We start from the raw sequence: 119136 nt of genomic DNA on the forward strand, positions 1-119136 counted from the left end.
AAGGGTCGCGGGGGTGCTGGAGCCCTTCCCAGCAATCATTGGGCAGTGGGCAGGGGACACCCGGAACTGGTTGCCAGCCAATCGCAGGGCACACGGGGACAGACAACTCACTCGCCCATTCACACCTAGGGACAATTTGGACCGGCCAATCCACCTGACATGCATGTCTTTGGAATGTTGGAGGAAACCGGAGTGCCCAGAGGAAACCCACGCAAGCACGGGGAGAACATACAAACTCCGCACAGGAAGTCCAGTAGCTGGATTTGAACCCACACAGGAGATTCCCAAGACCTTAGAACTGTGCCGCACACGTGCTAACCACTGCTCCGCCGTGCTGCCACAATAAACATGTTCTCTAACATGATAAACCAAAAAGGGGGGTCCGTGAGGGCATTCGAGCGCCTATGCGAGATTTTCAACAAACAATAATATACCATCAAAACATTGCAAGGAATCATGGATTGATTCTCGAAAATATAAGCACTGCGCATAAAATAAATTAATATTCAATAATCATTTTAAAATGTAATGGAAAATAAAAGAAACAATATTCTTTTTAGATTTTATATTCATTATAACATCCAAGGTGGAGAAGAAATGTGAATGATAAATGGACTGTATGTAATATTTAGTTGCTCCTGGTAGTACAAAAACACTTTTGGTTAATAAAATAAAACAATACTAATTTGAATACAAGGCAAAAATACATGAACAATCATAGCGAAGCTACTTTTATTTTTTTTATTTTTTTAAAAACAGCATAGGACGAGAAATTTGAATTTCTTTTACATAAATAAAAACTCAACTTCAGTCTCCCCCATGTTTATATGATAATTAATGTATATTTGCTTTTATTTCAATCACAATTTTTAATATAAATGTTTTAATATATTCTACTACTAGGACACACTAAAAATATTCAATATCCTTTTAGAATTAACTCAGTTAAAATATTTGACCATCCAGTTTTCAGCAAAATCATCAGTCATGGCATTTTTTTCCAAAGGGAAAAAAGTAAATTTTGAAATAAAAAAAATAAAAAATCTTGAGAATTGTCAAAAATTTCTTCAAAGAGGAGGACTAGACAATTTTACTTGGGAAGGTTATCTCATCTCATCTCATTAGCTGCACCGCTTATCCCCAGTAGGGTCGCAGGGGTGCTGGAGCCCATCCCAGAAATCATCGGGCAGTGGGCAGGGGACACCCTGAACTGGTTGCCAGCCAATCGCAGGGCACACAGGGACAGACAACTCGCTTGTTCATTCACACCTAGGGACAATTTGGACCGGCCAAATCCACCTGAAACCCACACAAGCACTGGGAGAACATACAAACTCCGCACAGGAAGTCCGGTAGTCACATGTGGTTCCCAAGACCTTAGAACTGTGCCGCACACGCGCTAACCACTGCGCCGCCGTGCTGGGGAAGGTTATCATTTCCCGTATTTTATCTTATGTTTTGTTCACTATATTAACTGGACTTTTGTCTATAGACAATTTTTCCTTTTTTAGTTACAGTCGCGATAAAATTCTCAGAGAAAGCCAAAGGGATAGATGCCCAAAGGGCTACTACAATCATCCGGTCAAATGGTGACGTTTTTTTTTTTTTTGTGCAAATTCATTTTATACTACGGTCAACATTACTGGCGGGCCACATATTAATAATTTTATGACCGAGACCACGGGGGTCAGTAAAAATTTTATCACGCGCCGTAACTGGCCCCCGGGCCGGACTTTGGACTTGTCTACTCTATAGTAATAACAATTTTAATAGTGAGTAAGAAGGAATAGTAAGGCAAGGCAAGGGAAGTTTATTTGTATTGCACAATTCATACACAAGGCAATTCAAAGTGCTTTCCAGAAATGGCAAAGAGACAGGTTGAAAACACACAATTACAGTTAAAACATAGAAGAAAAGACATTGAAAATTTAAAATGTGGTTTTTAAAATGCATTAAAACAGATTTTTCAGTTCACAAAAATATTGTACATGATACAAAATAATATTGCTGAAATATTAGTCTATATATTCATGCAGTTTTAATCACTTCAGATTTTTCAGTTCATATATTCTTCGTGGTCTGCTGTCCCGCCACAGTTGTAATGCCTTCTCAAGGTCCAATTGCAGCAACGGAATTTCCATAGCTAATTTGTGGTTTTCATTGTCGCGGTGCCGATCCAATGTGCTTTTCTGAAAGTTCGTATTGCGAAATGATTTATGCAATCCAGTTTTTTAGTCACGCTGGGTGCACGCATGACTTTTCTTCCAAAATGGACTAAATTTTATTCCTGGTTATGCTACGAGGGGGATGATAATGGATTGGACCTTGAGAAGGCATTACAACTGTAGCGGGACAGCAAACCACAAAGAATATATGAACTGAAAAATCTGAAGGGATAACTGCTTTGTATTACCAATTAACTGTGATGATTAAAACTGCATGAATATATAGATTAGTATTTCAGCAATATTATTTTGTATAATGTACAATATTGTGAACAGAAAAACCTGAAGTGATAACTGCTTTGTATTACCAATTAACTATGATGATTAAAACTGGATGAAAATAGAGATTAATATAATCATTTCAGCAATATTATTTTGTATAATGTACAATATTGTTGTCAACTGAAAAATCATGAAGTGATAACTGATTTGTATTACCAATAAACTGTGATGATTAAACCTGAATGAATATATAGATTTATATTACAGTGGAACCTCGGTTTTCGAACGCCTCTCAGTTCGAACAAATCGGTTCTCGACCAAAAATTTCGAGAAATTTTTGCTTCGCTTTTCGTTCAAAAAATCGCCGGTACGCTAGGGTGCGATGCTGAGCGGCGTACGGGTGTAGATCGTGTAGATTGCCCCCACCCCTCGTGAAGAACTGTTATGACGTGCGCGCGCACTTCTTTTTGCTTTCGCTTTAGATATCGGTGAACGGAGTGTTTTAGCCCCTAAATAGGCCTCCGAAGAAGGTCGGTGCAAGCAACAAAGTTGCTACAGGTGAAAAAAGAAAAGTAGTGCGTACAACTATTGCATTTAAGAAAGAAATAATGGCAAAATATGAAGAAGGTGTGCGAGTTTCCCTTCTTTCGAGGGAATGAAGCATGGCTTCTGCAGACCTTCACAAAGGTAAGAAATCCTATTCATAATTCTTTTCTTTATCCTTTAACCGCTCACCACTTTTTGTGGAGACCCGGGTGCTAAATGACGTGTAAACGACCTGATTTTTTTAGTTGTACACGTTCATGTTAGCGTAATCTTTCGTACGGAAGATTACGCTAACGCGAACGTACGATTAGCCTGGGTTAGCTTCATGTTTACGTTCATAGTAAGCGGTCAGGGTGTTGGAACGGATTAAAACGATTTTACATTACTTTTAATGGGAAAAACGATTTTCGGTGATCGAACAAATCGGTTTTCGAACAGGGTTCTGGAACGGATTATGGTCGAGAACCGAGGTTCCACTGTATATATTTGTCGCTGATTTACAATTTCAACCCGATAACACTAGATTTTGGGGACCCATAGATTTTTGAGCATGCGAGTCCCCGGGACCCATCACTTTTCACAGGTCAAATGAACACTGCTGGTATGACTGCAGAGAGTATAGTTGTTCGTATGTGAGAGTACGATGTTAAATGTGAAAGCGAGTCTGATTTATGCTCAAAATGTTTGTAAAATCCTTAAAAAAAAAAAAAAAAGATTTCCCCAGCTCGACTTGGAGCCGCCGCGTGACTTATGTCACAACTCCGATACCGTTCACATGTCATTCCTCACTTCCTCGCCGTTACTGAGAATGATAACAAAGTGTGGGACAGTTGACAGGTGGACACACAGCATGACACACACGCATCCACAAATAGAAAAAAAAATAAATCGTGAAGGTTGAACCTAAGTATAAAAGTAGCAAAAAAACACATGCTTCTTCTCAGAAACGTTGGTGACGCTTCGCAGACATGCTGAGGTTTTTGGTCTTGACAACCCTGGCAGCCTTGGGTAAGGAAAGCGACACACACATATACAATGAAAATGTTCTTTATTGATAGTCTTCCCCAACATGAGGCTGCTTACTTTCAACTTGTCAGTCCTTTAAGCTTACTGAGTTGGGTAGGGTTACTTTAACTGGATTACTTTCAATTACTTTTGGATGACTCCAATACCAAATATGCTCACCATACAAAGGTTTCAGGTTACGAAGTACCTGAACAGGAAATTATTGCCTTTTGTTACAAAGGCGTTTCAGGATACAAAGTGATTCCCTTGGTCTGGGAATCTCCTCCAACTTAAATCGTCTTCCGCATGACCAGGGTTGGGTAGGGTTACTTTAACTTGATTACTTTCAATTACTTTTGAATGACTCCAATACCAAATATGCTATAAAAGACAAAAGAAACTAAATATGAATAAAATTCAGACTCACAACACGTGGTAAGCTTTCTCTCCTGGCTTTGATCTCTTTGATCTCCGGCAAAACTCACATAAAATGCGACAGAAACAAAATGAAAATGAATCCAAACAGCTTGCCAACATCATTTTTGCCGTTCCAGGGATTCCGTTACTCCCCAAGCCTGCACAAAATTTTGTCATTTTATTCCGATTTTGTTTCTATTTGGTATTGGAGTAATCCAAAAGTAATTGAAAGTAATCAAGTTAAAGTAACCCTACCCAACCCTGCTCACTATACAAAGGTTTCAGGTTACGAAGTACCTGAACAGGAAATTATTGCCTTTCGTTACAAAGGCGTTTCAGGATACAAAGTGATTCCCTTGGTGTGGGAATCTCTCCTCAACTTAAATCGTCTCCCCCATGACCAGGGTTGGGTAGGGTTACTTTAACTGGATTACTTTCAATTACTTTTGGATTACTCCACTACCAAATATGCTAATAAAAGACAAAATAAACTAAATATGAATTGAATTATGACTCACAACACGTGGTAAGCTTTCTCTCCCGGCTTTGATCCCTTTGATCTCCGGCAAAACGAACATAAAATGCGACAGAAACAAAATGAAAATAAATCCAAACAGCTTGCCAACATCATTTTTGCCGTTCCATGTATTCCGTTACTCCCCAAGCCTGCACAAAATTTAGTCATTTTATTCATATTTAGTTTCTTTTGTCTTTTATTAGCATATTTGGTTTTGGAGTAATCCAAAAGTAATTGAAAGTAAACCAGTTAAAGTAACCCTACCCAACCCTGGTTACAATGCATTGAAACAGACTCACTTTTCTCCAACAGTGCTGGCTGAGCTGGTACCCGAGCCCAGGTACCTGGAAGACAGTTTGGAGAGGGTGGTAGGAGGTGAAGTGGCACGGCCCAACTCCTGGCCCTGGCAGGTAAGCACGGCATTGAATTCATTAGATCGTGTGGAATAACCGTATTTTCCGCACTATAAGGCGCACCGGGTTATAGGGTGCACCCCCAAAAAATAGTTGTTGGTCCTATATTTTCCATACATAAGGCGCGCCGGATTATAAGGTGCTACAATGGGAACGTCGACAAAACAGTCAGATAGTTCAGTCCAACTTATTACCCCTTAACATTGCGAAAGCTTGCAAAGAAGCAAATACGTGTCTCAGAAATGTACGGAAACAGTGTCTGTACGATGTCACCAAACACTTAAATGCATCGTTCCAAATATCATTCGGAAGGTTAAAGTCTTGGGATTCAGCAAAGTAAGAATTTTATTGTGCAGGGAAACGGGGTTCTTTACCGTGCATATGACCATAAACACTTTGAATTGAATTTAGTTTCAAAATAGACTCATCACAGAAACATCAAGATCGTTCTAAAACGAGATACCGGGAAAATATAAAGGCGTATAGCTCACCTAAGTTCTCTTGCAGCCATCACGTTCAATAATGAGACGTAACCATGGTCTTCTTACAACCGTGAGTGTAGTAAATCCAGGAGAGTAAAATATTTACAAATACAGACTATTAAAAAATGTTTTCTCTTTGCCGTAGTACAACCCGACGTGTGATTCACATTCATCTTTTTCGGCCAATTGCAGGCTTTGTTTCGCCCCTTTAGCCTATGCGAGCCTGTAAATGATAAAAAGGATCCGCCCCCTTTACCTCCGAATAACTTTAGCCAATAGTGACTGATTCAAATGATGATTGACAATTGGTTAGCCAATGAAACGCCGGTAAATAAATCCCAGCATACACCGCGGACGACTTCGCCTTCGGGGGAAAATCGAGTCGGCGGCTGCTTGCCTTAGTTGCGAGACTTTGCGACTTAATATTGATCCATATATAAGGCGCACTGTATTATAAGGCGCATGGTCAGCTTTTGAAAAAAATAAAGGCTTTTAGGTGCGTCTTATAGTGCGGAAAATACGGTAATTGGGCCAATGAGATTTTTTTTTACATTTGGATTCTTGTTTCTTGTGTTTCCTGTTAGATTTCACTTCAATACAAATCCGGGTCCCGATTCTACCACACATGCGGTGGAACTCTGATTGAGAGAGGTTGGGTCATGACTGCTGCTCACTGTGTGGACAGGTATTAACACTGGGATGTCAGACTTAGGTTGGGTCTGGTTGCTGGATCGGTTCTGTGGTGGGAAACATCAGTAAAGGAATGTCAACGCCAATTTTTTTTAGCCTCGTTTTTCAATATTGTGCTTTATAATTCGGCCTACATGACTAAATGACCCTACACATTATAGTCCCAGATGACAAGGGATCTTTTCTAAAGGCAACACATTTTTCACATGTAATGGAGGGAAATTGTTGATTTTTGGCATTTAATGTGCAAACTGGTTTATTTCACCTGAACCAACTCAACACGCTATAAAAACTCAATACTACCCTTTAACAGCCGGAGAGAGCATATAAAAAGCCCAAATGTGTAATAGTTGACCACTAGATGACACTCTGTTGTCTGGTGCAAGCAAGGGCCAGTGTCTCAGAGCACAGCGTTGCGGAACCCTGGTGGACAAACATGGCGGGGACCCATGTAGGGATTCCATTGTGTAAAAGGAATACAAACTTCTTGGCCTATGCATTTTTAATTTAAAAAAATAACATTGGTATGGGGCAGCATGGCGGCGCAGTGGTTAGCGCGTGTGCGGCACAGTTCTAAGGTCTCGGGAACATCCTGTGTGGGTTCAAATCCAGCTACCGGACTTACTGTGCAGAGTTTGTATGTTCTCCCCGTGCTTGCGTGGGTTTCCTCCGGGCACTCCGGTTTCAGGTGGATTGGCCGGTCCAAATTGTCCCTAGCAAGCGAGTTGTCTGTCCCTGTGTGCCCTGCGATTGGCTGGCAACCGGTTCAGGGTGTCCCCTGCCCACCGCCCGACAGGGTTGGGTAGGGTTACTTTAACTGGATTACGATCAATTACTTTTGGTTAAAGTAACCCTACCCAACCCTGCTGCCCGATGATTGCTGGGATGGGCTCCAGCACCCCCGCGACCCTACTGAGGATCAGCGGTGCAGCTAATGAGATGAGATGAGAACATTGGTATGATAGTTCGTGTATAGGAAAACCTTTTTAATTTTAAGTCAACACAAAGTATGTATCTTATGGGCCCCATTTATTTAAACACATCATTTTGATTCATGTATTTCACCTATGTCAAAGCCAAGGCTCATGGGCCAAATGGGGCGGCATTAGCTCAGTAGGTAGAGCGCTCGTCTTGGGATCAAGAGATCGCAGTTCGAATCCCGGCTCCTCCGTGTTACATGTTGAAGTGTCCTTGGATAAGACACTGAACCCCTAATACCCCCAATAAGCAGGTTAACGCCTTACATGGCTGCACGGCCGCTATTGGGAAATGTGAAGCACATTGTAAAGCTCTTTAGAAAGTCATTGACTCGAAAAGCGCTATAGAAATGCAGATTATTTCATTTCATTTCATTTCATATGTGGTGAAGGTTTTCTGAGGTCCGAGATAATCTTGATACATTATTGTATCATACACCTGTAATTGTTGGGTGTATTTTTCATTGTACATTACCTTTTGTTGAAGAAAAGGTTGTTCATTAATTGATCTTTGCACTTTACTTTTCTGCTTTCAGCCAGAGAACATGGCGTGTGGTTCTGGGGGAACATGACCTGAATAGCAACAGTGGCAGGGAGCAAGTCATGAGCGTCAGCCAGGTTTACATCCACCCAAGATGGAATTCCAACAGTGTGGCCAACGGGTGTGAATTATGCTTTTTTCTGTTCTGTTTACATATGTTGGATAACATAACTTAAGTTTTGGGAAATTGATAAATTTTAGGTTTAGTAGACACCCGTGTTCCCTCTAAGCTGCGCGCGTGCGCAATTACACACTGCTCGCACATTCTCAGCGCACAAGAAAATCTAGCCAGCGCACAAAAATCAGGGCTCAAAATGACTAATTAAGAAGCGACTTAAGTCAAAGTTACAGTGCATGAAGGTAAAAATACACGGGTTCCCCTGACGTTGTGTCCTAAATGCGGTATTTTGAAGTCGAGTCGAAGTAGAACGAAGTTGAGTAGAGTTTTTCGAGAACCGGCTTCTTCGGCTCGGCTCACTAAAAGGAACCAGCTCCTCCGGGTCCTAAACGGCTCTTCAGGTTGTTTTTGCTTCTTTCATCCCAACATGAGCAAATATTATGTCAAACTATGCACAAAATGACTTAAAAGAAGGGGGGAATAGAACAAAAAAGAAAAAAAAATACCAAAATGAAAAAGTAGTAAAAAGCAGAGAAAAAAAGAAAAAAAAGGAAGAGAAAAAAAGAAGAAAACATTTAGAAAAAAGCCAGAAAAAAAACAAAAGAAAGAAACATAGGAAAAAAAGTAAATAGAGAACAAAAAGAAAAAAGTAACAGCTAGGAAAAAATAAACACAATGGGATTTTTTTTAAGGAATAAAAAAAATGAAAAAAACAGGGAAAAAGAAGAAAAAGTTTGTGTTGCATTCAAATAATTTCCAATTATACCAAGTCAATCTTGTTGCCAACATTGTACTTCCACTAAAAATGTGATTAAATACGATTGTGTATCGTGCAACCGACTAAATAAGCCCCCAAAAATGTTAGTATAATGCGACAAAAGATACCAGGGGAAAAAAAATGGAAATCTTGTGAAAGAATTATTGTAAAAACAAATGACGTTTGTAGGCCGTACAACCTTTGCAATAGTACATGAGTCAATTCATTCAAAAGTGAAAAATAATTTTGCATTGCCGGAAACTCAGCAAAATGTAACTTGATGTCAAGTTTTGGACATGTTGGATAATGACTTAGTTGCCACACTTGGGATTGCCGTTGCTCACTGTTGTTTCAAGCGTCGCTCACCGACTTTGTGTGAATGCTCAGACCCGCGGAAAATTAGAGGGAACATTGGATGCAAGTACCAAAATCTTTAGAAGTTTTTTGAGTCAAAGTACAAACTACATTTGTGTCACACAGCTTCGACATTGCTCTGCTGCGTCTGTCCGGTGAGGCCTCCCTCAACTCTTACGTGAAGCTGGGCTCTCTTCTCCCCTCTGAAGAGATTCTGCCCCACAACAACCGCTGCTACATCACCGGTTGGGGACGCACCTCCAGTCAGTCCGCCACACTTTGACTATTTCTTTTTTTTGTTTCTTTGGCGCTCATTGATATTTGCCTTGCAGCCGGCGGTAGCCTGTCCCCTCAACTGAAACAGGCTTACCTTCCCTTGGTCGGCCACCAGACCTGCACCAGCTCTAGCTGGTGGGGAAGCACCATCAAGACGACGATGGTGTGTGCCGGTGGTTCTTCCGAGTCCGGATGCAACGTGAGTTCCTTCCAGGAAAAATCATATCTCGTAACGTTTGTCACCTATCACTAACGATACCAAATTCGCATAAACACTACATGCAGGGAATAGTCAGATTAAGATTAGGATATTATTGATTTGCAGGGTTGGGTAGGGTTACTTTAACTCATCTCATCTCATCTCATTAGCCGTACCGCTTATCCTCATTAGGGTCGCGGGGGGGCTGGAGCCCATCCCAGCCATCTCCGGGCAGTGGGCGCCATGGCAAGACATGACAGCGTAGCAAAATTCTTACATTAAAACTTTCAAAATAAATGGTTTTGAACATACATACCATATAAAAAATAAGCTAATAAATCAACACGGTAATGAACTACACAGCAGTCAAGGATTTGATATGGACGCAAACTCAAAAGTATCTTGAGCAAATTTCTGATGTCCAAAGCTTTTTATCATGCATGGAGTAAGATCAGGGTCTTGGCAGAATCAGCGGGAAAATGTCAAAAAAGTCTAGACTTTTTCTTGGTGCAGACAAGCTAGCTTGAACTAATTGAGGGTCCGCTTAAGATATGACTGAGTTTCTATTACTAACATGTAAACTTTTGCATAGACATGCCCCCTCTTAACTCTCCGATTTGATTTCCTCCTATGTTCCTGCACAGAGCCTCTGCTCGGGAAATGCTGGTCTCACAGAGTTTAACCAGGTTTAACAAACGTTCCAGCAACGCACAGAACAAAGGAGCACGCTTAAGTACTCCAAGAGCAATCAGTCCAATGCGTCTCAGCCGGTGTCAAGGGGCGGGGCCAGCTGGGCGCCATGACAACCGTGCAGGACATGACACTTAATAGAGAAAATATTTAGGATTCTACTTTTTAGGGACACCTCAAACGACGCAACCCACCTTTAATCTTTGAATTATTTCAGGGCGACTCTGGCGGCCCGCTGAACTGCCTGGTGGATGGAAAATACTACGTGCACGGCATTGCCAGTTTCGTGTCCGGCTATGGATGCAACGCCCTTAGGAAGCCCACCGTCTTTACCCGCGTTTCTGCTTACAACGAATGGATGGACTCGGTGGGTGACCTGACTGACTTCCAAAATTGACTTCACATCATCCTGACTTCTCTGCAACATTTCTTTTTTTCTTTTGGGCAGATCATGTTCTAAACAGACGAAGTAATCCAAGAAGAACCAGTTCTTTCTTTAGGTGCAACAATGTAGTCTTTCAGAATAAAGATCATCTCCATAAACTTGGTATTGACTTTTTTCAGATGTGTTTCCCACCAGGGTTGGGTAGGGTTACTTTAACTGGGTTACTTTCAATTACTTTTGGATTACTCCAATACCAAATACCGTAAATTCCGGACTATGAGCCGCTACTTTTTTCCCCAACCTTCAACCCTGCGGCTTATTCAGTGATGCGGCCAATTTATGTCATCTTTCTAACAGTCGCCAGCGGCGCTCGAGTACAAAAGGTAAGATTTAGACCGGTGGAATATATGCACTGAGGAAGACTGCAACTTCTAAGCTTGTGAGAGAAAGAAGGGGCGGAGCAAACACGGGCTGACGGGAAGTGGAGTAAAGGTGAGACGTGTTTGTGGACGCGGCGGACAATAGTGGATATATATTTTTCCCACCCTTACCTTTGGAAATATACACTTTTTTCCTTGGATTACTTTCAACGGGACCCGGACTCTGCAGGTCTGCATCAAACCTTGGGTACCGGTATCATTTTCCGTTAATTTAGCTGGCTGAGATTTTTTGACTGTGTACTTTAATGAGGGACATTCAGTTTCAATCGCGGGATTTAAAGTCGGATTAGGGATAATTCTGTGTTTATGTTACATTTTTCAATGTGGGCGCTAAAGCTTATATACAGGTGCGGCTTGTGTATGTACAAAATCGGTTTTCCTTTTAAAATGTGGTGGATGCAGCTTATAATCAGGTGCGCTCTATAGTCCGGAATTTACGGTATGCTAATAAAAGACAAAAGAAACTAAATGTGAATAAAATGATGACTCACAACACGTGGTAAGCTTTCTCTTCTGGCTTTGATCTCTTTGATCTCCGGCAAAACTAACATCAAATGCGACAGAAACAAAATGAAAATAAATCCAGACAGCTTGCGAACATCATTTTTGCCGTTCCATGTATTCCGTTACTCCCCAAGCCTGCACAGAATGTGGTCATTTTATTCATATTTAGTTTCTTTTGTCTTTTATTAGCATATTTGGTATTGGAGTAATCCAAAAGTAATTGAAAGTAATCCAGTTCAAGTAACCCTACCCAACCCTGTTTCCCACTAAAGTAAACACTTAAAGTTCCTTTCAATGCATCATTCCATTGAAAGTCCCAAATGAATTTAATTAGACAAACATATGTAACACATGCAGGGGCATGGTGAAACGTATATACTGCATGGAGAATAGGATATGTGGATTTTATTCTCTTTAGAAGGAAGGAAGATGAAAACCTCAGTGTATTTTGTGCACCGGGGTGCTGGCATATGAGTCAGTCAAAATAGAAGCGGAATTTAGAAACAAAACACCACACTCTCAAAGATAAACCTGCTGAGTGCAGTACTTCAAAAGACAACTTGGAGACCGAAGCACATCACAAAAGAGGCTTGCTTCTTTGTGCTTGAACCGAGGAAAGAACATGCATGCATCTTAGCAGGTGGCGTATATATATCTCATCTCATCTCATCTCATCAGCCGTACTCCTTATCCTCATTAGGGTCGCAGGGGGGGCTGGAGCCCATCCCAGCAATCATTGGGCAGTGGGCAGGGGACACCCTGAACTGGTTGCCAGCCAATCGCAGGGCACACAGGAACAGACAACTCATTCGCTCATTCACACCTAGGGACAATTTGGACCAGCCAATTCACCTGAAATGCATGGTTTTGGAATGTATATATATATATATATATATATATATATATATATATATATATATATATATACATATATATACATACAGGGTTGTGTAGGGTTACTTTAACTTGATTGCTTTCAATTACTTTTGGATTACTCCAATACCAAATATGCTAATAAAAGATAAAAGAAACTAAATATGAATAAAATGACTAAATTTTGTGCAGGCTTGGGGAGTAACGGAACACATGAAACGGCAAAAATGATGTTGGCAAGCTGTTTAGATGTATTTTCATTTTGTTTCCGTCGCATTTGATGTTCGTTTTGCCGGAGATCAAAGAGATCAAAGCCAGGAGAGAAAGCTTACCACGTTTTGTGAGTCATCATTTTATTTATATTTAGTTTCTTTTGTCTTTTATTAGCATATTTGGTATTGGAGTCATCCAAAAGTAATTGAAAGTAATCCAGTTAAAGTAACCCTACCCAACCCTGTTTCTGTGGCATTTTATGTTAGTTTTGCCGGAGATCAAAGAGATCAAAGCCAGGAGAGAAAGCTTACCACGTGTTGTGAGTCTGAATTTTATTCATATTTACTTTCTTTTGTCTTTTATTAGCATATTTGGTATTGGAGTAATCCAAAAGTAATTGAAAGTAATCCAGTTAAAGTAACCCTACCCAACCCTGTTACTAATAATTATTATGAAAAAGAAAAAAGAAACCATTCCTGTAGCATTGTGTTCGTGTCAATGTGGGGCTGCTGCTAGGACACGTTTATTTCCGGGTTGTTTAATTTTTGTACACAGTTTTTTTTTTTTATTCACAACAGTCAGGTTTATTTATTTTACTTATTTATTTTTGGGTGTGAGTATTTTGGATATCGTACATTTTATGTTGATTTAATGAAGTGCTTTAATTTTATTTACTTGAGTTGTATTCAATTATATAAAAAAAACATCTACTTCCTGGTTGTGTTGCCTTCAGGATGAATCAAGTAGCATACACAGTAATATACACCAAAAAATATATTAGAATGTCAAAGTCCAGACCTGAACCTGTGGAAAGAACCGAAAACTGCTGTTCACTAAGAAATCGTGTCTTACCGTCTACAGCTCACTGCTAGACTGCCAACAAACCCCGCCTTCCGGTCACATGTCAAAAGCCAAACCAAACCTTACCCCATACCAGCAGGTGGCACTGTTGTACTCATCATTGCAGGACACTTATACAGAAACTATACAACAAATTTCAGCAGGAATTTCAATAATTTTATTATTACACCCGTTACATGAATAGCACAATCTTTTCACTCGATTAGTTTGAGGAGTGGAATTTTTTGATGTAAGTCGCAGATTGTAATTAGGGTAAAATGGTGGTTTATTATGTCAGACCAGGTGAGAACCACGGTTCTAAACATTGTTTCTGTTGTTCAAATTCAAATTATTATTGCATTTGTGAAAAGAAAATACCATTGGCAAACAACAAGGAGGTGGCCATCTTGAGATTTATTTTCAAGTGAAGATTACATCACAGTTCCTCAGTTCTCTAGTAAGCCATTTGCAGCTCTGTTTCAGAATACAGCTTAACCGTGACTGGTTCTTACCCAAAACTTATAAATCATCCCAGGCCAACTTTGTTATTCAGCTTGCAGATAAAACTTTTAATCATATTTTTCATATTTTTTATTTTGCTTTTTCTGCCTTGACCTTCTATTTCTAGGGTAAAAGAAAAGTTAAATACACTTTGAAAACACGATTCTTGGTCAGCACTAATGCAAGCAAATTAAATCAATGGATACAGGAAGAAAGGAAGGACGGATGGAAGGGAGGATGGGGGGCCAACTTGCACTGGCTCCCAGTCCACTTAAGATGTGACTTTAAGGTTCTCTTATTAACATATAAATGTTTGCATAGACTTGCACCCTCTTATCTCTCTGATTTGATTTACCGCTATGCTCCTGCACGGAGTCTGCGCTCGGAAAATGCCGGTCTACTTGTGACTCCGAGAGCCAAGAAGTCTGCAGGCTCGAGAGCGTTCTCCATCCGGGCCCCGGTGCTATGAAATGCCCTGCCTCTGGAAGTTTTTAAATCAAGGCACACTTTCATTCCAAAGCTTATGATTGATTCCCACCTCATATTCTGTATTGTCCCGTCTTTTTCCGACTGCCTGCCTGGTGGTGAAGGAGAAGGACGAATTGAGATGAGTCAGCAGACCAGCGTTTGACCTGAAGCATGTGAACGCCTGCATGGACCAGCTGGCAGAGATGAGATGCTGCGTCGTGGCTGTCAAAGATTTTCTGGACTAGTTTACAGGCTGTCATGCACTTTCCGGACAAACTTTCAACATGTTACCCAGTGTTTACTATGTTTGTGTACTGTAATGCTAATTGTAATTCACCCAGGTCATCCTGGAAGGGGGCTACCACTTGTGAAGTCCCTTCTCAAGGTTTCTCTTTTTCCTCACGCTGAGCTTTTGAGTTGTTCCTTGCCCGCATGTTGGTTTAAGATCAGGTCATTGTGTCATTGTTATCCTGTGCAGTCCTTTGAGACATTTTTGTGATTAAGGGCGTCATAAATAAATTTGACTTGACTTGAATTGAAATTGACGCTATGTTGAGTTTCTCCTGCACGGACAAGGCACAAGTGGGTTAATGGAGCTGATTAGTTCACACAAGGGACAGGGCTGATGCAAATATTGGGAAATATGTAGTAAGGATGTAGCAAAAATCGAGATATTTCTGCAAATGTGTTTCACTCCCTTACCATTACATGAGTCACTACAGTAATATATTATGTACCAGTGTGTATCAAGGCCCATTGGGTCGCATAACCGGAGCAAGTAGACATTTTTTGTCAAAACTTTGCAGGTCAGCAGTTTTTTTTCCTGTCAGGAACCTTGCAGGCATTTGAAATGACACGCAATAATACAGTGAGAAAAACAAACCAAAAAAAGTAGAAAAAAAAGCAGTTTAGAATAATTCACTGTCACCCATGCAGAAAAAACTGCTTTTTATACAAGAAGGTCCATCTATCTATCTACCTTGTTCATATCCCTCAAGAGGGGTGACTGACAGCAAGACAAACACATAAAATAACAAAGAAAATAAAATAGGGGAAAAAAAAAAACACATACAAATTTTTTTGTACCATGGCCAACCCAATTGCCCAAACACCCAAACAAGTTAGGCACCTCGGCACCCAAGTTGGTCATGCTTTCGTCCCTCCAGCTGAAACGGGACACCAGAAAGCGGCCATGTCACTCGGGTCAGGGTGACACAACACACTCTTTTGTTCAACAGCAGGGCCCGACAGCTTTCACTGGTTTACCCCTGCCGCATCATACGGGTGCCCAGCCCATCCTTAAGAACGCGTCCACAATCCCACTATCCTTTCACAACACCTCTCCACTCCTTTCTATCAGCAACAAGAGCTCCAGCTTCCACTATATTTAGACCTCTTTCCTGCAGTGGACTCATAACACCATCCATCCACGTCAATGGCAGCTTTCCTCTTGGTCTCCTTCCATTGACTTCTGCTCTGTAGATCCTCTTCAACATTGGCTCCTCGTCTATCCTCTCCATGTGTCCAAACCAACCGAGTACTCTGTTATCCACACGCTTGCTCAGTTCCACGACTACTCCAGTTCTGCCTCTCACAATTTCATTTCTCAATCTATCCAATCTTGTCACTCCTAACACGGTCCTCAAACACTTCATCTCCAAAACATTCAATTTCCTTCTTAAATCTGCGTTCAGGCTCCAAGTCTCTGCACCATACAACACAGTCGGCACAATCACACTCTCATACAGTCCCCTCTTAACATCCATACTCATACTCTTGTTGTTCATCACTCTCCTCAGAGCACCCAAAACCTTGCTTCCTTGATTCATTCTGTGCAATACCTCGCACTCCATTCCACCAACTGCAGCCACATCACTACCCAAGTACCTAAAGCTTTCAACTTCTTCCAGCACATGTCCATGCAATCTGATTTCTAACGTCGTGCCCACTCCATCACGCGAACACTTCACATCACATCACCTTACTCTTCCCACCATTGACACATAACTTATCACATACTCTTTCAAACTCTGTTACCAACCGTCTCAATGTATCCTCAGAATCAGCCACAAGCGCTGTGTCATCTGCAAACAACAACTGACTTACCTGCCACACTGTTCCACTTTTGTCCATCATCTCTACACCTCTGCCAAATACTCTTGCATTGAGTTTTCAAAGCTTTAATCATAATAATATAACTTTCATCCCAAACCGTGACTGTGACAGGTAGCAACACGCTACTAGCAACACGCTCGCAAAACAGTAAACGGGTCTGTTAAAAAAATATACCGTACTTGTATAAATAACAGTACACCATCCTCATCTGCCTTCTTATGACTGACGCCATCAGAGTCATCTTCCTCAGTATAGGAAAGAAATGTTGACGTATAGACGTCGTCCCACGCTGTCACATGGATGGTGTGGTGAGATTAAACAGCCATGGTGACAACACACACCTGTCTCACACCAGTCAACACAGGGAACCACTCACTTGTCTCACTCCCTACTCTTGCACATGCTCTGCATTTCATATAAAAACTCTTCCAACAACTTTCCACCCACTCCATACATAACCATCACTTGCCACAACGCCTCTCAATCAACTCTGTCATACGCCTTTTCCAAGTCCATGAAAGCCAAATAAACATCCTGAAAAAAAAAGAAAAAAAAGAAATTTAGAATAGTTCATTGTCACTCATGCAGAAAAACTGCTTTTTATACAAGAAGGTAATAGTGGTATTAAGATTATTTATGTGACAGGAAGTTGTTGAAAAGTCAAGCAAATTGCATACTGTCATAATTAGAAAGCAAAGTGAAAGTGTTGCCTTGGTGCGGTTTTAAAAAAAAAACGTATTTCCAAATGTGTAAAAGCAATTGGATAGCAAAAAAGCAGAATTATAGTGGAAAATGAGCACGATGGGACCACGGCCATTTTTCTTCTACAATAAAGGATAAAAGACTAGCAATGCACTGGTTTATTGTAGAAATATAATATTGCAAGTTGGAAGTCAGGACAGCACCAATGAAGTTGATAACTCACCCAAAAAAAACATTTTTGGGGGTTTATTGGAGCCTGTGAAATTTTTGCTGTATTGTATTCTGTGACTCACAGGGGATCAATCTTGGAATGAGGACAAAGACATCAGAAATTACATGGTTGTAGAAAGTTTCCAAACTTAAATGGGCACGGTGTAATATTTGACCACTAGATGATGCTGTATTGTGTAGTGCAGGGGTGTCAAACTCATTTTAACTTGGTGTTCTCATCTCATCAGCCGTACCGCTTATCCTCATTAGGGTCGCGGTGGGGCTGGAGCCCATCCCAGCCATCTCCGGGCAGTGGGCAGGGGACACCCTGAACTGGTTGCCAGCCAATCGCAGGGCACACAGGGACAGACAACGCATTCGCTCATTCACACCTAGGGACAATTTGGACCGACCAATTCACCTGAAATGCATGTTTTTGGAACGTGGGAGGAAACCGGAGTGCCCGGAGGAAACCCACGCAAGCACGGGGAGAACATACAAACTCCGCACAGGAAGTCTGGAGCTGGATTTGAACCCACGACAGGTTCCCATGACGTAGCCTAGATGGTAAGGCGCCCGCTTTGAGACTGGGAGGTCGGTGGTTCGCGCCCCGGCCGAGTCATTCCTAAGACTTAAAAAGTGGTCGGCGGCGCCCTCTGTTGGCTGCGGCTGCATCGGCTCGCTACAACGGGTCAGGTGCAATCGACATTTCGTTCTGTGTACATTGTTACACAGAATGACAATACAAGGAAATTATTATTATTATTATTATTATGAACTGTGCCGCACAAGTGCTAACCACTGCGCCGCCGTGCTGCTAACTTGGTGTTGTGAGTCATAATTTTATTCATATTTAGTTTCTTTTGTCTTTTATTAGCATATTTGGTATTGGAGTCATCCAAAAGTAATTGAAAGTAATCCAGTTAAAGTAACCCGACCCAACCCTGTATATGTGTGTGTATATTTGGCGGCAGTAGCTCAGGAGGTATAAATGCAGATCACTCATGTATATAAAATAGAATGAAATACACTGAAACACATTTCAATATTACGATCACAACGATTTATGTTTTACATTTTGTCTCTGGTATTTGCTTGAGCAGGTATACTTGATGAAATGACCAGCCCATATGAAATTGCTCCAACCCAACGAAAACCAATACACTAGCAAGAAATCACCTATCTCCTTCATTACTTGCCAAATCAGCACTTCTAAATGTAATGTTCCGCACGTCTCGTGATAAGTGTGAGACCCGTGCAGGTGGCATGGAACAAGTCACGATATTAACAAGCCAACCCAAAGGTATAAAAGCCTAAAAACAAGGAAATGCAGTACGCTTTTGTGGAAACTCTCGCCATGTTGAGACTTCTGCTGCTGACCACTCTTGCCGCCCTGGGTAAAATGTCTCCGCTTTTTGTCATTGGAGGCTTCAACCTAAAAGAACCCTCTGACCTTATTGCTTGGTATTTTATGATTGGTTTCAGTGCTGGCTGAGGAGCTGGAGCCCCAGCCCAGATACTTGGAAGATGATGAAGTAGAAGAAAGAGTCGTTGGAGGCGAGGTGGCCAGACCCAATTCCTGGCCCTGGCAGGTAACACATATCGGTCGAACGCTGTTCTGAACATTTTCATTGGTGGTGCACACTATTAGAAAGTTTTGTTATAAACAGGGTTAGGTAGGGTTACTTTAACTGGATTACTTTCAATTTTGATTACTCCAATACCAAATATGCTAGTAAAAGACAAAAGAAACTAAATATGAATAAAATGATGACTCACAACACGTGGTAAGCTTTCTCTCCTGGCTTTGATCTCTATGATCTCCGGCAAAACGAACATAAAATGTGACAGAAACAGGGTTGGGTAGGGTTACTTTAACTGGATTACTTTAAATTACTTTTGGATTACTCCAATACCAAATATGCTGATAAAAGACAAAAAAAACTAAATATGAATAAAATGATGACTCACAACACGTGGTAACCTTTCTCTTCTGGCTTTGATCTCTTTGATCTCCGGCAAAACTAACATAAAATGTGACAGAAACAGGGTTGGGTAGGGTTACTTTAACTGGATTACTTTCAATTACTTTTGGATGACTCCAATACCAAATATGCTAGCAAAAGACAAAAGAAACTAAATATGAATAAAATGATGACTCACAACACGTGGTAAGCTTTCTCTCCTGGCTTTGATCTCTTTGATATCCGGCAATACTAACATAAAATGCGACAGAAACAGGGTTGGGTAGGGTCACTTTAACTGGATTACTTTCAATTACTTTTGGATGACTCCAATACCAAATATGCTAGTAAAAGACAAAATAAACTAAATATGAATCAAATGATGACTCACAACATGTGGTAAGCTTTCTCTCCTGGCTTTGATCTCTTTGATCTCCGGCAAAACTAACATGAAATGGGACAGAAACAGGGTTGGGTAGGGTTACTTTAACTGGATTACTTTCAATTACTTTTGGATGACTCCAATACCAAATATGCTAGTAAAAGACAAAAGAAACTAAATAGGAATAAAATGATGACTCACAACACGTGGTAAGCTTTCTCTCCTGGCTTTGATCTCTATGATCTCCGGCAAAACTAACATAAAATGTGACAGAAACAGGGTCACTTTAACTTGATTACTTTCAATTACTTTTGGATTACTCCAATACCAAATATGCTAGTAAAAGACACGGAATACACCACAAAAAATATTACAAAATACTTAACAAATGTATGAATGTATGAGTGCATTGCAGCTATGTAATATATATAGTTTGGCCTGGAGAGAAATGGGCACCACCAGGCCGTACTTCCCCAAGACACACCATAGGAATTGGTGCCCCTACCACCCTAGTGGTTAAGGCATCCAACCACAACCACATTATGTGATCTATTTGTGTGTTAATTCATTTCATTTGTATGTATTTATTCATAGATGTTCTTCTTAATGTGACAGGGAGTTCCTACCTATTGTTTAACCAAGCAAGCGTTTCGGATTAGGGGCATATGTAAACAGATTTAGATATTTTATACTGTATATATAAGTAACCAAAATTATATTCAAATAAGGAGGTTGACCCAGTTACCGTTTCGCCTATTGGTCGATGAGTGATGAACAAATAAGTTACCGTATTTTCCGCACTATAAGGCGCACCTAAAAGCCTTTATTTTTTTCAAAAGCTGACCATGCGCCTTATAATACACTGCGCCTTATTTATGGAACAATTTTAAAGTTGCAAAGTTTTCCAACTAACTTGCAGCCGCTGACTAGATTTTCCCCCGAACGCCAAGTAGTACGCGGTGGATGCTGGGATTTATTTACCAGCGTTTCATTGGCTAACCAATGTGTCAATCATCATTTGAATCGATCACTATTGGCTAAAGTTTTTCGGAGGTCAAGAGGCGGATCCTTTTTATCATTTACAGGCTGCCATTGGCTTAAACGGCAAACAAAGCCTGCAATTGGCCAAAAAAGATGTGTCAATCATCAGTTGAATCGATCGCTATTGGCTGAAGTTATTCGGAGATCAAGGGGCGGATCCTTTTTATCATTTACAGGCTGGCATTGGCTTAAACGGCAAAACAAAGCCTGCAATTGGCCGAAAAAGATGAATGCGTATAGCACGTGGTTGGCAGCATATAGAAAGCATTTTTTTACTATTTTGTATTTGTAAATATTGTATTCTCCTGGATTTACTAAACTCACGGATATAAGAGGACCACGGCTGCACATTATTATGAACACAACGACTTCGGTGAGCTACTCCGGCTATATATATTATCCCTGTATCTTGTTTCAGACTGAACTCGATGTTTCTGTGATAAGCGGTGCAGATAATGGATGGAATGGAGTGTCTATTTTTAAATTCAACTCAATTCCAAGTGTTTATTGTCATATGCACAGTAAAGTTGCGAGCGAAAAAGAAAATAGATACTAAGGAATGGTTATCATTTCTTGAATCCCAAGACTTTAACCTTCCGAATGATGGAACGATGCATTTGAGTGACATCGTACGGACACCGCATCCGCACGTGTTCTCGACACGTATTTGCGTCTTTGCAAGCTTTGGGAATATTAAGGGGGTAATAAGTTGGACTGAACTATCTGACTGTTTTGTCCCAACCCCATTGTAGCGCCTAATTATCCGGTGCGTCTTATGTATGTCAAAAATAGGACCAAAAACTATTTTTGGGGGGTGCGCCCTATAACCCGGTGCGCCTTATAGTGCGGAAAATACAGTACTAGACTGATCAACTAATATGTGAAAAGCTCAGCCAGTTTGACCCGCCCCCCTATTTTAAATAACCTTTGGTTGAGAAAAAATACACACCAAAATAAAAGACAAGATATATGACAGAAAAGGCCACAAAATACACGACAAAATAAATACTGAAATAAATGAATGACAACATACATACATTTATAAATGCATGGCATCCGTGAAATATTTTGGTATTACATAAACTATTGGGCAGCACGGCGGCGCAGTGGTTAGCGCTTGTGCGGCACAGTTCATGTCATGGGAACCTGTCGTGGGTTCAAATCCAGCTCCAGACTTTTCTGTGCGGAGTTTGTATGTTCTCCCCGTGTTTGCGTGGGTTTCCTCCGGGCACTCCAGTTTCCTCCCACATTCCAAAAACATGCATTTCAGGTGAATTGGCCGGTCCAAATTGTCCCTAGGTGTGAATGAGCGAATGAGTCGTCTGTCCCCGTGTGCCCTGCGATTGGCTGGCAACCAGTTCAGGGTGTCCCCTGCCCACTGCCCGAAGATGGCTGGGATGGGCTCCAGCCCCCCCCGCAACCCTAATGAGGATAAGCGGTACGGCTAATGAGATGAGATGAGATAAACTATTCATGTGTTCATTTCTCCAAATGGCATATATTTATCACAGATTATTTATTTATAGATTAATTTCTACACGTGACAGGGTTGGTTTTCTATATCGTTTAACCAAGTAAGCATTTTTATCTTAGGAGTATAGTTAAAAATTAAAAAAATAAGATAAAAAAAAAAAAATCAAATAAATCACTAATACAAAACAAATCAGTAAAAACGCTCTAGAAAAGGTGAACACGAATCGCCTACTCTTCGGAAAAACTTGATGTTTGTTTAACTTTAAGTTGACATAAAAAACTAAGTTAGGGGTTTAAAATAAAACAACCCATTTTTGAAAGTTCGTTGGACACAAAATAATGCAGTTTTGGAGGTTTACAGTTTACAGTATATCGTAAGACACAACGCCAATGTATTTTTCTGCTTTTAAGTGATCATATTTTTTTCTCATTCTATAAAAGGGGCATTTTGAGAGAATTGTTCCAGAAAAAAATAATGAAATGATATTTGGACAAATGAATGGAAGTAGTGGTAGGTCCATTATTCATCCTTGACCTTACTTTTTTAATGTTGTGAATGTTGTACATGAGACTTTTGACCCAGCGAAGACATCTACCGTATATTCCGGACAATAGAGCGCACCTGATTATAAGTCACACCTACAACGTTTTAAGAGGATAACCGCTTTTGTACTTACACAAGCCGCACCTGTATATAAGCCGCATGTGCCCACATTAAAACATGTAACACAATCACAAAAGTAACCCGAACCGGACTTCAAGTCCCGCAATTGTAACTGATTATAAAGTACACAGTCCAAAAACCACAGCCGGCAAAGTGAACGGAAATTGATAACGGTACTTAAGGTTTGATGCAGACCTGCAGAGTCCGGGTCCCGTTGAAAGTAATCCAAGGAAAAAAAGTCTATATTTCCAAAGGTAAGGGTGGGCAAAATATATATCTACTATTGTCCGCTGCGTCCAAAAACACATCTCACCTTTAATACACTACAGTTGCAAATACATATTATACATGCTTACACATATTTACAAAGAAAGACGGTACACCGAGAGATTTTTCAAAGCTTTAATAGTAATAATATAACTTTCATCCCAAACCGTGACTGTGACAGGTAGCAACACGCTACTAGCAACACGCTCGCAAAACAGTAAACGGGTCTGTTAAAAAAATAAACCGTACTTGTATAAATAACGGTACACCATCCTCATCTGCCTTCTTATAACTGACGCCATCAGAGTCATCTTCCTCAGTATCGGAAAGAAATTTTGACATATAGACGCCGTCCCACGCTCCCTTATTTCAAAACACGCAACAACACGCTCGCAAAGTAAAGTTTACGTGCAATAGCTCTGTTTCCTTCTTTATCGGATTGCTCGATTGCTTTTAGCTTGAAAGCTGCGTCATGTGCCTTTCATTTTGCAATTAAAGATTAATTTGTGCACAAGCTAAGAAGTTTCAGTCTTCCTCCGCACATATATTCCAGCGGTCTAAATCTTACCTTTTGTACTCGAGCGCCGCTGCAGTCCATTAGAAAAATGAAATAAATTGGCCGCATCACTGAATAAGCCGCAGGGTTGAACGTTTGGGAAAAAAGTAGCGGCTTATAGTCCGGAATTTACGGTAAATTGTGTCAGAAATGGTCTAGTATAACTTTGGTAAATTGTCAATTTGATTTTATTTTTCTTATAAATGAATATTGTTTAAAGTTTTGAATTATTTTGCATATACTCATATTGATTGCTTCAATAATATTATTTATGTATCTATTTATTTGTTCCTGTGTTTTTTTTCTTGTTTTCTTTTCTTTCAATTTAAATACCAAACGAAAAATACATTAATGTGCTGTACTTATGACTAGATTTAGGCTATACATGAAAGTAAAGCTCAGTTACTTCAAGACAAATTAAACAACAAGATCAGCTAAAAGTTAAAAGAAGTTATTGTATAAAACGGATATTTGTGTATATATTCGCTTGTATATTACGAAATATTCTAAGAAAAAAAAATCGTTTCATTTTTTGGATTTATGATATGATTATGTTCATTTGTGCAACACCTAAAGATTAATCATTTTTGGATAACAGATAGTACCCTGAATTTGTGTTTCATAAAAATTTTAATATTAACAAAGAAAAACTGACTATGTCGTTTCCTGGTTGAAAACTGTCACGAAGCCGGTCGGCAAGCAGGAAATTGGAACTCATTTGCGTAGACGATCTGTCACTTTAATTGAGAAGGAAAAGTTGTCCAACACACAAACGGACCAAAAACAAAACAAAGCAGGCTCAAATGCAGGCAGAACTACAGACTAGGCATTTAACGGGATTAAACAGAACTTGCAGGAATCTCTCAGAATGTAACACTGAAGTCCAACAAGAATAAACAGGTATCAAACAGGCATGAACAGGTTTTCAACAAGGGTAAACAACAATCTGGCCAAGGGCAGTTCCAAAAGGAGCGTTAAAGTACCCATAGGAGTAATCAAGAATTGCAGGTCAGCCGGTGTCAAGGGGCGGGGCCAGCTGGGCGCCATGACAACCGTGCAGGACATGACAGAAAACATTCTAAAAATTTAATTTGATTTAATGCTTTTATGTGTGTCAATGCTTGAATTACATGATTGAGTGTGCATGTGTATGTTTTAAGAAATGAAATTGAAAAATGAAATTAAATCGTGTGGGTCAATAGGACGGGCAGCACGGCGGCCCAGTGGTTAGCGCTTGTGCGGCACAGTTCATGTCATGGGAACCTGTCGTGGGTTCAAATCCAGCTCCAGACTTCCTGTGCGGAGTTTGTATGTTCTCCCCGTGCTTGCGTGGGTTTCCTCCGGCCACTCCGGTTTCCTCCCACGTTCCAAAAACATGCATTTCAGGTGAATTGGCCGGTCTAAATTGTCCCTAGGTTTAAATGAGCGAATGAGCTGTCTGTCCCTGTGTGCCCTGCGACTGGCTGGCAACCAGTTCAGGGTGTCCCCTGCCCACTGCCCGGAGATGGTTGGGATGGGCTCCAGCCCCCCCGCGACCCTAATGAGGATAAGCGGTACGGCTGATGAGATGAGATGAGATGAGAAGTCAATAGGACGGGCAGTGGTTAGCGCTTGTGCGGCACAGTTCATGTCTCAGGAACCTGTCGTGGGTTCGAATCCAGATCCAGACTTCCTGTGCGGAGTTTGTATGTTCTCCCCGTGTTTGCGTGGGTTTCATCCGGGCACTCCGGTTTCCTCCCACATTCCAAAAAAATGCATTTCAGGTGAATTGGCCGGTCCAAATTGTCCCTAGGTGTGAATGAGCGGATGAGTTGTCTGTCCCTGTGTGCCCTGCGACTGGCTGGCAACCAGTTCAGGGTGTCCCCTGCCCACTGCCCGGAGATGGTTGGGATGGGCTCCAGCCCCCCCGCGACCCTAATGAGGATAAGCGGTACGGCTGATGAGATGAGATGAGAAGTCAATAGGACGGGCAGTGGTTAGCGCTTGTGCGGCACAGTTCATGTCTCAGGAACCTGTCGTGGGTTCGAATCCAGATCCAGACTTCCTGTGCGGAGTTTGTATGTTCTCCCCGTGCTTGCGTGGGTTTCCTCCGGGCACTCCGGTTTCCTCCCACATTCCAAAAACATGCATTTCAGGTGAATTGGCCGGTCCAAATTGTCCCCTAGGTGTGAATGAGCGAATGAGTTGTCTGTCCCTGTGTGCCCTGTGACTGGCTGGCAACCAGTTCAGGGTGTCCCCTGCCCACTGTCTGATGATTGCTGGGATGGGCTCCAGCACCCCCGCGACCCTACTGAGGATAAGCGGTGCAGCTAATGAGATGAGATGAGACATTTTATGGTATTCTTCCCCCTTTGTTGAGCCAAAAGACAAGCCTAAAATAAAAATCAACTACAGAGAAAAACAGAAAGAAAAAAGGACAGGGAGAAACCGAAGCTTATCTTGGTGTGAATACTCGAAAGTGTTTGAGAGGTGAAAAATGCTGCTCGTTTCTGCACTCGTGTGCAGCCAACCATGCAAAGACATTTTTTTGGTAACATTTGTACTTCTTGTGTTGCATTAGATCTCTCTTCAGTACAAATCTGGCAGCAGCTTTTACCACACTTGCGGAGGAACTCTGATCAAGAGAGGCTGGGTGATGACAGCCGCTCACTGCGTCGACCGGTGGGAAAGCCGACATGGCTGGCTGCTTTAAAGCCTTACTCGTGTTCAATGTTCCCTCTAATTTTCCTTACGGGTCTGAGCGTTCACACAAAGTCGGTGAGCAACGCTTGAAACAGCAGTGAGCAACCGCAATCCCAAGTGTGGCAACTAAGTCATTATCAAACATGTCCAAAACTTGACATCACGTTACATTTTGCTGAGTTTCCGGCAAGGCAAAATTATTATCACTTTTGAGTGAATTGACTCATGTATTATTGCAAAGGTTGTACGGCCTACAAACGTCATTTGTTTTTACAACAATTCTTTCACAAGATTTCCATTATACCAGCTCAGTAGCCTAGATGGTAAGGCGCCCGCTTTGAGACTGGGAGGTCGGTGGTTCGCGCCCCGGCCGAGTCATTCCTAAGACTTAAAAAGTGGTCGGCGGCGCCCTCTGTTGGCTGCGGCTGCATCGGCTCGCTACAACGGGTCAGGTGCAATCGACATTTCGTTCTGTGTACATTGTTACACAGAATGACAATACAAGGAAATTATTATTATTAGTATTATTTCTTTTTTTTCCTGGTTTCTTTTGTCGCATAATACTAACATTTTGGGGGGCTTATTTAGTCGGTTGCACGATAAACAACTGTATTTAATCACATTTTTTAGTGGAAGTATAATGTTGGTAACAAGATTGACTTGATATAGTTGGAAATTATTTGAATGCAACACAAAAATTTTCTTCTTTTTCCCTGTTTTTTTCTTTTTTTTTATTCCTTTAAAAAAAATCTCATTGTTTTTATTTTTTCCTAGCTGTTACTTTTTTTGGGGTTCTCTATTTACTTTTCCTTTGTTTCTTTCTTTTCTTTTTTTTCTGGCTTTTTTCTGAATTTTACCTCCTTTTTTCTCTTCCTTTTGTTTTTTTTTCTCAGCTTTTCACTACTTTTTCATTTTAGTATTTATTTCTTTTTTGTTCTATTCCCCCTTCCTTTAAGTCATTTTGTGCATAATTTTACATAATATTTGGTTATATAGGGATGAAAGAAGCAAAAACAACCCGAAGAGCCGTTTAGGACCCGAAAGCGCCGGTTCCTTTTTGTGAGCCGAGCCGAAGAAGCCGGTTCTCGAAAAACTCTACTGACTTTACTCAACTTCGTTCTACTTCGACCTTGACTTCCAAATACCGCATTTAGAACACAACGTCAGGGGAACCCGTGCATTTTTACCTTCATGCACTGTGACTTAATTCGCTTCTTAGTTAGCAATTTCGAGCCCTGATTTTTGTGAGCTGGCTAGATTTTCTTTTGCGCACACACACAGTTTAGAGGGAACATTGCTCATGTTTGTAAGAATAAACAAGAGTGTGGTTCATTACAGTTCTAGGACTTGGCGCGTTGTTCTGGGCGACCACAACATCAACAGCCACGAGGGCAAAGAGCAGTACCTGAGTGTGAGCCGCGTCTATCTTCACCCCAGGTGGAACTCCAACAACGTCGCCGGAGGGTCAGTAAAAATATATTTTGCCATTTACCTGAACACAATATCATATTGGCGCGTGTGCGGCACAGTTCTGAGGTCATGGGAACCTCCTGTGTGGGTTCAAATCCAGCTACCGGACTTCCTGTGCGGAGTTTGTATGTTCTCCCCGTGCTTGCGTGGGTTTCTTCCGGGCACTCCGGTTTCCTCCCACATTCCAAAGACATGCATTTCAGGTGGATTGGCCGGTCCAAATTGTCCCTAAGTGTGAATGAGCGAGTGAGTGTTCTGTCCCTGTGTGCCCTGCGATTGGCTGGCAACCAGTTCAGGGTGTCCCCTGCCCACTGCCCGATGATTGCTGGGATGGGCTCCAGCACCCCCGCGACCCTACTGAGGATAAGCGGTGCAGCTGATGATATGAGATGAGAATATCATATTGAAACTAGTCAAGTCAAGTCGATTCATGTTTTATTTGTATATCCCTTTTTTTTGAATGAATGTAAATTTTATTCCAACATTAAAATAAAAACAAAACAAAAACAATAACTCAACAACAAAATATTACATAACATGTTCGAAAAGGGGTAGTCAGAAGCAAATGCTTGTATTCCCCTACCCTTTCATCTTCCCTATTAAATACACCAATTATATAACAACAATTGTAATGCTATTAATAATAACTGTTATGGTATAACAACAGCAACAATAACCAAGTTAATCAAATTTCTAGACGCACTCGTATCACTCATACCCGATTTTTTTCATCCCTGTATTCCGCCAGGAATGTTTTTTTGTATTTAAATTTGAACACGTGGATACATGGACATCGTTTGATCTTGTCTTGCAAACCGTTCCAGAGCTTGACTCCACACACAGACACACATATACTTTTCCTGGTGGTTCTCACCTTTGTGATTTTGATTTTACTACAGCCCCTTAAGTTAAAACTTTCCTCTTTCCGAGTGAATCATTTTTGGATGTTTTCTGGCACTATGTTTTTGTTGACCTTAAATAGCAGTTGTGAAGTGAAAAAAATAATTAAATCATTCCATTTTAATAATTTGGACTGCAGGAATAAGATATTAGTATGTTCCCGATATCCTACCTGTGTATGGTTCTAATTGCACGTTTTTGGAGGATAAAAAGGGGCTGGAGTCAACTTTTGTAATTATTGCCCCAGACTTCTGCACAATATGTTAAATATGGCAGAACAATATAATAAGTACAATGCATTATAGTTTAAAGAAATTTGGCTTTATTAATTATTGAAATACTTTTAGATACTTTAGTTTGTATGTGTCTGGTGTGTGTTTTCCAGCTTAATTTATTGTCTATTATGACCCATCTCATCTCATTAGCTGCACCGCTTATCCTCAGTAGGGTCGCGGGGTTGCTGGAGCCCATCCCAGCCATCTCCGGGCAGTGGGCAGGGGACACCCTGAACTGGTTGCCAGCCAATCGCAGGGCACACGGGGACAGACAACTCGCTCGCTCATTCACACCTAGGGACAATGTGGACCGGCCAATCCACCTGAAATGCATGTCTTTGGAAAGTGGGAGGAAACCGGGGAGAACATACAAACTCCACACAGTAAATCCGGTAGCTGGATTTGAACCCACACAGGAGGTTCCCAAGACCTTAGAACTGTGCCGCACACGCGCTAACCACTGCGCCGCCGTGCTGCCTCTGTTATGACCCCTAAAAACTTAATTTCTGACACAGCATCAATTGCAGCACCATCCATTTTTACTTCTAAATCTTGATCTGCCTTGCGATTACCAAAGAATATTACTTTGGTTTTATTTAAATTTAAAGATAATTTATTTATATCCATCCATACTTTTAGGTTGATTAATTCACGATTAATACAGGTTACCAAATCAATAATCACAAAGAGACTCAAAGGGCTGCACAGACCACAGATTATTGCAAACCACAGAGTATTATGATACCATCCCCTGATCTTAAACCTACATGAGGGCAAATAATACACAGATATAAATGATAGGTTATTCATATGCTATAGAATAGAAGTGTCACGGTCGCCATGGCGACCAGTCTGCCGCGCCCCCGAACTCAAGCTGAAGCAGATCAGCTGATTGCTGGTCTGCTATTTAAGGCTGGGTTGTGGGTTTGGCGGGCGCTGGCTCATTATATATATATATACACATTCCCGGTCCGTTATGCCTTGTCCTGTTTTAGTTTAAAACTTTGTCCGTTCTGTTATGCCAGGTCCTGTTTAGTTGAGTTGGAAGAATCAACTGTTTGTTTTGTCATGTCCCAGAGTTTTGGACAACTTTTATTTTTGTGAATAAAAGTTTTTGGATCGTTACGCAATTGAGTTCTCCCTTCCTGCCTCCTGCCTCCGTTCTGGTCCGGTCACCCCTTCCCTCCACCACGCCTCGTGACAGCCCCCTTCCACCTCGATTCCGTGACAAGAAGTGTGTTTCAAGCTTAGATTTAAACAGTTCCACTGAGGTTGCAGATCGAATTTCAGGGGAAAGAGCATTCCACAGCACTGGGGCCAGAATGGAGAAAGCTCTCGAACCTGTGGATCTCTTCCTGGCTCTTGGGATCACTGGTAGACCAGCATTTTCTGAGTCATGACATCATCTCTGAGTCATCATTTTATTCATATTTAGTTTCTTTTGTCTTTTATTAGCATATTTGGTATTGGAGTAATCCAAAAGTAATTGAAAGTAATCAAGTTAAAGTAACTCTACCCAATTCTGGTTATTTATTCATTAAAAAATGGATTATACATTTAAACCTAAGAACAAATCCTTATTAAAGGCTCAAGCAGAAAGCATCTTCATCTGCCTTTTGAGCCGGGCGGCAGGTGCTATTGTCAGTCTAGTAGGTTTTGATGACATGATGGCTTTTAGAGAAATTGGAAATTTCAAAATATTTCTGCGTATATAATGTAGGTTTGTCAAGGGGCTATAGGAATAAATTAAATGAAATGATTTGCATTTATATAGCGCTTTTTCAAGTCAATGACTTCCCAAAGCGCTTTACAATGTGCTCCACATTTCCCAATAGCGGCCTTGTGGCCATGTAAGGCGCTAACCTGCTTATTGGGAGTATTAGGGGTTCAGTGTCTTACCCAAGGACACTTCAACATGTAACACAAAGGAGCCGGGAATCGAACTGGGATCCCTCGATCCCAAGACGAGCGCTCTACCTCCGGAGCTACTGGGACTTGACTTGCAGACGTTGACGCCATCTTTTATCATTGTCTGTTAGATGGGACATTGCTCTTCTGCGTCTGTCCACTGATGCTACCCTCAATAACAACGTTCAGCTGGGCGCCATCCCTCCATCGGGTCAGATCCTGCCCCACAACAACCCCTGTTACATCACTGGATGGGGACGCACCCAGAGTGAGGACCACCGATTTTTCGAACCTCTGGAGTCGATACGCTTGTCACAATACTTCTTCACTTGCTAAATTCCTGTTATCCAGCTGGAGGTCAGCTGTCTGCCCAGCTCAAGCAGGCCTACCTCCCCGTGGTGGACCATAGGACGTGCTCCAGCTATGGATGGTGGGGCAGCACGGTCAAGAACTCCATGGTCTGTGCAGGCGGAGGCAGCGACTCCGGTTGCCAGGTGACAAAATAATTTTATATTTACTAGAACAGCCAGAATATTGTATCCAGAAACAGACATGACACAAACCAGATTTGTTTTCTTTTTTTTACATTCTTAGCAAATTGATAGATCATGTGTGACCAGGGTTGGGTAGGGTTTCTTTAACCGGATTACTTTCAATTACTTTTGGATGACTCCAATAGCAAATATGCTAATAAAAGACAAAAGAAACTAAATATGAATAAAATGACTCAATTTTGTGCAGGTTTGTGGAGTAACGGAATACATAGAACGGCAAAAATGATATTGGCAAGCTGTTTGGATTTATTTTCATTTTGTTTCTGTCGCATTTTATGTTAGTTTTGCCAGAGATCAAAGATATCAAAGCCAGGAGAGAAAGCTTACCACGTGTTGTGAGTCATCATTTGATTTATATTTAGTTTATTTTGTCTTTTACTAGCATATTTGGTATTGGAGTAATCCAAAAGTAATTGAAAGTAATCAAGTTAAAGACAACCCTACCCAACCCTGTGTGTGACGTAACGCACATCCCCAAATACAAACAGTCGGCCATTTTGGATGGGTCCATCAGACGCTGTTTGATAGTGTCACAGGTCTGCAATAATTTTGTTGGATGGGTGTCAATTGTCTCTCATTACTCTGTTGAAAAGTGATGACATATTTACAGGTATCTGTTCAGTTTTTTTCATGGGTTCATGTAAATTGACAGTGTTGCCACAGTGAAAATCAACTTTACCACACAAAATACACCCGGCATTGCCCTTTTCTTCAGCTAACACAACATCAATACTGTGCTTTGCTTCCTGTTTACTTCTGTCATTTTTTAACCTCTTGTATGGATGTGTCTTTTCTGGATGCTGTTTACGTGATAAGGAACCATCTATGCCAGTGTTTTTCAACCTTATCTGAGCCAGGGCACGTTTTTTTACATTGGAAAAATTTTGCGGCACACCAACTTACCAAAAATGTTGTAAAATGACACTGAACAGTATGTTTAATTACATTATAATTTATAATACCCCCAGATTTTACAGCACAGACACTTGACAAAGACATAATATTTGCAGAAAATGATTCCTAAATGTTTTATAACATTTTCAATTTTAAAAAGTGACATTGGATAATTTCTTACAGCACACTAGTGTGCTGCGGCACAGTTCTAAGGTCTTGGGAACCTCCTGTGTGGGTTCAAATCCAGCTACCGGACTTCCTGTGCGGAGTTTGTATGTTTTTTTGCCTTTTTTTTTTTCTATTTGCCTTTTTCTATTCAAATCGCTCGTATTTGAATGAATGAATGAAAACTTTATTTCGAACATAAAAATAAAAACAGGACAAAAACAATGAGTCAACAACGATCTCGCTATTTTTATTGATGTACCTAAAGCTATAGCTGATGGAATTGAATTCTTCTGGTCCGAGAACCGCGTGTTATTGACAACCGGGAATGTTGACGGAGTTTGTATGTTCTCCCCGTGCTTGCGTGGGTTTCCTCCAGGCACTCCGGTTTCCTCCCACATTCCAAAGACATGCATGTCAGGTTAATTAGCCGGTCCAAGTTGTCCCTAGGTGTGAATGAGCGAGTTGTCTGTCCCTGTGTGCCCTGCGATTGGCTGGCAACCAGTTCAGTGTGTCCCCTGCCCACTGCCCAAAGATACCTGGGATGGGCTCCAGCACCCGCGACTCTACTGAGGATAAACGGTGCAGCTAATGAGATGAGATATTGTAATATTACAAAGATGTTTTAAGCAACATCTATTAAAGGGCTATGAAAACAATGCATTGCTTTTGTATTCAGGGAGACTCAGGCGGCCCCCTGAACTGCCAAGTGAATGGTAGGTGGGTTGTGCACGGTGTAACCAGCTTCGTGTCCTCGTCCGGCTGCAACGCTTACAGGAAGCCGACCGTCTTCACCCGCGTGTCCGACTACATCAGCTGGATGAATAGCGTCAGTATTCAACCCCAAATTTAGAAGGAATTTGTCGTGGTCGATAGAAAAAGAATTATTTTGCTTGCGTCTTTTCACCATGATTTTAAATTTTTCACTTTTTTTCTTTCTTTTTTTCACAGATTATGGGTTAAAAGAAAAAGATACCCGAAGATTGAATCCCTTTCTCCGTTTTTTGGTTGGGAGGGGAATAAAATGCTTTATTTTGTCCATTAACTTCTTTGACTTATTTCTGTGTTCAAAAATACTAGAAAGAGTATTTGTCTAATAGAGGGGCAGTGTTCTGGTTTGCCGGCGTCCCTGCGTCCTAGACTCATCATTTGTGCTGGGGACGCATAGTCTCAAATCAACGTGCGTCCCCGAGACGCAACTTTTTCGACACAAAATTGTCATTTTTACCCGATTACTTTTATTTTTAACAAAGATTTACCGCACTCCAAACTTTTCGTCAGGCAGATCCTCCATTGTTGTTTTGGTCTCGCGGTTCCAGATTTCGTCTGCACGCCGATCTCGGAAAACGAGATTTCGTTTCTTCGAGATGACGTCGTTGTTGTGGTGCTTGTCGTCGAGGGAAGGTGAAAATCAACACAAAATTGGTAATTTCTTCAGTGTCAGTCATAAGTCGAAACATAATGCAGAAAGTGATAACAACGGCAAAAATTCCGGCACGAAAAAACGGCGGAGAAATTCTTCGGAAGATCGCGGAGGCAAGGAAAACACGTGTGTTGAACGGTTTGACGAAAGAAACTAAACAAAAGAATACTCCTAGCAAGAAAAGGACTTTTCTGCCAAAATGGATTAAATTATATTCCTGGTTACGCTATGAGGAGGATGATAATGGATTGGACCTTGAGAAGGCATACAACTGAGGCGTGACAGCAAACCACGAAGAATATATGAACTGAAAAATCTGAAGTGATAACTGCTTTGTATTACCAAATAACTGTGATGATTAAAACTGAATGCATATACAGATTTATATGATATATTTGTCGCCGATTTACAATTTCAACCTCGATAAGACTACATTTTGGGGACCCATAGATCTCTGTTGGGACCCATAGATTTTTCCCCGGGATCCATCACTTTTCACAGGTAAAATAAACACTGCAGGGGTCACCACGGGCAGCTCAGAAGCCGCATGAGGCTCTTTGTTGCTCCCTAGTGCTCTATCTGGTGCTTTTCAAAAATGTTGATAGTGGAAAATTATATGGGTTCAGTTGGAGGAAAAACACGACACATTTTTAACATTTTCCAATAAATAAAGATACATAAAGTATGTGTTGCCTTCCCTAAAAGCTTAGGCAAAGCTATAACGTTTTTGCTGTTCCAAACGTTTTTTTTAGTCCAATATGATTCGTTCAACATTGTGGATTGCAAACCTTTGCTCTAATAAAAAACAAATATCAAGAAAAGAAAATTAACAAAGAGGAAATATGTCATGTGTTTGAAAAGTAAAGTAATGGGATTTGGAATTTATTACAATACCGCAATAAATCAATGAAAGACTTTTGTCACTCGGGGCGGCACAGCAGCTGCGTGGTTAGCACGTCCGCGGCAGAGGTTATGGGATGAATTCCAACTACCAGCTTTTCCTGTGCAGAGTTTGCATGTACTCCCCGAGCTTAGTGGGTTTCCTCCAATATTCCAAAAACATGCATGTCAGGTTGATTGGCCGGTCCAAATTGTCCCTAGGTGTGAATAAGCGAGCAAATTGTCTGTCCCTGTGTGCCCTGCGATTGGTTGGCAAACAGTTCAGGGTGTCCCCTGCCCACGGCCCGAAGATAGCTCGGATGGGCTCCAGCACCCCCGCGACCCTACTGAGGATAAGCGGTGCAGATTACGGATGGAATTCTGTGACTAAATAACTAAGGCACGCTTCTCATTTATGTTTTGTATGTGTATTTTAATAAACTTTGATGGTTTTCTTCTTTATACTTGTTTTTCACAACTGCAGAAGATTTTTGTTTTAATTTGCCGTGCACCTTCTTTAGCTCAGTATTAAATTATTTGATATGGCTATGGCGCCATCTGGCGGTTGTTTGGAAAAAAACGCCTACAAACTCGTCTGAATTTTATGATAATGAGGATTCAAAACCTCAAGATATGAGTCTATTGAAAGTGTAGACCCTCGCTAAAATCAATAATTTCATAAAAAAAATAAAAAAAAATAAATAAAGCTTAAGATATCGTTTCATATGGTATTTATTGAATTATTACCAGGGTTGGGTAGGGTTACTTTAACTTGATTACTTTCAAATACTTTTGGATTACTCCAATACCAAATATGCTAATAAAAGACAAAAGAAACTAAATATGAATAAAATGACTCAATTTGGTGCAGGCTTGGGGAGTAACGGAACACATGGAACGGCAAAAATGATGTTGGCAAGCTGTTTGGATTTAGTTTCATTTTGTTTCTGTTGCATTTTATGTTCGTTTTGCCGGAGATCAAAGAGATCAAAGCCGGGAGGGAAAGCTTACCACGTGTTGTGAGTCATCATTTTATTCATATTTAGTTTCTTTTGTCCTTTATTAGCATATTTTGGTATTGGAGTAATCCAAAAGTAATTGAAAGTAATCCAGTTAAAGTAACCCTACCCAACCCTGATCTATTGAAAGTTTAGACCCTCGCTTAAATTAATAATTTCATAAACAAATACATAAATGAATAAATAAATAAAGCTTAAGATGTCGTTTCATATAGTATTTATTTAACGATTACGTATTAGTATTATTAAATAACAAAAATAACTATACTCGCTTGGTATTTTTTTAAGAAAAATAAAGAAAGAAAACAGGGTGTCCTCTTTCTTTGAGTATCAAATGGCAAATGTTCTGCCTGTTTTCTTTTTCTGACAGGAACCTGAGCAGGCGGCTCAAGGGGTCAATTACTATACACTTATTAATAATGCAACATTGCTGAAATTTGTCCTAAAAGAATGTTCAATTCGCATTCATGTCTTAATAGGGATGTATTTGCCGTTTTTCAATACTCCGAGGAGACGGTGTGCGATTGTAAAGATTTATAGTGAAACAACTTTTAGCACATTGTTGTATTATGCATGAGTAGCACAGGACACTTTACATTCACTGCCGGTTTTCTTCATTTTAATCAATACCGAGAGGCAAAACAGTCATATCACGTTCTCTCTCAAATGAGACAACACTTTGTGAGATCATTTCCAAAGCTTTGGCACCCTTGATTTTTATGAGTAAGGGTCCCTTGGAAGCAGGGTTGGGTAGGGTTACTTTAACTTGATTACTTTCAATTACTCCAATACCAAATATGCTAAGAAAAGACAAAAGAAAATAAATATGAATGAAATGATGACTCACAACACGTGGTAGGCTTTCTCTCCTGGCTTTGATCTCTGGCAAAACGAACATAAAATGCGACAGAAACAAAATGAAAATAAATCCAAACAGCTTGCCAACATCATTTTTGTCGTTCCGTGTATTCCGTTACTCCCCAAGCCTGCACAAAATTTAGTCATTTTATTCATATTTAGTTTCTTTTGTCTTTTATTAGCATATTTGGTATTGGAGTAATCCAAAAGTAATTGAAAGTAATCCAGTTAAAGTAACCCTACCCAACCCTGATAGATAGCTAGATAGCTAGCTAGCGAGCTAGCGAGCTAGCGAGCTAGCTAGCTAGATAGATAGATAGATAGATAGATAGATAGATAGATAGATAGATAGATAGATAGATAGATAGATAGATAGATAGATAGATAGATAGATAGATAGATAGATAGATAGATAGATAGATAGATAGATAGATAGATACATAGATAAATAGATAGCAGGGTTGGGTAAGGTTTAGTTTCTTTTGTCTTTTATTATCATATTTGGTTTTGGAGAAATCCAAAAGTAATTGAAAGTAATCCAGTTAAAGTAACCCTACCCAGCCCTGATAGCTAGATAGATAGATAGATAGATAGATAGATAGATAGATAGATAGATAGATAGATAGATAGATAGATAGATAGATAGATAGATAGATAGATAGATAGATAGATAGATAGATAGATAGATAGATAGATAGATAGATAGATAGATAGATAGATAGATAGATAGATAGATAGATAGATAGATAGATAGATAGATAGATAGATAGATAGATAGATAGATAGATAGATAGATAGATAGATAGATAGATAGATAGCAGGGTCCGGGACCCATCACTTTTCACAGGTCAAATGAACACTGCATTACAAACACAAAAGATTCCATTTAAATAGTTGATTATAGGCCTCTATTAAACCAATTCACAGGCACTTAGGTCAATCTCTGTATAGCATCACTGGCACTATAGACTATGATCAATACTCAAACGCTCTTGGAGGGACGGGGCAGAACCAGCCTAAGCCCGATATCTACCACGCAGGATGGCATGTAAGACAGCGGAATCCACAGGAACTTGGCGTCCCACCCGGCGCTGTAGCGTGTCCGTGGATATACAGCTGTCAGAGCGTGCTCCATGCAGTTTGTCACTTTGGTCAGGTCCGAGTCACAGATAGCATTCATAATGAAGCGCTGGATCCTAATGTCTGCAATGTCATCGATCAGTTGATAACAAAAACTACGGATCTTTGAAAGTCATGAGGTTGCAAAAGGTGTACCGTATTTTCCGCACTATAAGGCGCACCGGGTTATAGGGTGCACCCCCCAAAAATAGTATTTGGTCCTATATTTTCCATACATAAGGCGCACCGGATTATAAGGCGCTACAATGGGAACGTCGACAAAACAGTCAGATAGTTCAGTCAAACTTATTACCCCCAAAGCTTGCAAAGAAGCAAATACGTGTCTCAGACATGTACGGAAACAGTGTCCAAACGATGTCACCAATCACTCAAATGCATCGTTCCAAATATCATTCGGAAGGTTAAAGTCTTGGGATTCAAGAAATGCCAGCCATTCCTTAGTTTCTATTTTCTTTTTCGCTCGCAACACTTCTGTTGCACACTTGGAATTGAGTTTAATTTAAAAAAAGACCCTTCACAGAAACATCGAGATCACTCTGAAACAAGATACTGGGAAAATATATAGCCGGAGTAGCTCACTGAAGTCGTTGCGTTCAATAATAATGTGCAACCATGGTCCTCTTATATCCGTGAGTGTAGTAAATCCAGGAGAGTAAAATATTTACAAATACAGAATAGTAAAAAATATTTTCTCTATGCCGTAGTGCAACCCAACGTGTGATTCACATTCATCTTTTTCGGCCAATTGCAGGCTTTGTTTCGCCCCTTTAGCCTATGCGAGCCTGTAAATTATAAAAAGGATCCGCCCCCTTTACCTCCGAATAACTTATAGCCAATAGTGACTGATTCAAATGATGATTGACACATTGGTTAGGAAATGAAACGCCGGTATATAAATCCCAGCATACACCGCGGACGACTTCGCCTTCGGGGGAAAATCTAGTCGGCGGCTGCTTGCCTTGTTTGCAAGACTTTGCGACTTATTATTGATCCATATATAAGGCGCAATGTATTATAAGGCGCATGGTCAGCTTTTGAAAAAAATAAAGGCTTTTAGGTGCCCCTTATAGTGCGGAAAATACGGTACTTAATAGGGTGTTTGCCAAGCTACTTACACTTATCAAGGTATTTGTCTCCATAGCTGGCTTGCACTTCGGGGCTGAGCTGGTTCCACAAGCGATGCAGTTCCCTCTCGATGGGCTCGAGGCTTGTCACGGCTGTCTTGAAGAAGCCAGGTTCGATGATGCACACGTTCACCCCAAAGTAGTTGATGTCTCTCCTGTGGACAACCACACAAAGGTATTTATTATTTATGTCATAGACATGGACATTTCGCAACATTTTAATGAAATGAAAATGAAATGATCTACATTTATATAGCGCTTTTCAAGTCAAGACTTCCCAAAGCACTTTACAGTGTGCTTCACATTTCCCAATAGTGGCCGTGCAGCCATGTAAGGCGCTAACATACTTATTGGGGGCATTAGGGGTTCAGTGTCTTACCCAAGGACACTTTGACATGTAACAGGGGAGCCGGGATTCGAACTGCGATCTCTTGATCCCAAGACGAGCACTCTACCTCCTGAGCCACTGCCGCCCCAAAGGTGATGAATCTGAGGTGAATGACAATTTTGGACAGCCTCTAGGTGGACAAGCATTGACCTACGCTTCTAAAGTCTAGAACAGGGGTAGGGAACCTATGGCTCGGGAGCCATATATGGCTCCGAAATAAAATGTAACTATTGCACATCTCTCTGTGGCGTTCCAAAGTCAGGGGATTCCATCCTGATTTTGGTCCATATAAAGCAGAAGCTACTTTATGCAGAAGTTCGATAAGAAACCATTTCAACTGATAAATAAAAACGCTGGCAAACGACTTTGATTGGGTGAGCAGTACGGGCGGGCGGATCCCTGCACACAGCGCAAGGCACTTCCTTCTCTCTCCCTCTCTCGCTCAGTGCAGTCTACACCCAAAGTGAATATAACGATATGCTTATCGTTTGCAGTAATTTGTGACATTTTTAAAAAGGACTTTGCATGCACATTGTTTTGAAACCGTTATTAAGGACAAATTTCAACTGAAGGTGGAAGACAAATTGTAAATGGCATATTTACATTGATTTGGGACACAGGATTTGGCATTATTATCATTTCATACATTTGATGAAATCATCAAGTGACACACAGTGAAATAAAATGAGCTGAAGAATTCGCTTTTGTCTAGAGAGCGTGTTCGGCAGTTTTTTCAATTTTATTTGAAAATACATGATGTGACACTGGCACACCTACTTCATATTTTGCTATTATTTCTTTCTTAAATGCAATAGTTGTACGCACTACTTTTCCTTTTTCATCTGTAGCAACTTTGCTGCTTGCACTGACTTTCTTCGGAGGCATAATTAGGGGCTGAAACACTTGATACACCTATATTAAAAGCGAAAGCAAAACGAAGCACGTCCGCACGCGATATCAGTCGGTCAGGAAAAGAGCGATCTCCACCCGTACGCCGCCCAGCATTGCACCCTAGCGTACGCACTCACGCATTACCGGCGTTCGAACTCCGATTTTTTTGACCGAACAGCGAAGCAAGAATTTCTCAAAATTTTGGGTCGGACTCCGATTTGTACGAACTGAGAGGCGTTCGAAAACCGAGGTTCCACTGTATTTAAAAAAAAGGAGATCAAGTGACCTTTTTGGAGCTCCATACAGGAAGGCCTCCTCACCTTAGACAATCAGAGAAAGACTCTACACCAAACTTGGAGATGCAGTAGCCGCCTCCATTGGCTGCCACCCGGCCCAGCACGGATGCCACGTTGACCAGGCGCCCGCGGGCCTTCTTGACCAGGGGCAAGAAAGTAATGGACATGCCAATCGTGCCATTCATGTTGACCTTGAGTGTGCTGTGGAAGTCCTCTACTTTCATCCACTCAGAGGGACCCATGGGCAGAGAGCGCCCAGCATTATTCACAATACCCCAGAGTCCTTATGGGATGATAACAGAAAAGAAGTACAAAACATGAATACTGTACATTGCTGAATACTGTACATTGTGTCACGGAACCGGACCGGGAGGCCGGAAGTGTGAACTCAATTGCGTAACGATCAGTTACTTTTATTTAGAAAATAAAAGTTGTCCAACACGCAGGGACAAAATCAAAACAGAAACAGGCTTACAGGCAATCAGTAACTTAGACTAGGTAATACTCACAAAACAGGCTTAAAGGCACTAACTAAAAAAAAACGGGCATGACAGGTCTTCCTTGAATCAAACAGAACAGAACAGAGCAAAACAGGGCAAAACAGAACAGACTAATGCAATGATCCAGCAACCGGCAGTCCCCAAAACCCGCCCTTAAGAAGCACACACGCAATTTAGACAATCTGTTACAGCCGGTGCCAAGGGGCGGGGCCAGCTGGTTGTCATGGCGACCATGCTGGTCATGCTCTTTGAGATGCTCTGGACTTATATTGGCTGTTTTTTGGTTTTGCTTTTTGCAAATGCTACATATGTGCCAGCGAATAATTGTGTATGTTCAAAGGCAGTATGAATAAAATGATGACTCACAACACGTGGTAAGCTTTCTCTCCTGGCTTTGATCTCTTTGATCTCCGGCAAAACGAACATCAAATGCGACAGAAACAAAATGAAAATAAATCCAAACAGCTTGCCAACATCATTTTTGCCGTTCCATGTATTCCGTTACTCCCCAAGCTTGCACAAAATTTAGTCATTTGATTCATATTTAGTTTCTTTTGTCTTTTATTAGCATATTTGGTATTGGAGTAATCCAAAAGTAATTGAAAGTACTCCAGTTAAAGTAACCCTACCCAACCCTGGATATATATATAACATGATCAATCCATTTGCAGAACGGCCTATTCTCACTTGGGGGATGTAAAATAATATCTTATAAAACAATATATAGGTTATTGAGACCATGTTGTTGTTTTTCTACATGTCAATCTGAGGAGCCACAAAAATATGTTGCTTTATTTATCTGATTGGATTGGAAAAAAATTGTTGTGTTTTGAGTGGTTTCAATTAGGTGCACTATGCTATATGCACCATTTTAAACATTTGTAACATTTGATCAGTCTGGCACTCGGCTTTTAGTGTTTTTTTTTTCATATGGCTCTCAATCTAATGACTTTGACACCCCTGTTTTACAGGCTCGCAAAAGTACAGTAACTTATTTTGGAAGAAAAATACCTCACCATTCTCGCCAACCTCTTTCTTGGTCCACTCCATAGCTTTCTGAATGCTGTCCTGACTGGTCACGTCCAGTAACACTGTTTTCAAGTAAGGCCCTGTCGACTTTTTCAGTTCTTCTGCCCCTTTTTCTGTCAGGCAGCCAGCCAGCACGTGGAAGCCCTTCCGATCAAGCTTTTTGCATAGCAGGTTTCCGAAGCCTGAGTCGCAACCGCTCACAAAAACGTATTTGTCTGCCAGGTGTTCGATCTCAAGGCTGTCCCTGTACAGCCACGCAGCAGTCCACAGCACCACAAAAGTGGCACTGATGTACAACCAAGCGTTATCCCTGCAGACAGAGGCAAATAAAGGGTTAAATGCATGTGTTTGTAGCCACAAAACCATTTCCTCTAACCTAGCCGGCACTAAGATGGCCGACCGAGGTCAACAGGCTTGGGGCTCTAGAGAGCCCGTGGATCACTCCGTCCCTGTCGTCTGGATATGAACAGCCTCACGATCAGCCACCAAAATGGATAAAAAAACTGGTTTCCTTCAGTTTCCTTTGAGGCCATGTGCTACCACACACACTCCTGCAGGACAAAGACAAGGAACCTTCCCGTGATGTCCTGCGAAGGACTCTCACCCGGGGGAGCCTTACGAATCCAACTCAATCCACTCAGACTCGCTCTCTCTTTCTTTCTTTGTCCTCTCTCCTTCTTTGTCTCTCCTTTTCTCTCTTCCCCCTTTACACTCTTGTCTCTCATTTTCTCTATCCCTTTCCTACTCTCTCCCAACCTCTCTCACTCTCTTTTCCCCCTTTTTGCATTTTACTCTGTCTGTCTTTCTCTCTTTCTATCCGTCCCTCTTTTTCTCTCTCTTCTACTCTCCTCTCTCTGTTCTTCCTAGGGCGGGCGACTTCGAGAGCAACCCTGGACCACAGTCCAAATGCCAGTGGTGCTTTCGAACCATTCGCTGCGACCAAACCCCAATCACCTGTACTACCTGCCCACGGGGCTTCCATAAATCATGCACCGGCCTGTCCGAACGTACTAAGGACTTCAGAGGCTTCGTCTGCTTGGTTTGCTTGGGTCACACCCCGTCAGGCCTGGCGGCACAGGACAGTCGCAGCCCCCTCTCCTTCGGAGAACTACGGAGCCTACCACGAGCGAGTCTAGCGCTACTAAGGATTACCTTAGGAGCCTTGAGTGACTCAACAACAACAACAGCACACACTCCTGATGATCTTGTGGCGTGACCATGCCATTGCAGTTTTCATCTGCGAACAGTTGACAGCAGTTCTTTGTAGGGTCCAATGTGCCCTCTGTTGCGCACAGTTTTGTTTGCCACATGGGTTAAGTAACTGATGCCTATGAGTTTCCTGTAGCATTACATCTCCATGGCCTGGGTTTTCTTTTCCAGTTTTGCTGTGAGAGGCCTTGTCTCCCAAGCATAGAGGAAGATGGAAGTTACCAGCGCTTGCATGAGTGTGATATTTGATTTCACTTCTATGTTCTTGTCCCTTGTCCGGGATAAGGTCTGGCAAGTGCAGCTGTGGTTTGAGCTATCCTGGCCGTGATTTCTGGTTCTGACCCCTCTTCTGACAGCTCCAAGATATTTAAATTTGGTGACAGGTTTTCGCTCTCTGTGGCTGATGGTGATACCTTGGGGATTGTTGGTCATTACTTTTGTTTGTTATCTGTGCTGTTTTACATCCCATACTTGGTTGATGCTTTGTGAAATGTGAAATGATCTGCATTTCTATAGCGCTTTTCAAGTCAATGACTTCCCAAAGCGCTTTACAATGTGCTCCACAGTTCCCAATAGCGGCCTTGTTTTGCAGCCATGTAAGACGCTAACCTGCTTATTGGGGGTGTTAGGGGTTCAGTGCCTTACCCAAGGACACTTAGACATGTAACACGGACGAGCCGGGATTCGAACTGGGATCCCTTGATCCCAAGACGAGCGCTCTACCTCCTGAGCTACTGTCGCCCCCAAGGCGATTGATGAGATCTCTGAGTTCCTGTTCGTCTCCTGCCAATCCAGCAATATCATCAGCCAAACTGAGGCGAGAGACAGTGTGTCCCAGAATACTGACCGCACCTTTATGTCGCTCCAGAGCTTCGGACATAATCCTCTCCAGGAAGATGTTGACTAAAGTTGGAGATATATGAAGCCTTGTCTCACACCAACTGTGGTTTCAAACCATACTCCAATAGTACCATTGATGAGTCTAAACTACCGTAAATTCCTGACTATAAGCTGCTACTTTTTTCCCAAATGTTCAACCCTCCGGCTTATTCAGTGAAGCGGCCAATTTATGTAATTTTTCTAACGGCCACTAGCGGCGCTGGAGTATAAAAGGTAAGATTAAGACCAGTAGAATATGTGCGCCAAAAAACACTGCAACACTCTAAATTCATGCATACATAGTCTGTTAAGTAAAGGTACGTTCCGATAATGAGGAAGACGCCATCGTTATGAGGACGAAGTTGAGGATGATCTACCGTGAATTTCACAATTACGGGATGCCTTTTTTTACAGGCACGTTTGATGCATATCGAGCGTGATCCTACTAGCGTGTTGGTACCTTTCAAAGGCACGGTTTGGGATGAAAGTTATATTATTATTATTATTAAAGCTTTGAAAACTCTCTCGGTGTACCGTCTTTCTTCGTAAATATGTGTAACCATGTATAATATGTATTTGCAACTGTATATTTTTGTAATGTATTTATTTTAGAGATTTATTCTTTTATGTGTTCTACGGACGAATCAAAAGTAGGTGCGGAGCAAACGCGGGCTGACGGGAAGTGGGGTAAAGCTGAGTTACCGGTAGATCTGTCTGTTGTCGCAGCGGACAATAGTGGATATATATTTTTCCCACCCTTAACTTTGGAACTAAACATTTTGCTTCCTTGGATTACTTTCAACGGGACCCGGACTTTACAAGTCTGCATCATACCTTAATTACGGGTATCATTTTCCGTTCATGATGCCGACTGTGGTTCTAGGATTGTGCACTATTGACTTTTGGATTGTGTCGGTAGGAGTCTAGGAGGCTAGGACCTTGACTCAGCCTCTTGGCTGGGGGCAAGTGTCTCGGCCTATTGGCTTTGTAGTGTATTATGATTTGACGGATAGTGGATAAATGATAAAGAACAAAGAACATTAAATCTCTACAAAATCACAATTCCGGAACTTTCAGCCTGGTCTGCGTTAAACTTGTGATCGTGTCACAAGTTTTAACGCGGGCGCACGCGGCTTATACACAGGTGCGGCTTGTGTAAGTACAAAAGTGGAAAATTAACTTAAAAAGTGGTGGGTGCGGCTTATAATCAGGTGCGCTCTATAGTTTGGAATTTACGGCAGTTTCTGGCCCATGTTGTACTTCTGCATAGTGGCTCACAAGGCAGCTTGCCACATTCTGCTAAACGCATTCTTAAAATCCACAAAGACGTGGTAGATGATTCTCTGGTGTTTCTGAAATTTATCTCATAGGATGCACAGACTAAAAATGTGTTCTCTGGTGCTCCTTTCCTCCCTGACTCCTGCCTGTAGTTTCAACCATCAAAATGTATTTTTCCAGTAGTAAACTTATCCATTAAATGGTTGATTTCACATATCTTACTGAAGCAAAATGGTCATACTGAAAACAACCTTTTTGTTTTTCAAACTTTATGAAGTGTCAATTTGATGCATACGCGCACTGAAGCACTTTCTTACCCTAAAAGCGTGTAAACAAACTCCATTTTTATTCTGCCTTCAAGCTCTGAAGTTGATTTGCTGTGCCTGCATAGGACAAAACAAAGTGAAGTTACAAAAGGAAACCTAGGAAATAACACAAAAAAGAAATATTTTAGCTCAAAACGAAGCCCTTCTTCCTCTGCATGTAAGCCATGGGTTGCAAAGTCTTGCTTGGAGCCACATGAGAAATATTTGCCTAATACTCTTATGAAGGACAGAAAGGCATTTGTAAGGGATGGTGGGAGGTTTGGAGGGGCCCGCATTGTTTGCAAGTGGTAATGCCCGTGACGGCTTTGCTAAGAGGCTGCTGCTAATCAATTACGTTTTAGCCTTATAGAGAGGGACACAAAAAATAAAAAATAAATATTTATTGAACTAGCCACATTTAATTATAGTTATGTGACATTTTGCACCTTATGCTTAAACTTTGTCCCTCTTTTTTCCATCAGCCCTTTTTTCCTTCTGTTTTTTGAATTGTTACATAAAGTTTTTGATTTTACAATTCATTTAATCCTTGTATTGGGATAAACAGAGGGAAACATAAAATTTCAATCAATCAATCAATCAATTGGTACTGTATGACATTGCTTTTGCATTGAATAATTTCAAATTAGTATTTCTAGTTACCATATTAATGAGAAAGCAAATTGTGAGTAAAAAAAGCAAGAACGAATATGAATATGTACCTATCTAACATTGTCATTTAAACTGTATTTGCAAAAATAATTGCTTTAAAATTATTTATTTTTATGAAGTTTTGTTTTGTCTTAAGAGGATTTAAAAATGTAATTTTAAATGAGCAGCAATTTAATGGCAGGTATGGCTTGTTACATATATTTATTTTACATTATGCTTTGGCACACCAAAAAATATCATAGATTCGTTTTTTTTTTTCATCTATTGAGTTTCCCAATCTTTTTGAGCCAAGGCACACTTTTTTAATAAAAAAAAAAATCATAGTGGGTCAAAATGTTTTAAAAATTATTTCCTGGCACCAGTTTTGTTATTTTTAAAGGGGCAGTGTGTATTATTGCGCTGCTCGTACTGGTACTGTAAACTTCATTAAAAAAAAAGAATATAGTTTTTTAAAAAGTAAACAAAGATATAGAAGAATTTGTATGGAAATAAAATGAATTAGGAATACATTAATCCATAATCAGCTGAGGCTGCACTTAAAGGGACAGTGTGTATTATTCAATGTCATTTATTTAAAGAAAACAGATAAAAGTACAAAAAGAAAAACCTTGCAAAGAGCTGGGCAAAAAAATTAGTAGAAAATTTGTTCATTTTGGTCACTTTTAGTGTCCATAGTTTGCATTCTTCCTTGTGCCTTTCAGCACTTGTTTCAGGTTGCACATTACAATACAACGACATCTAGTGGTCAAATACACACTGCCCCTCTAAGGCCTAATTTATCATGATGCGCAAATTGACAGTATAAAGTAATATTCCTTTTGGTTTTTGTTGTACTTTCAACTTGTTTTTTTTTACTTTACTTTATATTTTGACAAAAATACAAAAAAAATGATCTGCCAGTGGAACAGAAGTTTTCTTTACTATCTTCTTAACAGGTATCGTCTTTGTTGGATTTGTTTGATTATGTTTGCAGTCCAGTGTTAGACAGCTTTATCAAACAAAACGAGTTATAATATATTTCTCTCTGCTGCGTCATCAGCACATAACTGGTTCATAAAAGGAACTTAAAAAACAGTAATTTGATGCCACACAGAGATGGATAAATGTTACATTGCTTACTGTTTAAAGGCCACTAAAGAATTCTGAAAAAATTGTAGCATTGGCATGTTTTTTTAAAGATATAATTGGGAAATTTCCTGTGGCACAGAAGACAAGGTCTCATGGCACACTGGCTGCAAAACATTGTGGTGGCATTATCATTATAAGTTACTAATATGGTTTGACAAAGATGCCGTATTTGGATGGATGGCTGGATGATAACCAGGGTTGGGTAGGGTTACTTTAACTGGATTACTTTCAATTACTTTTGGATGACTCCAATACCAAATATGCTAATAAAAGACAAAAGAAACTAAATAGGAATAAAATGACTAACTTTTGTGCAGGCTAGGGGAGTAACAAAATACATGGAACGGCAAAAATGATGTCGGCACGCTGTTTGGATTTATTTTCATTTTGTTTCTGTGGCATTTTATGTTAGTTTTGCCAGAGATCAAAGAGATCAAAGCCAGGAGAGAAAGCTTACCACGTGTTGTGAGTCATCATTGTATTCATTTTTTAGTTTATTTTGTCTTTTATTAGTATATTTGGTATTGGAGTAATCCAAAAGTAATTGAAAGTAATCAAGTTAAAGTAATCCTACCCAACCCTGGTCATGGGGAAGACGATTTAAGTTGGGGGGAGATTCCCAGACCAAGGGAATCACTTTGTATCCTGAAACGCCTTTGTAACGAGAGGCAATAATTTCCTGTTGTGGTACTTCGTAACCTGAAACCTTTGTATGCTGAGCATAGTTGGGTATGGTTAATTTAACTTGATTACTTTCAATTACTTTTGGATTACTCCAATACCAAATATGCTAATAAAAGACAAAAGAAAATAAATATGAATACAATGACTAAATTTTGTGCAGGCTTGGGGAGTAACGGAATACCTGGAACGGCAAAAATGATGTCGGCAAGCTGTTTGGATTTATTTTCATTTTGTTTCTGTGGCATTTTATGTTAGTTTTGCCGGAGATGAAAGAGATCAAAGCCAGGAGAGAAAGCTTACCACGTGTTGTGAGTCATATCTTATTCATATTTAGTTTATTTTGTCTTTTATCGGCATATTTGGTATTGGAGTCATCCAAAAGTCATTGAAAGTAATCCAGTTAAAGTAACCCTACCCAACCCTGATGATTACACACATCTTTAGTAATTGTGTTTGCAAATCCGATACAAAATAGTGTATACAATAAACCAAAGTAACAAAACGCATCTTTTCTTACCTTTTTCAAAGTGATGAACTTGTACCCTTGTAACACGTATCCTTGTTCCACTGCTCACGCTCTGGTCACAACCTTAGGACGTCGCACAACAAGGCTTTCACCCGTGCTGCCGCCGCTTTATCCCTTAAGACAAGTTTGCCATTGCTAATCCCAAATCCATCAAGGCATTTGCGTTGTGCACATGTGCACTTTGATGAAAAATGTAACAAACGCAAGAATTTTGTTTAAGTCATTTGGATAAGCCAATTTATTGCGGTACAGTATTGCATTTCAAATTACTTTGGGATCAGGAGAGTGTTTTTTGTATCTGCACAAACACGAAACTGGTTTTATTTAAGCGTATTAGGAGCATAATCTTAGATGTGAGAGGCCTTTGTAGGATTTTAAGTGGGTTCCGTGTAAAGGGGACTGTTTTCCCCGTTTTCTACAAATGGGAAAGCTTATTCGGGAAAAACAGTTGGCCTGATATGCACTTGCCTTCATGTCAAAACAAAAAGGAAAGCAGACGTGCAATGAGTTTTGTTGTTTAATAACGTATACATCAATTGTGCAGAATCTAAAGGAGCTGTATATAACTTATCCATCCATCTATTAACTGCACCGCTTATCCTCAGTAGGGTCGCGGGGGGGCTGGAGCCCATCCCAGCTATCTTCGGGCAGTGGGCAGGGGACACCCTGAACTGGTTGCCAGCCAGTCACAGGGCACACAGGGACAGACAATTTTCTCGCGCATTCACACCTAGGGACAATTTGGACCGGCCAATTAATCTGATAATGCATGTTTTTGAAATGTGGGAGGAAACCCACGCAAGCACGGGGAGAACATGCAAACTGCACACAGGAAGGCTGGTAGCTGGATTTGAACCCATGACCTCAGAACTGTGCACATGCTTAAACCACTGCGCTGCCGTGCTGCCCCTTGTATATAACCATTGAGAAAAAAAATCTTCATCAATATTAGCCTGTCAATGCTCCTAATTGTTCCTTTTAATATTCAGCTCTACAAAAAAAAATACTGTATTTCTTTCATTTATTTAAAAATGAAGCATTCACATAATATACATTAATACTGATAAGCATGATTCCAGACATGAAGCTGTTTTACAAAATCAGACAAACACAGAAACATAATATAGGTTCTCAGTAGTGCTTACATCAACTTTATAAATAAGCTGAGAGTTTTACAAGCTGACAGATTTTGTACTGATAAGTGTGATGAAACAAGCTCCCAGGCTCTGCATTTTATGTTAGAGAACAACAGTCATCTTTGCAGGTTCAGTTGTGCTGCTGTAGCATCTACGAGGGTGCCGATTGAAGCTGACCCTTGTGCACGTACTCCAGCGCGGTAGCGATGGTCCTCATGTCCATCTCGATGCTGCGGGCCCAGTTTTCCACATCCCCAATTTCCTGTTTTAAAAAAAAAACGATTCATTTACTCCAACTGTGGCTACACTACCATCTATGTTTGTCTGTACAGTGGAACCTCGGTTCTCGACCATATTTCGTTCCAGAACCCTGTTCGAAAACCGATTTGTTCGATCACCGAAATCCTTTTTCCCATTAAAAATAATGTAAATCGTTTTAACCCGTTTCAACACCCTGAATGTTTACCTTGAATGTTTAATGTTAACATTAAGCTAACCCAGGCTAATCGTACGTTCGCGTTATCGTAATCTTCCGTACGAAAGATTACGCTAACATGAACGTGTAAAATTAAAAAAATCAGGTTGTTTACAAGTCATTTAGCACCCGGGTTCATTGGAAAGGGGGCTCTGTTCCAACACCCTCAATGTTGGGCTCCGTTCCAACACCCTGAATGTTTAACCTAAACTTAGGGCTAACCCAGGCTAATCGTACGTTCGCGTTATCGTAATCTTATGAATAGGATTTCTTACCTTTGTGGTGGTCAGCAGAAGGCGCTCGCACACCACCTGTTTGGCTATTATTTCTTTCTTAAATGCAATAGTTGTACGCACTACTTTTCTTTTTTCACCTGTAGCAACTTTGCTGCTTGCACTGACTTTCTTCGGAGGCATCATAAGGGGCTAAAACACCCGTACGCCACTCAGCATCGCACCCCAGCGTACGCACTAACACATTACTGGCGTTCCAACTCTGATTTTTTGACCGAACAGCAAAGCAAGAATTTCTCGAAATTTTTGGTCGGACACCCATTTGTTCGAACTGAGAAGCATCCGAAAACCGAAGTTCCACTGTATTTTCCAATAAGCAGCATATTTTCTAAGTTGCAAGTCAAAGGTGATATAATTATACTAGAGCAAATGAATCTCAAAGAGTTACTAAAGCCATGCTCTCTGCAATAACCAGGTTGCGAGGCCATGAAAGCAACAAGGAAGGGAACAAGTCAACATGTTTACGGGAAATTGTGTTGTTTTGATCTAATACCATTGTTTAAAGAATGCAAAATCATGGCAAAGTCCACCAAATATGTAAATGCAAATGGTAAATAGCGAAGAGCATCAGAAAAAATTCAGTTTCTTCGAAAAAAGTATGTCCTATTAGCAGTGATTTTGTATGAATTGGTCTCCTCTTCATGGCTTCACGAAAAAAAACCTTTGAATTAAATATCTTGGCACCGTCAAATACCCTGGCTTCTTGCTGTGCCCGCACATAATAGGCATTAAGAATCAACTAATGCGGTGACGTTTTGCCCGTACAACACTTGAGACTTGAGGTTTAAAATGATGTCGAATTCAATGATATACATTTCTTCCAACCTCAAAGACAAGTGTGTCTACAATTTCTATCCTAGCTTAAATTATAATACAATGTTTCAAAATTGTTTCATTGTATTCATTACACAGTTGGAATGGTGCGTTTTTCAAAAAACAGTGTGTGCTGCTAAATGATGTGCTGTACGGACCTCAAGGTTGGGTAGGGTTACTTTAACTGGATTACTTCCAATTACTTTTGGATTACTCCAATACCAAATATGCTAATAAAAGACAAAAGAAACTAAATATGAATAAAATTACTCAATTTTGTGCAGGCTTGGGGAGTAACGGAATATATGGAACGGCAAAAATGATGTCGGCAAGCTGTTTGGATTTATTTTCATTTTGTTTCTGTCGCATTTTATGTTCGTTTTGCCGGAGATCAAAGAGATCAAAGCCAGGAGAGAAAGCTTACCACGTGTTGTGAGTCTGAATTTTATTCATATTTACTGTAAATTCCGGACCGTAAGCCGCTACTTTTTTCCCCAACTTTCAACCCTGCGGTTTATTCAGTGATGCGGCCAATTTATGTAATTTTTCTAACGGCCGCCAGCGGCGCTCGAGTGTTGTTACCATTAACTGCCCTGTCAAAGCTATATTATTATTATTAAAGCTTTGAAAACTCTCTCAGTGTACCGTCTTTCTTTGTAAATATGTGTAACCCATGTATAATATGTATTTGCAACTGTATATTTTTGTAATGTACCTGTATTTATTTGTATTTATTTTAGACACTTATTCTGATATGTTTTGCACGTGCGAACGAAAAATGAGGGGCGGAACAAACGCGGGTGCCGTGTTTAAGTGGGGACCGCTAAAGGTGAGGGACAGACAAGGAAAGAAGAGGGGGTAAAAAGTTGGTTAAAGAAAAAGGAGTTGCGTCAGTAAATGTGTTGATCTGATATATTTTTCCCACCCTTACCTTTGGAAATATACACTTTTTTCCTTGGATTACTTTCAACGGGACCCGGACTCTGCAGATCTGCATCAAACCTTAAGTACCGGTATCATTTTCTACTCATTTTGCCGTGACTTTTGGACTGTGGACTTTAATGAAGGATCTATTGACACTAACAAAGATGTTATATAATGAAATTGTGAATATGTTTGATTTTCGAGAAGGTTTGTTCAAACCTCACTTTGTGTTTGCTGTTAAAAACGTAATATTGGAATATAATATTGTGAATGTGCTTAATTGCTGTTGAGATTGTCATGATTGTTTTCTGTTTTTAGTGTCAATAAATTTGTTCAAACCAAAAAAAAACATTTAGTTTCAATCGCGGGACTTGAAGTCGGGTTTGGGTTAATTTTGTGTTTGTGTTACATGTTTAAATGTGGGCGCATGCGGCTTATATACAGGTGCGGCTTGTGTATGGACAAAATCGTTTTTCCTCTTAAAATGTGGTGGGTGCGGCTTATAATCAGGTGCGCTCTATAGTAATCTTTTACAATATTCTGTACATTTTGCAGTGGAACTTATCTGTTCAATCAAAAATATGCCAATGGTTCACCACTGTCCTTATGTTCTCACTTGAATCCATATTCATGATCGACAGGCAGTACGCAGTATCTCCATGATGGCGGCTTCCGGTTTGATGATGAGCTGTGAAAGCTCTATTGGGCCCTGTAACTGTCTAATTTGGTCACTATTTGTTAAACACCTTAAGTTTGACGTTTCAACTTGGGTTCCTCCTTGCTACATTGTCCATTCAGGCTCCAATACATAAAAATAATGTACTTAGGCCTGGGCGATATGACGACATATCACATCTTTTTTTTCATTCACATTTTTATTCTAATTTTTGCCCCAGAGTGAAAGGTTACAATACCGCATGCTGCTTTAACCAATCCTTGACGGAGCAAAGACACATGGTGAAAAACTTCTACACTGCATTTCAAAAATATGAAGAATATTTTTCAAAATTAAAAGTTAACAAAATGGGGTACCGTAAATTCCGGACTATAGAGCGCACCTGATTATAAGCCGCACCCACCACATTTTAAGAGGATAAACGCTTTTGTGCATACACAAGGCGCACCTGTATATAAGCCGCATGCGCCCACATTAAAACATGTAACACAATCACAAATTTAACTTAAACCCGACTTTGAGTCCCACAATTGCAACTGAATATAAAGTACACTGTCCAAAAACCACAGCCGGCAAAATGAACGGAAAATGATACCGGTACTTAAGGTTTGATGCAGACCTGCAGAGTCCGGGTCCCGTTGAAAATAATCCAAGGAAAAAAAAAGTATATTTCCAAAGGTAAGTAAATATGCACGCTAAGTAAAGTTTACGTGCAGTAGCTCTGATTCCTTCTTTATCGCACTGCTCGATTGCATTTAGCTTGAAAGCTGCGTCATGTGCGCCATTCTTTTTGCAATTTGCATGGTGAGGATATTTCTACGCTAATTTAATTTGTGCACAAGCTAAGAAGTTGTAGTCTTCCTCGGCACATATATTTCACCGGTCTAAATCTTACCTTTTGTACTCGAGCGCCGCTGGCGGCTGTTAGAAAAATGACATAAATTGGCCGCATCACTGAATAAGCCGCAGGGTTGAACGTTTGGGAAAAAAAGTAGCGGCTTATAGTCCGGAATTTACGGTAATCAAAACAAAAAAAAACATGGCACATAATCTTAAGTAAACCTAAAATCCCCCAAAATTACATAACCATATAAACCAAAACCTAATTTTAATTTACACTTAGCTCCATGTTGAAGCCATTTTGTGCATAGGCTATAGTCTTAAGTTGTCTTGACAACGATAACAAATTTTTTTAAAAAAAGTTCAGTTTCAGGTATGTTACAAATAAACAAACAAACCAGCCACTACTTTAAAGGTTACGGACCAGAAAAATCAGACTGTCTACAATATCAGGCTTTAATGCTGCTCTGTGACAGGTCACGATGTTCCCACCTGCCTGCAGCGATGCATTGTTTTTCCTTCAGCGTATTCTAGCGGGTAAATACTGTTTTAAATGGTGGAATAAGGTTGTCGTGTTGCCAGTCTTGGTTGTCACATGTTGTCGACATAGTTTGCAGTGCAAGTCGCCGCTGTTTTTTTTTTTTTTTATGAAACTCTTGAGTAACCAAAATACCTCCGAACTGAAGATGAGGGGCTTCTCCTGTCTACCACTCTCAGTATGCTTTTAAGGGGTCAGCTGAGTGTCCTTTTTCTTTTTATTGGTCATTTTGACCGTGTTCCTTTTCGTTTTCACTCTGTGAGACGCTCTTCTGCTATTTCTAAGAAATAATTGGCTGGTCCTCGTCACCATTTCCATCTCCTGAATGTTAGTCTGTAACTTGCGTTTTCATTGCTTTAGCGCCCTCATTTTCTCTGATGTTCAGATGGTGTAATTACAGTGTAGATCATCGACTTTCTATCTAACGTCGTTATTACTTTTCCTATTCACCCTGTATACGTCGGACTTTCAGTACAACTCTGAGTCCTGCCACGTGCAGAAGTTTGCTGATGACACTGCTATCGTGGGATGTATTAGAAGTAGGCAGGAGGAGGAGTACAGGAAATTGATTCAGGACTTTGTCCAATGGAGCGATGCAAACCACCTGCACCTGAACACCACCAAGACCAGAGAGATGGTGGTGGACTTCAGGAGAACTAGAACTCACCCGGTTCTTGTAACCATCAAAGGAGAATGTGTAGAATTTGTCCAGACCTACAAATACCTGGGTGTGCAGCTGGACAATAAACTGGACTGGACTGCCAACACAGAAGCTCTATGTAGGAAACGTCAAAACCGTCTTTACTTCCTCAGAAGGTCGGCCTCCTTTAACATCTGCAAAAAGCTCCTTAAAATATTCTATGAGACTGTTGTGGCAAGCGCCCTCTTCTATGCGGCAGCGTGTTGGGGAGGCAGCGTCAAGAAGAAGGATGCCTCTCGTCTCAATAAACTGGCGAGGAAAGCGAGCTTTGATGTGGGCACAGAGATGGACAGCCTGACAACAGTAGCTGAGAGACGGGCACTGGAAAAGCTGCGGTCAATCATGGACAATTCATCACATCCACTACACAGCATTATTTCCAGACAGAAGAGCAGCTTCAGCAACAGACTGCTATCACAGTCTTGTACCACGGACAGACTGAGATCTTTTCTTCCTCATGCCATGAGGCTCTTTAACTCCACCCGGCGAAGTAAAAGTCCACATTAAACCACACCCCCCACATTGTATATTACCGTATTTTTATTGCAGTGTGTATTCTGTGTAGCACTATCTAGATACTCTGTATAACACGCTACATTGGGTATTAACACCTCACATTGGGTATTTGTGTATTGTATTCTTTTTGCTTGATTATTGTTTTGATCTCCAGCGCAGGGATGCTGCTGGAAGTGTGAATTTCCCTGAGGGGATGAATAAAGTATCTATCTATCTATCTATCTATCTATCTATCTACTGTATCTATGATGGCAAAATCTATATGAGGGTAATCATTGAATAACATTTTATCGCTCCGGCCTGATCCTACTTGTAATCAGCAGAGTAGCCAGTGCTCATTTATTGACATCAACCGTAATTTTGATTGAACATGAACTAGATTACTGTATGACACTGCATTATTATTTTCAAAACCATTTGTACACTTTTCAGGTTACCTTAAGAGCCTGATTGAAGCCCTCCACCATGCTGATCCACTGTGCAGTCTGCTTGGAAAACTGGCTGGCCTGCACTTGGAGAGTTTTTACCTCGTGGTCGAGTTTACGCTGGTTGACGTACGCCTGGGCAACACTGGTAAAAAGAAGCATTTTGGTTTCGAAAAGACACAAAAAATCCGCCGACTTTACTGTAGAGTGATATATTGTCAGACGGCAACAAAAAATAACCAGAATGGATTAAAAATAGCATGTATTATCAACTAATCGTCCTCAATGTTTCACAGAAGCGTCAATGTTCTTTCCTTGGTATGAATCATTTAATGTTTACATTACTTATTTATGGCAAGGTACCTCATTCAAGTGCCTTATTTAAATGCCAAAGCTGGGGTACATTAGGATGAACCTACCCAACATTGAGATGGTCTACCAGTGCTTCCGTAAGGCAGGTGGCAGCGGTAATGGCTTCTCTCCTACGTCGTTCTACAGAAGCAAAAACTAAATAAATACAATGAAAACATGATAAAATACAGCAATGTAGAGCAGTGTTTATTCTAACCTTACATAAAAACATATTTTACTTGGATAAATGTCATTCTCTTTGGCCATTGATTAAAAAACAATCTTAAAACAAATGATATTTTGCAAGTTTCTTTCTTCTGCATTGTTTTCTTGTCTGTGGTTTTGCCGTTTAAATTTGGACATTGTCTCATGCTTTTAAGAGTGTAAACATGGCACAGTGAGCAGCTGAAAAGCAAAGGAAAATTAGTTGATGTACATCTTGCAACACCAGTATCTTGAGAAAAAGATCAATGAATAAAAAGGCGTAATCAATTCATGAGTGACTTCCAGTCCTGTTAAGAATATTTGACATGAATGATGCATGCAAAACGAAGATCCTTGTCATGCCTGTTTGCAATTATAAATAAAGTGTCCTACTTGTTGCCGGGTTACTACATTACGAGGACATTTAATTCATTTTTTTTATTTTTGCATTATTATTTTTTTTGTTTAGGAGCCTTCAACACTCTCAAGGCTGTTCTACACTAAGAATATTCACACTCACTTAATACATCCTCAAAATAATTAGATTTTGTAACATAAATCTGAGTATATATTAGCTTACATACTTATATACTGTCCAGGGAGAATCTTGGACAATTCAACCTTAATGTCGTGGAGGTGAGCGCTTAAACTGTAGAATTTAGAGCAGTGTTAGTCTTTAAAGGGACCGTGTGTAATATTTAATGCCTCCTAGTGCTACGAAAAACTTCAATCCAGTAATTGTGTTTCATAAAGCGAATGAGCAAAAATGTGCAGGTTTTTTTAGTTAGCTACCTGGCTACTTTTTTAGTTTTTTAGCTAGCTATCTTCGTACATTTTTAGCTATTTAGCAAGCTATCTACCTAGCTTTTTACATTTTTTGCATGCTATCGAGCTAAGATTTTTTTTTAATTGTTTTAGCTGCCTATCTAGCTCCAATTTAGTTTATCCGGGTATGAACTAATCATATTTGGCATTTGGATTCTATGTAAACCAAGTTATATATTTCATTTTCCATATTTTTCTTAACATATTTCCGTTCCGACAAAAATATTTTATGAAGCTGATGTTATATTTTACTACTTATTTTGTTGTTGTTGAGCTCTGTACAGCCCTTTGAGACTTTTTGTGATAATGGGCTATACGAATAAATATGACTTGACAGTTTTTCTCAGCTATTTTTGAGCCAAGGCAAACTCTTTGAATAACCTATTCTTTTCGTGGACAATATCTCTGTATTATTTGTAAGTGCAACATCCTTTGCCTGGTAATCCTGAAAGGGGAATACCACATGTGCGGTCCCTTCTCAGGGTTTCCTCGTTTTCCTCATGTTGAGGTTTTTGAGTTTTTCCTTGCCCTCATGTTGTTTCCAGATCAGGGGATGGTGTAATAATAGTCTGAAATAATAGTCTGTGCAATAACCTGTGCAGCCCTTTGAGACTCTTTGTGATTAAGGGCTATACAAATAAAAATGACTTGACTTGACTTTTTCCATTAAAAGGCTAACAGTGCATATTAAAAAAACGTATTCCTTGTATAAGCATATTTGGTATTGGTGTAATCCAAACGTAAATAAAGGTATTCAAGTTACATTACTGTATTATTATGGTATTGTGATTACGTTACTGATTTTTTCAACAAGTATTTGGGAACTGTATCTGATTACATTTTAAATGAACCCTCCCAGCCCTGTAGACAAGGCACACCGAAAGAAAAATACATTTGTAGAGGTCAAGTTACAACGTGGAGCTGTGGATTATAGCAGGGAACATTTCATAATGGAGGACTCAATGTTGTCACTCGTTGTTTTGTTTTTAGCTAGGCTAGCACCGTTGGCTAGCACAGTTGTCAATAGGCGAAATAACGACAGGTCTGGACAACTCAGCTCACCTTGTTGCTCTTTTCGTTCGTTTTGCCTCGCCTGGTGTTCCTTTAATAAACGAGAAAGCATTTTCATTCAAATGAAGGGTTATAGCGTTGGTAACCATGAACCAAATAGCAAACGTAGCTAAGAGTGCAGGATGCTAACAGCTGGTGTAGGGTCACGGGACCACGACAATGACGTCACATGCAACCTCACGCGTCGTTCCTTCATATTCAATGACAATAACGTTGTTAAAAAATATATGTATTTTTGGAATTATATTTTTTAAGGTATTAAACACATTAAAAGCATTTTGGGTGATTTTGTTTAAATTCAATTTTAGTGAAATGACGTCAGACTAATGTAGCTTTAAAAGAAAACAATTGATCAAAATGCGAACGTTCTTTCACGCCTTTGCAAACTGCATTTTTAAATAAAACTGAGAAAATGTCGGATACACCTTTATACCTTACCGATTTTCCATCGTTATCGACATATCCAACAAATACAATGCACGATTAACTAACCTCTGATTTTATTGTGAAAGTGTGTATCCCGGAAAAGCCTCAATGGCGTCAACTGGCTGTGCGAGCCACTGGCCCGTCTGTGATGATGGCTACCAGACGGCAACGCTAACGTGACTTTAACCTCGACGTGACGTTTGGAGGAACTAAATATCGTTCCCTTTTATCGCCTGCCGGTGTCAGGTAACGCTGTAGCTCCATTTTGGGCCCTTAAAATACTCGACGGAAAGCGCGTTGGTTGACGTTAGCATAAAATGCTGCGTTCAGTGGTCGCTATAATAAAAACAACATGGAGTCAAAAATGGTGGTTTCAAGGGTCAACATTTTCACGTTTTTACATTTAAAATCGATATGTCACCTATTTGATTGCCTGCTGTTATATTTTTGAAAGCTTTAATATTAACACGAAAGTGGTTTGCAGTAACCAACCAGTTCATTTGACAGTTGACAACAGGCTTAAAATGTATGGGTAAAATGTGACTACAACGCAAACACTGCTGTTATATGTGTATTTTAATTAAAATGAACCAAGCATACAGGAATATTAGCATGCTGGCTCTATGTTTAAGTGGGATTTTCTTTGCTGCGGAAACAACTCCCTCACTCCTCGAAATAGCCAAGCTTAACCAACCGCATCGTTGCGTAACCCGATGTGAAGGCAAGTGTCATGAGGTGATTGTTTGCCTTTTAATTTCCACATTCCAAGGTTTATTTAACATGTGTATAAATTATTAAGCAAAACCTGGCTTACACATTTGTTTTACGCTGGCTTTAGAGATCAGAGAGATTCAGATCTACTTTATTGTCATTCTTGTACACAGAACGAAATGTCGATACATCTGACCCGTACAGTTTCCTTGAATGTACAGATATAAATAAAATGGTGTATTGAGTTGGAGTATTGAAGTACTAATAATATACTAAATAATAATAGCTATGTATAGTATTATACAGTAGTGCAAAGAGTGCAAGAGTAGTGCAAAGAGTGCAAGAGGAGCAGATGTGCAAAATGGGCAGTCAGGTAAACAATACAATAACAATAACACCGGAGTACGATAGTGCAGAGGAGAACAGATGTGCAAAGGAGTGGCTAGGTATAAGAGAACTGCCAGTAGTGCAAAAAACAAAACAAACAGATGTACAGATTAGCAGCTGTGTAGGCTTACTGTGTGTGTGATTGACCATTTAACAGTCTAATGGCGAGGGGGACAAAGCTGTTGCAGAACCTGGTGGTCCTGCACCGCACACTGCAGTACCTCTTCCCAGAGGCTAGCAGAGTGAACAGTCCATGATGGGGGTAAGAGGGGTCCCTAATGATGTCCCTGGCTCGGGATAGGCAGCACTTCTGGCCAATGTCCTGAATGGAGGGGAGAGAAGTCCCGATGATTTTCTCTGCTGTCCTCAGCACCCTCCTCACACTACCCCGGTTGGAGGCACTGCAGCCTCCACACCACACAGAGACACAGCTGCCTCATATTGAATAAACCTTGTATTTAGTTTTGTTTTGACACCTGTTAAATTATTAAACGGTGAAGCGCGTCGTTTGAGGTGTCCTTCAAACGTTGAAAGATATATAAATTCTCTATTAAGTATGTGTTAACTATGTCCAAATGAGTGCAAAGGGTTTTAATACTGTATTTTTTGCCGCCACTCTTACAGTATTTGCTTTCATCTTTTAGCAAAGCTGTTAGGGATGCGCAGCACATTAGGTAGGAGGAAAAGGGAGGAGTTGGAGAGTGACTTAATGCTTGTCATCACATTGTTAATAGTGTAGCATGAAAATGGTAAAAGTAAGGAAAAGACTGTTTCAAATACAGTCTAAACGCCAACCCAAACCCCCCCAAAAGATGAGTTTATCCGAGCGCATCTCATAAAAGCACATACTTGCACAAGCAACAGAAGGAGCTTAACAGAGGCTGAAATGATGACACAAGCCAGTAGAAAAGCTCAAAATTCCGTACAGCACCTTTAATCCTTACCTTCTATAATTGATTCTTGGCAGAATTTGGGACAGTGCCTTCCTTTCACATAATTATAATACAGGGTGTTTCAAAAACCTCATATCCTTTGACAATTAATCATTATTTATTATAATATATATAATATTTATTTTTATATCTATACACAGCACGGCGGCGGAGTGGTCAGCGCTTGTGCGTCACAGTTCTAAGGTCACGAGATTGAATCTCCTTGCGCAGGTTTCCTCTGGGCACTCCGGTTTCCTCCCACGTTCCAAAAACATGCATGTGAGGTTAATTGGCCAGTCCAAATTGTCCCTAGGTGTGAATGAGCAAGCGATGCAGCTAATGAGATGAGATGAGCTATATAAATAGACATCCATCCATCCATTATCTGCACCGCTTATCCTCAGTAGGGTCGCGGGGGTGCTGGAGCCCATCCCAGAAATCATCGGGCAGTGGGCAGGGGACACCCTGAACTGGTTGCCAGCCAATCACAGGGCACACAGGGACAGACAACTCACTCGCTCATTCACACCTAGGGACAATTTGGGCCGGCCAATTAACCTGACATGCATGTCTTTGGAATGTGGGAGGAAACCGGAGTGCCCGGAGGAAACCCACGCAAGCACGGGGAGAACATACAAACTCTGCACAGTTAGGCCGGTAGCTGGATTCGAACCCACAAAGGAGGTTCCCAAGACCTTAGAACTGTGCCGCACAAGCGCTAACCACTGCGCCGCCGTGCTGCCCCTATTTATATGTATATACATAAACACATTATTATATGTATGTACACACATATTTTATGTGTTATGTGTGTGTGTTTATTAGTTTACTTTTCTCATGAGCAGATAATCTGTACAGATTAGAAAAAAAATGGTAATTTGCTGGAGACTGTTACCTGAGATATGTTTCAGCGTGTTTGGCAAGAGCTGGATTTCCTACTTGACTAATGTCTCAGGCGGCGCACATCTTGGACATTTGTGAAAATCGATCACACAATCCACATGCTTTTGAATTTCTCATTCAGATTTGAAAGAATACATTATATGATCTTCAACATGAATACTTTTTAATTTTATTTGCCGTAATCATGTACTTTCCGTGATACTTACATCTTAAAGGATATCATTTTATTTAAACACCCTGTATACAGGAGCATACTTACTGGTTTATGTATGTTTTTACAAACTGTTGATACAATCAATTTCAAAACCAAAAAAACGGTTTCTGTTTGCCAAAGAGTGATGCCAAATATCACCTCATAAGGCACATGGTGATGGGACTAGTTCAGCTTAGTGGGCTTATATACTACATTTAGCTTTGTATTGGGGGGATAATTGTAAACAGTTGGGCAGAAAAAAATAGACTCTATCCAAATCTGTCTTAAGTGTGTTGCATTAATTCTGCTGCATTTTTTTAACTGTTATTACAGTTGCTGATTCCTGGCAGTGTTATGGATGAGCTATGAAGGCTCAATTACAAGTCACAGGTATGTCTCTTAAGTTTGAAAATACCTTAATTCTTCAATGACGTTTCTTAAGTATTTTATCTTGTGGCAGTTGCTGGATCAAAACACACCTAGCATGTTGTTATGAAAATATTTGACCCTTTCCTCTTATGTGCTTCACAATATAGTCCCCCTTGCAAACAAAGTAAAATCAAGTCATTTTTATTTGTATAGCCGTTAATCACAAAGAGTCTCAAAGGGCTGCGCAGGTTATTTCACACACTATTATTTCAGACTATTACACCATCCCCTGACCTGTAAACAACATGAGGGCAAGGAAAAACTCAAAACCTCAACATGAGGAAAATGAAGAAACCAAGACCTGGAGGCAGACTTGGTGTATTTTTTATTTTCTCCATAAACAGAAGTAATTTACCAGATGTTCAGTCTGATCACAACCTAAGCATTTAAGAAAATAGACATATAAACTAAGTGAGTGCTTCAATGCATATAGAAGGACAGGAACACAATACTAATTTAATGTAGTAAGTGTATTTTATATAAACCTTAGAATGTATTTGTATTATAGGTCACTTAGTGAAGTTGTGGAACTGCAGAAATATTGTTTATTTTTGGACGGTTTTGGTCCGGGCTGAGGCTGCAAAGGATTAATAACATTTCAATCTGTTTCAATGAAATACAAAGAGTGTGTGTTCTTATTGTACAGACCAGTACAACGTTTTTATCTCAGGGCACCCATAAGTTTACACTCTTAGCTTATGCAAATGTGCAAAACCAACAAATTTCATTGCAGCTCTAGTTAGTCTTTTTTGAGCAGGACGTCATTGTTATTTGCAATTTATTGGCCTGAAAGAAGCTCTGAATCCTTTCCTGGCTCGAGTACATTTATCATTTTTGTCGGTCACCATCAAAAAACTAATTTTCAAGTAATAAGATGGATGAATGAAATAATTGAGAGATGGATATTAAGTTGTTAGTATCATACCTCATAGGTTGTCAGAGCCATTTCTTCTATAACCGTACTAAAGCCTGATCCCGGAAACCCCCATATGAAAGCTTTGACCGTTTCACAGCTCACGTGGCAGTGTGTATATGCGTGTACTCGTAATGTGCCTAACTGGGGATCAGTGATATCGTTTTTACACCACCTATTTGTTCTGCCCTCGATATATATTCGAATATACTTTAACAGTTAACCAAACTCCTTTGTCTCATCAAAACTCTGAAGACGGTGCAATGTTGGTCCACAGTTTATTGATTTAAAAAATGTGTAAAAAAGGAGCATTCTTACAATTTTTTTTACCTATTTTAAGATTGCAGTCCATCATACAGATACAGAAATTAAATTACTCTTTAAAACATGTTAGTGCACTTGTGCTCACATACTACCGTAAATTCCGGACTATAGAGCTCACCTGATTATAAGCCTCACCCACCACATTTTAAGAGGAAAACCGATTTTGTACTTACACAAGCCGCACCTGTATATAAGCCGCACGCGCCCACATTAAAAAAAATGTAACACAAACACAAAATTAACCCAGAACCGACTTTAAGTCCCGCGATTGTAACTGAATATCCTTCATTAAAGTACACAGTCCAAAAACCACAGCCGGCAAAATGAACGGAAAATGATACCGGTACTTAAGGTTTGATGCAGACCGGCGGAGTCCGGGTCCCGTTGAAAGTAATCCATAGTAAAAAGTGTATATTTCTAAAGGTAAGGGTGCGGCCGTTAGAAAAATTACATAAATTGGCCGCATCACTGAATAAGCCGCAGGGTTAAAAGTTTGGGGGAAAGGTAGCGGCTTATAGTCCGGAATTTACGGTAAATGCCTATTCAGTTCTTGTTTTTACAATCTGCAAACATCTAGACTTAAGCAAAATGTGTGCTTGGACATGGGCCCTAATGTGAATCCACCCTAATACATTTACCAGCTCAGTAGCCTAGATGGTAGTGTGCCCGCTTTGAGACTGGGAGGTCGCTGGTTCGCGCCTCGACCGAGACATACCTAATTGGTATAATGGCGGCGCCCTCTGGCTGCGGCTGCATCGACTCGCTACAACGGGTCAGGTGTATCGACATTTCGTTCTGTGTACATTGTTACAAAGAATGACAATACAAAGGAAATTATTATTATTATTATTATTATTGAAGCCAATGCGCTATTTTTACAATTTGGTGTGTATCCCTTTCTAGTGCTTTCTGCCAAACTCAAGGAAAACAAGAAGAACTGGTTTGGTCCAAGTCCATATGTGGAGGTAGTTGTGGATGGTCAATCAAAGCGGACAGAAAAGTGTAACAATACAAGTAGTCCAAAATGGAAGCAGGCACTAACGGTGTAAGTACCAAACACTTTATATCCCGAATTCCTTTTTTTTTTTTTTTAGCAGAAACTCTTTGTTTCGAGAAAAAAAATTCTTCCTGTCTTTTGCCACAGAATTGTGACACCTCTCAGCAAGCTAATATTTCGTGTGTGGAGCCACCAGACACTAAAAGCAGATATCTTGTTGGGAATGGCCACGCTGGAAATCTGCGACACCCTCAAGGCCAATGAACTGAAATGTGAGCGCTTGATTCAATCTGTCTATTGAAATATTTTAACACACATCTCAGATCCGAACTAGGATCTTATCAGGCGGGGTCCGCATTTTAACATTCTAACATTTAACTTTCAAGATCAAATTTTGCTCGCTTACTTAAGCGAATGGTTTGTTTGTCTGTTAAGAGAATGTTAAATGATGTGTTTGTTTAATATCGCAGACAAATCCTTTTTTAGCTTGTGTCTCTTCTTTTCTGTGCGGCTGTACAGGTATGGACTATTAACTATATGCACGGTGTGGGCCATCTTTTCATGCCTAAAATAAAACTACAAACTACAGCTATACTTTGTGCTTATTAGGAGTTTTATTCTCATATATATTTTTTAATATGCTGTTCCGGTTTCTTCTCACATTCCAAAAATATGCATTGGAGGTTGATTGATAAATCAAAATTCACCCCAAAATGTTACTATGCATGTGATTGGTTGTCTATGTGTGTCCTGCAACTGACTGGTGACCACTCCAGGGTGTTCCCATCCCACCCGCTGAATCACCCACTCCAGGGTATGCTGTCCGTTACTTCGGAAACATTTGCGTAATCAAGCAAAATAAAGAAACGTAGGTCCACAAGTTGTAAGTGGCATCTGCCTTGGCCTCAAATGCAATGTTCATTTGACCTGTGAAAAGTGATGGGTCCCAGGGACTCGCATGCTCAAAAATCTATGGGTCCCAACAGAGATCTGTGGGTCCCCAAAATTTAGTGTTATCGCGGTTGAAATTGTAAATCGGCGACAAATATATAATATAAATCTATATATTCATTCAGTTTTAATCATCACAGTTTATTGCTAATACAAATCGGTTATCACTTCAAGATTTTTCAGTTCACAACAATATTGTACATTATAAGAAATATTATTGCTGAAATAACTATATTCATCTATATTTTCATGCAGTTTTAATCATCACAGTTAATTGGTAACACAAAGCAGTTATCACTTCAGATTTTTCAGTTCACAATATTGTACACTATACAAAATAATATGGCTGAAATATTTATATATTCATGCAGTTTTAATCATCACAGTTAATTGGTAATACAAAGCAGTTATCACTTCAAATTTTTCAGTTCATATATTCTTTGTGGTTTGCTGTCCCGTCACAGTTGTAATGCCTTCTCAAGGTCCAATCCATTATCATCCTCCTCATAGCGTAACCAGGAATACAATTGAGTCCATTTTGGCAGAAAAGTCCTTTTCTTGCTAGTATTATTTTGTTTATTTTCTTTCGTCGAATCGTTCGCTTCAACACACGTGTTTTCCTTGCCTTCGCGGTCTTCTGAAGAATTTCTCCGCCGTTTTTTCGTGCCGGAATTATTGCCGTTGTTACCACTTTCTGTGTTATGTTTCGACTTATTACTGACACTGAAGAAATTACCAATTTTTTGTTGATTTGCACCGCCACAACAATGACGTCACCTCGAAGCAACGAGACCTCGTTTGCCGAGATCGGCGCGAGACCAAAACAACAATGGTCGGATGGCGGATCTGTCTGACGAAAAGTTTGGAGTGCGATAAATCTTTGTTAAAAAAAAAAGGTAATCGGGAAATTACTGTGAACACAAAGAAAAAGACAAAATCCAAGTCATAGGGCCTATTTATATTTTCTCCAAAAAATACGTTCAGTACTTAATAAAGTATTCATCAATTTTCCAGCTGCCTCATCCTCACTTGTTGCTGCAGCTTATCCAAGCTGAATTTGGGCAGTGGGCAGGGGACACCCGGGACTTGATGCCAGTCGATCACAGGGAATAGAAAGACAACCATTAACTCACACACCCATTCCTTAGGACAATGTAGACTTGCCAATCGACCTGCCGTGCATTCAACATTGATCTTTATTTTTTTGATTTTTTTATGTCAGCCTGATGCAATGGTACGACTACAAAGAATGTGTTGTCATATGGCGTTTCTGTTTTTTATTGCCCCAACGCTATGATTTCACTTTGGAGGATAAAATGTGATACTATACATTGTGTTTATTAGTGTGTGAGGTGGTCCAGACGCTTCAGCTGTCTTCTGATAGAGATTCGCAAGATATTGTTGGTGACCTCTCTGTCTGTCTGGATGGAATGCACGTGGACCCGGAAACCTTTTCCGCAGCTGAAAGAGACCACGGTGAAAGAATTCTACAATAGTAGCGTTTCTCATTACTGTTGATTTCTAGTTGTAAACTGCATTCTAAAGTTATTTGCTGGGATGACAGTTTTTAATATTGTGGTTTCTGTTTCTGCCCTTAATTGCATGTTGTACATCTGTCGTGAAGCTCAAATGACTCACAAAAGAAAATCAAAACAAAAAAACTGTTGCTATAATGCAGCGTATTTTTGACATCTGCCAAGCAAAGCCTCCAAAACTGATTGAAAACCTTCTTTGCATTCCAGCTTCTCTCCGAAAAGATGTTTCAAGACAAAATGGAAATACTGGCAACAGGTAAAGTAAACGTCTTTTTAACTAAAAACTAAAACTTTTAAATCTTACATTTTGCTGGCACCTACTAACCACTTAATTTTTTTCTTTCTTGCGCAAGGGCCCTAGTGCTTTATTTTCAGTATTCAGTTACCATTTACTTTTTCTTTTTTCCTTCTACCCTTAACCATTATTTTGGTAAAAACATGTTTCAGTTCACAAAATGTGTCCAACTGTTTTTCTTTTTTAGATCATCAAAGTGTGTAAATCCCTTTACGCTTTTCAAAGTAATCAAACAACCTTCCTACTTTTGACGATTCGCATTACTGGCGCTACCATCAATAAAAGTACTTGGGCTACTGATAAATCCTGGCAACAATTGTCCGTATTTATTGATTAGAGTTAATGTGAAGATTATGCAATCGACTTCCATACATTATTGTTATGACAATGCAAGTGTTGCTCCAACTGTCCTCCTTATGGTATACATTAAAAACATTGCAGAAAAAGAAACAAAATATTTGTGCTAGAAAAGCAATAGAATGCATAGATGTTTAAAAAAACAAATGTTATGTATCTCTGGTTAAAACGAAAAATCCGCCCATCATCACAGCCTGATATGCATGTATTTCAGGGCAAGCAGAGACACCTCACCTTCCAGTGACTCTGATGAGTGGGTTATAGTGCCTGATGCCAGCAGAGTTAATGGAGGGGGCTCCCATTCCCCTGGGGGGGCTGGTGGCTCTCGCCACTCTCAACCTGCCCGCTCTACTGCTGTGCCCGGTGGACCTGCTGCTTCATTAAGTAGTATGCTAATGCCCTCAAGCTATAATGAATGTTTCAACATTTTCAAAGGTGTTAAAATATGCTTTCATTGTTTTGTTGTTATTCTTTCCAGCTTCATCCAGCAGTTCCTCTCCAAGCGAGTTAAGCGATGCTCCAGCGACTGATATATCCTCGCAGGCGTCCGTCAGCGGGGGTTCAGATCAGCCCTCGGGGGGAGCGGGAGCAATGGTGGGAGCTGTCGCAAGACCCCCTGCTGCAACTGTGCCCAAAGCAGCTAACCCTTCAGCACAGGCCACAGCCGCTCCCAGAGTCTTGCCTGTGAACAGCGGCCCCTTGCCACAAGGGTAAAGACATGCTGCACTCACACTATGCACGAATAATAAGAGAATTTGCAGAAAATGGGATAATACGATCATTTAATGTGAAGTGAATTTAAATTAATTTGATATCTAATTTTCTACTATTCATGTTTTCAGCACTTTGGTGTGTAGTGTATATTTTATCCCATTTTGTTCAATTTAGATGGGAGCAGCGGATGGACCCCAATGGACGTGTGTATTTTGTAGATCACATTGAAAAGAGGACAACCTGGGAACGACCGGAGTCGTTGCCGACAGGGTAATTCTATACTGCTGAGACCTATGTTGTTTTTTTTTTTTAACCAATAAATGCTGATGGCTACCAGTTTGGTATGCATTTCTAAAATAACAACTGTTGTTACTATGATATTGCCAGGTTAATTATTGGAAAAAGGGATAAATAGATTGAGTCACCCACTAAAAAAATGAATGTAACTAGAAAATCACAATGACCAAGCCAAGTAAGCCATTTTCTGAACCGATGCGTGGGCTACTCAGGGGGCTATCTTGTGCCCGGGGCAACATGTTAAAGACCGCTGCTCTAAGGGATACACACTAATGAGGTCTTGAAAAGTCACGCAGAATACTGATCTGCGGTTCTGTCCATCAAATACTATACATTACAGTGTTAAAAATGCTGACTGAAATTGATACATGCAACTCAGTAACCATTATTTTTGTATAGGGTCTTTTTCCTCTTGTATGGCAACTTAGTTTTGCTTACAGTGATACAGATAGTCTTGCTTTGTCGTCATATGCTAAAATAAAATAAATTTTGAATAAATTAACAATATTTGTAATGCTGTTAAAATGACTAAAGTATTGTCTTAGCGTGCACCGAGATGGAAATTTTTTGGCAGTACCCGAAAATGAGACTCTTCGCCAAAATCTGAAAATCTACTATCAATTTGACAAATCCTTAGACATAATCCATCCATCAATTATCTGCACTGCTTATCCCTAGTAGGGTCGCAATTTTGACTGGCCAGTTAACCTGACATGCATGTTTTTGGAATGTGGGAGGGAACCCGAGTGCCCAGAGGAAACCCACCTAGGCACGGGGAAACCATGCAAACTTCACACAGGGAGGCTGCCGTGCCGCTCTTTAGAAAATATAAATTTTCACTAATTTGAAAATAATATTTTGACATTTAAGCTTTAAAGACACAATCCTAAGAGAAAATGCCTCGTCAGTTCGCGCAAAACTGTGATAGTGCTTTGCTTCTCTTTACTCATGTGCAAAATATAAAATCAGCAACTGCGTTATGCAAGAGCAACCTTTCCCCGGGATGAAAGTCAGTTAGGCAAGCATTGCCTCTTCTTGGACACAAAAGTCGCAAAGGCTTTTGCGTCGTCACATTTACTGCATTGTTTTTTTCTTCAATTTAAATAATTCATTTGGTCAATATGTATTTTAATCGTCAATTTCACCCCAAAAATCTGGTGCATCTTTAATATCTACAAGTATAATTTACACCCGGGACACAACACGACAACACCCCGAATTTGGCTCGACTGACATGTCGTAGGGAAACGTGGCATGTTGTGACCTTTGCTCTTGACGCGGCAACACGTGCCATCGGGTAGAGTCTTGTCGGTTACAGATTTGTAGCTCAATGAATGGATGGTCAGCAACACAGTCTAGTAATATGGCAGCGCAATTGTTGTGAAACAACATTTTTTGAGTTCTGTCGTGTTGATGGTTTACGTGGTCACAGATATAAGTTACAGGTGCCTAGACCTACCAGCAACTTGCATGGAAACTTTATTTCTTTCAGGATACCAAAAATTTTGAATTTTTTGCCTGACCGGGTTGTTAGTGCAAATACGGTGCAAACCTTTAAGCAAAGGTTGGCAGAAATAGATTTGTCAAATTTTCTTAGGTGAGGGGGCGTAAGGTGACCAAATTTGGCCATGCTCACTCTCAGCATTAGTTTTTTTTGTGTCATGTTTTGATTAATGTATTCAACAATACCTTCAATAAACATTTCATTTCATCCTAAAAACTGGAGTGTGTTCCAGAAAATTTGTTAAAATTGTACTCTTTAAATATAACAATTTGAAATATATTTTGTGAATGAACTGGTAATAGTACACTCAACGGTACTAGGAAGTCCAAGTTCAGCTGTTACAGTAATTTTTTGTTTTTAAATAAAGAAATGTCTCTCATTAATGGTACTAATATGTTTATAGATGGGAGCGCAGGGTAGACCCCATGGGCCGTGTGTATTTTGTGGACCACATCACTAGGACCACCACTTGGCAACGTCCCACGCAAGAGTCAGTTCGCAACTACGAGGAGTGGCAGCATCAGCGCAGCCAACTGCAGGGAGCTATGCAGCAGTTTAACCAGAGGTTCATCTACGGGGTAAGAAAAAGTGGATTGAAACTCAATTGAACAGGTAAAAATATCAATTGAGTGTTTTTCTTCCCGCTTTTTTCAGCTTCAGGACCATTTGGCGGCAACGCCTAACGAAAAGTTCGATCCAATGGGTCATCTGCCACATGGCTGGGGTAAATCACACGTAGTTTTTGTTGCTGTAGTTTTTCATCTTTTAAAAGGTTAATTAAAATGCTCTTTGAAATTATTTTATTTCTTGCATCTTGCAGAGAAAAGGACAGACACAAATGGTAGAGTGTATTTTGTCCATCACCCGACTCGGATGACTCAATGGGAAGACCCCAGGACACAAGGGTAGGTGTGAATGATAGCGATGGTTAATCTCATTGCAAGGCGAGGACACGTCAACGTAGTTTATTAAGTAGTTTTCTAGTTTTGCTGCAACGCCAGTAGCAAGTTCATAAACTGGTTCCTATAAACTATAAACATCGGTTTAGCCAAATAAACTACAAACATTCCTGTACAGTTTTGTTTAACTATGATGATGGCCATACTAATTAGTTTTTACTGGCTCATGCCGATGTCGCAGTGTTTGCCAAGTATTTAGGCGAGGGAGCGAAATAAAATTTATGAAGTCATCCAAAATGACAAAAAACATCCCTGCGAAGAATATCGAGAAATACTTAAGCTTTCTGAGACGGTATGTCTCCTATCAAAGACATATTACAGTGTGATTAGAGTCACTTGTGATTTAAATTTATTCTGGATGCTTCAGTGAAATTACAATTTGATTCAGAATGTTTGAACTCTGTTTAAGAGGGAATGATGCAATAATTATTCATGTTTTTACCTGTCAGTACTTCTTGCCTAGGCTGCATTGACACGTGATGTTCAATTCAGATGTTTTGTTCATTTTTCTTTTCTTTACATTACAAATACATATGTGACTTGTAATGTGAAGGCAATGCACCCGTGATGTGACACACATCTGCTAAAACAACAACGTCAAGTGATGTGCACCAAAAAAGACTTTACATTTGATGTTTCCGGAAGTAAATATGATCCAGTGTGTTCAGCCAATTTCTTCCCTCCTCAATTTCTAGTCTAGCAAACTGATGTAGAAAACATTTTTGAGGATTAGACGTGATCTCCTTGATTTCCTTATTTTGTAAAGACACCCATTGAATGGAGACACTATGTCATTGCCTTATATGATGAACCGTCTTTTATGTCAAATAAAAGGACAATATTTACTATTTAGCGAATCCTAGTGCTAAAAATAACTCCATTATTAATAAAAATAAGATTTATTTAAATATTGAGCAAATATAAATGTAGTAATACTAAATGTGCACTTTTTAAAATATTCATAGGATGAGAGATAAGCATTTAATGTACTTAAATAGATGGTGCAACCTAGTGATACATAAACTTTAATTCAGTAAAAAAAACTATTGCATACTAGGCAAAATTATATGAAAAATCATACCAATGTTAATTTCTAATTAAAAAAAACATTGGCCGAGAACTTTACATTTCTTTTACATGGTGGAATCCATACCTAATGTTGCTGCCATGTTTGTCTGACGTCTTGCTGCTTTCTGTGGCACTGTTTTTCTTTCACGTTAGACAACATTGCCATCTAGCTGTCAAATATTACACACTTAGGCTTTAACACGAGCCTCAACCAAGGGCTGCTGACATAATTGTCTACCACTTTGCTGCTACGGGCACCCCAAAACCTCAAAAAGTCTAGGCAAAGAAGAGAAGTAAAACGGTGCGTTTTGGTCACTTTAAGTTTCCTTGTTTATATTCTTCCTTGTGCGTTTATTGGTAAAATACTGTCCTTATAACTATCTAGCCATTCAACTTGACTATGATACTTTCCAAACCACTGAAAAATAATTGTCACTGATTGAATGTAAACTAGCGTGTGCTGAAGCATTCTAGTGTTTCTGCTTTATAGCCTGCTGAATGATAAACCTCTGCCTGAGGGTTGGGAAATGAGGTTCACTGTGGATGGAATTGCCTACTTTGTGGATCACAACAGGCGAACCACCACCTACATTGACCCTCGTACCGGGAAATCCTCACTGTGAGTTCGGAGCTTATGCAGTCAAATATGCATAATGTTTTTTAGGGTTTTAAAACAGCTGCGCTGTTTTCCTCCAACAGTGAAAACGGACCCCAGATTACCTATGTCAGGGACTTTAAAGCCAAAGTGCAATACTTCAGGTTCTGGTGTCAGGTAAGAAAGCAACACTTGTCTGGATTGGAATTTAAACTCAGTGATATGGTTTTTTTTTTTTCACACACAGCAACTATCGATGCCACAACACATCAAAATTTCAGTCTCAAGGAAAACCTTATTTGAGGACTCATTCCAGCAGGTAATGAAATAAAGCCTTCACTACTCTGTTTATGGTTTAAATGAGTTAAAGTTTTCTTCCACAGATCATGAGCTTCCATCCTCAAGATCTGAGACGGAGACTGTGGATCATCTTTCCTGGGGAGGAAGGTTTGGACTATGGTGGTGTAGCAAGGTAATTTCTACGTCGTTTAGCAGCAGTGAACATGTAATGCAACACTTTGTATCATATTTATTATCGCTTTGTGTTTCCACTTTCAGAGAATGGTTTTTCTTGCTCTCTCACGAAGTGCTCAACCCCATGTACTGCCTGTTCGAGTATGCCGGGAAGGACAACTACTGCCTGCAAATCAACCCCGCCTCATATATCAACCCAGACCACCTCAAGTACTTCAAGTTCATTGGACGCTTCATTGCTATGGTAACAGCAAATGCTTGTGTCCCATCACACTGAAGTAGGGACGTTAGCATCTGACATAATTTAAAATAGGTTCATTATATCAGATGTTTTTGTTTTATACTAATTCGGAAAAAATTTATTTGAAATTAATACACATTACGCATTTATTAATGTCTAAACTCGCTAAAGTGGGATTTGTGTGGTCCACACAAATCAGTAGATTATTTTTTTTACAAAAATGGATTTATTCTGGCAGATTAACCTTTCAGTAAAACAGTAATGTATTTAATATTTACTAATAAATCATTATACATAGGATTGCGCATTTTAGATATTCAATGACCCTTTACATGAAATACATAATTTATGGACTGTATTTTCGCTGTGGTGGTAATCATTTGCACACATAGATACCGATTCTCTTGGTTACACTCAGGGATTTTTGGCTTCCTGTGCCTCTGGCCTCCGACTTCACTGACCACCACTTAACATTTTTACCACATTGCAAAATGTTCAGTTATAAACTCAAATCTAAAGTTATGGAAAAAAACAAAATAAGCCGTTTTAAAGCAAAGATGTCTTTAGCCAGCAGGGGCTGATATTTTTTCTCACTTTAAATATAATATTTTCAGATTTAACTATAGTTGAAATGAGAAAGAAATGTACTGAAAATGAGCCAAAATAATTGTTCATTGGTAAAAAGTTTAACATATTAAGTATTATGTTCTTGTTTTACTTGGAAAAACAAGGTAAAAATGTAGAGACATTTGAGAAATTTTACTTAAAATGAGCAAAATTATCTACTTTTGGAACAATAATGCATTATTTGCAGTGCATACATACACCAGTGTATGTGACACATTTAACTTATTGTATAATGTTAAAATTATACTCTTGTATTATGACGATTACTGTGAATTGTTATAGTAAACTGATGTGATTTTTTTTTTTCACTGTCCTTGAAAAAATCGAATTATATTTTACAAATATTTCAATTGACTTAAAGAAAATACTATTACTTATTAATATGAAGTAAATTAAGCCAACTTTTGCTGAAATAGAAAACATAGATTAACTGAATAGGACCAGCTATTTTCATTTATTGTTCAGGTTACGTGGATTCTTATATAGATAAAATTGTCTTTTGTGTCTTTTGAATATTAAAGATGATTGTCAAGACCATAAAAATATTGCTTTATTCATCAGAACATATTGTAATGTATTAGCTAGGGTTCAATTTCGTGTCAAAAATGTTAAACATTCTATCAGTCCAGCCTCCTGCTTTTAGACAAATATATTTACTTTGACCCCAATATTGTAAATAAAAAAGGTCTATATTATCCATGATTTTGCTTTTTCCTTTGATTTTGTCATTCTAGGCTTTGTTCCATGGCAAGTTTATCGACACTGGTTTCTCGCTACCCTTTTACAAGCGCATCCTGAACAAGCCTTTGGCCCTCAAAGACTTGGAGTCCATTGATCCAGAGTTTTACAATTCTCTCATATGGATCAAGTAGGTCTGGGTACATTATTACTTACTTTTAAATGCTCCTCTGTGATCCGATTGACAGCTGTTGGGCATGAATGAAATACAAGAACGTTTTTATTTGCTTAATTTTCATTTATAATTTGCTTATTAGAAACACCTTAAGCAGGCTCATTTATATGAACTGTGTTTCCAAGGGACAACAACATAGAAGAGTGCGGTTTGGAGATGTTTTTCTCTGTCGACAAGGAAATTCTCGGTGAGGTAACCACACATGAGCTTAAACCAGATGGCGGAAACATTCAAGTGACTGAGGAAAACAAGGAGGAGTACATAAGGTGCTATTTTACACTCCAGAAACACATGTAGAAATCAGACACTTAGGTCTAGACATGCAGCATTTTCTCATTCTATGCACTCATCTCAGGTTAGTCGCCGAGTGGCGGCTGTCCAGAGGCGTGGAGGAACAGACACAGGCCTTCTTTGAAGGCTTCAATGAAGTTCTGCCACAGCAGTACCTTCAATACTTTGATGCCAAGGAACTCGAGGTATCTGGGATTCTCTACACACAAGAGTTTCGAGACCTAAACTTAACATGGTTTTGCTAACTTTGCCTGCTCACTTTCTGGTTTCAGGTGATGCTGTGCGGAATGCAGGAGATTGACCTTGTGGATTGGCAAAGGAACACCATTTACCGGCATTATACTCGGACCAGCAAGCAGATTCATTGGTTCTGGCAGGTTAGTACTGCTTTTGAATAAAATATACATTTTCAGTAGCATAAGTCCTCATATAGATGCTTTTACTAATATCTGAATACTTCCACAAACAAGTTTGCATTCCTTTTCAAATAGAAAACTTAGTTTGTGCCAGTAGGTGTATGCAGCATATTGTGTTTTGATATGAGTTTGTTATCTCATAGTTTCTGAGCGATTTCAGATAAATGAAATTTATGTATCCTGTCTTAGCAGTGCACAGCCTGCATTCAAGTTTACTGCTGCATTATTTAAGTGACTTTTTTTTCTCTCTCAGTAAACCAAGGCGTACGTTTTTTTGGCTGTAATATTTTGCCATAGGCGCGCCACAGAATCAAGGACACTAATCACAGCAGAATTAAAAGTAATCCGTAAGTGAGTACCAGGATTAATATACATAAAGAGGCGAAGTCACAGGAGAAATAACGGAAGGCTGAAGCGCGATTCCATAATCATCATTTCCCAAGTTACTGTTGCAGGCCAACCGATGTAGCTTCCATAGCTTAGCATTGAAGCATGACCGGCAGCCTCGTTTTTGTTTATGTTCCTTACGCCGCCTTTGGCACCTTGTAAGTAGTCTGGGAATCCAGGGTGATCCCAAGGCCCTTTTGAATATCCTTCGAAAGATCTTGCATGCCATAGAAATAGCCAAAAGTCGTAAACCAGACTCAATCCCAAATTTAGGACAGTCCGTGAAGCCCTTTGAGACTTTCTGTTATTATTGAGTATACAAATAAATGTGACTTGATTTATTTTTCAATGCATTTGCCTCATATTTGTGTAGCAGATTAGATCCTAAACACATGGCGTATTCTGTTTTCTTGCAGTTTGCAAAAGAGATGGACAATGAGAAGAGGATGCGACTTTTGCAATTTGTCACCGGAACATGTCGCCTTCCTGTCGGGGGCTTTGCTGACCTCATGGGTAACTTTCGTAGAATATCTTTGTTACATCCCAATTTGGCTTGATTCATATAAAGTGATCCCCTTTTTGCTTTTCTGTCGTATAAATAAAGGGAGCAATGGCCCACAGAAGTTCTGCATCGAGAAGGTTGGCAAAGAAAACTGGCTTCCACGAAGTCACACGTGGTACATCTCGTTTTCTTCCTATTTCTTTGTCTTGGGCTAGGTTTTTTGCATCTTTCTGGTCAAAATCAGCTAAAGTATAATGATCATCGAATAATTAGAGATTTAACGTTATCCAAACCTTTTTATTTCAGTGTGACCTTCTTGGTATGAAAAGTATCATTATGATGTGAGGTTAGGAAAAATAAGAACATAGCGTAGCACCAGTGAGAGAAAATAAACCATCCTTTTAGTTTTATTGACTCATCGTTACAAAAACCAAATTATGCATATACAGTATTCCCTTGCTGTATCAGGTTTTTTTTTACCGCAGTTTCGCCACTTCACAGATTTTCATTGCACATTTTCTGCATTCTGATTGGCTAAACAGTCACTCTGCCATTCATCTGCCTGTGCTTGCCTGTGTCACGTTAGGTCTAATTTGTACACATATGTTAAACAGCTTATCGAACCAGCAAATATTTTTCAATTTCAAGTTTTTCTAAAAGCCATCAGGTCAACAAAATTCTCTGGACCCACAGAAGCACCAGTGGCCGGGGCCAAAATGGAAGTTGGACTTCTCGACCACTTAAACCTGTTCTGTAGCCGCATGCGGCTCTTTGGCGCATCCCTAGTGGCTCCCTGGTGCTTTTTCAAAAATGTTTGTTAATGGAAAAATGTATGGTTTCTGAATGAAAACAAACGTGACACAATTTTAAAAATTTCCATTGAATAATTTTCATTCCTGATAAGGCTTAGATAAGTGTTAGGTTTAAACTTTACCAAACACTCACAATAAGCAGAGGAGACATCAATGGATTTTGTACTTGCTGGAAGAACCGATAGAGGGGCTTTCAGACAAGAAAATTCCATCTTGTCCTAAATCCCTCCCCGGAGCGCCCTCTATTATTATTATTATTATTATTACTATCAATGATACAAAAAACAAATCATCCCGAAAGGGTGTTGATATCAAAGAACAGCAACATGATTGGCCGAAGGCAACAATGTGCACCATAATAGTCAAAATGTTGTATGAAATATTTTGCAGGCGTCCAATATTAAAAACAATACTTGTGTGAATAAGGCTTTTACTTTTTTTGCGGCTCCAGACAAACTTTTGTTTTTTGGGTCCAATATGGCTCTCAACATTTTGGCTTGCATATCCTGCTCTAAAAGAAAGTAAATGCAGTTTTCCATAACATCCACATGATGGCGACAAAGGATCACTTGAAGTAAAAACATCTATCTATCTATCTACCTTGGTCATATTTCTCAAGAGGGGTAACCGACAGCAAGACAAACACCTAAAATAACAAAGAAAATAAAAGTGAAAATAAAAACAGTGTGCTGAGATCAAAAGATTATTTTTAAAATTATAATAAAGTACAAAGGTTATTTGTCAAAAATAAAAATTCAGTAATTTATTTTTAAACAAATACTAGTCTGTAAATTTGGTTTTCCCTTTGGTTTGAATGAATAATACTGTATTTAATAAAGGTTTCGATTTTGCGGGTGGTTACTATCGCCGGACCCTTTCAGAACGCAACTCCCGCAAAAAAAACGACGGATTTATGTAGTGTAGATAGCAAACGTAACATTAAGTTAAAATATTGATTACCTGTAATGGAAATACACATAAATGGTGTACAATCTCGAATCGCTCTTGATTTCTAGCTACTCATTCTGTAATGCACACATGCACTGTAAATTATTTTCAGTAGTTTTTAAAGCAACTTAAATTATTTTCTTTGGAATTTAGCATGGGTACCGAACATATGTGGCTAAATGCATGAATTAAATTAGACTGATTTTTTTTTTTGGGTTGATCCGGGATTTTTTTATTGGTGCCTGTGTCGTCATTCACATGCAATTTATCTTTTTATGACAACTGTATTATTTATCCCTCTATTGTCTCACCCAGCTTTAACCGTCTGGACCTGCCTCCGTACAAAAGCTACGAGCAACTAAAGGAGAAACTTATGTTTGCCATCGAGGAGACGGAAGGATTTGGACAGGAATAATTGCATCACGCTGCATTTTTTTTTCCCAAGCATCTCCGAAGACCGGAGCTGCGCTTAGCTCTACTTTACAGCGACTGGATGCAAACACAGCTGCTTCAAAAGCTGTAGCCCGAATAAGACCCTTTCCCATTTCCCCTCTACATCCAAGTCACAACACCATGTTGTGTGAGTGTGTAACAGACAATGACGTTCCAAGTCAAGACTATGCACTCAGATGTAATTTTCAGTTGATGGACCCTCTAATTTCCACAGAAGTGTTCCTACTTCAATGACTAAGATGTAGCACGTCTGTTTTTTGTTCCTTTAAAAAAAAACAAAACAAGTGTAACTTAATTTCCTCGCTTTCTTGAACATAGTTTGCACATGAACTGTGAGCGGCAAAGACTGTGATTGTCCCAGAAAAGGCTCGTCTTTTTTTAAGTGCAATAGTTTTGTGGATAAACGATAATATTTTTCTGATCATGTTATAAGATGGATTTCAACTTTTCAGTACTGATTTTACTCCCCAATGTGTTGCAAAATATTTTAGGTTTAATTTGTGGGACCAAACCTGCTTCCCAAAAGAGACACCGTCAATGTGATATAAATCTATTACATCCCGAGGGGTGATTTTTGTAAATTGTTGATGAATAACAAATCATTGTTTAAAAAAAAGTTATTTAGTGGGAGCTTTACTGTGTGAAAAGATTTGGAAAATAATGTCTGCTTCCCACTGTGTGGTAGCAGCAGTCTTGTGTATGTCTACAATTTGATCTTAAGGTAGATGAGGAGCAAAAACTAGTATTTAATGTGTCAACTGATCAATCTAACCGAAACACACTTTAATATTTCAAGTCATGTATCTTACACAAATGTGTTTTGTTTGTTCTGTCTTATTTTTGATTGGGCTTCAGAGTGAGATTCGGGTGACTCTAGTTTTATAGGGTATCGGGTTGGTATGCTCAATATTTGGTTGTTTTCCCTTGAAAATCCACAGTCATTCTATTTGTAATCAGCCTTATTCGGAATTAATACATGAGCACACCTTGAGTTATTCACATCCGGCATTATGTACCTAAAATCATCAATTGTTCTTACTGTTTGTAACGACTGATTTTACCATTGCCTCAACATTAAGTACACGTGAAATTAACTGTTGGAAGGACTTTGGTACGTGGTTATCACTGCAAAGATTGTGCATGTGCAATCACTTTCATCATTTTAAATGGTAATCCGGGGGAAAAAAACTAAAATGTAGTTCATGTCTTTGTTGCAGAATTCACATCTCATAATCCTATATAAAATCATTTCTAAAACTTGAATTGGTATAAATGTGTCATTATCTGGGATAACTAGGGGGGGCTGACATTCAAATTGCTCCTCGGGAATATTTTGATTGACTTCATCTGTAGCCTTTAATCGCATACTATGTAGCTGGTACAACGACATTAGATAGATAGATAGATAGATACTTTGTTCATCCCCGAAGGGAAATTCACATTTCCAGCAGCATCCCTGAGCTGAGAACAATCGAGAACAATCGAAAAAAACACACATTAGGGTGTAGCTCCAAATGATTTTCCTTTCACATTCAAATTTGACATTGCATATGTAACCGCGGTGTACCCGTCCCACCAAAGATCCATATTCACGCTGGACTGGATGATGAGGTTTTTTATTACAGTTGCTGCAGATGAATGAGTCACACACAACACGTGGTTAGCTCCTCTGCTGGCTTTCAACACGTTAGCAGTACGCTGTAGACTGCCCAATACTTTTTCTTTACAGTTGAGATACAATACAAGTTCAGAAAATCAACCATGACAATTATTTTTACATCCATTTTAACAAGAGATCGTATAATGTTTTTTTTTTAACGTTTACAATGAATTCAACACATTTTTCTTTAAACTGAATTTTAACCAACATCATCCTTTTTATACATTCGAGAAAAGAGAAATAATAACAATAACGAGTATAAAAACAGGTACAATTTACCTGCAAATGAATGAGTCATACACAACACGTGGTTAGCTCCTCTGCTGGCTTTCAACACTATAAGGGGAATTAGCATTTTAACACAACATGCAACGTCCGGCAAAAATAACATAAATGGCGACGGAAACAAAACGAAAATAAACCCAAACAGCTTGACAACATCAATCACATAACTGTGCATGTTGAGAGATTTGTCAGCAGTGGTTTTAATGTTTAAAATTAACTTTTTGCGGAGCACCTAAAGATCGTGCCTTACCGTTAGCAGCGCGCTGTAGACTGCCAACGGCATCCGCCTTCCTGTCACAAGATCAAAAGCCAAACCAAACCTTGCCCCTTACCAGCAGGTGGCACTGTTGGACTCATCATTGCAGGACACTTACTCATAAACTATACAACATATTTCAGCAGGGATTTCAACAAAACAAAAGTTATTATTACACCTGTTACACATATTTATGTATTTATAAATCTCACAGATGAATGACAGTCCAAATAAAGGTACCGAGTCAATACAGTGATGTTTGTTGCAAAATTCCCTCACGGAAATTGAAAATATACTTTAACGAACGTGTCATCATAATGTTGAGTCTTGTAGCAATTTTTTTTTTGCATGACGCCTCTTACAGGAGAAAAAAGGAACATATTGCTTTTCCGGGTTTCGCTACGGAATAATTTCACTGACGTACTGCATTTCACTTGTGCAGCTTAAATTCATTCCCCCTTAATAACTTTCTATTTAAAAGTCATGGCTGAAATGCTTGAAACTTTACTTTATACAGTTAATCATCTTTTACAACAAGAAAAATACAAAGCAGCGTTGGCCGTCCTCAAAGGCTTTCGAAATGGCGCCGTGTGAGTGAGATATATCGGTGTACGACTACACTTTGACTAAAGACTGTCAAATAGAAAATGAGAATGTGGTGTTTTAAAGTCCATGTTTGATGTCAACATCGAATGTGCTCGTCCTTATTTGTTTCAATGTTTTGTGTCCCAGATATGGAGCTAAAATCCGAGCACCGCATGCATTTGTCATGACATTTTTATTCAGAAGTGGAAGGTAAGACGTCAACGATTGTGTTCTGTATGTTACCAGACTTGATCCAGCAATGTGACTTAAGTAAAACACATTACAGTTGTTTGGAAATATAAATAAAATAATATGGGGACTGGGTTCTAGGTTTTAAACAAATTGGGCACGATCATAAAGTGGAATGACATTTAGAATAATGTAATCTGCAAATTAAAAACAAAGAGCTAGAAATGAGCTGGGGTAAGGTTGAAGTCAACCCAAATAATTCTAAACGTTCTCTAACAATTCTAAATATGAATGCTTAATATTGTTTATAGACAGGGTTGGGTAGGGTTACTTTAACTTGATTACTTCCAATTACTTTTGGAGTACTCCAATACCAAATATGCTAATAAAAGACAAAAGAAACTAAATATGAATCAAATGATGACTCACAACACGTGGTAAGCTTTCTCTCCTGGCTTTGTCTCTTTGATCTCCGGCAAAACGAACATCATATGCGACAGAAACAAAAGTCAAGTCATTTTTATTTGTATAACCCTTAATCACAAAGAGTTTCAAAGGGCTTCACAGGTTATTACAGCAGTTTAGGTTATTCATATGCTATAGAGTAGAAGTGAGTTTTAAGCTTAGATTTAAACATTTCCACTGAGGTTGCAGATCGGATCTCAGGGGGAAGAGCATTCCACAACACCGGTGCCTGGATGGAGAACGCTCTCGAACCTGCGGAACACTTCTCGGCTCTTGGGATCACCAGAAGACCGGCGCTCTCAGAACGAAGGCTTCGGGCCGGAACATAGGGAGAAATCAGATCTGAAAGATATGAGGGGGAAAGTCCATGTATGATTTTGTATAACAATAAGAGAACCTTGAAATCACATCTTAGGCTGGGAGCCAATGCAGGTTAGCCAAAATTGGGGTGATGTGATCGGACTTTTTTGTCCTAGTTAAAAGCCTCGCTGCGGCATTTTGTACCAGCTGAAGACTCTTGAGTCTGGTCATCGGAAGACCGGAGAGTAGTAAAATGAAAATAAATCCAGCTTGCCAACATCATTTTTGCCGTTCCACGCAAACTTTTTCTCTTTTTTTTTTTAAAGTCACTAATTGTTTCCATGTTTTGTGTTTCTTCTCATCTAACAGTTTGGCAGACAAACTCCAATCCATTTTGAAGGCCACCTACACTCACTCGCGCAACTTGGCGTGTTTCGTCTTCGCATACAAAGGCCTGCAAGCTCTGCAGGAGAAACTTCAGGGCCGCAGTTTGCAGTCGCACTCCTTCCTAGCCGCCTGCGTAGGAGGATGGTTGGTGTTCGGTGACAACAACAACATTAACAGTCAGGTTTGACAGTCACTCTTTTTCATCGTGGTATTATGTTACAGAATCTGTTCCTTGAGACGTTTTCCCCCTGTAAGAGGTTAATTATATGTTCCAGATTCCATTGCGTTCTTATAATGCGTTAACGCCTTTAACTGTGGCAATTTTAAGAACGTAACATTTCCATCATAGAACTAATCAAAGACATTTCACTGTAGAATACAGCTAAAATAATTAATTTACATAAATCACAGTCATTTATTGATGACAAAGTCGAAGTACAGGGTGACCTAAAAAGATACGTACCCATGAAAATTTCAATTGTGGCTTTGATTAAAAAGCTATTTATTTCAAAATGATGAATAAAATGATGACTCGCAACACGTGGTAAGCTTTCTCTCCTGGCTTTGATCTCCGGCAAAACGAACATCAAATGCGACAGAGACAAAATGAAAATAAATCCAAACAGCTTGCCAACATCATTTTTGCCGTTCCATGTATTCCGTTACTCCCCAAACCTGCACAAAATTGAGTCATTTTATTCATATTTAGTTTCTTTTGTCTTTTATTAGCATATTTGGTATTGGAGTCATCCAACAGTAATTGAAAGTAATCCAGTTAAAGTAACCCTACCCATTACTATTCAAATAGAGAAAAACTACTTTCGATTGATTGAAACCAAACACCCCTTATCCTTTGAATTTGACGCGGCCACCTCCGCCGGTTTCCCGTGTGTCCAGATCAACATGTACTTGCTGTCCCGGATCCTGTTCGCCCTCTCACGGCTGGCCGTGGAGAAAGGAGTGGTGCCGCAACCTAAACGAGACCCCTTCCCGCTATTTGCCACTCTGGTGTGGGGAGTGGTCTTGTGGCTCTTCGAGTACCACCCACACACGCTGCAGCCGTCCTTGCAATCCTCCATGAACTACCTCTACCACGACAGCAATGTCTGGCACGACGTCTCAGATTTCCTGATCTATAACAAATCTCGGACTGATCCGAGTAAATGAAGCCTGAAGTGATGGACCACTTTTATTGAATATGATTGAGAAGATGATTCACACGAGAACAATGTATTTATGAAGTTGAGGTTTATATAATTTATATCGAGGGTGGAAACCCTGGTCCTCGAGTCCAGTAGTTTTCAAATGACCGTATTTTCCGCACTATAGGGCGCACCCGGTTATAGGGCGCACCCCCAAAAAATAGTTTTTGATCTTATATCTTCCATAGATAAGGCGCACCAGATTATAAGGCGCTACAATGGGAACGTCGACAAAACAGTCAGATGATTTCCCCCTTAACATTCCCAAAGCTTGCAAAGAAGCAAATACGTGTCGTAGACACGTGCGGATGCGGTGTCCGTACGATGTCACTCAAATGCATCGTTCCATCATTCGGAAGGTTAAAGTCTTAGGATTCAAGAAATGCCAACCATTCCTTAGTTTCTATTTTCTTTTTCGCTCGCAACTTTACTGTGCATATGACAATAAACACTTGGAATAGAGTTGAATTCACTCAACTCATCACAGCAACATCAAGATCGTTCTAAAACAAGATACCGGGAAAATATAAAGCCGCATAGCTCACCTAAGTTCTCACGTTCAATAATGATACGCAATCATGGTCTTCTAGCAACCGTGAGTGAAGTCAATCCAGGAGAGTAAAATGTTTACAAATACAGACTAATGAAACATGTTTCTTTATGGTGTAGTTTAGCAAGCTTGCTATTCAGTCATCTTTTTCGGCCAATTGCAGGGATTGTTTCGGCCCTCTAGCCTATCCGAGGCTTCGAATAACTTTAGCCAATAGCGATCGATTTAACGGATGATTGACACATCTTTTTCAGCCAATTGCAGGGTTTGTTTTGGCCCTCTAGACAATCCGAGGCTCCGAATAACTTCAGCCAATAGCGATCGATTTAACGGATGATTGACACATCTTTTTCGGCCAGTTGCAGGGTTTGTTTCTGCCCTCTAGCCTATCCGAGGCTCCGAATAACTTTAGCCAATAGCGATCGATTCAAATGATGATTGACACATTGGTTAGCCAATGAAACACCGGTATATAAATCCCAGCATACACCGCGGACTACTCCACGTTCGGGGGGATATCGAGTCGGCGGATGTTGCGTAAGTTGCAAGACCTTGCGATTTAATATTGATCCATAAATAAGGCGCACTGTATTATAAGGCGCATGGTCAGCTTTTGAAAAAATTAAGACTTTTAGGTGCGCCTTATAGTGCGGAAAATACGGTACATTTCCTGTACCCCTTGGGTTACGTCAGGGCAATCCAGAGCACGGAATCCAATGTGGGTTCTGCGGGCATCATGTAGCCCCCTAAGCTAACTGGAGTAGGTTCTGAAAATAGCTCACCAGTGATGAGTTACTGTGATTTTCTAGGACATTTGATTTCTAACTGTCATAATGTTTTAGGCCCTGCGATTGGCTGGCGACCAGTTCAGGGTGTCCCCTGCCCACTGCCCGATGATTGCTGGGATGGGCTCCAGCACCCCCGCGACCCTACTGAGGATAAGCAGTGCAGCTAATGAGATGAGATAATGTTTTAGTGCAGGGGTGTCAAACTCATTTTAACTCGGGGGGCCACACGATAGAACAAACATTCTGTCGGGGGCCGAAATAGTAGATTAAAGAGAAAGAAAAAGGGAGATAAAGAAATAAGAGAAAGTGGGAGGGGAAAGGAGAGAAGGCGGGACAAAGAAAGAAAAAGAGAGAGGTGGAGGACGTGAGAAACAAAAGAGATAAAAAGTCGTGAGAGAGGGTAAAAAGAAAGGGGAAGGAAGAAAGAAATCCAAAGAGAAATAAAAAGACAAAAGGAGAGGAAAGAGAAAATAAAATGCAAAGGGTAGGAAGAAAGAAAGAGGGAAAAGGAAAAAAGGAAGAGAGAGCTAAAGAAGGTAAAAAGACACAGCGAAAGAAAGAGACAGAGGGACAATGAAATACAAAAAGAGACACAGAGAGTGAAAGAGACAGAGTGGGAGAAAAGGGGTGGAAAAAAGAGAGAGAGAGAGAGAGAAAGAAAGAAATACAAGTACAGTGTCTTTGTTCGAGGCACCTGGCTTTGGCAACATCAAGTGGACATATTTCATGCTTCAGCTTGTTTTTCTCTTGCGCTTCTCTGAGTGTTGTCTCGCAGGCCGGATTCAATCCCTTAGCGGGCCTGATCTGGCCCGCGAGCCGCCTGTTTGACACCTGTCTTTTAGTGGATGACCGGGCCTATTTTACCTTCATGATTACAACCTGGTAATAACATAATAACAACTTTGATTTTTTTAGGAGTGTGTATCAAACTGGTAACCCTTCAAATTAATACGTTTCCAAAAGTAGCACTCTGCTTCAAAAAGGTTGGTGACCCCTGATCTAGGGGGTACATGACATTTTAAACTTTTTTTTTTTAATCATGTCGAAAATATTTTAATTATGTCATTTTAGGAAAATATAAGTAATGTGCCCAAAATGAAACATATTTTATTATTAAATATACTCTTTAGTCAATAACATGATTTAGCAAACGGATATTCACTGTGACCATTTAAACCCAAAGGAAGTCTCATTAGCTGCACCGCTTATCCTCAGTAGGGTCGCGGGGGTGCTGGAGCCCATCCCAGCAATCATCGGGCAGTGGGCAGGGGACACCCTGAACTGGTTGCCAGCCAATCGCAGGGCACACAGGGACAGACAACTCATTCGCTCATTCACACCTAGGGACAATTTGGACCGGCCAATCCACCTGAAATGCATGTCTTTGGAATGTGGGAGGAAACCGGAGTGCCCGGGGGAAACCCACGCAAGCACGGGGAGAACATACAAACTCCGCACAGGAAGTCTGGAGCTGGATTTGAACCCACGACAGGTTCCCATGACATAAACTGCCGCACAAGCGCTAACCACTGCGCCGCCGTGTTGTGATAAATATTAGATGTCGACACTGTTAAAAAAAATGTGAACATTTTAAGAATAGTCTTTTTTTTTTACTATTTTTTTCTGCTTTAATTGTTAAAATAATAATAAGAATACTTTGTAAAATGATCTAATACGCCAAATATCAGATGATTTAGGTCATAGGTGCCAAACAGGCGGCCCGCGGGCCATATCAGGCCCGCTAAGGGATTGAATCCGGCATGCGAGATAACGCTCAGAGAAGCGCAAGAGAAAAACAAGCTGCAGGTTGAAATATGTCAACTTGATGTTGCCAAAGCCAGGTTCCTCTCACAAAGACACAGTACTTGTATTTATTTCTCTCTCTCTCTCTCTCCCTCTGTTTCCACCCCTTTTCTCCCACTCTCTGTGTCTCTCTTTTTCTCTTCCTTTGTTGCTCTTTGTCTCTTTCGTTGTGTCTTTTTAGCTTCTTTTGCTCTAACTTCATTTTTTTCCCTTTTCTCTCTTTTCTCTTTCTCTCTTCCTACCCTTCGCGATTTCTTTTCTCTCCCTTTGTCTTTCTACTTCTCTTTGGATTTCTTTCTTCCTTTCTTTCCCCCTCTCTCATGACTTCTCTTTTTATCTCTTTTGTTTCTCACGCTCTCTCCCTCTCTCTCTTTTTCTTTGTCCCACCCTCTCTCATTTTCCCTCCCTCTCTCTCTTATTTCTTTATCTCTCTTTTTCTTTCTCTTTAATATACTAGTCCGGCCCCCGACAGAATGTTTGTACATTTGTGTGGCCCCTGAGTTCAAATGAGTTTGACACCCCTGATTTAGGTTTTAGTAAGTAATCATTTCATGACAACTGTCCATCCATCCATTATCTGCACCGCTTATCCTCAGTAGGGTCGTGGGGGTGGTGGAGTTTCACAAGGTGTACAGTACCTCAAACCAAAAAAACAGTGCTTCTCGGTTTCCCGGTTCCATACAGCTGGAACTATCAGCAAGCGATGGTTTTTGAGGACCAGAGTTCCCTACCTCTGATTTTTATGATTTTAATGTTGTTGAAGTAAAATAAAAGACTGATTAGACAACATCCTATGTTGGGTTCCTCTGCAGCTGTCAAGATCAGGATCAGGACCCAAACGCGTGACGTTTCTCACACAAGCTTTTATTTTACTGGAAATGGGGAGTCTTGCACATTAGGCAGCAGTCCGGCGTGAAATGATAGGAAGCCAGAGGCCGACGAGATAGATACCAATGGCCCGAGTTGATATCGGACAGATGGGGTCGATACAGGACGGGACAGACAGGGTACATAATGAAACAGGATATCTAAATAAACAGGACAAATTAGACGGAAACTGAACAAAAACTGGAGAAAATAATAAACAGGATAAAAATAGACGGAAACAAAACTGCAAACCGAAATTAAACAGGATAAAATAAACGGGAACACTACCGGACAGGATATACCAACAGGAACAAAATCATGTCGAAACCCAAGTCTTGCGGGGAAGAAGTTCATTGACGGACCGACAAAAGGAGAGTGACAGGGAAGCCAATCTGTCAACAAGCTGTAGCTGGTGCCACACGGGCGCAGCCAATTAGGCCCTCATGTAGGTTTTAGATCGGGGGATGGTGCAATAATGGTCTAAGGAAGGGGAGTCGAACTCATTTTAACTCGGGGGTCACACGTTGGAACTAACATTGTCTCGGGGGCCGGAAGGGTAGATTAGAGAGAAAGAAGAAAAGATAAAGAAATAAGAGAGAGAAGTAGAGAAGGTAGGACAAAGAAAGAGAGGAAAAAGAGAGAGAGCATGAAAACCAAGAGATAAAAAGAGAAATCGTGAGTGGGAAAAAAGAGAAATAGAGCGAAAGAGAGGAGAGAAAGGAGAAGGAAATAAAGAGAAGGAAAACGGAAGAGAGAAAGATAGAAAAAAAGAAGAGCAAAAGAAAGTAAAAAGACAGAAAAAGACCAAGAGGAACAAAAAAAGAGAAAAACAGGGAGAGAAAAGCAAGAGCGAGAGAGAGAGAAAGCATGAAAACCAAGATATAAAAAGAAGAATAGTGAGAGAGGGGGGAAAAAAAGAAATAGAGCGAAAGAGAGGAGAGCAAGGAGAAGGAAAAAAAGAGAAGGAAACCGGAAGAGAGAGAGAAAGATAGAAAAAGAAAAAAGGAAGAGAGCAAAAGATGGTAAAAAGACCAAGAGGAACAAAGAAAGAGAAAAAAGAGACACAGAGAGTGAAAGAGACAGAGAGTGGGAGAAAAGGGGTGGAAAGGAGGGAGAGAGAGAGAAAAGCATGAAAAACAAGAGATAAAAAGAGAAATAGTGAGACAGGGGGAAAAAGAGAAATAAAGCAAAGGAGAGAAAGGAGAAGGAAAAAAAGAAGGAAAATGGAAGAGAGAGAGAAAAGGAAGAGAGCAAAAGAAGGTAAAAAGACAGAAAAAGACCAAGAGGAACAAAGAAAGGGAAAAAGAGAGACAGAAAGAGAGAAAAAAGCATGAAAACCAAGAGATAAAAAAAGGAATAGTGAAAGAGGGGGAAGGCTGGGGGTCAGTGTGGACTGGACAAGAATGATGTTCACAGAAAAACGAGAACGGGATTAAGGGTTGATGCGGGAAAAGGAGACAAGTGTTTTGATAAGCTTTCTTGTTGTGAGTCCTTGAGACATAGTGGCGACTAGGTGGAGGCCACGTAAGGAGTCTGCCAGGGAGGGGGGGCGCTTTGTGACGCACCGGTCAGACGAGGTGGGGAGTTCCTGTCCCGCCCATGGGGGAGGAGCCGATGCCCTGACGTGTCAAAAAGACAGAAGACGGGAAGAGAGAGACGGAAGAGCAGAGACGAGAGATGGGATGCTCGACGAAGACTAATTCGACAATAATTCGGCAAAATTCGATGGAATTCACTTAGCTAAATACTTTAAGAAAATAAATCTGCCCCCATTTTAAAATGCCTGTCTCTTGGCAATATTTTCCCCTAAAATTAAGAAAAGAGCATGCATTGTTAGGAGAATAAAGTTAAAATTCGAAAAATTTGGTAAACGCTACATTTGTAATATAGTTTTTTTTTCCCCTAGCACTATCAAACATTTTTGAATTATTTTTCAACTTAATTATATGAGGGTATTTTTTTAAAGGTAATGGGGAATTGCAATTATATGCTGTACAAGTAACTGAGTAACCACATTTCTCTGTATAGTTGATCAGGATTGGGTAGGGTTACTTTAACTTGATTACTTTCAATTACTTTTGGATTACTCCAATATCAAATATGCTAATGAAAGACAAAAGAAACTGAATATGAATAAAATGACTACATTTGTGCAGGCTTGGGGAGTAACGGAATACTTGGAACGGCAAAAAGCTGTTTGGATTTATTTTCATTTTGTTTCTGTCGCATTTTATGTTCGTTTTGCCGGATATCAAAGAGATCAAAGCCAGGAGAGAAAGCTTACCACGTGTTGTGAGTCTGAATTTTATTCATATTTAGTTTCTTTTGTGGGCAGCACGGCAGCGCAGTGGTTAGCGCATGTGCGGCACAGTTCATGTCTTGGGAACCTCCTGCGCGGGTTCGAATCCAGCTCCAGACTTCCTGTGCGGAGTTTGTATGTTCTCCCCGTGCTTGCGTGGGTTTCCTCCAGGCACTCCGGTTTTCTCCCACATTCCAAAAACATGCATTTCAGGTGAATTGGTCGGTCCAAATTGTCCCTAGGTGTGACTGAGCAAGTGAGTTGTCTGTCCCCGTGTGCCCTGCGATTGAGTTCAACCAGTTCAGGGTGTCCCCTGCCCACTGCCCGATGATTGCTGTGATGGGCTCCAGCACCCCCGCGACCCTACTGAGGATAAGCGGTGTAGCTAATGAGATGAGTTTCTTTTGTCTTTTATTAGCATATTTGGTATCGGAGTAATCCAAAAGTAATGGAAAGTAATCAAGTTAAAGTAACCCTACCCAACCCTGTAGTTGAAGATGGATATCAAAGGCTTTTAATTTATATAAACTTCTTTTAGAAAGAGTTTTTGAAGGATCAGATCGAGTTAGTTATAATAACCAGTAGCACTACATGAGAGTGCCGCAAGCCAACAGCAGCCGGAAAATCTTGTTTGTTGTCATCACGATTATTTCACAACAAAAACAAAAATGGCTGAACAGAATGAGTCATAGACGCCGGATAGACTGTTGGCATCGCCTCCAGGAATGTGATTATAAGTTGTCATTGGAAACCAGACAACATGTTCCGAATTTTCTCTGAATGGAACACTGAAGGTGGGTGCGGCAAAGGCATTTATAGGTGAAATAACTCACGCTTGTTTCTACCGTCCACACTTGAGGTACGATACCGAGCATCTCCTTGTCGGTTTCTTCCGAGCACCGAAAGCTTTCATCCGATTGGACCTTTGGGTACGTCTGCAGATTTCAGCATGCAACAAGTGGACTTGCGGATCGGAGAAAACCTGGAGCGCCACAGAACGGTCGGCTTCAGCCGCTCCAAAGTTCTCGTGGTCCGAAGAGGAGAACCTTTCAGAGTCGGCCTCTGTATGAAGAATCGGCCTTTCAACGTCCAGGACGACACGCTGAAGATTAAAGTCATGCTTGGTCAGAATACTTTTTTTTTTATCAATGTAAATTGTCCCTAGGTGTGAATGAGCAAATGAGTTGTCTGTCCCTGTGTGCCCTGCGATTGGCTGGCAACCAGTTCAGGGTGTCCCCTGCCCACTGCCCGGAGATGACTGGGATGGGCTCCAGCACTCCCGCGACCCTAATGAGGATAAGCGGTACGGCTAATGAGATGAGATGAGTTTAATACGGAATTTAACTGGTGGTTTTGCAGACCCGTTTTCGGTGGGTCGCGGGATGTGTTCCCTGTAATTTTCCTCACGGGTCCGAGCGTTCACACAAAGTCGGTGAGCAACGCTTGAAACAACAGTGAGCAACGGCAATCCCAAATGTGGCAACTAAGTCATTATCAAGCATGTCCAAAATTTGACATCACGTTACATTTTGCGGAGTTTCCGGGAATGCAAAAAATGTTTTCACTTTTTTAATGAATTGACTCATGTATTATTGCAAAGATTGTACGGCCTACAAACGTCATTTGTCAATTATTTCACGAGATTTCCATTTCTTTTTTTCCTAATATTTTTGTGGCATAATACTAACAATTTTGGGAGCTTATTTAGTCGGTTGCACGATACACAACTGTATTTAATCGCATTTTTTAGTGGAAGTACAATGTTGGCAACAAGATTGACTTGGTATAATTGGAAATTATTTGAATGTAACACAAACTTTTTCCCAGTTTTTTTCTACTTTTTTAAATTCCTTTAAAAAAAATCTCATTGTTTATTATTTCCTAGCTGTTACTTTTTTCTTGTTCTCTATTTACTTTTTCCCTTTGTTTCTTTCTTTTTTTCTGGCTTTTTTTTTAAATTTTCCTTCTTTTTTCACTTCCTTTTGTCTCTTTTTTCTCATCTTTTCACTACTTTTTCATTTTTGTATTTTTTTCTTTTTTTTCTATTCCCCCTTCCCCCTTCTTTTAAGTCATTTCTTGCATAATTTCACATAATATTTGGTCATATAGGGATGAAAGAAGCAAAAACAACCCGAAGAGCCTTTTAGGACCCGAAAGAGCCGGTTCCTTTTAGTGAGCCGAGCCGAAGAAGCCGGTTCTCGACAAACTCTACTGACTTTACTCAACTTCGTTCTACTTCGACCTTGACTTCAAAATATTGCATTTAGAACACAACGTCAGGGGAACCCGTGTATTTTGACCTTCATGCACTGTAACTTTGACTTAATTAGCTTCTTAATGAGTAATTCCGAGCCCTGATTTTTGTGTGCTGGCTAGATTTTCTTGTGCAATTGCGCACACACGCAGCTTAGAGGGAACATTGGTCGCGGGCCTTTGCCCTGGCAAAACAATACAACGAAGAAAAAAAAACGGACTGTCAATTGCACAGGAAATGCCAATAATACCATGCTTGGTGTTTTTCTTCCTGTTCAGCCAATCAGCACCGTCCCAATTGTGTCTGAGTGGTACCACTTCTCCTTTTATTGTGGCTTTGTTTGTTTTCTTTCCCTTTCTTTCCGTTATAATGTTTCTTAAGAAAGTGAGTGATACAGGGAAGAAAAAGTGGAAAACAATGACAAAAAAGATCGAGCCAAAAAAGAAAGGATTGCGAAATATGAAAATAGTTTATGTGTGTCTGCTATTAAAACACTACTTGAAGGTACAGTAAAAGGTGAACAATGTTATATATCTAGCTGTTTACCTGTGTATTAATCTTTATTTTCTACACAAGTATTTATCGTTGTTTAAGTACACATTTTTTTTATATTTTGCGTATGAACTTCTTTTCGTGTGACATGTCCCCTGCCCACTGCCCGACGATTGTTGGGATGGGCTCCAGCACCCCCGTGACCCTACTGAGGATAAGCGGTGCAGCTAATGAGATGAGAGATGAGATATTTTAAAGCAGTTTTAGGAGGTATCTTATATACAACATTGCCTCATATGCGAGTATATACAGTACTTAAGGTAATTTTGGTTTTGGTGGTCATTTTATTTATTAAAAAAAAAGGTGAATATATTTTACTATCTCTGATTTCAACTGCACATTGATTTAATTCGAATTTGAATGGTTTCAAGGTGAAAGCAAAGATATTTTGTTAAAATGTTACAAAATTCTGCCACGGAAGATACCCACTCCTTTACCCTCAGCCCGGACAGTACTTGGCGAGAGACAGAAGGGAGGGGTTGCACTCTGCATAGCTCAGCCTATCTCAATGCTCTGGGTGCTTACCTGGTGTTTTGGGGGAATACAGTTTGTTTTGTGGGTTCTCACCATATGGTGTCTCAACAGTGAACATGGACTACAATGGAACCTCGGTTCTCGACCATAATCCGTTCCAGAACCCTGTTCGAAAACCGATTTGTTCGATCACCGAAATCATTTTTCCCATTACAAAAAATGTCAATCGTTTTAATCCGTTCCATCACCCTGAATGTTTACCTTGAATGTTCAATGTAAACATAAAGCTAACCCAGGCTAATCGTACGTTCGCGTTATCGTAATCTTCCGTACGAAAGATTACGCTAACATGAACGTGTAAAAATATAAAATCAGGTCGTTTACAAGTCATTTAGCACCCGGGTCTCCACAACAAGTGGTGAGCGGTTCATTGGAAAGGGGGCTCCGTTCCAACACCCTGAATGTTTACCTTGAATGTTTAATGTAAACATAAAGCTAACACAGGCTAATCGTACGTTTGCGTTATCATAATCTTCCGTACGAAAGATTACGCTAACGTGAACGTCTAAAAAATAAAAAAAAAGGATAAAGAAAAGAATTATGAATAGGATTTCTTACCTTTGTGGTGGTCAGCAGAAGGCGCAGGTGGACAGTGGGGTATTCCCTAGCAAGATCAGACACTGGCACACCTTCATATTTTGCTATTATTTCTTTCTTAAATGCAATAGTTGTACGCACTACTTTTCTTTTTCCACCTGTAGCAACTTTGCTGCTTGCACTGACTTTCTTCGGAGGCATAATAAGGGGCTAAAACACCCGTACGCCGCTCCGCATCGCACCCTAGCGTACGCATTTACGCATTACCGGCGTTCGAACTCCGCTTTTTTGAGCGAACAGCGAGGCAAGAATTTCTCAAAATTTTTGGTCGGACTCCGATTTGTTCGAACTGAGAGGCGTTCGAAAACCGAGGTTCCACTGTATTTCATGAGCGTCCATATAAAAGATTCATTAGAGACGTACAGCCAAAACGGGGTCTGTTGGTGTGCCACTTTGGTTGTAGGGGCACCATTCCCTGTGGTATGTCCTGGGCAAGCACACCCTGGTGGTGCCCATCCATCTCCAGTCCTACGTAAAACAAAAAAACTAGATATAACCTTGTAATCTATTCATGTTCTCAACTTTTGCATGTCTCTAAACATGCCTTTTCATTTGCCTTTTTAGGCCGCCTGTTTGTGAGCATGACAGTGTCTTTCTCGAAAAACTCTCCCTCGTCCCGTTGGGGGGCTTATATGGACCCTGAGGATCTGGATGCGGCCAACCCATCAGTGTTCATTTGCCCACCGGCTTCTGCCTCGGTGGGCCGCTACAGCTTCAAGTTTTTTGCATTCACTCAAGACACTTTGAAGTTTCGCGCTTTGGGTGAATTTATCCTGCTCTGCAATCCCTGGTGTTCTGGTAAGTCTTATGTAGAATATGAATATGATCTCATAACACCATATACAAATCTGGTTTGTTTATAAAGAATGAATGATTTCGAGAGTTTGATGACGGGCGTTCATATATTTTCAAAAGAAATATAATGTGCTGGATACCATTATATATTACCATCGAATGCTTGGGAACCATCAGAACTGATTGAAATGGAAGTGTTTTCTTAAGAACAATCTCATCTCATCTCATCTCATCTCATCATCCGTACCGCTTATCCTCATTAGGGTTGCGGGGGGGCTGGAGCCCATCCCAGCCATCTCCGCGCAGTGGGCAGGGGACACCCTGAACTGGTTGCCAGCCAGTCGCAGGGCACACAGGGACAGACAACTCATTCGCTCATTCACACCTAGGGACAATTTGGACCGGCCAATTCACCTGAAATGCATGTTTTTGGAACGTGGGAGGAAACCGGAGTGCCCGGAGGAAACCCACGCAAGCACGGGGAGAACATACAAACTCCGCACAGGAAGTCTGGAGCTGGATTTGAACCCACGACAGGTTCCCATGACATGAACTGTGCCGCACAAGCGCTAACCACCGCGCCGCCGTGCTGCCCTTAAGAACAATGGTTAAGATATATTTTCACCAGAATCCATACCAATGTTCCCTCTAATTTTCCTTACGGGTCTGAGAGTTCACACAAAGTCGGTGAGCAACGCTTGAAACAACAGTGAGCAACAGCAATCCCAAGTGTGGCAACTAAGTTATTAGTAATACGATACACAACTGTATTTAATCAAATTTTTTAGTGGAAGTACAATGTTGGCAACAAGATTGACTTGGTATCATTGGAAATGATTTGAATGCAACACAAACTTTTTCTTCTTTTCCCTGTTTTTTTCTATTTTTTTTTAATTCCTTTAAAACATCTCATTGTGTTTATTTTTTCCTAGCTGTTACTTTTTTCTTTTTGTTCTCTATTTCCTTTTTTTCCTTTGCTTCTTTCTTTTCTTTTTTCTGTCTTTTTTTCTGAATTGTTCCTCTTTTTTACTCTTCCTTTTGTTTCTTTTTTCCCAGCTTTTAACTACTTTTTCTTTCTTTTTTGTTCTATTCCCCCCTTCCTTTAAGTCATTTTGTGCATAATTTTACATAATATTCGGTCATATAGGGATAAAAGAAGCAAAATAATAATAATAATAATAATTTCCTTGTATTGTCATTCTGTGTAACAATGTACACAGAACGAAATGTCGATTGCACCTGACCCGTTGTAGCGAGCCGATGCAGCCGCAGCCAACAGAGGGCGCCGCCGACCACTTTTTAAGTCTTAGGAATGACTCGGCTGGGGCGCGAACCACCGACCTCCCAGTCTCAAAGCGGGCGCCTTACCATCTAGGCTACTGAGCTGGTATGTCGATTGCACCTGACCCGTTGTAGCGAGCCGATGCAGCCGCAGCCAACAGAGGGCGCCGCCGACCACTTTTTAAGTCTTAGGAATGACTCGGCTGGGGCGCGAACCACCGACCTCCCAGTCTCAAAGCGGGCGCCTTACCATCTAGGCTACTGAGCTGGTATGTCGATTGCACCTGACCCGTTGTAGCGAGCCGATGCAGCCGCAGCCAACAGAGGGCGCCGCCGACCACTTTTTAAGTCTTAGGAATGACTCGGCTGGGGCGCGAACCACCGACCTCCCAGTCTCAAAGCGGGCGCCTTACCATCTAGGCTACTGAGCTGGTATGTCGATTGCACCTGACCCGTTGTAGCGAGCCGATGCAGCCGCAGCCAACAGAGGGCGCCGCCGACCACTTTTTAAGTCTTAGGAATGACTCGGCCGGGGCGCGAACCACCGACCTCCCAGTCTCAAAGCGGGCGCCTTACCATCTAGGCTACTGAGCTGGTATAACAACCCAATGAGCCGTTTAGGACCCGAAAAAGCCCGTTCCTTTTAGTGAGCCCAGCCGAAGAAGCCGGTTCTCGAAAAACTCTACTGATTTTACTCAACTTCGTTCTACTTCGACATTGACTTCAAAATACCGCATTTAGAACACAACGTCAGAGGAACCTGTGTATTTTTACCTTCATGCACTGTAACTTTGACTTCTTAATTAGCAATTTCGAGCCCTGATTTTTGTGAGCTGGCTAGATTTTCTTGTTCGCGGAAAAGCTCTGGATAGAGCAATTGCGCACACATCCAGTTTAGAGGGAACATTGCGCTGGCTAGATTTTCTTGTGCGCTGAGAATGTGCAGGCAGTGCGCGATTGTGCAGGCAGTGCGCGATTGTGCAGGCAGTGCGCGATTGCGCACGCGCGCAGCTTAGAGGGAACATTGATCCATACCCACATTGGAAGCTTTACAAAAATTTTTACAGCATTTTATCCATGCCAAAGGAGAATCTACAAAATATATATGTACCCTAATTTTCCTGTTTTTGTGCCCAAATGTATGCCCCTACCTACTTTTGTCAAAGTACTGTATTTTCCGCACTATAGGGCGCACCGGGTTATAGGGCGCACCCCCAAAATATAGTTTTTGGTCCTATTTTTGACATACATAAGGCGCACCGGATTATAAGGCGCTACAATGGGAACGTCGACAAAACAGTCAGATGATTCAGTCCAACTGATTACCCCCTTAACATTCCCAAAGCTTGAAAAGAAGCAAATACGTGTCGTAGACACGTGCGGATGCGGTGTCCGTACGATGTCACTCAAATGCATCGTTTCAAATATAATTCGGAGGGTTAAAGTCTTGGGATTCAAAAAATGCCAACCATTCCTTAGTTTCTATTTTCTTTTTCGCTCGCAACTTTACTGTGCATATGACAATAAACACTTGGAATTGAGTTGAATTCACTCAACTCATCACAGCAACATCAAGATCGTTCTAAAACAAGATACCGGGAAAATATAAAGCCGCATAGCTCACCTAAGTTCTCACGTTCAATAATGATACGCAATCATGGTCTTCTTACAACCGTGAGTGAAGTAAATTCAGGAGAGTACCGGTAGAATATTTACAAATACAGACTAATGAAACATGTTTCTTTATGGCGTACTTTAGCAAGCTTGCTACGCCATTGCTAAACTCGGCCGATTGCAGGGTTTGTTTTGGCCATCTAGCCAATCCGAGGCTCCGAATAACTTCAGCCAATAGCGATCGATTTAACGGATGATTGACACATCTTTTTCGGCCAATTGCAGGGTTTGTTTCGGCCCTCTAGCCAATCCGAGGCTCCGAATAACTCCAGCCAATAGCGATCGATTTAACGGATGATTGACACATTGGTTAGCCAATGAAACGCCGGTATATAAATCCCAGCATACACCGCGGACTTGCTACGCCATTGCTAAACTCGGCCGATTGCAGGGTTTGTTTTGGCCATCTAGCCAATCCGAGGCTCCGAATAACTTCAGCCAATAGCGATCGATTTAACGGATGATTGACACATCTTTTTCGGCCAATTGCAGGGTTTGTTTCGGCCCTCTAGCCAATCCGAGGCTCCGAATAACTCCAGCCAATAGCGATCGATTTAGCGGATGATTGACACATTGGTTAGCCAATGAAACGCCGGTATATAAATCCCAGCATACACCGCGGACTTGCTACGCCATTGCTAAACTCGGCCGATTGCAGGGTTTGTTTTGGCCATCTAGCCAATCCGAGGCTCCCAATAACTTAATCCAATAGTGATCGATTCAAATGATGATTGACACATTGGTTAGCCAATGAAACGCCGGTATATAAATCCCAGCATACACCACGGACTACTCCACGTTCGGGGTAAAATCGAGTCGGCGGCTGTTGAGTAAATTGCGAGACCTTGCGAATTTAATATTGAGCCATATATAAGGCGCACTGTATTATAAGGCGCATGGTCAGCTTTTGAAAAAAATAAAGGCTTTTAGGTGCGCCTTAGAGTGCGGAAAATACGGTAGATATAGCACACATATTGCCTTTCTTTCGAATATCACTGTGTTTTTGCCATGTATAGGATATGTTTAATTGAAGTCCCTGATCCGGACTAAATCTTGAATATGATCAGGGGCGTCCGTCCGACTATGGCGGTTAAGGGATCAGTGAGCCGAGGTGTGGAAAATATGGCATTCATTTGAAAATAATATGAAGCTACGATACATTAAACTGCTTTTTTAATAATATTTGCGGGCCTCGAAATCTGTGATTGTATTACATGGCTGGAGACGGCCACATGTTTTGCAGCCTTCTTCATCCTACAGATGGTGGCATGATAGTTTAATTAAGTTAACTTATCCCGGTGGTGCTTTTATCAACATTTAGTCACTTCTATTTAGCTTTCGCAAGGATTTACTGACCTTTTTTCCCCTGTTAACCACCAGGGTTGGGTAGGGTTACTTTAACTGGATTACTTTCAATTACTTTTGGATGACTCCAATACCAAATATGCTAATAAAAGACAAAAAAAACTAAATATGAATAACATGATGACTCACAACACGTGGTAAGCTTTCTCTCCTGGCTTTGATCTCCGGCAAAACCAGGGTTGGGTAGGGTTACTTTAACGTGATTACTTTCAATGACTTTTGGATTACTCCAATACCAAATATGCTAATAAAAGACGAAAGAAACTAAATAGGAATCAAATTATGACTCACAACACGTGGTAAGCTTTCTCTCCTGGCTTTGATCTCTTTGATCTCCGGCAAAACCAGGGTTGGGTAGGGTTACTTTAACTGGATTACTCTCAATTACTTTTGGATTACTCCAATACCAAATATGCTAATAAAAGACAAAAAAAAACTAAATATGAATAACATGATGACTCACAACACGTGGTAAGCTTTCTCTCCTGGCTTTGATCTCCGGCAAAACCAGGGTTGGGTAGGGTTACTTTAACTTGATTACTTTCAATTACTCCAATACCAAATATGCTAATAAAAGACAAAAGAAACTAAAAAGGAATAAAATGATGAATCACAACACGTGGTAAGCTTTCTCTCCTGGCTTTGATCTCTTTGATCTCCGGCAAAACCAGGGTTGGGTAGGGTTACTTTAACTGGATTACTTTCAATGACTTTTGGATGACTCCAATACCAAATATGCTAATAAAAGACAAAAGAAACTAAATATGAATAGAATGATGACTCACAACACATGGTAAGCCTTCTCTCCTGGCTTTGATCTCTTTGATCTCCAGCAAAACTAATCAACCCTGATTACTACACACTGTAACTTTAATTGATGAATAAATGTTCTCATGGCATTGACATGAGTTAATTTGTACTTGAAGCTTTTACAAGCGCTTGATAACTACAGAACATACAATTACAAGGCAAAGAAAGCACTGCAGTTCTCTAAAATCTTACTGTACTGCAGATAAAGTTTGGATGAAATATCAATGTAACAAATCTGTATCCATTATTAATAAAATGCTCCCGTATTCCCAGCTGACAGTGTATACATTCCCTTCGAGGACCAGAGGGAGGAATACATCCAGAATGACTCAACTTTGCTCTTCATAGGGACAGCTATGAACATAGCGTCCAGACCCTGGTCCCTAGATCAGGTAGGAAGAACAAAAAGTACCGTATTTTCTTCACTAGAGGGCACCCCTGATTAGAAGACGCACCAGACTACAACCAATGCGCATTTTATGCACTTATGTTGTGTATTACTGCAACGGTATATATTAGTGCCATAATTGATCAGCCACTGCCTTAGGAATTGACCCCAGGTCTCGGCGGTGAGAGCGCTAAAACCTAATCACTAAACCATTAGTGATACAGTGGAACCTAGGTTCTTGACAATAATCCGTTCCAGAATCCTGTTCGAAAACCGATTTGTTCGATCACCGAAATCATTTTTCCCGTTAAAAATCATGTAAATCGTTTTAATCTGTTCCAACACCCTGAATGTTTACCTTGAATGTTTAACGTAAAGCTAACCGAGGCTAATCGTACGTTCGCGTTATCGTAATCTTCCGTACGAAAGATTACGCTAAAATGAACGTGTAAAAAAAAAATCAGGTCGTTTACAAGTCATTTAGCACCCGGGTCGCCACAACAAGTAGAGAGCGGTTCATTTGAAAGGGGGCTCCGTTCCAACACCCTCTGTTGGGCTCCATTCCAACACCCTGAATGTTTACCTTGAATGTTTAACGTAAACTTAAAGCTAACCCAGGCTAATCGTACGTTCGCGTTATCGTAATCTTCCGTACGAAAGATTACGCTAACATGAACGTGTAAAAATAAAAAAAAAAGGTTAAAGAAAAGAATTATCAATAGGATTTCTTACTTTTGTGGTGGTCAGCAGAAGGCGCTCGCACACCTTCATATTTTGCTATTATTTCTTTCTTAAATGCAATAGTTGTACGCACTACTTTTCTTTTTCACCTGTAGCAACTTTGTTGCTTGCACTGACTTTCTTCAGAGGCATAGTTAGGGACTAAAACACTTGGTACACCTATATAAAAGCAAAAGCAAAAGGAAGCACGTCCACACGCGATAACAGTTGGTCAGGAAAAGAACCATCTACACCCGTACGCCGCTCAACTTGGCACCCTAGCGTACGCACTCACGCATTACCGGCGTTCGAACTCCGATTTTTTTGACCGAATAGCGAAGCAAGAATTTCTCGAAATTTTTGGTCGGACTCCGATTTGTTCGAACTGAGAGGCGTTCGAAAACCGAGGTTCCACTGTACAGGCGACATACCAAGCCATTCAATTTGATGTCATCCCGAGAGACATGAAATAACGCAAAAAAGCACAGCGAGGGAAACAACTCTTTGGTGTATCTGATTGTAACCGCGGTGTATCTGTCCCACCAAAGATCCACATTCACGCTGGACTGGATGATGAGGTTTTTATTACAGTTGCTGCAAATGAATGAGTCACAACACAACACGTAAGCTTCTCTGCTGGCTTTGATCTCGTTGACAGTGCGTTGTTAGACTGCCCAAAACATATCAAAGAGCTTTCTTTACAGTTTACATAAAATACATTTTAGAATATCAACCATCACAATACATTTTTACATCCATTTTAACAAGAAACTTTTAACAAGAGATCGTATAGTGGTTTTTTAACGTTTACAATGAATTCAACATATTTTTCTCCCTGAATTTTAACCAACATCATCCTTTTCATGTATATGAGAAAATCGAAATAATAACAATAACAAGTGTAAAAACGGGAACAATTTACCTGCAATGAGTCACCCAACATATCCACACATGTGGTTAGCACCTCCGCTGGCTTTCAACACTATAAGGGGAATTAGCATTTTAGCACAACATGCTACGTCCGGCAAAACTAACATAGATGGCGACAGAAACAAAACGAAAATAAATACAAACAGCTTGACAACACCAATCACATTCCTGTGCATGTTGAGAGATTTGTCAGCTGTGGTTTTAATGTTTAAAATTAACTTTTTGCGGAGCACCAAAAGATCGTGCCTTACTGTTAGCAGCGCGCTGTAGACTGCCAACAGCATCCGCCTTCCGGTCACAAGATCAAAACCCAAACCAAACCTTACCCCATACCAGCAGGTGGCACTGTTGGACTCATCATTGCAGGACGCTTACACAAAAACTATACGACATATCTCAGCAGGAATTTCAATAAAACAAAAGTTATTATTACACCCGTTACATGATGATGAATCCTACTAATGCCTTTTCGTTTGTCATATGTATCGCTAGTGGTAAAGTGTCGGTACTCTCACAGCTGGTTTCAATTTCCTTTGTACACAATTTTATGTGATTTTGATCAGTGATGTTTTTCAATTAATTATTCACTGCAGAAAAACAGTAGTACACCGTAAAATATCATGTAGTAACGCACCCATTTAAATGCATTTCCGCTGTTTTTTTACGGTATATAAGGCGCACCAGGTTATAAGGCACACTTTCAAATTTCTGGCTTATCTGGGGTTTCTAGATGCGCCTTGTAGTCCGGAAAATGCTGTACTTTTCTTGTCTCATCTCATCTCATTAGCTGCACCGCTTATCCTCAGTAGGGTCGCGGGGGTGCTGGAGCCCATCCCAGCAATCATCGGGCAGTGGGCAGGGGACACCCTGAACTGGTTGCCAGCCAATCGCAGTACTTTTCTTGTGTTAACATAATATCTGAGACATTTTTCAATCTATTTTTTTACTCCTGATAAGTTTGAACCTGGTGTCCTGGAAGCAAGCCTCAACCTGCTCAGTGTCAGCCCTCAGCACAAAAACAATAAGACGAAGGACTACCTGTATCGCAATAACCCAGTCTACATCAGCCGTGTGGTTTCAGCCATGGTGAGGAAAAACCACAAGTCATTAGTGCCACCATCCTTTCTTAATACGTATTCAGAAGCATTGTCCCTCAGTGGCAAAAGGTAAATTTTTGTTTTGTTTTGTTTTATTGTAAAAAAACAATATTAAGGGTTTAGCGCAGCTCATTAGTAAGTATCGAGCCTGGAGGGATGATTTGAGTATGTTAAATCGCTATTAGATGGCAGAAGTGGCTTTTATCAGATCTTTGTCCACACATCATGGGAGCCCCCACTTTGTCGTATTGCTTCCTGTTCTTTGGCAAATGAGAGTGTGTTGTTGGCCCAATGTGGCAATTGTAATTGTAATCCTGTAACTAATTTTTGGTTCTTGGTAAAGTACCTTTTTTCTGTCTGTGGCCCTTAAAAAAGAACTTTCTGACAAAAAAATCTTTACCAAAAAATCAAACGCAGATCAACTGAGAGGGTGACTGCGGGGTACTGAAAGGCAACTGGTCAGGGGACTTCAGCGGCGGTGTCAGTGGAGATAACAGAAACTGGAAGCTACGAAGGTTTAGTGCTTCATATCAGGGTTTCCGGCTAGGTTTTCTAAATGTAGTTTTTGCTTTGTATTACAGTTTTAAAGCCTTTTTTGACTTTCCAGCTAGGGTTTCAAACTAGGGTTAGGGTTTCAGATTAGGGTTTTAAAGCCTTTTAAGGGTTTCCAGCTAGGGTTTTGAACTAAGGTTAGGACTTCATATTTGGTTTTTAAAACCTTTTTTGGGGGTTTCCAGCCAGGGTTTGGAACTGGGGTTTTGGTTTGATTACACTGTTTTGAGATTTTTTGGGGTTTCCAGTTAGGATTTTGAACTAGAGTTTGTGCTTTGTATTATGGTTTTAAATCCTTTTTTGGCTTCCCAGCTAGGGTTTTTAACTAGGTTTAGGGCTTTATATTAGGTTTTAAAGCTTTTTTGGGGGGGTTCCAGCTAGGGTTTGGAACTGGGGTTTTGGTTTGATTACACTGTTTTGAGATATTTTGGGGGGTTTCCAGTTAGGATTTTGAACTAGAGTTTGTGCTTTGTATTGTGGTTTTAAATCTTTTTTTGGCTTCCCAGCTAGGGTTTTAAACTAGGTTTAAGGTTTCATATTAGGGTTTCCAGCTAGGGTTTTGAACTAGGGTTTGGGCTTCATGTTAAGGTTTTAAAGATTTTTAGTGTTTGCAACTCGCGTCTTGAAAATGTTTTGGGCTAGGGTTTTGCAATTTTTGTGGGCATTATATTAGGGTTTTAAAGCCTTTAAGGGTTTACAGCTAGGGTTTTGAACTAAGGTTAGGACTTCATATTAGGTTTTTAAAGCCTTTTTAGGGGGTTTCCAGCCAGGGTTTGGAACTGGGGTTTTGGTTTGATTACACTGTTTTGAGATTTTTTGGGGTTTCCAGTTAGGATTTTGAACTAGAGTTTGTGCTTTGTATTATGGTTTTAAATCCTTTTTTGGCTTCCCAGCTAGGGTTTTTAACTAGGTTTAGGGTTTCAGATTAGGGTTTTAAAGCCTTTTAAGGGTTTCCAGTTTGGGTTTTGAACAAGGATTAGGGCTTCATGATAAGGTTTTAAAGACTTTTTAGTGTTTACAGCTTGCATCTTGAAAATGTTTTGGGCTAAGGTTTTGCAATTTTGGGGGGCTTTATATTAGGGCTTTAAAGCCTCTTTTGGGGGTTTACAGCACAGTTCTTAAAATTAGATTTTGGCCCCCCTTTTTTTTTTTAGGTTTTAAAGCCTTTTAAGGGTTTCCAGCTAGGGTTTTGTACTAGGGTTAGGGCTTCATGTTAAAGTTTTAAAGACTTTTTAGTGTTTACAGCTCACGTCTTGAAAATGTTTTGGGCTAGGGTTTTGCAATTTTTGGGGGCATTATATTAGGGTTTTAAAGCCTTTTTTGGGTTTTAAAATTAGATTTTGGGCCATTTTTTAGGTTTCAATGCCTTGTTTGGTTTCCAGCTATGGCTTTGAACTGGAGTTCTTGATAAGGTTTTAAGGTCCAATTTCATAAACAAAACAGAAAAACACTAATGTTAATTCTTTGTAAAATACAATAAAAAAAATCTGTTTCCTCTCTTTGTGGCCCTTAAAAAAAACCCTAACCCTAACCAAAAATTCTAACACAGATCAACTGCGAGGATGACTGCGGGGTACTGAAAGGCAACTGGTCAGGGGACTTCAGCGGCGGTGTCCATGCATCTGCATGGACAAGCAGTGGAGACATTCTGAGGAGCTGGGCGGAGACCGGCTACAAACCAGTCAAATACGGCCAGTGTTGGGTGTACGGCGCTGTCATGTGCACAGGTGATGACTAACATAGAACTGAATTTGTCATTCAAGAGGATCCGGACTGATTCTTGGTTTTCTTGGTATTGTAACTTCCACTTTTCAGTCATGCGCGTCCTCGGCATTCCTTGTCGCGTCGTCACAAACTTCAACTCTGCTCACGACACCAACGGCAACCTGGTCATAGAGGAATTCTACAGCGAGATGGGAAAGAAGCTGAAACACACCAAAGACTCCATATGGTGAGTTGGGAACTATTGGCCTATTTTGATCAGTGTTGGGCATGTTACTAAAAAAAGACAATTAGTTACAGTTATTAGGTACTTCATTTCATAAGCAATTGGGATACCCCATGAGATTACTGACTCCCAATCAATGTTTCCTGTAATTTTCCTTACGGGTCTGAGCGTTCACACAAAGTCGGTGAGCAGCGCTTGAAACAACAGTGAGCAACCATAATCCCAAGTGTGGCAACTAAGTCATTATCAAACATGTCCAAAACTTGACATCAAGTTACATTTTGCTGAGTTTCCGGCAATGCAAAAACACATTTCACTTTTGAATGAATTGACTCATGTACTATTGCAAAGGTTGTACGGCCTACAAACATCTTTCACAAGATATGCATTTCTTTTTATTTCCTGATATATTTTTTCGCATAATATTAACATTTTGGGGGGCTTATTGAGTCGGTTGTAAGATACAGAACTGTACTTAATCACATTTTTTAGTGGAAGTACAATGTTGGCAACAAGATTTATTTGTATATAATTGGAAATTATTTGAATGCAACACAAACTTTTTCTTCTTTTTTCCGTGGTTTTTTTTTCATCTTTTTTTCAAATTCCTTTAAAAAAAATCGCATTGTGTTTATTTTTTCCGAGCTGTTACTTTTTTCTTTTTGTTACTTTTTTCCTACATTTCTTACTTTTCTTTTTTTCTGGCTTTTTTCTAAACTTTTTTTTCTTTTTTGTTCTATTCCCTCCTTCCTTTAAGTCATTTTGTGCATACTTTTACATAATATTTGGTCATGTTTGGATGAAAGAAGCAAAAACAACCTGAAGAGCCGTTTAGGACCCGAAAGAGCCGGTTCCTTTTAGTGAGCCGAGCCGAAGAAGCCGGTTCCCCGACAAACTCTACTAACTTTACTCAACTTCGTTCTCCTTCGACTCGACTTCAAAATACCGCATTTAGCACACAACGTCAGGGGAACCCGTGTATTTTTACCTTCATGCACTTCAACTTTGACTTAATTTGCTTTTTAATTAGTAATTTTGAGCCCTCATTTTTGTGCGCTGGGAATGTGCGAGCAGTGCGCACGCACGCAGCTTAGAGGGAACACTGCTCCCAATAGTCGCGTGTTAATCCGAAAATAACTGCCAAGTTTTAAATTACCGTATAATACTCATACTGAAGCCGACCCCCTAAGACTGCTTTGAAATAGAAGAAAACATATACACAAACCTGTGGAATCAGTGAAGCCTTCATATTTGTACAAACTTGAGAGCTTGAAATTAACAGAGCTGAGACACACCATATCTGTATTGTCCTAAAACTACTCGAATATTTCCTTCTCCATTTCTGCGTAATGCCCAAGACGTTTTCTCCAGGCATGGTGCATTTGAAAAAATAGTTTTACAAATAAAAGACCAAATTTTAGCTTTCTTTCACCGTAAATTCTGTGCTTACATTTACCATACATTCCCCTTGGTTTGTTGTTCCTGTATATGCTGTCACGTCCTGCACGGTTGTCATGGCGCCCAGCTGGCCCCACCCCTTGACACCGGCTGAGACGCATTGGACTGATTGCTCTTGGAGTACTTAAGCGCGCTCCTTTGTACTGTGTGTTGCTGGAACGTTTGTTAAACCTGGTTAAACTCCGTGAGACTTCTGTTAAAACCTGTTAAATGCCTAGTTCTGTGAGTCTGCCCGTTTTTGATCCTGTTTTGTTTTTGGTCTGATCCGTTTGTTTGTTTTTGACAACTTGTCTTTTGTTTGGATTTGTAATCCACTCCGCGACCATCGATCCCCGGATCGAGTGTGCGCACCCTCCTCATCCTTCCCCCAATAAATTGTGAGTACGTCTACGCGAATGGGTCCTTTTTTCCTGTTTCCCGCTCCGTTTCGTGACATAAGCTACTCTCGTGCCCCACATGTTGCCTACCATTCTCTCCTGGTGACACAGAAACAAATAATGTGTGCATATAAACTGACCTCCTGATTTCAATATTTTATTTATGGTTATAAATATTGCTTAGATGTGAGTTCATCTTTTTCTCTCCCTTTTTCTTTAGCCATGACTTTTTTTCACTTTCTCTCTTCCGCACTCATTTTCTTTCTCTCTCTCTCAGTATCTCACACTCGCTCATTTTCCCTGTCTCTTTCTCCTTCTCTTCTCCCATTCTTTTATTTGCTTTCTCTCCCTTTGTCTCGCTTTCTCCCTTTCTATATCTTACTCTCTTTTTTTGTATCCTTCTTTCTCCTTTTTCTCCCTTCTATATTGTACTCTCTTTATTCCTCTTTCCCTTCTATTTGTTTCTCTTTACTTCTCTGTTTTTTTCCTTTCTCTCACCAACTTTCTTTCGCTATACTGTAATCCACTAGTCCGGCCCCTGAGAGATTATTTTTCTAAAATGTGGCCCCGAGCTAAAATGAGTTTGACACCCCTGGTCTAATGAGTAATGAATTAACAGACTCCTTTGATTGGGGCGGCAGTAGCTCAGGAGGTAGAGCGCTCGTCTTGGGATCAAGGGATCCCAGTTCGAATCCCGGCTCGTCCGTGTTACATGTCGAAGTGTCCTTGGGTAAGACACTGAACCCCTAATACCCCCAATAAGCAGGTTAGCGCCTTACATGGCTGCAAGGCTGCTATTGGGAAATGTGGATCACATTGTAAAGCGCTTTGGGAAGTCATTGAATTGATAAGCGCTAGATAAATGCAGATCATTTCATTTCATTTATTCCAAACAGGAACTTTCATGTGTGGGTGGAGTGTTGGATGACTCGGAGGGATTTAAGTGGCGACATGGACGGCTGGCAAACTTTGGATCCCACCCCGCAGCAGAGGAGCAGAGGTTAGCAAACCATAACTTAAGTCGAGACTGAAACCTAGCAAGGGCAGTATGGAGGACCAATCCTGCCATATGTAGGAATAAACGTACCTCCAATTACATGCCATATAAACAGTGTTCTCGTTTGCCCGCGTCCCCGCGTCCTAGACGCATTATTTTTGCTGGGGACGCATTGTGTCAAATCAGCGTGCGTCCCCGGGACGCAACTTTATTGACACAAAATTGTCATTTTTACCCGATTACATTTTTTTTCAAACAAAGATTTACCGCACTCCAAACTTTTCGTCAGGCAGATCCGCCATTGTTGTTTTGGTCTCGCGGTTCGAGTTTTCGTCTGCACGCCGATCTCGGCAAACGAGATCTCGTTGTTTGGAGATGACCTCATTGTTGTGGTGCTTGTCGTGGAGTGAAGGTTATGTATGCCTCCGAAAAAAGTTAGTTTTATGTGAAAATCAACACAAAATTGGTAATTTCTTCAGTGTCAGTAACAAGTCGAAACATAATGCAGAAAGTGATAACAACGGCAATAATTCCGGCACGAATAAACGGCGGAGAAATTCTTCAGGAGGTCACGAAGGCAAGGAAAACACGTGTGTTGAAGCCATCGATTCGACGAAAGAAAATAAACAAAAGAATACTCCTAGCAAGGACTCAACAGCCAAAATGGACTCAATTATATTCCTGGTTACGCTATGAGGAGGATGATAATGGATTGGACCTTGAGAAGGCATTACAACTGTAGCGTGACAGCAAACCACGAAGAATATATGAACTGAAAAATTCTGAAGTGATAACTTGCTTTGTATTTTCAATTAACTGTGATGATTAAAACTGCACGAATATATGGACTAATATTTCAGCAATATTATTTAGTAGTGTGCAAAATTGTTGTGAACTGAAAAATCTTGAAGTCATAACTGATTTGTATTACCAATAAACTGTGATGATTAAAACGGAATGAATATATAGATTTATAATATGTATTTGACACCGATTTACAATTTCAACCTCGATAAGACTACATTTTGGGGACCAATGTGCTTGCGTGGGTTTCCTCCGGGGGCTCCGGTTTCCTCCCACATTCCAAAGCCATGCATTTCAGGTGAATTGGCCGGTCCAAATTGTCCCTAGGTATGAATGAGCGAGCAAGTTGTCTGTCCCTGTGTGCTCTGCGATTGGCTGGAAACCAGTTCAGGGTGTCCCCTGCCCACTGCCCGATGATTGCTGGGATGGGCTCCAGCACCTCCGCGACCCTACTGAGGATAAGCGGTGCAGCTAATGTGATGAGATGAGATCCCTACATTTGGCAGCCATATTGCACTGTGCTCTCTTGACGCATCTTGTCTCTCTTCAAATCCTCTCCAGGTGTTTTCTGCTGCGGGCCGGCTCCCGTCAAGGCCATCAAGGAGCGCCGCGTCGACCTCATTTACGACATTCCTTTTGTGTACGCCGAAGTCAACGCCGACGTGCACACGTGCGTAGTGAGCCAAGGTCGCGTGGTGAGCCGCAGTGTGGACACCGAAAGAGTGGGACCGCTCATCTGCACCAAAGTGGTGGGCTCCCCCCGCTTGCACAACATCACCGGGGACTACAAAAATATCAAAAGTATGAAAAGGGGTTCTTGTGCCTGTTTATCGTAAAACATAATCGATTTTGTTTTGTTTAGCTCCGAATGAATATTCATACGTTTTTAGTTGAGTACACACTCAATATAAGGAGAGAAGACATCTAGATTTTGAGCTTGCAAGGAGAACAGGGGCGAGCTAGAACTTCAATAAGAAAATTCCAACCTGTTCTAATAGCCCTCCCAAGACATGTTGTGCAATTGCGCACTGCCCGCACATTCTCAGCGCACAAGAAAATCTATCCAGCGCAATGTTCCCTCTAAGTTGCGTGTGTGCACAATTGCGCACTACCCAGAGCTTATCCGCGCACAAGAAAATCTAGCCAGCTCACAAAAATCAGAGCTCGAGATTGCTAATTAAGAAGCGAATTAAGTCAAAGTTACAGTGCATGAAGGTAAAAAATGCGGTATTTTGAAGTCAAGGTCGAAGTAGAACAAAGTTGAGTAAAGTCAGTAGAGTTTTTCGAGAACCGGCTTCTTCGGCTCGGCTCACTCAAAGGAACCGGCTCTTTTGGGTCCTAAACGGCTCTTCAGGTTGTTTTTGCTTCTTTCATTCCTATATGACCAAATATTATGTAAAATTATACACAACATGACTTAAAGGAAGGGGGGAATAGAACAAAAAAAGAAAAAATACCAAAATGAAAAAGTAGTGAAAAGCGGACAAAAAAATAAACAAAAAGAAGAAAAAAAAGAAGGAAAAATTCAGAAAAAAAAGCCCGAAAAAAAGAAAAGAAAGAAACAAAGGAAAAAAGTAAATAGAGAACAAAAAGGAAAAAAAAACACAACGAGATTTTTTTGAAAGGAATATAACAAAAGTAGAAAAAAAAAACGAAAAAAGAAGAAAAAGTTTGTGTTGCATTCAAATAATTTCCAATTATATCAAGTCAATCTTGTTGCCAACATTGTACTTCCACTAAAAAATGTGATTAAGTACAGTTCTGTATCTTACAACCGACTAAATGAGCCCCCAAAAATGTTAATATTATGCGACAAAATATATCAGAAAATAAAAAGAAATGTAAATCTTGTGAAAGAATTGTAAAAACAAATGACGTTTTAAGGGCCCTGCAACCTTAGCAATCGTACATGAGTCAATTCATTCAAAAGAGAAAAATAATTTTGCATTGCCGGAAAATGTAACTTGATGTCAAGTTTTGGACATGTTTGATGATTAATTATCTTGCCACACTTGGGATTATGGTTGCTCACTGTTGTTTCAAGCGTTGCTCACCGACTTTGTGTGAACGCTCAGACCCGTAAGGAAAATGACAGGGAACATTGCCCTCAAGTGTTTACTTTTTAATGCTCTCTCTTTGATTGAAAACACAAAAAACATGAACGTGTACGCAAAATATAGGGTTGAATTAAATCAAGAATTTCTCATTTTATAACCTCGGTTTTGGCACCGTAATCATGTTTTTCTTCCAAAACAGGCCCCTCTTCTACACTCACTTCAAACCGCTCTGATAGTTCCACCACGAGGCGAGGCACAAGTAAGAACAACCACCATCCTAAAATATTTCTACCGTGGTAACGTTTCAAAAAATTCAATATCACATAGTCAATAGCTTGGTTTCCTTACAGGCAAGTTGGCTGCCGTTCTGATGCTGGATAAACGTCCCGTGGCCGGCGCCGTCATTCGCTTCACCTTGAAGGTCATCAACAGGCAGCGCGTAGCCAAGAGGATGAAAGTCCACCTCAATGCGCAGATCAAAGAGTACAATAGCAGCCCTGCGGACACATTTTGGGAAAACCATTGCATCGTAGAACTGGGCCCCTTGGAAGGTAGGTCACTTTTAAGGGCTATAATCAGTGATTAACTGATTGAGGAGAACAGTAGTCAAATCAAACTTTTTATATACAGCGGAACCTCGGTTCTCGACCATAATCCGTTCCAGAACCCTGTTGGAAAACCGATTTGTTCGATCACCGAAATCATTTTTCCCATTAAAAATAATGTACCGTATTTTCCGCACTATAAGGCGCACCGGGTTATAGGGCGCACCCCGAAAAAATAGTTTTTGGTCCTATTTTTGACATACATAAGGCGCACTGGATTATAAGGCGCTACAATGAGAACGTGGACAAAACAGTCAGATAGTTCAGTCCAACTTATTACCCCCTTAACATTCCCAAAGCTTGCAAAGACGCAAATACGTGTCTCAGACATGTACGGAAACAGTGTCTGTACGATGTCACTCAAATGCATCGTTCCATCATTCGGAAGGTTCAAGTCTTGGGATTCAAGAAATGCCAAACATTCCTTAGTTTCTATTTTCTTTTTCGCTCGCAACTTTACTGTGCAAATGACAATAAACACTTGGAATTGAGTTTAATTTAAAAATAGACACTCCATTCCATCCATTATCTGCACCGCTTATCACAGAAACATCGAGTTCAGTCTGAAACAAGATACAGGGATAATATATAGCCGGAGTAGCTCACAGAAGTCATTGTGTTCATAATAATGTGCAGCCAATGTCCTCTTATATCCGTGAGTGCAGTAAATCCAGGAGAATAAAGTATTTACAAATACAGTATAGTAAAAAATGCTTTCTGTATGCAGTCAACCACGTGCTATACACATTCTTTTTCGGCCAATTGCAGGCTTTGTTTTGCCGTTCAAGCCAATGCCAGCCTGTAAATGATAAAAAGGATCCACCCCTTGACCTCCGAATAACTTTAGCCAATAGTGATCGACTCAAATGATGATTGACACATTGGTTAGCCAATGAAATGCCGGTAAATAAATTCCAGCATACACCGCGGACTACTTGGCGTTCGGGGGGAAATCTAGCCGGCGGCTGCAAGTTAGTTGGAAGACTTTGCGACTTAATGTTGATCCATAAATAAGGCGCACTGTATTATAAGGCGCATGGTCAGCTTTTGAAAAAAATAAAGGCTTTTAGGTGCGCCCTATAGTGCGGAAAATACGGTAAGACCTTTTAATCCGTTCCAACACCCTGAATGTTTACCTTGAATGTTCAACGTAAACATAAAGCTAACCCAGGCTAATCGCACATTTGCGTTATCGTAATCTTCCGTACGAAAGATTATGCTAACATGAACGTGTAAAAATAAAAAAAAAGGATAAAGAAAAGAATTATGTATAGGATTTCTTACCTTTGTGGTGGTCAGCAGAAGGCGCAGGCAAGATCAGACACTGGCACACCTCCTTCATATTTTGCTATTATTTCTTTCTTAAATGCTATAGTTGTACGCACTACTTTTCTTTTTTCACCCGTAGCAACTTTGCTGCTTGCACTGACTTTCTTCGGAGGCATAATTAGAGGCTAAAACACCCGTACGCCGCTCCGCATGGCACCCTAGAGTACGCACTCCCGCATTACCGGCGTTCGAACTCCGTTTTTTCGACCGAACAGCGAAGCAAGAATATCTCAAAATTTTTGGTCGGACTCCGATTTGTTCGAACTGAGAGGCGTTCGAAAACCGAGGTTCCACTGTATTTGCGGACTGATGGACTTTATAGTCTGTTAGTTGTCAAATGCACATCACTGGTTTACAGTATTTTATATTGAATACGGAATACTGTCTCACCTAATTGTGTCTTTTGTGTTTGCAGTGAAATGTCTCAGGCAGCAAATTCTCCCGGGCCAGTACGAAGACGCGGTCGGGGAGGACGTTGTTAATCTGGCGGCGGTGCTCGACGATACGGCCACTCACGAGCGAGTACTGGCAGCGGAGGAGTTCAATGTGGCCACTCCGGAGCTCCTCATTCAGGTACTTTTACCGGTAATATTTCCTCCGAGCTGTAGTTTTCAACGCTGCTTCTCCTCAGATTGAAGACGAGGAAAAGTTGGTTCTGAACCGGCAGCAGAGCGCTAGCGTGACCTTTATGAACCCCTTTTCGCATCCCGTAAGCGGTGTGCTGAGCCTTTGCGGTGCCGGCCTCATCCAAGGCCACGCCTACTTCCGGTAAGTCATCTATTTATAAACTTCTATATCTATCAACCATGGTCATATCCCTCAAGAGGGGTGACCGACAGCAAGACACACACATACAATAACAAAGAAAATAAAAGGGAAATAAATAACAACAACAAAAAAACAACACACAAATATTTTTTGGACCATGGCCAACCCAATTGCCCAAACACCCAAACAAGTTAGGCACCTCGGCACCTAAGTCGGTCATGCTTTCGTCCCTCCAGATGAAACGGGACACCAGAAAGCGGCCATGTGACTCGGGTCAGGGTGACACAACTTTCACTGGTTTACCCCTGCCGCATCATACGGGTGCCCAGCCCATCCTTAAGAACGCGTCCAAAATCCCACTATCCTTTCTCAACACCTCTCCACTCCTTCCTATCACCAACAAGAAAGAGGAGATCGGAAAGATGATGACTAAAAGGAAGGTTGATAGGTTAGGCTTGAGTGACACTTCAATATACAGTGGAACCTCGGTTCTCGACCATAATCCGTTCCATTTCTTTGTACGAAAACCGATTTGTACGATCACTGAAGCTGTTTTTTCCCATTAAAAGTAATGTAAAATTGTTTTAATCCGTTCCAACACCCTGAATGTTTATCTTGAATATTCAACGTAAAGCTAACCCAGGCTAATCGTACGTTCGCGTTAGCGTAATCTTCCGTACGAAAGATTACGCTAACATGAACGTGTAAAAATGAAAAAATCAGGTCGTTTACACGTCATTTAGCACCCGGGTCTCCACAACAAGTGGTGAGCGGTTAAAGGATAAAGAAAAGACTTATGAATAGGATTTCTTACCGGTCGGCAGAAGCCATGCTGTATTCCTGAAAGAAGGGAAACTCGCACACCTCCTTCATATTTTGCTATTAATTCTTTCTTAAATGCAATAGTTGTACGCACTACTCCTCTTTTTTCACCTGTAGCAACTTTGCTGCTTGCACTAACCTTCTTCCGAGGCATAATTAGGGGTTAAAAGACTCCCTTCACCGCTTTTGAAAAACAAAAACAGAAAAGGAGTGCGCATTGCCGTGACAACAGTTCTTCTCGAAGGGTGGGGGCAAACTACACTCGTAGCCGCTCAGCATCGCCCCTAGCGTACCGGCGCTCGAACTCCGATTTTTTGAACGAAAAGCGAAGCAAGAATTTCTCGAAATTTTGGGTCGAGAACCGATTTGTTCGAACTAAGAGGCGTTCGAAAACCGAGGTTCCACTGTAGATATATAAAATCGTACTCTACAGTGTTCTTGTTTGCCCGCGTCCCTGCGTCCTAGATGCATCATTTTTGCTGGGGACGCATCGTCTCAAATCGACGTGCGTCCCCGGGATGCAACTTTTTTGACACAAAATTGTCATTATTACCGGATTACTTTTTTTTTAACAAAGATTTACCGCACTCCAAACTTTTCGTCAGGCAAATCAGCCATTGTTGTTTTGGTCTAGCGCCGATCTCGGCAAACGAGATCTTGTTGCTTCGAGATGACGTCATTGTTTTGGTGGTTGTCGAGTGAAAGAGAAGTGTGCCTCCGTAAAAACAGTTGGTATTAGGTGCAAATCAACAAAAAATTGGTCATTTCTTCAGTGTCGGTAATAAGTGGAAACATAATGCAGAAAGTGGTAACAACGGCAATAATTCCGGCACGAAAAAACGGCGGAGAAATTCTTCAGAAGATTGCGGAGGCAAGGAAAACACGTGTTTTGAAGCGGACGATTCGACGAAAGAAAATAAACAAAAGAATACTAGCAAGAAAATTACTTTTCTGCCAAAATGGACTCAATTATATTCCTGGTTACGCTATGAGGAGGATGATAATAGAGGCTACATGTTCTGTGATGCGTGCACCCAGCGTGACAAAAAAACTGGATTGCTGGTTTGCAATACAAACTTTCAGAAAAGCACATTGGATCGGCACCACGACAATAAAAACCACAAATTAGCTATGGAAATTCCGTTGCTGCAATCGGACCTTGAGAAGTCATTACAACTGTGGCGGGACAGCAAACCACGAAGAATATATGAACTGAAAAATCTGAAGCGATTAAAACTGTTGTGGAAAATAGACTTCCATTTGTAGAATAGAGTTGCATACATTTAGAAATGTAGAAAGACTTGCTTACAGTAGTGAGGGAATGTTGACATCATTTCGAGAAGATCCTTGGCAAGACAGTTGAGTTTCCCTAAAAGGGCATGAGACCTGCAAGGTCCCTCTGTGCAAGGTCCCTCTGAGCAAACTGAGGCGAACAACATGTCCTAATAAGGGTACGACAACATCTTCCTTGTTGAGACGTCAGATCTCCGCCGCCTCTTGGGTTGTACTCAAATTGAAGCTATAAAAGCATTGTTATGTCTGGAGTTCTCTGAGTTCTTTGGGATGACGAAATAAAGAGCTCCCCCTCATGGCAAGCCTCGGTGTACTTGATTAAATCACGTAAGAAGACTTAAAAGATATCGAACCTGCATTTTCTCCTACCAAACTGCATGAATATATAGACTAATATTTCAGCAATATTATTTTGTTTCATGTACAATATTTTTGTGAACTGAAAAATCTGAAGTGATAACTGATTTGTATTACCAATAAACTGTGATGATTAAAACGGAATGAATATATAGATTTTTATTATATATTTGTCGCCGATTTACAATTTCAACCTGGATAAGACTAATTTTTGGGGACCCATAGATCTCTGTAGGGACCCATAGATTTTTGAGCATACGAGTACCTGGGAACCATCACTTTTCACAGGTAAAATGAACACTGCTCTATTGTAATTTATTATTTATTGTATTTTAATTTGTATGGCAACAAAAATGTATAGTTAAATTACAGGAGCTGTATGGAATTTGGAACTTTTGTACTTAGGGCCGCCTCTTCTGACTTTGGTCATCATTGCAACCTCTATCAAGCTCGTTCATGATGCTCTTGCAAGTACGTGGAGGTGCATGTTGACAGTATATGTTAAGGCATATTTTTTTGAAATGTTGTAGGATGTTTCCGCTGCGTCCTGGAGGAAGCGGAACCCATAAGATTGCTTTTGTCCCTCGTATGACGGGAAAGAAGATGCTTCAGGCCTCGCTGACCCTCTCCAACAGGACCACCGTCAGAGGATTCAAAATGGTTTCCGTCCAACGTTCTTAGAACATCAGTTCTGACCAATGTTCTCTGTCATTTTCCTTACGGGTCTGAGCGTTCACACCAAGTCGGTGAGCAACGCTTGAAACAACAGTGAGCAACGGCAATCCCAAGTGTGGCAACTAATCCATTACATGTCCAAAACTTGACATCACGTTACATTTTGCTGAGTTTCCTGGTATCTTTTGTCACATAATACTAACATTTTTGGGGGCTTATTGAGTCGGTTGCACGATACACAACTGTATTTAATCAATTCTTTTAGTGGAAGTACAATGTTGGCAACAAGATTGACTTGATATCATTGGAAATTATTTGAATGCAACACAAACTTTTTCTCCTTTTCCCTGTTTTTTTTCTGTTTTTTTTTTAATTCCTTTGAAAAAATCTTAGTGTGTTGATTTTTTTCCTAGCTGTTACTTTTTTCTTTTTGTTCTCTATTTACTTTTTTTCCTTTGTTTGTTTCTTTTCTTTTTTTCTTGCTTTTTTCTGAATTTTTTCTTCTTTTTTCTCTTCCTTTTGTTTCTTTTTTTCTCAGCTTTTCACTACTTTTTCATTTCAGTATTTTTTCTTTTTCGTTCTATTTCCCCTTCTTCCTTTAAGTCATTTTGTGCACAATTTTACATAATATTTGGTCATGTAGGGATTAAAGAAGCAAAAACAACCTGAAGAGCCGTTTAGGACCCGAAAGAGCCGGTTCCTTTAAGTGAGCCGAGCCGAAGAAGCTGGTTCTCGAAAAACTCTACTGACTTTACTCAACTTCGTTCTGCTTCGACATTGACTTCCAAATACCGCATTTAGGACACAGCGTCAGGGGGAACCCGTGTATTTTTACCTTCATGCACTGTAACTTTGACTTAATTGGCTTCTTAATTAGCAATTTGGAGCCCTGATTTTTGTGAGCTGGCTAGATTTTCTTGTGCACGAAAAAGCTCTGAATAGTGCAGCTTAGAGGGAACAGTGGTTCTGACCATCAAATGTGAATGCAGTTTGTTTACCTGTCCAATTTAGCGTTTTTTT

At 40.4% G+C, this 119136-nt stretch overlaps 7 protein-coding genes across 9 annotated transcripts; 5 read left to right on the top strand and 2 right to left on the bottom strand.

Moving 5' to 3' along the window:
• The first annotated feature begins 3871 nt into the window (after positions 1–3871).
• LOC148364832 (elastase-1-like) lies at positions 3872–10972 on the top strand. The gene is made up of 8 exons (XM_088339025.1): positions 3872–4001; positions 5245–5342; positions 6412–6512; positions 8031–8156; positions 9391–9527; positions 9597–9739; positions 10647–10796; positions 10878–10972. Exons 1-8 carry the CDS (start codon positions 3962–3964, stop codon positions 10887–10889), a joined length of 807 nt encoding a protein of 268 aa, XP_088195151.1. The 5' UTR covers positions 3872–3961; the 3' UTR covers positions 10890–10972.
• A 7987-nt stretch (positions 10973–18959) lies between these two features.
• On the top strand, positions 18960–33920 carry LOC148364833 (elastase-1-like). Of its 2 annotated transcripts, XM_088339034.1 has the most exons (8): positions 18960–19077; positions 19166–19272; positions 26588–26688; positions 28048–28173; positions 31394–31530; positions 31614–31756; positions 33555–33704; positions 33827–33920. In XM_088339034.1, the coding sequence occupies exons 1-8, from the start codon at positions 19008–19010 to the stop codon at positions 33836–33838; spliced, it is 846 nt and encodes a 281-aa protein (XP_088195160.1). In that variant the 5' UTR covers positions 18960–19007; the 3' UTR covers positions 33839–33920. The 2 variants fall into 2 exon arrangements, with proteins under 2 accessions (XP_088195160.1, XP_088195159.1); XM_088339033.1 differs by lacking the exon at positions 33827–33920 and having other exon boundaries at positions 33555–33728.
• A 3455-nt stretch (positions 33921–37375) lies between these two features.
• rdh5 (retinol dehydrogenase 5 (11-cis/9-cis)) lies at positions 37376–49312 on the bottom strand. The gene is made up of 6 exons (XM_088339032.1): positions 49092–49312; positions 46106–46171; positions 42410–42732; positions 40918–41176; positions 39310–39473; positions 37376–38257 (listed from the first exon to the last, which is right to left on the bottom strand). The coding sequence occupies exons 2-6, from the start codon at positions 46129–46131 to the stop codon at positions 38037–38039; spliced, it is 993 nt and encodes a 330-aa protein (XP_088195158.1). The 5' UTR covers positions 46132–46171; positions 49092–49312; the 3' UTR covers positions 37376–38036.
• A 792-nt stretch (positions 49313–50104) lies between these two features.
• On the bottom strand, positions 50105–59448 carry bloc1s1 (biogenesis of lysosomal organelles complex 1 subunit 1). Of its 2 annotated transcripts, none has more exons than XM_088339037.1 (5): positions 59380–59448; positions 58879–59077; positions 56856–56943; positions 56449–56581; positions 50105–50498 (listed from the first exon to the last, which is right to left on the bottom strand). In XM_088339037.1, the coding sequence occupies exons 2-5, from the start codon at positions 58943–58945 to the stop codon at positions 50388–50390; spliced, it is 399 nt and encodes a 132-aa protein (XP_088195163.1). In that variant the 5' UTR covers positions 58946–59077; positions 59380–59448; the 3' UTR covers positions 50105–50387. The 2 variants fall into 2 exon arrangements, with proteins under 2 accessions (XP_088195163.1, XP_088195164.1); XM_088339038.1 differs by having other exon boundaries at positions 56856–56928; positions 59380–59441.
• On the top strand, positions 59415–80704 carry itcha (itchy E3 ubiquitin protein ligase a). Its single transcript, XM_088339036.1, has 24 exons — positions 59415–59559; positions 62773–62829; positions 65009–65150; positions 65250–65374; positions 67398–67529; positions 67796–67844; positions 68455–68627; positions 68719–68950; positions 69129–69224; positions 71159–71333; positions 71410–71479; positions 71576–71660; positions 73273–73401; positions 73482–73554; positions 73625–73696; positions 73761–73849; positions 73936–74095; positions 75454–75587; positions 75758–75898; positions 75988–76108; positions 76196–76300; positions 77143–77239; positions 77331–77403; positions 79304–80704. The coding sequence occupies exons 2-24, from the start codon at positions 62805–62807 to the stop codon at positions 79401–79403; spliced, it is 2598 nt and encodes an 865-aa protein (XP_088195162.1). The 5' UTR covers positions 59415–59559; positions 62773–62804; the 3' UTR covers positions 79404–80704.
• A 1358-nt stretch (positions 80705–82062) lies between these two features.
• Positions 82063–86225, top strand: pxmp4 (peroxisomal membrane protein 4). The gene is made up of 4 exons (XM_088339040.1): positions 82063–82232; positions 82375–82437; positions 83551–83749; positions 84466–86225. Exons 1-4 carry the CDS (start codon positions 82126–82128, stop codon positions 84733–84735), a joined length of 639 nt encoding a protein of 212 aa, XP_088195166.1. The 5' UTR covers positions 82063–82125; the 3' UTR covers positions 84736–86225.
• On the top strand, positions 83638–118255 carry tgm5l (transglutaminase 5, like). The gene is made up of 14 exons (XM_088339039.1): positions 83638–83749; positions 92019–92201; positions 95579–95812; positions 101213–101331; positions 103935–104063; positions 106176–106353; positions 106442–106577; positions 109306–109409; positions 110772–111011; positions 112467–112526; positions 112618–112818; positions 114617–114774; positions 114833–114969; positions 117972–118255. Exons 2-14 carry the CDS (start codon positions 92027–92029, stop codon positions 118120–118122), a joined length of 2022 nt encoding a protein of 673 aa, XP_088195165.1. The 5' UTR covers positions 83638–83749; positions 92019–92026; the 3' UTR covers positions 118123–118255.
• Positions 118256–119136: the final 881 nt, after the last annotated feature.

This window comes from Urocampus carinirostris, chromosome 6 (genome assembly GCF_059441175.1).
Source record: "Urocampus carinirostris isolate Australia breed hairy pipefish chromosome 6, RoL_Ucar_1.0, whole genome shotgun sequence".
Classification (NCBI taxonomy): Eukaryota; Metazoa; Chordata; class Actinopteri; order Syngnathiformes; family Syngnathidae; genus Urocampus; species Urocampus carinirostris.

Coding starts and splice junctions, on each gene's coding strand:
- rdh5 (XM_088339032.1), bottom strand. CDS start 46,131: ATGGAGTTTGTTTACACGCTTTTAGG. Junction 41,177..42,409: donor GAAAGAGGTTGGCGAGAATG/GTGAGGTATTTT, acceptor TCATCCCATAAG/GACTCTGGGGTATTGTGAAT. Junction 38,258..39,309: donor AGACAAATACCTTGATAAGT/GTAAGTAGCTTG, acceptor ATGACATTGCAG/ACATTAGGATCCAGCGCTTC.
- itcha (XM_088339036.1), top strand. CDS start 62,805: ATGAAGGCTCAATTACAAGTCACAG. Junction 71,480..71,575: donor TCATCTGCCACATGGCTGGG/GTAAATCACACG, acceptor TGCATCTTGCAG/AGAAAAGGACAGACACAAAT. Junction 76,301..77,142: donor AGATTCATTGGTTCTGGCAG/GTTAGTACTGCT, acceptor GTTTTCTTGCAG/TTTGCAAAAGAGATGGACAA.
- LOC148364833 (XM_088339033.1), top strand. CDS start 19,008: ATGCAGTACGCTTTTGTGGAAACTCTCGCCATGTTGAGACTTCTGCTG. Junction 31,531..31,613: donor TGGATGGGGACGCACCCAGA/GTGAGGACCACC, acceptor CCTGTTATCCAG/CTGGAGGTCAGCTGTCTGCC. Junction 31,757..33,554: donor GCAGCGACTCCGGTTGCCAG/GTGACAAAATAA, acceptor TTTTGTATTCAG/GGAGACTCAGGCGGCCCCCT.
- bloc1s1 (XM_088339037.1), bottom strand. CDS start 58,945: ATGAAAATGCTTTCTCGTTTATTAAAGGAACACCAGGCGAGGCAAAAC. Junction 56,944..58,878: donor CGAACGAAAAGAGCAACAAG/GTGAGCTGAGTT, acceptor GTATTTATTTAG/TTTTTGCTTCTGTAGAACGA. Junction 56,582..56,855: donor GTAGACCATCTCAATGTTGG/GTAGGTTCATCC, acceptor TCTTTTTACCAG/TGTTGCCCAGGCGTACGTCA.
- LOC148364832 (XM_088339025.1), top strand. CDS start 3,962: ATGCTGAGGTTTTTGGTCTTGACAACCCTGGCAGCCTTGG. Junction 5,343..6,411: donor CCAACTCCTGGCCCTGGCAG/GTAAGCACGGCA, acceptor GTTTCCTGTTAG/ATTTCACTTCAATACAAATC. Junction 9,528..9,596: donor CGGTTGGGGACGCACCTCCA/GTCAGTCCGCCA, acceptor TTTGCCTTGCAG/CCGGCGGTAGCCTGTCCCCT.
- tgm5l (XM_088339039.1), top strand. CDS start 92,027: ATGCAACAAGTGGACTTGCGGATCGGAGAAAACCTGGAGCGCCACAGA. Junction 106,354..106,441: donor CGGCGCTGTCATGTGCACAG/GTGATGACTAAC, acceptor TCCACTTTTCAG/TCATGCGCGTCCTCGGCATT. Junction 112,527..112,617: donor CACCACGAGGCGAGGCACAA/GTAAGAACAACC, acceptor GTTTCCTTACAG/GCAAGTTGGCTGCCGTTCTG.
- pxmp4 (XM_088339040.1), top strand. CDS start 82,126: ATGGCTGAAATGCTTGAAACTTTACTTTATACAGTTAATCATCTTTTA. Junction 82,233..82,374: donor GGCTTTCGAAATGGCGCCGT/GTGAGTGAGATA, acceptor TTTGTGTCCCAG/ATATGGAGCTAAAATCCGAG. Junction 82,438..83,550: donor TTTTTATTCAGAAGTGGAAG/GTAAGACGTCAA, acceptor CTCATCTAACAG/TTTGGCAGACAAACTCCAAT.